Source organism: Microtus oregoni, unplaced genomic scaffold, assembly GCF_018167655.1.
Source record: "Microtus oregoni isolate MIOR12 unplaced genomic scaffold, Mior012 000032F_ref0000030, whole genome shotgun sequence".
In the NCBI taxonomy this organism is placed as follows: domain Eukaryota; kingdom Metazoa; phylum Chordata; class Mammalia; order Rodentia; family Cricetidae; genus Microtus; species Microtus oregoni.
This window is the reverse complement of record NW_024543091.1, coordinates 13,908,471-14,050,630: the sequence shown is the minus strand read 5'-3', so window position 1 is coordinate 14,050,630 and position 142,160 is coordinate 13,908,471. Positions and strand designations below refer to the sequence as shown.

Here is a 142,160-nt window from a genome sequence, read left to right as displayed (position 1 = left end):
GCCCTGGATGTTCTGGAACTAGCTCTGTAGACCGGGCTGGCCTCGAACTCAAAGATGCACCTGCCTCTGCCTCCAGAGCACTGGGATTAAAGGTTTGGCCACCACTGCCCGACTTCCTTTCACATCTTACTTGTACAGTTGTGATGGCCAGAATGAGTGCAGCCCCTGAAGAGAGCCTGAGAGGACCCTGGGTGGCCCAGCAGGCTGCTGGTTGTTCGGAGCTTATCTTATCTTACTAGAGACCAGGATACCCCTTCATTAACCTTCTTTACTCTGTATGAGAACATAGACTGTGGTGTCTTTGGCAAACTGGTTCATCTCTGTGTCCCAGGCCACGTGCTTGAAAGAGCCAGCACTGCAGGGATCACTGGGATGCTTTTAGCTCCCACGTCGCTGGTGGTCAGTTACTGGGCATCCCTCTAGCAGCTTTCACAGGGGTCATCATCCCACCCCTGTCTATCTTTCTATCTGGGGCAGAGTCTCTTACAGTCCCAGGCTGGTCTCATGCTCACTGTATAGCCCAGACTGGCCTTGAACTTGTGTTTCCCTTGCCTCCGAAGTGCTAGGATTATAGAGACATTTTTGGGCGCCACAAAAATGAACAGCTATGGCTGGTGTTGCATTGGTACTGGCCAGAAGACGCCGCTGAACAACCAGTGCCCAGGGAAACGGTGGGTTAGCTGGGCCAAATGTAGACAGTAGTGAAACTGAGAAACCCTGCCCCAAAATCACTGAGTCTCTTTGACTTGCAGCTTCCTGAGTGAGACGTCTCCTCCATTGTGAAAAGTTAACTGTATCTAATTTTGCCAACTTTCCCCTTACCTCAAGTCTCATATGTTAAAGATGGAGTTAGGGCTCCCGTCTATGCTTGTGGTGGTCGGAATAAGAATGGCCCATAGGCTCATATATTTGAATCCTTCGTCGTCGGGGAGTGGCACTGTTTGAGAAGGAGTAGGGAGTGTGGCCTTGTTGGAGTAGGTGTGGCCTTGTTGGAGTAGGTGTGGCCTTGTTGGAGTAGGTGTGGCCTTGTTGGAGTAGGTGTGGCCTTGTTGGAGTAGGTGTGGCCTTGTTGGAGGGAGTATACCACTGGAGATAGGCTTTGAGGTTTCAAAAGCCTGTGCCAGCCCAACCTCCCCCACCTCTCTCTCTCTCTCTCTCTCTCTCTCTCTCTCTCTCTCTCTCTGGATCAGTATGTAACTCTCAGCTATTGCTCCAATACCATGTGTGCCACCATACTCCCTGATATGGTGTAATATCATGATATTACACATGATAATAATGGACTAAACCTCTGAAGCTGTAAGTCAGCCCCCAATTAAATGTTTTCTTTTATAAGAGTTATCATTGAAGGACCAGGCATGGTGGCAGAAGACTTTAATCCCAGCACTTGGGAGGCAGAGGCAGGAGAATCTCTGTCAGTTAAGGCCTGGTCTACAGAGTGAGTTCCAAGACAGGCTCCAAAGCTACACAGCGAAACCCTGTCTCTGGGGGGTGGGGGGGTTGTCATGGTGACAGTGTCTCTTCACAGCAATGGAACACTGACTAAGACAATGCATGTACATATTTTCATTCCTACAAGGCTGCTACTGAATAGTGGGGTCTGAGAATCCCGCCCTCTGGGACTAGTGATGTCCTTATTGAGAATCAGTTTGACTTCATGAGAAGGGTAGACCTGTGGCCAAGCTAGAGGCTGGACTGAAATGCCTATTTGTGTGACCCCAAAGGGCATATAATCAAATGGTGCCAAGGACCTGGGCATACGAAGCCTGTGGGCGCCTCAAGCCTTCAGCTCACCCTGGTCCTGTGCTTCCTGAATTCCCAGCAGACGCCTATAGTTCCGTGCCACGGGTACCAAGGAAATAGCAAGACTGTGCAGTATCTTCATTGATTCCGCCTCCTGAGAGCCTTTCTGCGTTTGAGAGTCAGGAATGGAAACCTCTCCTAACTCGGCAACTCATTTTGCTGCCCAGATAAGGAAACCTCGTTGGTTACACTGACAGAATTGTGTAACTTTAGACCTGGTTGGAAGGGGCCTTGGAAATCATGTGGTTTCCCCTCAACCTCCTAGGTCTGGAGCTAGGTCTCAGACTACTGAGTGAGTGATAGCAGGGAGAGTTCTGGGAGGAACTTTTTGCCGTCTCTAGGCTGATATTTCATTTCTAGGCAGTTCAAAATTAGGCTGTCTGAGTGCTTCAAAGAAGTGACATTTATTACTTATGTATGTATGTATGTATTTAGAGATGGACTATCACGTACCCCTAACTGTCCTAGAAATCCCTATATAGCTAAGGATGACCTCGAACTTTCTGTTCCCCTGTCTTGACTTCCCCGTACATTGGGAACTGAACTCAAGCGAGGCGAGAACACCAGCAGTGGGGCTGCCTTGCCAACCCCAAGAGTGACCTTCAGATGGAATTTTACTAACCACTAAGGCATCTTCCTTGAAGCTGTCTGAAATGACCAAGTATATTATGGTCTTGATTTACACTAAAGCTGCCCAGGAGACTTCCGGTGTCGGTCATGATGTCTCTGTTGATCCTTCATGGTGAATTTTCTGTCAGCCTGCAGGGTCTTCTCTTACGAGTTATTTCCTCCCACTTCACGCCGTCTCCATAACATCCATTGCTAGTTAAAAATCATTTTGTTTTTGTTTATCTTGCTTTTGGCCTGTCTCTTCCTGCTAACACTCACTCTCTGTGAGCACAGGTCTCCCTGGGAGCAGCTGTGGCTGACTACCTAGAAAATACCTAGAAGATAGTGAGTTAATAATGAATAGGCGAACAAACAGGGAGCCAGAGAAGCCTGCTTCCGTTTTCCTCTTCTACATTCTTTTGTTGTTTGATGCTATGTGCGAGTGCCTGCATGTATGTCTGTGCACCACTTGCGTGCCTGGTGCCCTCAGAGGCCGGAAGAGGGTGTCAGAGTTCCTGGATCTGGTGTTAAAGATGGTTGTGAGCCCACATGTGGGTGCTGAGAATCAAATCTATGTCCTCTGCAAGAGCAGCAAGTGCTCTTAACCACTGAGCCATCTCTGTAGCGCCTGAACTTTCTTTAAAAATCAAATCCAAAATACCAGTTTATTAGTATGTAGAAAATGGAACTGGTTTTTGTTTTCCTGTTTGTGTTTTTTGAGACAGGGTTTCACTGTGTAGCCCTGACTATCCTGGAACTCATTCTGCAGACCAGCCTGGCCTCGAACTCACAGAGATCTACTTGCCTCTGCCTCCTGAGTACTGGGATTAAAGGCATGCACCACCACTGCCTGGCAGGAAATAGAACTATTAAAGAGACTAATTTCCTTTTCAGATTCTATTACTTTTCATGTATGTGAATGTTTAGCCTGTGTCCACAGGAAGTCCAGCAGGCGTTGGATCCCCTGAAACTGGAGTTGCATATGGCTGTGAGCCACCATGTGGGTGCCAGGAATTGAATCCAGGTCCTCTGTAAGAACAACCAGTGCTCTGAACCACTGAGCCATCGCCCAGGTCCCCTTAAAAAAAATAACCCCAGTGCAGGTATTTCTCCTAAACAGTGACAACCACTACCACCTTTCTAGGAAGCAAACACAGAAAGAGAAGGCTGCTGTGAATACTGACTCATGTAAGGATAGTGAACCAAAACCCTCCCCCCTACCCCAGCCATGATGTTGCTGGGAACCAGATTAGTGTGTTAAATCACAGGAGGCGTTTCGGTTGTTTCTCTAAACACTCCTTAAGAAGCAGCGTACTTTGTGTCTCATTTGGAGATTGTAATCTGCTAGGTGTGAGGTTAGGTCTGAGGAAGCAGTGTTTGTCTATTTAATGTGTGTTAGTGTTTGGCCTGCATGAATGTATGGGCATCATGTCTCTCCAGTGCCCAAGCCAAGAGACCAGAAGAGGGTATTGGATCCCCTAGGACTAGAGTTACTGAGGGTTGTGAGCCAGTCTTCCCCTCACACTGCTGACCTTAGCTTTTACAGTTGGTGATTTGTTGCCATGGCAGCCTCATCTTATTAAGCATGCCATCAGGTATGGGTGCTGGGAACGAAACTCAGTCCCCTGCAAAACAGCGCATGTTCTTAATCACCGAACTGTCTCTCCAGCCCAACGGAATCAGGTTTTCTTTAAAATACTTCCCAGCAGGCTCTGGGACCCACTGATACACTCTTCTACTCTGAGGTACTAACTTAAGGTTCAGAGAATATGAGCCGGGGACATGGAGCCCCGACTCTGCCTCATTCAGAAAACAGGAAGGGAGATTCTCAGGGCAGAGGCAGCACATGCAGCCTCAAAGGTTGTTGGCTCATTGCGTTTTGCTCTGTTTGCTTGTCGCTAACCAGGCTGGTGTCAAACAGGAAGCCCACAGGCACATCTTTCCTTTCTGGTAGGCAGTGTCCCATGAATTAGGTATTACACATGGGGCTGTAGAGTAAAGCCCTCCATAGCGGTGAAAACCCAAGTGTTCATCTGACCCCAGCAATGTGAACCCCACCTGGGAATGTGCTAGAAAGGCGAATTCACAGCCCTACCCTATACCGGCTGGATCTGAAGCTGGTCAGCCCAAAGCCTGTATTTCAAAACTACCCTGGCACCCTGGTGACCACACAGCCGAAGAACTCCTGTCTATGGTTCATAGCCCAATCGTTCCTTAACACTGCTGACCCTGGCTTTTGCAGTTGGTGACTCACTAGCCTGGAAGCCCTCGTTTATTAAGCAAGCCATCTGGTTTGCTTTGGAGTGCTTATTTAAAACCTGAGCTGTCCTTAGGATCTTTTCTTGGAATACTACACCAGGTGGAGAACACACAAATTCCTGCCCAGCACCTGCCCTGGGCGGGGCTTTGGGCTGGGAACGCTTAGAGGCTGTTTTGCTCTCCCAGTCATCCTGCTGGGTAGATACTGTGATCTGTCTGACAGATTCGGTACCCGGGGTGGCAGAGGTTGAACATGGCCTTCACCTACAGACTTCTCACCCAGTCATGGCTCTGCATTTGGCTATCCGTTGTCTTCCTAGCACAGTGGCTCTCAAACTTTAGGCAGCACCAGGGAGTCCCTGGAGAGCTCGTCATCAGTGCAGACTCTGTAGGTCTCCCTGGAAGGGATGGATCCTCATTCAGAAGCCCAGGTGGGGCTCGGAGCTTGGGGTCTTCATCAAAGTCCCAGAAGGATCTTCCCTGGGTCATCAGACCGTACTTGGGAATGTATGTCTGGAGCTGTCGCCTCCCCTAGCTGGTTGGAACAGACCATACATCCTCTAGGCTCCTGGAGGTCTTGTGGTACTCGGAGGTCTTGGGTGCTGACGGGGAAACTAGCAGAAGAAATAGGAAGGCAAATGGGTGGCATTTTGTAGCGAAGCGAAGTCTCGGGCACCTGGATGCTTCTGTGGCTTGGCTGTCTCTTCAAGGCTGCCAGCCTGTTGTGTTGGTTTTGAGCAACTTCTTCTGATCATTTCTGTTACTCCCCCCCCCCCAGTTTTGTAACCTTTCCTATGGCAACGTTGTCCTTGTGTGTGGGGGGAGTTCAGATGTGAGCAACTTCCTGCGAACCGCAGTTAACATCTATGGAATAGTGAATTGCTTCAGCTTTGAGGTCAGAAAGGGGTTTCATGTACTCAATGATAAGAGCCCGTATTTTTCAGATGGGATTGACATAGTGAGTCATTTGGCAGCCCAGTGGGGCACTAAATGACTTGGCACCACTGTGAAGGAGGACAGTAAGACACGCTCTGAAAACAGACTTCAGGTGTGGTGCCTGGCAGCCTTTGTGAGTTCATGTGTCTGTTCTTTTCTTACTACAATAAATACCCCAGGCAGTTCTAGGGACATGCCCAATCCCTAAAGTGCTTACTGCACAGACATAAGGACCTGAGTTCAATCCCCAGAACCACATACAAAAGCCAGATGTGTTGCTGGGCATGGTGGAATAGGCCTTTAATTCCAGCACTCGGAGGCAGAGGTAAGCAGATCTCTTGAGTTTGAGGCCAGCCTGGTCTACAGCATGCATTCGAGAACAGCCAGGGCTGTTATACAGAGAAACCCTGTTTCAAAACAAAACAAACAAACAACCAAGCCAGGTGCTGTGTGGTGTGCGTAATAATCCCAGCACCGAGGAAACAAAAACGGGGTTTGCTGGCCACCCAGCCGAGTCAAACCTGTAAGTGGTCAGTCAGTGAGAGACACCATCTCATCTAAAAACGAAGAAGAAACAAGATGCTGAGGAAATGACTCAGTGGGTAAAGGTGCCTGCTGCCAAGCCTGACCACCTGAGTTTAATCCCTGAGCCCTACACGGTAGAAGAAGAGAACCAACTCTCTAAAGCTCTCCTCTTCCTCCACGTGGGGGCTGTGGTGTGGGCAACCACACAGACACCTGCACACACATGCATACAAAATAGATAAATGGAAATGCAGTAAGCTGAAAAACCTAGGTGCACAACTCTTGATAAGCAGCACACACACACGTGTGCATACACACACACACACACACACACACACACACACACTCCTTCAGTGCTCTCATGGTGGGCAAAAGATAATCTGTATGAAAATAGAGTTGGCACTAGTCTTTGTAGAGGAGAGTGGTTAATGTTATTGAACTATTAAAATTTCTTAAAAGATTTATTTATTTGTAATGAGTGTGTGCCTGCATGTATGTCCATGTACCATGTGTGTGCAGTGCCTTCGGAGGCCAGAAAAGGGTGGTGGATCCCCTGGAATTGGAGTTACAGATGGTTGTGAATCACCATGTGGGTGCTGGGAACTGAACCCAGGTCCTCTGCAAGGGCAGCCAGTGAGGGCTTTTAATCATTAGAGCACTTTGCCTACTTCTTGCTAAGAATGCTTCTTCAGCCAAAGTTAGAGTGCCTCCCACTGGGCACAGCTGGAGCCACAGATATCACACACACAGAATTATGGAAACACTGTCTCTAGTCTTCAGCGGCTTTTCAAAACAGTAGCCGGCATTGGTTTTACAGTTGATAAGATCCAGGCCAGAGACCCAGTTTCTTGGGTTGTAGGCCTTTTAGGGCCTTAACTCTGATGGTCTCTGACAAACTGGGAGAGTTAGTCACCATGTCGGGAACCTCCTGACCCACGGGTGACGGTAAGGAAATCAGCCTCCAGGGTTCTGTTCACTCACCCAGATGATTGGTATAGCGAAACTTGCCAGCCTGCTGCAGTCAAGACTTCTGGGCCATATGTCAGTGCCCTTTTCCTTCTGTGCCACACACTGCTCAGTCTCCTTCGCTGTTTGGTGTCCCCGTGCCTCATCAGTAAGGAACAGCACACTGGAAGATGCCAGAACTTGTTCTAAAAGGCACATTGATGACTGTGTGGAGGGACAGCTGGCTGATTGACAGCCTGGATGGGGCAGGGAAAATGAAATACAAACTAGTAAAAGACGCGAAAAGCAATACAGCCAGCAGGAGCCATTTATTAACGAGGCAAGTTAGCTTTTGTGGCAATGGCTGTTACTAATCATATACCCCAGGCCAAACAGCTTTTTAAAAAGAGCACTGTTTCTTTACTTGTGTGCGTATGTGTGCGCGTGTGCATGCTGTCTCTTTTGTGCCACAGCGCATGCATGGAAAAGTTGATTTTCTTCTTCCTTCATGTGGTTTCCGGGGATCAAACTCAGGTCTCAGACCTGGCGCCCATACCCAGTGAGCCATCTTGCTGTCCCCACAAACAGGTTTAAGTACTTTAGAGGCATTGTGTAATCTGGTCCTTCTAACGTAATCCTGTTTCTTTTCTGGTTTCACAAAGGGGCCAGCGGGGCAGAAAGGTGGGGTGATTTTCTCGAGGCTCCACCGCTGGAGTGGTTTGCACAGTCCTTCCCCAGAGTGCAGGGCCTTAGTGTCCTATGTCAGGGTAGGTCCTCAGTCCTAGAGACAGTGTGGCCAGTTCAGAATGTCTATTCTGATGTCCTGGATCACTCAAGAAAAACAACCACATTTTATCTGCATTAATTAATTTTTAAATCAAGGTTACATAAAATATTGTTCTATAAGGCTTATTAGTATTACTATTAGTATATTATATTATTTATTTATTTAGTTTTTCGAGACAGGGTTTCTCTGTAGCTTTGGAGCCTGTCCTGGAACTAGCTCTATAGACCAAGCTGGCCTCGAACTCACAGAGATTCGCCTGCCTCTACCTCCCACCTGGCTATTATTTGTTTTTTTTTTTTTTTTTTTTTTTTTTTTTTTTTTTTTTTGAGACAGGGTTTCTCTGTGTAACAGCCTTGACTGTCCTGGAACTCTCTCTGTAGACCAGGCTGGCCTCGAACTCACAGAGATCTACCTGCCTCTGTCTCCCGAGCGCTGGGATTAAAGCCAGGCTTATTATTAAAACAAAACAAAAGCAAAAACTAAACAAAAACCCAGCAGGCTCTCCACCCCGAGCCCTTTCCAGCTCCCTTGTCACTCAGCTTGCTGACTTTGCTGGTCCTCTCACGTCTAGGCTCTAAATGACACACATATTTCCTTGGCCATTTTTTTTTCATGTTTAGGTGTTGTCTCTTGACACTCGATTGTGGAATAAGAGTGGTTAGTTCATTTTCCCCCACACCTCTCCCACACATATGCAACGTCAGTCCCTTTCCACTCCACAGACAGTAGAGGTTTCGGCTTGGTTTTATATTGAAACAGAGTTTCTCAATGTGTAGCCTGGCCTGGGACTGGCTATGCAGGCCAGACTGGCCATGCAATCCTTCTGCCGCTACAGACTTGTCCTACCATGCTTTTTTTCCTTTTGCTGGTTTCTTCTAGGAGTTTTACATTTTCAGGCTTCTCCTTTAAGGCTTTATTCCAGATTCGGCCACTGGTTGGGACAATGGACTTTGCACATTAGACCATGGCCCAGTTTGTCCATAACCTCAACAGGAAGGCCCTGGAGCTGGTAAACGCTGCTGTGATTTAATCCAAGTCTGGACTGGCCACATTTTGGCACTGGTTTCAACAACCCCTGCTGAGTTCCCTAAAGCTTATTCAGAGCATGAAAAAGAAATGATCCAAAGTGCTGAATCTGGCAGCTTCAGACAGCTCACAGTTAAGGGAGCTAGGTTGAGTGTTTTGGTGGACACTGAGGTACGAATGTGGTTTTATATTGGGGAGAGAATTGGCAAACATGGCATCATTGGTGATGATACTGGAAGACAAAACTTTAACATCTGATTTATTTGAGTTCTTATTTGAATGCTGTGGACCATGTACAACGAGACTGTTAGAATAAAATAAGAGCTGTCGGGAGGAAGAAAAGACTGTTGTTGCATTGAGTTGACGTTTGTGTAGGATATCTTGTTTTACTCTTGTGCCTGTGGATAGCCAATTTACACCCATGAGGAGTCTCTAATCTGTTTCCATTATGTGTTCTTGGCTCTCTCATTGAAAACTAAGTAACCAGCTGGGCATCTGATCCCAGCCCTCAGGAGGCAGAGGCAGGCAGATCTCAGTGAATCTGAGGCCAGCCTGGTCTACAGAATGAGTTTCAGGACAGCTAGGCCTACACAGAGAAACTCTGTCTCAAAAAAAAAAAAAACAAAATAAGAAAATTAAGTAACCATTTGTGTGAGTTTATTTCTAAATTCTCTGTTCTGTACCACTAGTGTGTTTGTTTTCATGGCAGTACCTTACTGTTTTGATTACTGTAGTTTTGTAATAGTTTGGAATTAGGAATCCCATTTTCTTTTTGAGACAGGGTCTTACTGTGCAGCTCGGGCCAGGCTGGAACTTGTTCTGTCCTTTCACCTCAGGCTCTGAGTACTGTGATCATAAATGTGCATCACCATGTCCCATTTCCATCTTCCTGTTCGGGTGATTCCATAGGAGTGTGTGTGTGTATGTGAACATGTATGTATATGTGTGCACATGAACATGCGTGTATGTATGTGGTGTGTGTATGTGCAGGAGCATTGTGTAATCTTTAGTATTCTCTGTAGATAGGTTCATATTGCCAGCAAAGAGCTATTTAACTTATTAGCTTGGTACTGGGGCTTGAACTCAGCACGAGTTCCTCGGCCCCCTCTGTCATTTCTTTCTTTCTTTCTTTTTTAAGATTTATCTATATATCTATTATGTATATAGTGTTCTGGCACCAAATCTCATTATAGATTGTGAGCTAGCATGTGATTGCTGGGAACTGAACTCAGGACCCCTGGAAGAGTAGCCAGTGTTCTTAACCTCTGAGCCATCTCTCCAGCCCCCTTCTGTTGTTCTTACTGGGATGCTCTAGTTCCTCTCTTGTACCTGGTTGTTCCAGCTGTGACCTTTAGGACCATGCTGAAGGCAGTGATGAGCGTGAGCATCTGTCTTGGCCTTAGCCTGAGGAAGGCTTTCAGCATCTCAGCAGTGACAAGGATGTGGGCTGTGACTTCATCACATGTGTCCCTGGCTGTGACATGGGGAATTCCCCTATACCTGATTTGTTGAGAACTTTTGTCATCAAAAGGTTGATCTTTTTCAAATATCTTTAAAAATGATTTATGTGCCGGGCGATGGTGGCACATGCCTTTAATCCCAGCACTCGGGAGGCAGAGGCAGGCGGATCTCTGTGAGTTCGAGACCAGCCTGGTCTACAGAGCTAGATCCGGGACTTGCTCCAAAGCCACGGAGAAACCCTGTCTCGAAAAATCAAAAAAAAATGATTTATGTATTTTTATTTTATGTGCGTGTATATGTGTATGAGGGTGTCAGATTTCCCCGGAATGGGAGTTACAGACAGTTGTGAGCTGCCATGTGGATGCTGGGAATTGAACCCAGGTCCTTTGAAAGAGCAGCCACTGCTCTTAACCACTCACTGAACCATCTCTCCAACCCCTTAAAGTTTTTGTTTTGTTGTCAAATATCTTGATGATCTTGTTGTTTTTGTCCATTTTGTTAATGTGTATGACATATTTATTTATTGGGAGCTGGAGAGACGGCTCAGGGGTTAAGAGCACATGCTGCTCTTGTAGAGGACCTGGGTTCACTTTGTATTGGGACACTCAAAACCATTTGTAATTCCAGTTCTAGGAGATCTAACACCTCCTCAGTCACCTGCCCACACATAAAGACGAAAAGACACACATATACAACAAAATAAAAATTTTAAATAATTTATTTGTTTTGGTCTTATGTATAAACACCCATACTACTGTTGCAGAGGACCCAGATTCAGTTCCCAGGATCTACACGACAGCTCCCACCTCTGCAAGAGCGATGGGTGCTCTGAGCTGCAGGGTCTTCTCTCCAGCCCCCTTTCACGGGCTTTCTGGAGGAGAGTTCTGGCCTCTCCTTTGTCTTGCGGAAAGAACAGTTTGCGTATTTTGAGGGGCTTGGGTCAGAGGTGTGGCCACATTTGCAGCCAGAACACCAAATAAGTGTTTTGTCACGGTCATCCAGATCAGATTTTTTTTTTTTTTTTAATGGAAATGGGACGAGACTAGGGAAGATGTGACCAATGGGAAATGCGAGAGGAGAGGGCAGGCGGAGCTGTAGTTACTGAAGTTCCTGAAGACTCCGGGAGGGGAAAGGCCGGACTGGAGCGACAGAGAGCAAGGTAGGCACCCTGAAGGCAGAACATGATGACTTGGGGGTGCTAGTGGGTGTCTGGGTGCGGGCGGAGCAGGTGGAACTCCTTCTCTGGCCAGTCACTTGCAGGTGCTCTTCCCTGCTGTCTGTTTGGGTCAAGCTTTGCCTTTGTAGAGAAATCACAGTAAGAAACCACAGGTGCCTTCATGATGGAGGGAAAGTAAGAGGGGAGGCACTGCCCCCAAAGCCCGGCACAGTTAACAGTCTGCTTGCTCTGTGTGAGAGAGCCCGCCGGATTGACCCCGGGGAAATCACTTGACTGCTTCGCCCAGCCATATGACCAGCAGCTGAGACGCATTAGCCGGATTGTGGCTTTCTGTGGAGAAGCCTGGCTTCAAAATCGGGTAGGGTAGACTGCTTTCCAAGAGACTCTTTGGGAAAGTGTTCCTAAGTAGGCTATTTTAGCCTTTGCCGGTTCTCTTTGTTGTGACATTAGACAAAAAGTGACTTTGTAGACGAGGAGGTGTGATCCCAAGTTGTCAGTTGTTGTGCCTTGGCAACTCCAGGCTAAAGGTTTAGAAAAACACACCGGGTTCTCCTCTCCTGCCTCAGGTATGGTTTTTCGTCTGTTCTTGTTTTTTCTTAGAGTGGTTCCTAGGTCTGCCGAGCCAATTTCTAGCTAATGAAACGGTTAATTGTGTTAGGTTTGAAAGTGCAGGCCCCATCTCAGAGGTTGGAACGGGGAAGCACTGAGTGGAAATGGTCTCTTACATCAATCTTTCCGCTTTGGGGCAGTTTGGTGCTGGTGGCTCTCCAACTTGTCAATGTCTTCGTTTCAAGGGAGAAGCCATTCCTGCCCTCTCTCCATGCCTCTCCATGTTGTCTTCCTTCCGTGCATGTTGGAGACCAAACTTCCTCTGTGTGGATGTGTTCCGGTACTGCTGAGTGTGGAGACTGGTGGGCGACCTCAGATATCCTCCTCTGTGGCTTCCACCTTTTCTTTTGTTGGGTTGTTTGTTTTTTGGCAAGGTATCTCTGTGCAATGCTGGCTGTTCTGTAGACCAGGCTGGCCTTGAACTCTCACAGAGATCCACCTGCCTCTGCCTCCCGAGTGCTGGGATTAAAGGCACGCGCCACCACCACCTGGCTTTCATCTTCTGTACCGAGACAAGGTTTCCCTTGGAGCCCGTGGCTCTCTAGTTCGGCAATGCTGGCTGACCTGCAAACCTGGTCTCTGCTTCCACAGGGCTGGGATTACAGCGGTCTACTCCCATGCCCACTTTTTATATGAGTTCTGGGGTTGGCATTCGGGTCCTCAAGTTTGAGGTGGCAATCCATCTCATCACCTGAGATTCTTCTTTCTTAGAAAGAAAATGGCTATATTGGTTTTTGGGCCCGTTCTTTGAATCTCTTTTAACCCCTGACTGCGTTCATTAAAAGTTCTATCTATGAAAAAGGTTCCAGGGGCTGGAGAGATGGCTCAGTGGTTAAGAGTATTGCCTGTTCTTCCAAAGGTACTGAGTTCAATTCCCAGCAACCACATGGTGGCTCACAACCATCTGTAATGAGGTCTGGTGCCCTCTTCTGGCTTTCAGGCATACACGCAGAAAGAATATTGTATACATAGTAAATAAATAAATATTAAAAAAAAAAAAGAAAAAGGTTCCATCCTGAGATACTGCAACTTAGCACTTGCATGTGAAAATTATGGGGAAAGGTGATCCAACTTGAAACTGACGTGTTGAGAAGTTCCGTAATATCACCCTTTGAAGGTCTGCCTTCCCAGGACTGGAGAGGCGGCTCAGTGGTTCAGAGCACTGGCTGCCTTTGCAGAGGACCCTTCTGTCTGATCCACAAGTTGCAGGTAGAGAGAGAGAGAGCCCAGGACTGGGCCTGGAGTGGGCTCTTGATACCTCGGCGCCCACACTCAGTGATACACCTCCTCCAACAAGACCACGCCTCCTGATCCTTCCTAAACAGTCTGCCAACTGGGAACCAGACGTTCCAATATGAGCCTCTGGGGATCATTCAGACCACCACAAAGTGCTTAGCTGGGCTATACCACAAACAATACAAAAGTCGTCTTACATCCCTGCAAGTTTGGTGTCATGCAGGCCCAAAGTTACTAATTACACTGCAGTAGAGTTAGAAACCAACAATAACAGCAAGCTAGCGTCTCCCAGGCCGGAGGAAAATGAATGGGTGGTGGTGCAGCTCCTCTGTGCTTCTGCAGAAGTGAACTCAAGGCACGCCCATTCGGTAAACAGATGCCGATAGACACGCAAACAGTGAGTTCTTAGAACCCACATCTACATAGGAAAGGTGGAGCAGAGGAGAGTCTGCCAAGACGCGGTCAGAAGTGTATTTGATCAGACCTCGTCCTCTAGGTAAGCTTATTTTCATTCCTTTGGATTCATTTATTAAAGACTATGATATTCGGGGGTAATTGAATATGTACTGCAAACTTACAAGTGGAGAGAAAAACCTAGAAGGCAGATTTAGTGATCCCTAATGACAAAGGCTTGGAATTCTAATGTCCCATTCATGCCTCTATGAAAGGAAATCCTGCCCTGCGGTCAATGGTTATACAGAGCTGTGTTACCATCCCTTGGACCTCTCCTGGAAAAGTAGAATCAAGTGTCCAGGGTCCTTTATTTGTGTCCTCGGATGTCACAGAGAAAAGCCAGATTGTGTCCACCTCCGTGCATACTGAATACCTTGAACCTTCCTTACGTGGTAGTGGCCACCCTTATCAGACCTGCTTGTTGTTCGCTTTTGAGACACGGTCTCACTATGCCTCTTGGTCTAGCCTGGAACTTACTCAGTAAACCAGGCTGTTCTGGAATCTCCTGAGTTCTGGGATTAAAGATATGCTCCACCATGCCTTACCTATCAAAGCTAGGGTTTTTATATGTATGGATTTTTTTCACATATATGTACACGTCTGGTGCCGTTAGAAGCCAGAAAAGGATGTCAGATCCCCGGAAACTGGCCTTACAGATGGGTGTGAGTCATTTTTTCCACATTTCTATCTCTGTGGAAACTGGAAATCAGACCTAGGTCTTCTGCAAGAGCAGCAAGTGCTCTAAGCCCCTGAGCCACCTCTCCAGCCCCAGGGCTCTTTTTAATGATGCTCCTCAGAATCTTTTCACATGACTGAGAACCTAATAGTTTTTTTAAAAAAGAATTCTATTTTAGTGGCATTAAACATCAGATAATAGGTCGATTTTCTGAGCCTATTACACTGTTTTTTTTTTTTTATCATTTTAAAGAACTGGGTTGAGCCCACTGGTGGTGGCACATGCCTTTGATCCCAGCACTTGGGAGACAGAAGCAGGCAGATCTCTGAGTTCAAGGCCAGCCTGGTCAAGCGAGTGAGCAAGTTCCAAGACAGCCAGGGCTACACATCTTATCTATCTTGGGGGAGGTGGGGGAAGAACTGGGTTGGTGCATGGTAGAAATTTTTACAGCCATGTTGGGGTAAACTTGTGATAGGTGCACCCCCTGTCTTCTCTGTTTTGTCATGGGCCGGTGGTAGTGCCAGTTTTAATGCCAGCACTTGGGAGACAGAGGCAGGTGGATCTCTGTGAGTCAGTTATGTCGTGGTGAACCCAAACCAGGGACCCAGTTCCATGGGAACTTACTGAGAAGGGTCAAATATGCAGAAGCTTGCACGGCCTCTTACTGCGTTTCCAAAGGAAAGCACTCGTGTTGGTTGGCTGCTGATGTCAGCTTTGGGGGAGAAAATCTGGAAAGGTGGGACAAGAGAGCCAAAAGATGAAGAAGACGGCCGATGAGCCCATGGCGTGATGTTGGCTGTTAAAATGCTACGTGTGTTGGGGGCAGGGGCTTATGTGTGACTCAACAAATGAAAGCCAGCTGGAAATGTTGAGTGCTTTGAGCAGCCACCCAGGACCTAAAGAGCCCGTTACCATGGCTACAGAACAGCTCTGTTTGATGTGCTTGATTAGGGTGTGAGGGAGGCCGCCGCGTAGTGAAGCTGTGTCTGGTCCCCCAGAGCAGCCTTTGTGAGCATCTCTGTGCCAAGCCAGGGGTGCAGCTTGACCTTCAGGGTGGGGTGCTGAGGTAGGAGTGCTGCATGCGGGAACTCGGCACAGAAAAGTTATGTTTTGTACCTTACGTTAAAGAAGCCAGATTTGATTACAGCATACTGGAAACACCACTCCTTTGTAAAACCCAGTGAAAATAACGCCCTGGTGGATAAATGAATGGGTACAGAAAGAACAGGGTGTTAAAATACCCAGAACCCAATTTTCTCTATGGATGAGAAAATGTAGAACCCTCATCTCTTTCTTATAAAGTCAACTCTGAGTGAGGTCCTGTATCAGCTTGGGGTTGTTTGTATAACTGCTTTCATCACATGAATAGACATATAATTCACATTTTTCTCGGAATAAGAGAGCATCATTGTCCCTTCATAGAGTGAAGAGTTGCTTCTTGTTCTGGTGCCTTTCCCAAGCGGGTGGCTCATGTAAGTCCATGTTCCGAGAGAACCAGTCTGCACAGACTCCCCACCTGGGCTTCCGAAAGGCGTCGGTGTTGTACAGTGTTGGAGACTCTCTTTCCACCCTTGGGTCCTTCAATGCCCTCTGCTTTATGGTACCATCCAGTCTGGCTGCTGTGGCAGAAGCGCTGTCTCTACAGCGGCCTAGGAGCTGGTGATGTCTGGCATAATTAATAACCCCTACATTTTGTAGCTGCAGAGCCTGTGACTCGCACATGGACTTGTAGGTAGCCTATCTTCCAGGAGGCGTCAGTTGCTCCCCTAGTTCCATGCTTGGAGAGTGTTTTCTCTCATATCTTTGAGGAATGTCATTTCTTAGTGTCATTCTCTAGTTTGGGTGGGAAGCACCCGGCTTACAGGCGAAGATGGGGTTCACGCCCCGAGCTGCCTGGAGCGAAGAGCCACTCACGGCTGCGAGCCCTGAGCTGCCTGGAGCGATGAAGCTCTGACTGAGTTGATCCACACTCAGCCACTTCACTGCTCGCTTTACCCAGGAGGGTGTGGTGTTTGTCGCTCTGTAGAAGATCCTGGCTCCTGGCCTGTTCTTCACCATCTCCCTTGGACCCACAAGAGAGCAGCCACCCACTGGGAGTGGACTTGGCACATTCTTCATTTTTATCAAATTCCTGGAGACAGCTTAGCTTCAGGGTGTCATGCCCAGCTGTGAGCTGGCATTCTAAGACAATGCCACATAGCTGTGTGCATTGTGAGGCTCCTTCCACATTATTTAAGCTATTACTCAGGAAGACAATCAACCACGCCTGTACTCTACACACAGAAAGCTGTGTCCTCCCTCCCACTAGAGTGTATGTAAAGCGAGAGGTACTTGTCTTAAACGGTTAGTACTACACACCCAGCATTCTGGGAAATTCCCTTAATCCCTGTGACCCCCAAAGAGGCTTTGGCAGTAAGTATAGAAAGTCCTCTTGAGGAAGTAAATGAATGGTCCACACTGGGGAAAAACAACAACAACAACAACAAAAACCCCTACCATTTCCTCTGAGCCATGAAAACTGGTCCTCTAAATCTACTCAGGAAAGGTCTAATGGCCCCTCCCCTGTCGCTTGGGCGCTCCTATTACCACTTCCTGTTCTTCAGGGTCAACTGGGAAGGGATGGCAACAGTTTAGAGTCCTTGGTGGACACTGGAACTGACAGCACCTAAGTTTTCTTCAAGCTGCTGCTTTTCCCCACTTCATGTCTTTCTGAACATTCAGGTACAGACTGAATTAATAGTAAGAATGGGTTTTAGGACTGAGACTATAGCCCCAGCAGTCGAGGACTTACTTAACATGTACAAGGTCCCAATTTGATGCCGAACACCACTAAAGGAAACAAAAGATTTTTTTTTTTTAATTGCCATCTGGGCATGGTGGTACTCACCTTTAATTGTAGCACTCAGAAGACATAACAGGGAGGTCTCAGTGAGTTTGGGGCCACACTGATATATGTAGCAAGATCTGTGTCAGCCAGGGCTACACAGTGGGACCCTCTCTCTCTAAACAGCAGCAACCAAACCTGCACTCATTGCCAGGACATGGGCAAGATGGCTTACTGGGTAAAGAAAGATACTGCTGCCAAGCACGATGGCTTGAATTGGTCTCTGGAACCCATGTGGTGGAAGGAGAGAACTAACTTCTGCATAGTTCCCCTTTGACCTCTACACATGCCCCATTCTCATAAAATAAACAGAAAAATAACAAAAACCTCTATACTGCTAATAAGTTGCAATGATTGAACACTTGAACCAATCACTTGGCTGAAATCGTCCTGTGAGCTCCCCTAGTCTATAAGTCATGTTTCTGAGCTTAGGAGGCCGTTAGGACAGTTGGCTTTACCTGTTGATTTGACACAACCTAATGCCACTTGGGCAGAGTCTCAGGAAGGGATGGTGAAGATGGAGTGGCCTGTGAGACGGTCTGAACTGGATTGTCTTGATCACCTTAGTGATAGCCGTTAAAGCATCCCTTGCGGCTGAGCCCTGCGCTGCAGAAGAGTGGAGGAAGAGCTGACCGCCAAGCGTGTGTGCATGCATTCATCCCCTCTGCTCTTGACTGTGGGTATGGTGTGCCCAGCTGCTTCCAGTCCCTGTCATGGTCACTTTCTGAAATGATGGCCTGCTATCTGGAAGTGTGAGCAAAAACATACATGCATATACAGATGTGTGTGAGCAATAATACTTAATGAGAAAAAGGGACCAAGGAGGGGCTTGTGGGAGGGTTTGGAGGGAGAAAAGGGAAGGGAGAAACGAAATAGTTATAAAATAATCTCAAAAATTTAGAAAAAGGTAAAAAAGCAAGCTAAGTTTGCCTGTTTGTCGGTCTGTTTATTTCAGAGGCAGAATGGCTGTTGTCTCGTTTTACAGCGTAAGGGATGAGGCTCCTTCAAGAAGACCAGGCTATGGAAAGCTGAAGTAGGAAGAAGAGTTAGAATTTGGAGCCAGGCAAACAGACTCTACGGGGAAGGCACTCTCTCTGTGTTATCAATCTGTGCAGGTGTAAGGACGATAAATAGATAAAAATAGCCACGTCTGGTGCTGTCTGTGGCGTCTGGCAGCTGCTCCGCAGTGCGTCCCTCTTTTGATTGAATTTTCTGAGACCAGCTTGCTATGTGGCCCAGTAATCCTCCTGATTCAGCTTCCTAAGTCTTGGGGTTACAGGCGTGGTCTCCTCTCCGCTCTCCCTTTGATTTGAACTGAAACCAATTTCCTTTTTCACTCTCCGGAAAACAAGTGTTTAGAATTTTTGTTTATTTTGTTTTTGGTATTTGGGTACTAGGAATTAAACCTAGGGCCTCACATCGCTAGTCAGGCGCTCTACCCCCCCCCCCCCCCCCCCGATAGTCTCAGGGTCTTTTTCATTATTTATTTTGAGGTGAGGTCTCACTAAACTGCACAGGCTGGCCTGTCGTTTCTGTCTTCCTCGTGCCTTAGCCTTAGCCTCTGGAATAGCTTCAACTCCAGGCCCCACTTTTTTTTTTTCTTTTTAAATAAGGAAGCTCTCCGTCTTGCAGGCACTTATCTCACTGTGGTTGGTGTTGAGGAAATGGGTGTTCTTTGCTTTCTATTGTTAGTCTGATGAGAATGAGGGTGGGGAGCACTTCGAAAAATATTTGTGTAAGGAGGAGAGAGGAGGCACTGAGTGGGAAGTGTCCTGCTCTCTCTGGAGCCGCCTGGAGCTTTCTGACCCTGCAGGGGGGCCGAAACAGTCCTTCCTCCCGGACTTGGATCTGGGGGCCCCGAGGTTCCATCAGGGCTGTTAGGTCGCACAGAGGTGTGGGACAGCTGGTAAAGAGACTGCCCAGCCTGAGATAACCTAGTTAATGGGCTGGTTAACTTTTGTCAACCAGACACAAGCTAGAGACATTTGGGAAGAGGGAACCTCAGCTGAGAAAATTCCTCCACCAGGCTGACCTGGGGGGCCAAGCCTGTGATGAATTGTCCTGATTGGTGATTAAAGTGGGAGGGGCCAACTCACTGTTACCCACGGGCTGCTGGTCCGGGGTGAATAAAAAGGCAGACTGAGCAAGTCTCAGAGCCCATAAACAGTACTACTCCATGGTATCTGCTTTGGTTCCTGCCTTCAGGGTCCTCCCCTTGAGTTCCTGCCATGAGGGGCGCGGGGGGGGGGGGGGGGGGGGGGGGAAGGGGGGGCACGACTCTGGACTGTAAGCTGAAATAAAGCCTCTCCTCCCCCATCTTCTGGTCACTGTATTTATGACAGCAGTAGAAACCTAGGTAGGACAGGCTTGGGTCTGCAGCATCCCGACTGCCTACCTTCATTGAGGGAGGCTGAATTAGTCAGTCAGCCTCACAGAACTGTGTGTGTATGCACATGTGAAAACCAGACACTGGCGTCAGGTGCCCTCCATCACTCTCCAGATCTCTCACTGACACTGCAGCTCACAGAATAGACTAGTCCTGCTGACTCACTGTGGGCTCTGGGGACCCTTCTGTCTCTACCTCCCCAGCTCTGGGCACACAGATTTTTTTTTTCCTGAGGATCTGAATGCAAGTCTTCATGCTTGCATGGCAAGTCCAGTTCACCTCTTAGAGGAGTTCTCATAAGCATACCCTCCCACCCCTACCCCTGCCCCAAGCAGGGTGGCTTAGTATGGGCAAAACATTGTGCTGGGATCTCCACAAAGAGCATCTTATTCTGTCCTCAGAGCAGTTGTGTGAAGTATGTATTATCATCTCTCTCTTTTTAAGAGTTGTTGTTGTTGTTATTATTTTGCATGCATGGGTTTGTGGCTGTGTGCGGTGTGTGGAGAGGTAAGCAGAGAGCATCAGGTTCTAGAGCTGGGTGTACAGGTGGTTGGTTGTAGCTGCCTGGTGTGGGTGCTGGGAACCAAGCCCACCCAGGTCCTCTGTAAGAGCAACAGGTACTCTTAACCACTGAGCCATCTCTCTAGCCCCTTGGGTTTTATTTTCTTTATTTTTGTATTTTGAGACAGGATTTTACTGTGTAACCCTGATGGTACTGGAACTATCTCTGTAGACTGGGCTGGCCTTAAACTCACAGAGATCTACCTGCTGCTTCCTCCTGATTGCTGGGATTAAAGACATGCACAATACCAGTAGGCTTATTTTTTTAATTTAAAAAATAAAATAAATAAACAAAATACAATCAGTATTGTGGCACATGTCTTTAATTCCAGGAGGCAGAGAAAGGCAGATCTACGAGTTTGAGGTTAGCCTGGTCTACACAGTTAGTTCCAGAATGGTTAGGACTGTACAGAGAAACCCTGTCTGGAAAAACAAAATAACAACAACAACAACAAAGGTAACAACATCATCAATAAAAATAGTCTGGCCAGATGGTGGTGGTACACACTTTCAGTCCCAGCATTTGGGAGGCAGAGGCAGGTGGATCTCTGAGTTTGAGACCAGCCTGGTCTACAGAGCAAGTTCCAGGACAGCCAGGACTTGGGAGGGAGGGTCTGATTGTATATTAAAAAAATAAAATATAGGTATACGACTGACCAGCTTTTCCCAAATTAACATAAAGAACAAAGGAAACAGCTAAGGTCTTTGCTCACTTGCTTTGTTGAACTAGAGCCCCTTGGCTGCAGGTGGAAACCCCCATTCCTTCCCAGATGACCTGAGTTTATCTGGATCTGCTCGTGTTTCTGTATATCATGGAGCCAGGCATCTATCCCCAGATGGTCCTCGGTTGGAGACATCATTAATCCTGTGTCCTATGTGTCTGCAAGGAGAAGCTGTTGACAGCCACCTCCCTCAGTAAAGTGTCACCTTCATATCTTCCAAACAGAACTGCAAATGTTTGTAGAGGCTCTACCCTTACTGACAGTGCCAATCATGTCTGCAACATGAGGCCAGAGGTCATGAGGTCAGCTATGGCAGCTTGAGGGGCTCGGAGTTTTGGATTTTAGGGAGAAAGGTGAGTCAGTCAGTTGAGGGTTAGGCAGGGGTAGGAGAGGTGGCGGGCTTGAAGATGAATAAAGGTCCTTGCCTGAGATTTATTAATTCTATGAATCTTTGCTAACAGCCCCACAGGAAGCACCTAGTGTTAGAGCCCAGTACCTGGGTAGGCAGGAGAGTGTGAGGGAAGGGAGCAGCAGGGTGGGTGTGGGCGTCTGATGTGCAGATGGATGAATGGGTGAACACTGCCTTCCATGGCAGGAAGAGGTGCCCAGAGGTGTCCAGAGGTGGAGAGAGAGAGAGAGAGAGAGAGAGAGAGAGAGAGAGAGAGAGACTGTAACTGTGTAGTTCTGGCTGGCTGGCCTGGAACTCTATATATACCAGGCTGGCTTGAACTCACAGAAGTCTGCCTACCTCTGCTTCCCTTTGATCCTGCTGGAATCAAAAGTGTCTACCCCCACCCCTACCCTCACCATGGTGAGAGACTTCTTGACGCATTTCTCTTTGGACAGGCACCGCGCTTTTGCGTCTGCCGAGAAGGTAAAGTAGATAACAAATGTTACTGCCAAGAAGAGCCCCTGTGGGTGGGGATTGCTGCGGGAGATGAGTGTTTTCAGTTGATCTTGAAGAATTTTGAGCACTTCCTGTTGTAGACAACCCAGGTGGAGGTGGAGTTAGCTGTGGGGTTATGGTTTCTATTCCCACTATGGAACCCACTTCCTGAGAGAGTGTGACAGCTAGGAAGTTTGACCAATCAATAGGAAACAATGACAGAATACGCAGAAGCCATCAGACGGATTTGATGTGGGTTAGTGAGTTAGTCATCTTGTTTCATGTGTGTGTCTTTCTCCAGCCCTCTGTACCCTATCTTTTGAGACAGGGTATGCCTCTGAATCCAGCGCTCACCAATTAGCTAGGCTGACTGGCCTCTGATTGGGTTACAGACACGTGCCTGGCTTGTCACGTGGGTGTCAAGGGCTCCGAACGCAGGTCCTCATGCTTGCACAGTAAGTGCTTTATAGACTGAGCCATCTGTCGGGAATGGTACATGTACTTGAACATGAATAAGACAAATGAAATTGCCTAAAATCCACGTGAAAAGAGGGAGAGCTGGGACCTAGCATTGAGAAGAGGGGCTGCAAGCACTGAGCTCTGGAAGTCACCTTGTCCCAGCTGTCTCTACACATTTTTTCGTTGAGACAAAATCTCAGCTCAGTTGGCCTCCAGCCCAGAATCCCCCTGCATGCCTTTCAAGTTCTGGGGCCACTGGTGTGCAGCACCGAGCTTCCTTCTTCCCTTTGCCCATGTGTGCTTTTCTCTTTTCTTCCTCTTTCTCTTATTTTTGGAGACAGTTTCGCTATGTAGCCCTGGTTGGCTGGGAGCTCACCGTAGAGATCAGGATAGCCCCCAGACTCAGGGGCAATCCTCCTACCCCTCCTTCTGGAATGCTGGATTGCAACGTGTGCAGCACACCCAGCTGTCCCTTCTTTTGTTGCTAGTTTTTGTTTTGTGGCCTGCTGTGTTTACAATTACCAGTCTTATACTGTCACCCTCGCTTGGAGTTCCCGCGCATTTGTAGTTCCACAGCCTGTATGCTAAGTTGAAACTAAACTGTTAGGCGGAGAGATGGCTCCGTAGTTAAGGGTACCAGCTGCTGTTGTAGAGGGCCTGGGTTTGGTTCCCAGCACCAACAGCTCGCTACCCTCGGTAGCTTCAATTCCAGGGGACCTAATGCCCTCTTCTGGCCTCCAAGGGCACTGCACACGTGTAGCGCAAGCATACATTCAGGCACACAACTCATACATACAACAAATGTTTCTTTAAAAACCCTAAACTGTTACTTCTTTACTATCCCAACAGCATCTCACCCAGAAGTTACTAGGTTCTCAGGGGCAGTGAGCCCTGCCCTGCTGTCCCTCACAGACTCCCACACGGGGGCGCCACATAGAAGCACTTGGGAGAGCTAGGCACAGTGGTCCATACTGTCTATAAATCCAAGCACTTGGGAGGCGGAGGCAGGAAGATCAGGAGGGCTAGGGCAACCTGAGCTACCTGAGACCTTGCCTCAAAATAAGCAAAGTCCCTGACAGAGACAGACAGACAGACAGACAGACAGACAGACAGACTCCCAAACAAACAGAAGTACTTATTGGACAGAATAGTGTCACGTTAATAATGGAAAATTCTAATATATTTTCTTTTTAATTAAAAAAAAATTAATGTGTGGGCTGGAGAGGTGGCTGGGGGTTAAGAGCATTGTCTGCTCTTCCAGAGGACCCAGGTTCAATTCTTAGTACCCACACGGCAGCTCACAACTGTGTGTAACTCCAGTTCCAGGAAATTTAATACCCTTCCAAAGACATGTGTAGGCAAAACATCAATGCACATAAAATGAAAATAAATCACTAAAAAAATTTGTGTGTAAAAAAATTAGTGTGTGGCCGGGCGGTGGTGGCGCACGCCTTTAATCCCAGCACTCGGGAGGCAGAGGCAGGCGGATCTCTGTGAGTTCGAGACCAGCCTGGTCTACAAGAGCTAGTTCCAGGACAGGCTCTAAAACCACAGAGAAACCCTGTCTCAAAAAACAAAAAAACAACAAAAAAAATTAGTGTGTGTGTGTGTGTGTGTATGCACACACACATGCCATGCCATGCATGTGTTGGTCAGAAGACAGCCCTGTGGATTTGATTCTGTCCTGTCTTTAATTGGATTCCAGGGATAACTCAGGTCATCAACCTGTGCAGCAAGTCTTCATCTACGGAGCCATCCCACCAGCCCTGATTCTAGTGTTTTGGGTGGACATTGCTAATTCCGTTGATTTGTATCTTACAGGTGAAGCCCAGAGGCCTTCATCATGTCGGATGGGGATTATGATTACCTCATTAAGTTTTTGGCCTTGGGAGACTCTGGAGTGGGGAAGACCAGTGTGCTGTATCAGTATACAGATGGGAAATTCAACTCCAAATTCATCACCACAGTGGGCATTGACTTCAGGGAAAAGAGAGTGGTAAGTTCTACATCCTTCACAAGAGTCTAATCTGTGTCAACACATTAACAGACCTACTTTGTTTGCTTTGTAGTATTAAGCCAAAGGTTGGGACCTAAAATTAGTACAGGAAAGTGTGGCTGGGTGTGGCGGTGCAGACCTTTATCCCAGTACTCTTGAGTTAGAGATGCGAAGATCTCCATGAGTTTGAAAGCAGCAGGGTCTACAAAGCAAGCAAGCAAGCAAGCAAGCAAGCAAGCAATCAAGCAAGCAAACAAACAGAAAGGGTGTTGTATTCAGGTCCATGGAAAGTAGCTAGGAATCTTCAGGACTCTTCATATAAAACCCTCTGGACATGAGCCAGGGTGGCGCACACCTTTATCCCAACATTTAGGAGGCAGAGGCAGGCGGATCTCTGTGAGTTAGAGGCCAGTGTGGTCTACAGAGCTAGTACGGGACAAGCTTTAAAGGTACACAGAGAAACCCTGTCTCAAAAAAATCAAAACAAAACCAAAAAAGGTGAAGGATTTATACATTCTGAAGAGAAACCAGAGTCTTGAAAAACCAAACAAAAAACTCCTTTGGACACAATTGAAGTGCATATTACTTTTTTCCTTTTAAAAAATAGTTATTTTTAATCATATATCTGATGTCTATCCCTGTGAGTGTATGTTTATTCTCTCTCTCTCTGTCTCTCTCGCTGTCTCTCCATTTCTCTCTCTTCCCTTTTCTCCCTCCCTCTCTCCTTCCTCCCTCTTTCCCTCTCTCTCTCCCTCTCTCCTGCTCCCTGACCCTGTGTGCAGATTTTTACCTTGTATTGTTCTGAAGAACATGGTAGCAGTCTCAACCAGTGATGTTTCAAGAGCATGTGTAAGTGTTGGTGAACTAGCGTCACACCCTAGGGCTGACTGTGTGTGTTAGTGAGCTGGTGTCACACCCTAGGGCTGACTGTGTGTGTTGGTGAGTTGGTGTCACACCCTAGGGCTGAGGACAGGCCTGAGGATGGGCTCTCCAGGGACAAGCCTGGGAATGGGCTCTCCAGGGACAAGCCTGGGGATGGGCTCTCCAGGGACAAGCCTGGGGATGGGCTCTCCAGGGACAGGCCTGGAGATGGGGCTCTCCAGGGACAGGCCTGGAGATGGGGCTCTCCAGGGACAGGCCTGGGGATGGGCTCTCCAGGGACAAGCCTGGGGATGGGGCTCTCCAGGGACAGGCCTGGAGATGGGGCTCTCCAGGGACAGGCCTGGGGATGGGGCTCTCCAGGGACAAGCCTGTGGTAGGTTCTCGAGGAAGCTTCCTGACAAACTCCAAAGCTGTCTCGCCTGCTCCTGCAGTGGCTCCGGGGCAGAGGCTCTCACAGTTGTCATGGTGGTACATTTGTTGTTGGTTGTTTTGTTTGTTTGTTTGAGACAGGGCTTCTCTATGAAGTCTTGGAACTTGCTCTGTAGACCAGTCTGGCCTCCAACTCATAGAGATCCGTCTGTCTCTGCCTCCCGAGTGCTGGGATTAAGGGTGTGCACCACCTTTCCCAAAAAATAAAATAATTTTGAGACCTCTTTCTACAGATGAGATAAGGAAAAGCCACAGAAAGTCAGTGTTTCTTGAAGTGAGTGATTGCGGGGACACTGGGAGAAAGCAAGCTGACTGGTACTTTAGCATAAATCATTGTATTACTTACATATTTTGTAAAGTATTTCTAACATATAATGCACATACGTTTATTTATTTTTTATTTTAGCTGGGGCAGTGTTAGCAGACTCCTTTAATCCCAGCACTCTGGAGGCAGAGGCAGGAGGATTTCTTTTTTCTTTAATTATTACTTGTTTATTTGATGCGAAGGTGTCATATTCCCTGGAACTGGAGTTACAGAGAGTTATGAGCTGCCATGTGGATGCTGGGAATTGAACCTGGGTCCTCTGGAAGAGTAGCCAGTGCTATTAACTGCTGAGCCATCTCTCCAACCCCCCAGGGGGATCCCTTGAGTTCAATGCCAGCCTGGTCTATAGTGAGTTCTAGGACAGCCTGGCTACACAGAGAAACCTACCTTGAAGCTGCATCCCCATCCCCAAAATCTAAAATAAATTGTTTTAAATTTTTTTTTTATTATTTTTGGTTTTTTTGGAGACAGGGACTTATAAATTCTTGGCTGGTCTCAAATTCAATTTGATATACAGCTGAGGAAGACTTTTTTATCCTTCTGTTTCTCACCTCCCAAGTGCTGGGACTGCAACCATATGCCACCATGCCTGGTTTTGTGGTGCTGGGGATGGATAGAGCTTCATGGATGCTGGGCAAGGCTCTACCAACTGAACTACATCTCCACCTAGGTAGATGTCTCAGTAGGAGGTACCGCCGCCCAAGTGCAGTTATTGCAATAAAGTACAAACCTGTTTGGGACTCAGTTCTCTTGAGAAGGGTAGATGCTTTGGAGTTTGTGTTGAACAGAAAGTGAAGAAGAGCCCACCCATCTCAGAACCTCCCTTGGTTTTTCTCTGCTTTGATTTTTTAGGTGTACAGAGCTAATGGACCAGATGGAGCTGTGGGCCGAGGCCAGAGGATCCACCTGCAGTTATGGGACACGGCAGGACAGGAGAGGTAAGCATGTCCTCCCCGGTGCTCTTGCCACACTGTCCTGGGCAGGCAAAGACAGTCAATTGGCTCGTCTGCACCTGGTGAGCTGGGCAGCCAGATCAGTCTGCGGGCAGCCTGAGGGGACAGCGATGGGTGTGTTTTCTCTGTGATCAACAGAGATGGGAATCTCCTTAAAATTAAACTTTCTTATTTGGGACTCATTCTTTTTTTTTTCTCCCATTTTAGGCTTTCCCCCATTGCCTTAGCTGTTTGCTCACCTGTAAGGGAGTCCTAAGGCTCCCTGTTTTGTTCTTATCTGATATGGAAGCCCGATGGAACATCTGGTTGGCATGACTTAATCAGGCCACAGGTTACTTAACTAAAATAAACGATGTCACATCTTGGTGCAAGGCTACTTTCAGGCAGCTACAGCCCCCTTGAAGGATTTTTCCTCTGTGTGTGTGTGTTCTCCTGTGGTATGCAGGCACATGTGTGATGTGGGGCCCAAGGTTAACATCAGGACTCTTCTTTGATTGCTCTCTGCCTGACTCACCGAAGCGGGATCTCTCACTGGAACCCAGTGCTCACAGACGCAGCTGGTCTGTAGCTTGTTTTGAGAATCCCACCTCTGTCTTCTGTGTGCTGGAGTTACACACTGGTCTGTGTAACTATGTCACTATGGTCTGCTATGCCCACCTGACATTTATGTGGGTTCTGCTTGTCAAGCTTGTATAAGAAACATCCTAACCACAGAGCCATCTCCCCAGCCCTCTTTATTTATTTATTTATTTATTTATTTATTTATTTATTTATTTATTTTTTCATCATGATAAAATTGTTTTATAGCTGTGTGCATATGCACATCTGTATCATCTATGTATTCACATCTTTATCAGCATCATTCCATGCACTAACAACTGTATATATGTTCATCAGATTTTTTTTTTGTTTTTTTTTATTGAAAAAAAATTTTCTGGGGGGCTGGAGAGATGGCTCATTGGTTAAGAGCATTGCCTGCTCTTCCAAAGGTCCTGAGTTCAATTCCCAGCAACCACATGGTGGCTCACAACCATCTGGTCTGGTGCCCTCTTCTGGCCCGCAGGCACACATGCAGACAGAATATTGTATACATAATAAAAAAAAAATTTCTGCCTCCTCCCAGCCTCCCATTTCCCTCCCCCTCCTCTCACTCCTCTCCCCCTCCCCCCATTCCTCTCCCCCTCCCTCTCCAGTCTGAAGAGCAGTCAGGGTTCCCTGCCCTGTGGAAAGTCCAAAGTCCTCCCCCCTCCATCCTGGTCTAGGAAGGAGAACATCCAAACTGGCTAGGCTCCCACAAAGCCAGAACATGAAGTAGGATCAAAACCCAGTGCCATTGTCCTTGGCTTCTCAGCAGCCCTCATTGTTCGCCATGTTCAGAGATTCCGGTTTTATCCCATGCTTTTTCAGTCACAGTCCAGCTGGCCTTGGTGAGCTCCCAATAGATCAGCCCCACTGTCTCCGTGGGTGGGTACACCCCTTGTGGTCCTGACTTCCTTGCTCATGTTCTCCTTCCTTCTGCTTCTCATTGGGACATTGGGAGCTCAGTCCAGTGCTCCAGTGTGGGTCTCTGTCTCTATCTCCATCCATCGCCAGATGAAGGTTCTATGGTGATATGCAAAGGATTAAAAAAAGAAAGAAAGAAAGAAGAAAAAAAACACCGTAGAAATTTTCAAGTGTACACAAAAGAGAAGAGGTTCAGCTGAATCCCTGTCACTTTACTCAGAGTCCGCAATCACTGTGCTGGGGCCAGTCTTACTGCACATGGCTCCCTTATCACTTTTCTCCTCTCCCTCCCACGTTACCTGGAGGGCAAATCTTAGACATCATGTCATGCCATCTGTTGCTATTTTGGTTTGTATCTGTAAACAGTGAAGACATTTGGTAAGAACACTGAATAAAATAATTGAGAAAAGGGCTGGAGAGAGGGCTCAGCAATTAAGAGCACTGACGGCTCTTCCAAAGGACCCGGGTTCAATTCCCAGCCACCACATGACAGTTCACAACTGTCTATAGCTTCCTGTTCCAAGGGATCTGACGCCCTCATACAGACATCCATGCAGACAAAACACCAGTGTACATATAATAAAAATAAATATATTTTAAAAATTGAGAAAAATCTACCATTTCTGAATAGCTGGTTAATGTATACCATGTCCTGCTGTGGTGCCTGCCTGCTAGTGACAGACTGTATTTAGGCAAAGTGGGAGGAACCAACTAGAGGAAGAGCAGGGGCAGGGGCAGCAGGTAAAGCCTCGGTGGTAGACTACCTGGGAAGAGTTGAGTCTTCCTCAGCACCATTCCCATCATAGAGGCAATGAAATGGTTGTCAGAGAGGAGAGACTTCTACAGAGCCTAACATGAGACCAAGGATTGCCTTGTAGGGGTGGGAGGAAAACATGCATGGCCTGCTAGCACTGTTGCTTTTGGCCCAGTGAACTCACGGTTGTCCAACGATTCCCTGGCTGAGACCGAGGTTACAAGGCAGTTCTCCAGTCCGTGGGGCTCAGTTTCAATAACACGTTCTGTTCACATTGAAATCAGGGAGTGGTAAGCAGCCATCTGGGAGAACAGCGTGGGAATTGTTGATGAATCTCTGTTGAAGGTGGAGGGTGTCACTGGCGGCTTTGCATCCCAGGAGTGTGGCCATGACTTAGTAACCACCTGTTTTCGTGCCTTAGGTTTCGTAGTTTGACCACTGCGTTCTTCAGAGATGCTATGGGTTTCCTGCTACTGTTCGACCTGACAAATGAGCAAAGTTTCCTCAATGTCCGAAACTGGATAAGTAAGTGCTGGGGTTTCCTGGGCCCTGCTCTGCTCCCTGAATGTAGCTATGTTTATGTCTTTGGCTGAAAACATCTCCAGGCCAAGGCTGGGAAGGGTAAGCTCTTCAGCTTACTGCTGCAGACTACTGCGCCCCTCGAGCTACCTTCTCTTTGCTGGGGGTCCTTCCCTGTCTTCTCAGGAGGGGTCAGATGAGCTGATGGAATTGGGTCACCATCTGTCTTCCTGGAGTTAAGGGACTGAGCAGGTCATGTCTAGAGCCATTCCCTATCCTAAGCCAGGATGAGTCCTGACAAAACTTTTTAGGTAGTCTAAGCCTCCAAACTCATGCTTTTCCCCTTTTTCCTTTTACCTTTATCTTCCACTCTGTTGTGAAGCCCTCCATCTTCCCTTCTTTCTGACCAGCTAGAGTTGTTTGTTTTACTTATTTATTTACATTTTAGCTTTATGCTTGTGAGTGTTTTACTTGCATGTCTGTGCACTAATGTGCAGTGTCTGTGGAGGTTTTACTGGAATTACAGACAGTTGTGAGCCACCATGCAGGTACTGGGACTAGAACTTGGGTCCTCTGGAAAAGCACTGGGTGCTTGTCACTATTGAGCCATTGTTCCAGCCCCAAGTTATGTTTATTTTTAAAAAATCTGGAAAGAAAGAAGTCCCATGAAAACCATTTTAGCTAGAGTATTTCCTCTCTTATTAATGACCGCTATTTTATTTTACTGTTCTAACACATATCCGATCTTTACCATATCTCACCTCAGGTTACAGGGGTTTAGGTACACCTACAATTTCAGATAACTGATTAATTTACTTCATTACTTATTACTTCATAGTTTTCATACAAAATTTTAGAGATGAGAACAATAACATCAGCTGGACATGGTGACACACTTTTAATCCCAGCACTTGGGAGGCAGAGGCAGGAGGATTTCTGTGAGTTCAAGCCAGTCTAGTCTATAGAGAGAGTTTCAGGACATCCAAGGCTACACAGAGAAACCCTGACTGGAAAATCCTCCCTCCAGAGAAAGAGGGAGAGGGAGGGAGGAAGGGAGAGAGGGGAGAGAGAGGAGAGAGAGAGAGAGAGAGACAGAGACAGAGACTCTCAGACTCACCAACGTAGACACTCTGAACTGTTACTTACAGAGTCTTAGAAGTGCTTTGGTTTATTAACTGAGCGTGTGTATGCATCTGAGTCTCTTGGAGGGTGGTCCCCCCACATCCATGTTCCTGGTCAGTAGATGTTGCCTAGGACTAGAATTTGCATTTCCAGTAAGTTCTCAGGGGATGCTGAGGCTACTAGCCCACACACCTTACCCAGAGAGTCAGTGAATCAGTTAACCTTGCCTTGACGCTGGGAAGTAAGAACTGAAGTGATCATTTATGCATGAGGAAGCTAAGGAGGTCAGATAACTTCTGGGGAGGGGGTTTGGGGGACACAGCTAGTAACAGGTAAACAGACTCATGCTTCAACTCTAGGAGACTCTCATAACCATGGTAGGGGACAGTGGAGCTGCCAACAGAGCACAGAAGAGACCTGGAGAGGAGACAATGAAGCAAATCCTGAAGGAAGTTGTGTCTGGGCATTAAAGGGTGTGGGAGCTGCACATTAACACCCGAAGAGTAGAAGAGGCCCAGCTTCTGCAGGAAACAGGGCACAGTCTGATCTTGCCTGGGCAGGTCTTGTGACCTAGATTGTCCCCTGAAGGCAAAAGACAGTGTCCTGAAATTCAGACCTGTGTGACTGCTTGGGGAGACTTCCTCCTCCTTCACCTTCTCTTGATAAGACCTGTGTGACCTGGCTTTGTGAGGAGGAACTGAAGTGTCAACACTCCTGAGCTCCTCCGAGCTGATAGTGACAACACACACACACACACACACACACACACACACACACACACACACACGAGGTCATACATGCCGAGACCTGTGATTGTGGAAGTTCAACTACTGCTTTAACTTTGTTCTGGAGTGTGAGGAGAGAGAAGTTGGGGTTTATTCTCCTTCTTTGGAAGGTGGGGCTACTTAGCACCCTGGAGCTCTTTTTCTTTCTTCTTTTTAAAGATTTTGTTTTTATCACTTTTTAAAAACTGGTGTCTGTGGGTAGGTGTATGTGAGTGCAGTTGCCTTGGGAGGCCAGTGTAGCTGCTGATGCCGAACCACCTGGAGTGAGTGGTGGGAACAGAACCCAGGTCCTCTGGAAGAGAAACATGTGCTCTTAATCACTGAGCCATCTCTCCAGCCCATTATGACTAGGGCTGTAGCACCCTTCTTCCCCTTGGCCTTGGTGACAGTCATTTTACTGTTTACTCTATGTTATTGAACCATAGTTTTTGTTTGTGTAAGACAAGGTCTCACTCTGTAGCCCAGGCTATCCCTGAACTCACAGAGCCTCTTCCTCTGCTTCCTGGGATTATAGGCACGCACCATCACACCCAGCGTCTTAATTGTTTTAAATAGCTTTGTTCTGCCTTAGGATGACACAGAAATATGAAAAGCATTTCACATGTCAGTAGGTTCCATTATAAAAAGACATTTCTTAGGACTGGAAATCCAGTTCAGCTGGTGGGTGTTTGCTTAGGACACACGAAGCCTTGGTTACCATCTTGGTGCCCTATAAACTGCCATGCACTACATACCTGTAATTCTAGCACTGAGGAGGTGGGAACAGTCAGAGCTTCAAGGGCATCCTTGGTTATATAGTGAGCTGGAGGCCAGCCTTGGGGGAATGCAGCATGTCTCAAAAAACAAAAAGACAGTTCTATACAACTACTACTACTGTTGAAAGAAATTTTTAAAAAGTGACAAACGGGGTTTAAGATTAGTAACACATTGTGAGGCAGTGGTAGTGCATGTCTTTAATCCTGGCACTCAGGAGGCAGAGGCAGGAGGATCTCTGTGAGTAGGCTAGCCTGGTCTACAAAGAGAGTTCCAGGATAGCCAGGGCTACACAGAGAAACCTTGCCTCAGAAAAAAAAAAAGCAAAAAAAAAGATTAACAACACACACATACACAAAGCCCCCCAAAAGTAACAATTATAAATGTTTATTAATCAAAAACAAAAGATTAGCAACACACAGGGCCAGGGAAATGGCTCAGTGTTTAAGGGTCCTGACTGGTGTTGCAGAGGACCCATGTGTTGACTCACAACCGTTTGCAACTCCAGTTCCCAGGGATCTGGTGCCCTCTTCTGGCCTCTACAGGCATTTGTGTGATTATAGTGCACATACATACAGTCAGGTAAACACTCTTTAAAATAATTCTTCCAATTTTCTTTTGAAGTCTTTTCTGTTTATAATGTCTTTAATTCGTTCTTTGATGAATTCATACAGTGTCTTTTGATTGTATTCATTCCCCTCTCCACCTCCTCCTTACCCATCTAAATTCATTTTCTCCCCCTTCCCTTCCCCCTCCACCACCCCCCTCAAAACCAGCCTGTGTGTTGGCTGACTGATTCTGGGTGTGGGGCCTGCCCTGGAGTGCAGTCAATATACCAGGTGTCACTCCGTTGGAGAAAACCGACTCTCCCTCCCATCAGCAAACTAGTGCCCACAGTTCTCTAGGTAGAAGTGGGACTCCAGCCCCCTCCTTCGTGGAGGAATTTTGAGTGGTGTGAGCCCGTGTAGGTCTTGTGTGTGCCATCCCAATCTGAGTTCATATGTACGTCTGTCCTGCCAAGTCTGGAAAATACTGTTTCCTTGAAGTCATCTACTACCTCCACCTAGCTCTTGTTATCTTCCCAGCTCCTCTTCTACACACATCCCCCGGAGCCTTGGGGAGAGTGGTATGGCACAGACATTCCATTTAGGGCTGAGCATTCTGATTCTGTTATTCACAAGACAGATATTTTATGATCTGCGTGTGCGCGTGTGCACATACACACATACACACACACACACACACACACACTTTTAAGGGTTACCATAGTCTCTCTGATATAAACATACTGGAGTGTTTATTAAGGACAGGAATAATAACTCATTTAGTTTTAAAGATTATAGTACTGGTGCTTTGTGATATTTTATTGGTTCTTAACCCCTGTATATGCACTAGTGGTTTCCAGAAGCACTTTTACGTGTATTTTCTATTGCTCGCATGCTTACATTATAACGAGGTGTAACAAGCTTTCCTGTACCATAGGCCAGCTACAAATGCATGCATACTGTGAAAACCCAGATATAGTGCTGTGTGGAAATAAGAGTGACCTTGAAGACCAGCGGGCAGTGAAAGAGGAGGAAGCCAGGGAACTCGCAGAGAAGTATGGGTGAGTATTCCTGCTGCATGTGAGCAACTGAAATGACAACGTGAGAGCTTAAAGTAAACCGCTTAGCATTAGGGCCTTGAGAGGTTGTGTCTCAGTGGGACTTATAAAAGAAACACGGGGTAGGGCGTCCTCTGATATCTTGGTCTCCCTTTGTCAATCCCTTGGAATTTGTAGGAAAAGAGCCTTGAGTGTGGATATGCTGGCCGTAGGGCCTTCTGTCCAACATGCAAACAGAATAATCTTTATGTATTTTCCTATTTACTTACTTACCCATTTGTTTGTTTATTTATTTATTTTGAGGCAGGGGTTCTCTGTGTACTAGTCTTGGCTGTCCTCACCTACTCACTCTGTGGACCAGGTTGGCCTTGACCTCAGAGATCCTCTGCTTCTGCCTCCTGAGTGCTGGGATTAAAGGTGTGAGCAGCCACCCCTGCCCCTGCCACCACCACCTGGCTAACAGAAGACTCTTAGAATAAGGAAATCCTCTGTGCTCAGCAAGGAAATGTCAAAACCACTTTACATACCTTGTTGCCGAGTCCTGGCAATTGGGAAGGCCTCACTGGGTATCACAGAGCAGGCATTGACTTTGGGGAGGAGGTGAAGATGCCCTTTGGTTTAGGCTGATTTTTGAGTGGCGGGTCAGAAACTCTCTTCCTTTTTCAGCTCTTGTAGGAGGTTCACAGGGGCACCACGGGGGGGGGGGGGGAAGAGGGTGGACTTCTCCTGACTTATGAGAATGCAAATGTAGAAAAAGTAGGAGGCAGGGATGGAGCGATTGCTCGGCAGTTAGAGCGCTTGCTCCACAATCACAAGGACACGTCACAATCTGGGTGTCTGGTGGATGCCTATAACCCCAGCTCAAAAGGAAGCAAAGACAGAATCACCCATTGCTAGGGCTTGCCGGCTCTGTTCTTCCGTGGTCTGATGGGGGTTCAGAAGGGACTAAAGGATGGGACTGACCTAGAGGGTGAAGGCGGGGAATGAAAGGTTAAGTTGGCCAGGCGGGAAGAAGCCAGACTCTGGGGGGCTTTGACTCTCTGCCAAGGAGACAGGGGGCTGGAAGCTTTTGAGCACCTAAAGGTATTACATTCTTCCAGGCCTGCTTGGGAACTGCAGGTGGGGTAAGATGGAGGACGAAACACTGATAAGGTGTGGGCAGTGATTTGTGAGGTGGTCAGGAGCTGGATTTCTGGAAAAGGAAAAGAGGGGTACAGGAGAGAAGACACACAGGGTGGGGCGGGGCATGACTTCAAGCCTCCGCAGTGCCACTTCACCTGAGGAATTCCCGCAGCCCTGCTGGCTTACTCTGGCAAGGAGATGCAGTGAGATGCCGGGCGAGATGCGGAGCGTTTCATGCGTGGTCTACCCTAACCAAAGCTCAAATTCTGGGAAATGCTCAGCCTGGCCACAGCGGCGTGTGGGGGGCCTGGGCGCTGGTGACTAACAGCTTGCCACGTGGTTTTCTTATGCAGCTTTCGTGACCAACCAGCCTACTTGGGAGATTCTGAGCTAGAGGCTGGCAGAGCTCATAGGCAGTTCCGGTATCCCCCACCTCCCCCTTGAGAGGCACTCAAAGAGTGTGGAAAGGAAATGGGGGTGGGGTAGGGGAAGGAGCAAACCCCACAGTCAGACTTGAGCGCTGAAGGGAGGCTGTTTTGCAAGGAGATAAGGAGGAAGTCAGCTGTGAAGCAATACAGGCAGTGGTTTTCACCCATGCTTTTGAGATGTGAATGAAAAAGTGGGCGGACGAGAATAATCTTTCAACAAACATTTCTCAAGCACCTGCGGAGTAGAAGGATCAGCCCCTTTCTCGTTACTCCATTTTGGGTCTCAGGAATCTGCAGTCTGTCTGGCATCAGAGTTCTGTTTTGTGTTGTACTGGGGTTCTGAGTTATGTGGGGACTGTCTTTCCCTGTGTCCGTCCAGCATGTGCTGGCCATAGAAAACACCACAAAGATGAGTTGAGTTAAAATGAGAAGAGTTTTTTGTTTGTTTTATTAAGGGTTTTATTGTTTTGTACTACTAGGAATCAAAGCAAAGGTTCACACTTACTAGGCGAGCATTCTGCCACTAAGCAATGCCACAGCCCCACCCCACCCCCATGAGAAGAGGTTTCTGTTGTTTTTAAGACAGGGTTTCCCTGCATAGCTTTGGAGCCTGTCCTGGGACTAGCTTGTGTAGACAAGGCTGACCTCTAACTCACAGAGATCCACCTGCCTCTGCCTCCTGAGTGCTGCAATTAAAGGCATGACCCACCACTGGCCTACTTGAGAAGAGGTTTTACTTGACGAGGGTAAAGGAATGGTTGGAGAAGAGAGGAAAGGGATGGAGACAGAATGTGCTCCTTTAATCACAGGAAATAGTTGGTGGAGGTGATAAGCTACTTTGGCTGCTTTATTCAGAATGGAGGAAACCAAGAAGATGGTGAATGGGACGAAAGGACAACTGAGTGACACACGTGTGTGCTGTGCAGGTGATTGGCTACGACTGAGTGACACACATGTGTGCTGTGCAGGTGATTGGCCACAACTGAGTGACACACATGTGTGCTGTGCAGGTGATTGGCCACAAATGAGTGACACACGTGTGTGCTGTGCAGGTGATTGGCCACAGATCTGAGATGAGGACTCTATACCCCTTGCTGGTTAGCGATGAGGGAAGGTGTCCAAAGTTTCTACAATGAAAGCTCAGTTGGAAATCTTGATTCATGCTGAGAAGTGATGGTGCATGTCTTTAATCTCTATACTCAGGCCAGTGGATCTCTGTGAGTTCAAGGCCAGCCTGGTCTACAGAGCAAGTTCCAGGACAACCAACCAGGAACAGAAAGACTGTCTTAAAATAACAAAACCAAACCTTTATTCACAATGTCAGTGGAAGATAGCAGACATTAGTACAGATCTTGTTTTGGATTTCAGGGGTCTGAATTTAGCAGTGCCCTGTATCGACTCTGGACCGGGTAACGTGTCTGCATCATTTGGTCCCTGATCAATTGTTTGGCATTTTTGAGTTGAGAAAGAAATTAATGGGGGCTGGAGTGATGGCTCCGTGGTTAAGAGCACTTGTTCCTCTTGCAGAGGACCGGGGTTTGATTCCCAGCACCCACTTGGTAACATACAACCAGCCATTCATAACTCCAGATCCAGGGGATCTAGTACCCTCTTCTGATTTCCTTGGGCACCAGGCACACATATGGTATACAAATTATATATATATATACACCGGGTGGTGGTGGCATACGCCTTTAATCCCAGCACTCGGAAGGCAGAGGCAGGCGGATCTCTGTGAGTTCGAGGCCAGCCTGGTCTACAAGAACTAGTTCCAGGACAGGCTCCAAAGCTGCAGAGAAACCCTGTCTTGAAAACCAAAAAAAAAAAAAGGGGGGGGGGGGCTGGAGAGATGGCTCAATGGTTAAGAGCACTGGCTGCTCTTCCAGAGGTCATGAGTTCAATTCCCAGCAACCACATGGTGGCTCACAACCATCTGTAATGAGATCTGGCGCCCTCTTCTGGCATATGGGCATACATGGAGGCAGAATGTTGTATACATAATATATAAATTAAAAAAAATATGAGCAAAAAAAAAAAGTTCCCAGTTTTGTCAGTAAATAAACAATAGAAAAGAAGTCAGATGATTGGGGACTCTGCCCTGCAGATATCCTGGTGGAGATCTGCAAGTGAGACAGTCTCTTGATGGGAAGCTGCTGTCATTTTGTTTACTTGATGTTTTTATTTTCAGATTGTGATGAGTCGTCTGGGTGGTGGTGATCCACACCTTTAAACCAGCACTCAGGGAGCAGAGGCAGGTGGGTCTCTTGAGTTTAAGGTCAGCCTGGTCTACAGAGTTCCAGGACAGCTAAGGTTACATAGAGAAACCTGTCTCGAGAAACCTAAATAAATAAATAATGAAATTGTGCTGAGTATTCTTTCCTTTGATTTTTAGAGACAGGGTTTCTCTATGTAGCAGCCTTGACTGGCCAGGAACTCACTTCTTTAGACCAGCCTCAAACTTTAGACTGGCCTCAAACTCAGAGAGCCGCCTGCCTCTACCTTCTGAATGCTGGCATTTAGGTGTGCTCCACCATGCCCAACTGTGATGAATCTATTTGTATGAGCATATGAAAAGTTGTGTGTCTTCACAAACTCCAAACATTTAACAAGGGGCCATGTGTAGGTGGATGTCAATATCAACCATCTCTTCTCATACATCTAGCAAACAGCTCCAAGGCAGTGCTGCTTTAGCACCATCGTGTGGACATAATGGGTAGTGCCAGTTTTCTCTGGTTAAAGTAATGATCCTTTTGAATTGATGCCTAGATACCTAAACCTTTTTTTTTTTTTTTTTTTTTTTTTGGTTTTGTTTTTCGAGACAGGGTTTCGCTGTAGCTATCAAGCCTGTCCTGGAACTAGCTCTTGTACACCAGGCTGGCCTCGAACTCACAAAGATCTGCCTGCCTCTGCCTCCTGACTGCTGGGATTAAAGGCGTGCACCACCACCGCCAGGCTGACTGCGATTTTTTAAATTGCCTTTCCAAATGTATAAAATATCCAAGGCTGGAGAGATGACTCAGTGGTTAAAAGATCTACTGCCCTTAGAGGAACAGAATTTGGTCTCTAGTTGGCTCACAACTGTCTGTAATGTCAGTTCCTGGGATCCAGCACCTTCTTTTGTCCTTATAGGCACCTGCACTCACATGCATACACACATATGCACACATACATAATTAAAAATAACAAAAGTCTTTTTAAAAGTATAAAAAATTAAGCCAGGAGTTGTGGTACACATCTGCAATCCAAATAGTGCATAGGCTGAAGCAGGAGAATTGTGAATTTGAGTCTAACTTAGACTACATAGAAAACTCAAGATCCATTTGAGTTATCTAGTTAAACTGTGTCTCAAAAACCAGAAGGTTAGATGACTGTTGCTCGGTGGTAGATCCAACAGGACATTTCCTAGTCTAACAGGGGCTATGGGACACATGAGGACATATATGGGAGGACACAATTATACTTCTGTCATTTATTAGCTGAATGACCCTTTAAGGATTATTAACTTCTCCAGGAAGTGGCAAGGAAGTAACAGAAGTGTGTGTAGGGGGAGTGAGCTGCAAGCATCACAGCCTGCATGGAAATGGGTGAGGTAAAAAGGAGAACTCAATTCAGCTCGACTTAGTAAGCGGTGCTGGCTAAAACTTCTGGAGTCTGACCCCAGATGGTTTGCTGTAAGCATATTTAAATGCAATACGATTTGGGAAAGTTTCCTGGTGTTTACAATCCCTGGTGCACAAGGAGGCGTAATTATATCGCACTCAACTCAAAGTACTTGTTATTTCTTTCAAGAAGATGGATTCTAGAGATACATATATGATGTAGTTTAAGGGCTTAGGGAAGGTCTGGCTAGTCACTTGGTCTATAAAATACATGTGGCATTTCCCTCAAGGATGTGTTCTATTGACTGAGAAACAAGGTAAAGATAGAGAATCTGGGATTGTAAAACTTTAAGACAATTCTGAAGCCATTTTTGACAATTCTGAATCCTCTCAGCCTCCGTGCCATAGTGCTTCCCCTTCTCCCCTGGGAACCAAGGACCTAACAGCTACACATGCACATATGTTCTCCAGAAATTGGGGCAAGATAATCTTTAAGATGTTGACTCAGTTTCTGAACAATTACCCATACACGTATGTTTTGATTCAGTCCCCTGGGAAACGGGGTCAAAATGACCTCTTACCTCATCTGATCTGGCAACAGCTCTCCAGCCAATTATTGGTAATTGCCCTTTCGAATAAGCCAGTCATAATAGTCAAAGAACAACCCCCTTGCTTCTGTGGCCTTCTCCTTTAAAAGTAGCCTGTACCAGCTATTAGAGGTCTCTCGGCTTCCTGAATGCTGGGGTACCCTGTCATGACAGAATTAATAAAATCCTCATGCTTTTACATCAGCTGTGGTGTGAGGGGTGGTCTCTGGGGGCAACTCCTCCTAGGTGTTTGAACTCTAGGGTCCAACAGGATAAACATTCTGGGGGGATTTGGGTGACGTCTAGCTCCATAGATAGCAAAATTCACCAGGTCATTAACAACATCCACTCCTGACCTTCTGGGTGGTAAACAGTTGATACACCTTCTTCTTTGAAAAGAAACCTCTGCATGCTTAACATGGTTTCGCTAGTGATCTGTGGGTGCAAGGACTTTTATATTCCTAACACTAGAGAAGTTGAAGCCTCCCTCCCTCCCTCCCTGGCTTCTCCTTTTCTCTTACGTCTTCTGAGTTGTTTTGTTTTGAGACAGGGTCTAAAGCAGTCCAGGCTTTCTTCAAATTTACTGTGTTGTGAGGCTGCCCTTGAACTTGTGATCCTCCTGCCTCTACCTCCCAAGCTAGGATTACAGGTGTGCACTACTATACCTGGCTCTGCCTTCTCTTAGAAAAACACTGGGTCTATTTTCTGGGGCAGATATCAGTGGTTGCTTAGACAACATTCTTACCCTACCCCCTCCCTCCTCATAGAAGTCCAGTTTTCATACGCTCTGCCTCAGGACGACTTACTGTTGGAGAGAGAGAAGTGCAAACCTGGCCCTGCATTGATTGCTTAAGCTACTTACAATGACCTCATTCCTTTAAGCTGGAGTTTGTCTTAGGCAGGCTCTGGTAAATGATACCATTTTGAAGAATGAGATATGAAGGTTTGAAAGAGACACATACTGGACTGGAATTCATTTTCCTTGTAATTTGCCACATTGAATTATGAACATGGGAATAGTGTTGCCTCCTCTCTGGTCCCTATTGAAGTCATACTGTTGTCATGTATATTTATCCTAAAATTATTCTCTAAATTGTGAATGGCTAAAAAAATTATGGACAAAGGTCGTTGTCCCCCCCTTCCACATTGTCAACTGAGTTTTCCCTGTCCTTCCAGAATCCCCTATTTTGAAACTAGTGCTGCCAATGGGACGAACATAAACCAAGCAATTGAGATGCTCCTGGACCTGATAATGAAGCGGATGGAACGGTGTGTGGACAAGTCCTGGATTCCAGAAGGCGTGGTGCGATCCAACGGCCACACTTCTGCAGATCAGCTAAGTGCGGAGAAGGAGAAGGGGCTGTGCGGCTGTTGAGACTGCCTCCAGGTGTGCACTGCAGCGGCCCAGAGCTCCTGCCTGTGAGCTGTGCTGCAGAGATCCAGCGCACGTGAACAACAGTGAATAACACTGTATCGAATGCCAATTGCTTCTCCTTGTCTCCAGTAGACATTAACTCAGCATCCGTTTGTAACTTGTTGCAGCTTTAACGTATCCAAGAATTGGGAGAACTATTTCACAGAGCCAAAAGTGCCTTGTAAAGCCTAGGCCCGTGGTGGCAGGTCATTCAGGGATTCAAGAGTTTGCAGCCATGAAAGGCTGCATCTGCTGTGTAGAATGCTGATGGCACCGCCACCTGCCATAGCACAGATTGACCTGGAGTCTCATTAGAGTCTCGTTAGAAGCATTGGGATCTCTGGGCAATGAAAGACTAATCCAGATTTAAAAATCCACACCATAGTTGACCTTCTAGAACACTTGAATGCTAATATTATGTACACGCTGGACCAATGTCTTTCGGTGCACTGTCTTTGACACAATTTGTCAAAGGGAAGGCTTACGTTAAAATTACAGCCATATCTGTAGACTGGGTTGCCTATAGGTGTGGTGGTGGCGGGAAGGGTTTGTAGGACAGGGGTGGGCGAAGTAATGGAAGCCAGTGAAGTCAGATTTCCTGGCTCTTGGCTTCAGGGTCATGGAGACTCAGGTGTTTATTTGTGGTCTGTTGGTTCAGTCCACGGCTGAGCATAGCTGGTGCTTCTGCTGTATGCATGCTAAGAAACGATTTCTTGCTTTTCTCTTCATATTTATATTTTTGTCTGGCATCTTCAGGCTGTAGTTTCATTTGTCGATGCCTAATCAGACTTTACCTTCAGGCTGGGTGTCGTTGCTATTTCCCAGTTTGTTTTCTCTCCCATTAGTGTAATCGAAGGTATTTCTTTTTAATTAAAACACATGCTTATTTGCTATCTGGAGGGAGAGCAGCGTCTGTATTTAAAAAGTCGCATTTGTATGCTAGTTTAGGAAAAGTGTTTCGTCGCCTGTACTTTCACTGGGAATGTGGGCATTTGTGTACTTGTGTATCTTGCCAAGACCTTGTGTTGTGCTCTATTGCCTCAATATCTTCTTGCCCAAAAGGGGTGGTTTAAAATGTTCTACATAGCCAAGTGGTGGTGGCGCATGCCTTTAATCCCAACACTCTGGAGGCAGAGGCGGCCAGATCTCTGTGAGTTCAAGGCCAACCTGGTCTACTAGAGCTAGTTCCAGGACAGGCTCCAAAGCCACAGAGAAACTCTGTCTTGAAACAAAACAAAACAAAAAATATGTTCTTCATAGAATCTACTTCTTCAGGCCTAAGGTATTTCATTCAGAGCAAAATTAAAGAGGCTTAAAAAAAAAAGTAAACCAAAATTCCCAAAGAACTTCACCAAGGGGGAAAAAAAACCAATTATAATTTTAAAAAGTAAAAACTGTGGGTTGGTTTTTTTTTTGACACTAATTGTTTGGCAGAACTTGTAATAGTTGTAATTAGCAAAACAAATATAAAGGAAAATGTTCACGTGGTAGTTTTCAAGTAACAAAGTCTCACTATGTAGCCCTGGCTGTCCTGGAACTCCTTTGTAGTGCAGGCTGGCATCAGACTCACAGAGATTCGCCCCCCTCTGCCTCCCAAGTGCTGGGATTAAAGGTGGAGCCATCACCCAGTTAGTGACAGTTTATGCCTTTAATCCCAGCGCTCTAGAGGCAGAGGCAGGCGGATCTCTCTGAGTTTGAGGGCAGCCTGGTCTAGAGCTAGTTCCAGGACAGCCAGGGTTAACACTGAGAACACTGAGAAACCCTGTTTTGAGAAGAAAAAAAAAAAGACCCCTCCACCCAAAAAAAGGTGGAGCCATCGTACCCACCAACCCTTAAAAGGCTTTTTTAAAATTCAACATCCATCATTTATTGTCATTGTCCTTGATCTCCTCTCCAGCAAAATCAGCCACAGCTACTAAGTTTTTTCTGTCACTGAAATGAAGGATTCTTTGAAACACCAAAGTTGTCATTAAGGCCTTTGCTTCTGCCTATGTCTGAACTGTGTCCTGTGTTTCAAGGGGCAGGCCGTACATAGCAGTGCCTTCCAAAGTTACCCTAAGACTTCAGTGAAGTTTATCACCTTCTAAATGTTCTGTTGTAAATAAAATTAATGCTTGCATAATGCTGCTTTCAAGAAGTAGATCCACAGTGAGATGCAAGTCTTGTTGGCTCCAAACCTGGCACAGGGTTAAGTGTGTGTGATAGACACCCACACAAGAACTGCCTTTGTCTGTTGGAAACAAACAACCCAAAAAACCTGTATTCTCTTTGAAAATGGTTTAAATTTGATATAAAATAGCCATATTTTTTGTGTTAATGTATTTTTCTATTTGGAAATCTGTATAAAAAGCAAATGCTCTTCAGTGAACTTTGTGCCAATTAAACAATAATAAAAAAATGAACGCGGTACAGTCTCTTTTTGTGTGAACATTTCAGACTATGAATTGTAATGCCAAAGGAATCCAAATTCAGGAATATAGAGTTCATGAGATGCCCATTGAGGGGCCTGGTCCAAACAATATCCTGGTTGAAAATGTTTTCTGGGACAATTTTATTCATTTATTTCGTGTGTGTGTGAATGTTTGCCTGAATGTAAGTCTGTGTACTAGGTGTGTCCAGTGTCCTTGGAGGCCGGAAAGGGGCATCAGATCCTTTGGGACTAGAGCCACAGACAGTTGTTCAGGTGGAAGCTCCACCCCAGCCCCTGGCATCCATAGACCCAAAGAGTCTGGAATGTTCTGGTGGAGCTTCCACTCCAAGCCCCCTCCTCCATCTCTCTTCAAACCCTACTGCCTCTCAGAAAGTCTGCCAAATGATGACCCCCTCCCCCAGAGATGCTCAAGACCATGCCCACAGTGGTATTGGAACTGTTCCCCAAAAAACAGACACGTGTTTTTTCAGTCTCTCTGTTTTTCTGTCTCCTCTCTGGAGGGCTGGAAAATCATCTGGGAGCATTTTACCCATTAAACTTGGGCTTTGTTTGTTTGTTTTTCGAGACAGGGTTTCTCTGTGGCTTTGGAGCCTCTCCTGGAACTAGCTCTGTAGATCAGGCTGTCACAGCCACCCTCGTCCCGCAAGGATGACGCGACCACCGGAGCTCTTCTCACTGCAGTTTATTCCAGGACTTTATTCACTCTCTCTCTCTCTTCCCCTCTCTCCTCTCTCTCTCTCTTTTTCCTCTCTCTTTCTCTCTCCTTGACCTCTCTCCCCAGGCAAACCTCTCCCAGCCCTTAAGTAGGCATGGGCTGCCAATCCCGGATTGCCAGGTGGGCACTGCCCATAGATTCACGCATATGCAAGCAGCTGATGATCATTGCGTGATCAGGCATAAGTCAGACTTTAGCCATAGGAGTTGATTATACATCTCCATCAGGTGTGATTCCATGCAGCTCGCTACACCAGGCTGGCCTCGAACTCACAGAGATCCACCTGCCTCTGCCTCCCGAGTGCTGGGATTAAAGGTGTGTGCCACCACTGCCCAGCTGTTTGTTTTTTGAGGCAGGGTTTCTCTGCAGCTTTGGAGCCTGTCCTGGGTCCTGGAACTCACAGAGATCCGCCTGCCTCTGCCTCCTGAGTGCTGGGATTAAAGGCGTGCGCCACTACTTCCTGCCAAACCTAGCCTTTTTCTAAAGGATTGGTCTGGTCTGATTTGGTTTGCTGCATAGGGAGAGAGGCTTATTGGGGTACAGAAACTTTTCATCTGGAGGTCCTACCAGCCTGGGCCACATGGTGGAAAAACACCCTTCCTGCCCACACTTGTCCTATGTCAGGCTAAAATCGGCTTTCAACTGTGTAAATTGTCCCTTCTAAGTCACTGCCTTAGAAGCCCTGGGCCTTTTCCGATTTTCAGGATGTCGTGCCAAAGATGTGGGCGTGCCAGGCCCATGACCCGGACAAACACCTGCCTTTGCTCCTTGGGAGTCCCTTCTTCAGATATTCTGTTCAAGGGACTATCCCACAAACGCTCTTTTTGACCTAAAGCCTACCACAGTGGATGCATTGCACTGGGCATTGGGCCCCGGCATAGACTTGTGAGATGAGTACCTGCCATTGGAAACCAGATCCCCAAACATTCTTTTATAAAATCTTTTTAAATTGGGGCTGATTTCTCTGTGCACTAAGGCTGGGCCTCAATTATGTCAATTCGAGTCAATGGGACTGGAATGTTCCACCCTCCGTGACCTTGAAAATTTGGGGGACAAGCGGTCAGAGCTCCCATATGCCTACAGTTTCTGGTATTGCGCTCCTGTCTTTTCCTCAGTAGCCAGTGTCTCACAGCACTGGTCTTGTTGCCTAGGGTCACAGTGCCTCCAGATTTCTGCCTATCTGGGAATTGGGACCCTGAAAATTCAGCCTTGACCACACTGCTGGAGACACTGGCCCCTCCCCCGCTCCCCTGAATTCTGCCTACCCACCCACCTCCTCAGGGGCCACAGATTCCATTCTCTGGCCAACCTCCCTCACATTCCTCTCATTCCTCCCTGCTTCACCCCCCTCTGGGACAAAGGTCCAGGGCCAACTTCCTCCTTCTTACCCCCCTTCCTCTCCTCCCCTTCCTCCTACCACCCTTCCCTACCCTTCCTTGCTTCAATACACGTCGGCCTAATCCCTTTGAACCCTCCCTGGTTCAAACTCCTGCCGTATTCTGCCCTCTCTGAGAGGTAGCTGGAGCCAATGGAATTGTTCCAGTCCATGCTCCCCTCTCTCTTCAGGACCACTCACAGATAGAAAAAGTGGCTGGGCTCCTTCTCTGATAATCCTTCTGTTTATAACCAGGAGTTTCTCCTTCTGTCCTAGGCCTACGATTTGACCTGGCATGACCTCTGTGGCATCCAGGCCTCCACACTCACTCCCGAGGAGTGAACTCGAGTTCTGGTAGCAGCTAGACAGTATGCAGACCAGACCCACGTGGTGGACAGTACGTCCCTGTGGGGGATGTGGCAGTGCCAGCTACAGGACCATGCTGGGACTTCTCAGTCCCAGGTCAAAATGGGCGGCAGAGGCAAGGCCTCATGGTCGCCTGTCTCTTTCAAGGTATGGAAATGATCTTGGACAAAGGTTTTTTTTTTAATATCTATCTATCTATCTATCTATCTATCTATCTATCTATCTATCTATTATGTATACAATATTCTGTCTGTATGCCTGAAGGCCAGAAGAGGGCACCAGACCTCTTTACAGATGGTTGTGAGCCACCATGTGATTGCTGGGAATTGAACTCAGAACCTTTGGAAGAGCAGGCAACGCTCTTAACCACTGAGCCATCTCTCCAGCCCCTTGGACAAAGTTTTAATTTTGATAAGCTCCGAGAGATTATACAGCCAGCTGATGAAAACCCTGGCCATTTTTTCTAAATTGATTACAAGAGACCTTGGTTCAATATACTTGACTTGACCCAGCCTCCCCAATGGGAGCCGCGGTCCTAAAATCCGTTTCATTTCTCTGTCAGCCCCAGATATTAGAATTTTTTGAAAAAAAATTTAAACCACATTATTTATTTCTAATTCTTTAAATATGTATTTATTTTTATGTGCATTGGTGTTTTGCCTGTCTAAGGGTGCCAGGCAGGAGGATTTTTTTTTAAATTATTACTTGTTTATTTGATGCAAAGGTGTCAGATTCCCTGGAACTGGAGTTACAGACAGTTATGAGCTGCCATGTGGGTGCTGGGTATTGAACCCTGGTCCTCTGGAAGAGCAGTCAGTGTTCTTAACTGTTGATCTGTCTCTCCAGCCCCTAGAAAAAAATTTTTAAAAAATCTGAGGAAGGTCCCCAAACTCTCATATAGCAGTTGGTAAAAATGGCTTTTAAAGTTTTCAATGCCCCAAAAGAGGCAGCTCAGTCCTCCCGACAGACAAGTGTGCAACAGAAGGCTATTCTCCCAAGCCTTAACAGCTGCCCTGAGGCCACTGGGACCCTCACAAAGGGGGCAAGGGAAGTCAACCATGAAGCGCTATCCTGCCAGAGCTCAGCCCAAGTCAACTCTGCCAAGAGCCTGCCTAAATGCCACCAGGAGAGTCACTGATCACCATTACCACCCTTACGCTCAGCTGCCATGGAGGCCATGCCCAGTCTGCTATCACTGGACACTGGGAATCAGAATGCCCTTGTGTGGGTTTGTTCTTTATGCCACACCACAGAAGTCTAGTCTGAGATCCTTCTAGCCTTTGAACTTCTCAGCCCTGACACGGCCCAGACTTGGTGACTCCTGGTGTCCTCACCTAGATTAGGGGACTGCTGCAGGCAGGGGTAAGTTTATATATATATATATTATGTATACAATATTCTGTGTCTATGCCTGCAGGCCAGAAGAGGGCACCAGACCCCATTACATATGGTTGTGAGCCACCATGTGGTTGCTGGGAATTGAACTCAGGACCTTTGGTAGAGGAGGTGAAGCTCTTAACCTCTGAGCCATCTCTCCAGCCCCCCAGGGGTAAGTTTTTTACTGGAACTACTTACTCTGTTTTAACATCACCCCTTGCCAGTTTCTGTTGTGGGGGTGGATGGGACCCTTTCCTTCCCACTTAAGGCTATCTTTTCCCTGCATTCTTGCAGGGCGGTTCTTCTCACCGCTCAGTCTACCTTCCCAAGGCGCTCTCCCCAGGGGACAGAGTGCTCCTTAAACAGCTAGCTCTGCACGCGGGAGGCAGAGACAGGCTGATCTCTGTGAGTTTGAGGCCAGCCTGGTCTACAAGAGCTAGTTCCAGGACAGGCTCCAAAGCTACAGAGAAAACACTGTCTCAAAAAAACAAAAACACCAGCTAGTTCTTAGGTCTCTTGAGCCCTGATGGGCAGGACCCTACACCGTGATCTTCACCACCCCTTTGCTGCTGAGCTACTGGGACATCCATGCTGGTACCACCTCTCCAGGGTCAAGTGGGTACCTATTCAGGACACTTGATCCATCCAGCAGCTGGGACCCTCCACCCTTCAGTTTTCCAAGATGTGGCAGTGAAGGGCCTGTTTGCTCTTTTTCCTGGCACATTCGTCTTTGTCAGTACAGCTAGGACACGTGTTAATCTCTTTTGTTCCTAGCAACTTGCCTTTTCTGCTACCTCAAGAAACAAAGGCCTGAAGTCTCCAGGATGGCAGTTAACTGAATGCTTCTTTGTGGAGGTCCAAAGAGGCCAAAGGTCGGAGAGATTGGGGCTAGTTTCTAGTTCATTCTAGGTTATTGTGCTCTCCCTCAAACTGAAGCCAGGAATGTCTGCGGGTGGGAACTGGTCAAGGACAGCAGCTTTCAGCCTCTTACAAAGGCAATCTGACCTCTGGTGTGGCTGTTAAGCCTAAATCCCCTCAAGGCCAACAAGGAAACTGAGTCCCACGCAGAAAAGCAAAAGCTTTTATCAAGTTTGCAAACTCGGTCTCACCGCGTGTCCAATGTATTGGAATAACTGGAGAGCCCTGAGCTCAATTAGAATTGTTTTTTTTTTTTTTTTTTATAGTAGGGGGTCTCTGAGGTTCAGGACCCCTGATTGGCTGACATTTGTCTAGGGTGTCCTGGTGAATGTGCAGGTGTTTCTATCTAAGGTGCTTGGAATGCCAGGCATTCCCTTTGAAGAGTCTGCTCTTGGGTGGGGGTCGGGTTATCTCAGCTTGTGGTTCTTTCTGCCACCAGGTATTGCTTCAGGGTAAACTACTGAGACTTGGGGCCTCTTGTTAAATTTATGGAGTGCCAGTGTTCTACTCTGGCAAGTGATAATGGTTGGAAATAAAGAATTTCCTTTGGCCGGGCGATGGTGGCGCACGCCTTTACTCCCAGCAGTCGGAAGGCAGAGGCAGGCGGATCTCTGTGAGTTCGAGACTAGCCTGGTCTACAGAGCTAGTTCCAGGACAGGCTCCAAAGCCACAGAGAAACCCTGTCTTAAAAAACCAAAAAAAAAAAAAAAAAAAAATTTCCTTTGGGTGACCTGTCCATACTTAGCTTATCATGGCTGGCCCACACAATGGCCACTGGACATTGTCACCTGCAAAGTTTGTGCTTCAGAACTGGGTATGGTTTCTTTGTGTAGCCCTGGTTGTCCTGGAATTTACTCTGTGGGCCAGGCTGGCCTTGAACTCACAAAGATTGGCCTGCCCCTGCCCTCCACTTACTGGGATTAAAGGCTCACGCCACCACTGCCAGGCCATAGTAAGATTGATTTTTTTTTAATCTAAAACAACAATAAAGATGGCTAAATGTGGCGGCACACATCTTTAATCTCAGCATCAGGAGGCAGAGTTCTGTGAGTTCAAGGGGAGCCTAGTCTGCAAAGAGAGACCCTGTCTATATAAAATTTAGTAGAGTATTCGTTCCATGTTCAAGTAATGAAGGGAAAGGTATTTATTGGAAATACTTCCGGGCAGTGGTGGTACGCACCTTTAATCCCAGCACTTGGGAGGCAGTGGTGGGCACAACAAGTTGCAGGATACCCAGGGCAACACAGTGAAACCCTGTCTCAAACAAAACAAAACAAAACAAAAACAAAGGACAGCGAATTCCAGGATAGTATTCAGAGCTACAGAGAAACCCTGTCTTGAAACACCCCCATCTGCACTGGGGGCATGGTTTAGAACTCCAGCCCCATCTGAGGGGAGGGGCTCTGAGATGAGGGATCTAGTGAGGTAGCCTATGTCCTCTTATAGTCGATCTGTATTTTTGTTTTGTTTTGTTTTTTGTTTTTCGAGACAGGGTTTCCTTGTGGTTTTGGAGGCTTTTCCTGGAACTCACTCTGTGGGGCGGGCTGGCCTCGAACTCACAGAGATCCACCTACCTCTGCCTCCTTAGTGCTGGGATTAAAGGCGTGTGCCACCACCACCCTGACTCCCCTGTTTGTTTTTTGAGACAGGGTTTAGCACTGGCTGTCCTGGAAGTCTATCTGTAACCAGGCCTCGAACTCACAGAGATCCGCCTGCCTCTCTGTCTCCCAAATGGTGGATTAAAGGCATGTGCTACTAAAACCCAGCACCAACAAGCATTTGAGGACCTGAAGCCAGTCTAGAAACTAGGCCTCTCTCTAAGGTGCAGACCACGGGAGAAGAGGCAGGGCTTCTGGGAGTGGAAGCAATGTCTAAGAGCCAATTGGAAGGACAAAAGTGGGGAGGGGCTAGCAAACAGCCCTTGAAATACAGCTCTCCCCAAAGAGGCTTCTTTTGGGTTTACTGGGGTTGGAGTTGCCGAGTCTGTTTATGACGATACTGGTGCACCATGGTCCCTTTTAAGACTTATAAGTCGCTGGTCCAGCTGAAGCACAAAGAAGGGACCTTATTTGAAGTGGTCGGAGACTCCAGCACGTTGCCCAAGTGGTTCCGGACCGAGTATCTGGATGATCCAGAAACAGTGTACGTGAATCCTTGGTTTGTGGAAGCGATATTTGGTGAGTGACCTGGGGAGGGAAGGCAAGAGGTAACCTTTTCCTGACTCCTTTGCCTGAGTATGTCCTATAGAGAGAGCCTGTCCAGTGGCTGTGGCCCCAGGCCTGTGCCACCTCTATCCAGCTGCCTCAACCTCTGAATGAATGTGCCAAGAAGTGGGAGCCACCTCACCCTCATGTTCCTCCTTTCCCTGCTCAGGCAAGGATGGATGGTACATCCCACATGTCGAGAGTACATCACGTACCTTGCTTCAAGTGACCCATTGGCATCCTGAAGAGGATGCAGAGATTTTGATATTCGGGCCTCCTCATTACCAAGAAGACGTTTCCCAGATGATCTCCAACTTGGTTAATTATTACCGCCCGCAAATGATACAAGGTATGGATTGGGAGTTATAGGGCTGTGTTGCCCGACAAACCTTGGCTCCTTGGGAGGGATCTGCTGGGGAAAGTGGGTTTCAGAAATGTTGTAGGAGGCCAGATAGCCCTGTGTTTGGGAACCTTTGGCCCCCCACGGTTTCATGGGTGACTGTCCTTACCGGAGTCCTTCCATTGCTTTTCTTCTGACACAGAAGAGGACCTTTCTCCAGAGGATGAGACCCAGTGTCTTCTTGAGGAGGTTGATGAGGCCTCCACCCAGCTGTCTCCTGTGAGGGTCGCTAAGGCTCAGGTAGAGGTCGCTGAGCCTGCTACCCAGCAGGTTCTGAAAAAATAAGAATTTTGTTTTCCCCCAGTGTTAATGTTTGCAAACACAATTGAAAATATTCCAATAAAGAACTGCATCCTCCAAAGTGTGTTGTTTGAATGGTAGAAAAGGAACAGGGTTCTCTATCAGGCAAGGCTGTTGGATACCCTCCCTCTCTTCTTGAGGAGGGTGGGGTCTCTTGGATTTTTGTTCTCACCCCAGCACTCACAGGATCAAATACTTCCCTTGTTCCTTAACCCTGTACCTCTGGCAGGGATGGGGCTGCCTTGCAGGGCCAATGATTCTCGGCCTGCTACTTTACTTGTGGTGCCTTGAGTGGACCTGGGGTTTGAAACTTGGTTATTGGGTGAAACTTGCTTTGAAAGATCCATTTGGTTATACCAAGTTGTCACTAGCTACTTTTTGGTTTTGGCTAGTGTCACTCTGGGAGGGAAGTTGTGGGTAGTCTGGGTCTGCAACGCTGTCCTCTTCAGGACTTTACTGGGAGGAGGGAAATTGTGGGAGGTCTGGGCCTGCAATGCTGTCCTCTTCAGGACTTTTCTGGGTCATCTGAATTTCCTGAAGTTGAAGAGCATGTTGGTTGAGTCTCAGAAGTTTGAGGTGGAGGCAGCCGAAAGCTCCACATTCGTGCAGAAACATTCAGGTGGTAGGGCTATCAGCAGACAGTAATTGTGACATTTTTTATTTTAAAAACTGCCAGGAGGCAGGGTTGTGGTGCTGTATGTCTTTAATCCCAGCCTTCTGGAATCCAGGGCAGGCAGATCTCCGGAAGAACAGGGTCCTCCTGGTGTACAGAGCGAGTTCTAGACCAGCCAGAGCTGCACAGTGAAACCAGGTATCACAATTCTAGGAGATGCACTGAGGAGGGGAGGGCAAAGCATGGGCACCTGTGCAGCAGGTCCTGTGTTCTGGGTGACAGAGCTGAGTCTAGAGATGATTGAGGACGGGATACTGAGTTTAAGGAACCTCTCCATGGCCGTGTTCTTTTCTTTTTGAGGGAGGGTCTCACTGTAGTCCAGGCAGGCTTAGAGAATCTGCTTGTCTCTGCCTCCCAAGTGCTAAGATCAAAAGTGAGTGTGCTTGGTTTTCTTGTGAGCTATTCTTCTTTCTCTTACATTATGTGAAAACGGGCATTGTGAATTCCAGATATGAAGAATCAGATTCGTGCCTGTGCCTGTGTCTAAATGAATAGGTCCAGATAGGTGTAAATGAAGAGTTTTACTGTGGTTAGGATGTAGCATAGTGGTAAGTGTATGCACAAGACCCTGGGTTGGAACTCCAGCACCAAAGGAAATAGATGCAGGTGATTTTACTTATTTTTGTTTTCTTGAGAAAGGATCCTTCCTGTTATGTAGCTCTGGATGACCTGAAACTTGGTATGTAAACCAAGCTGGTTTCAACTTGCCTCTGCCTGCCTATGCTGAGATTAAAGCCATGGACCAGCACATCAGGTTTTTATGTATAGTTCATGGAGACATTAACAGGCATTGAACTCCTGTAGATGCAGATGAAGCTCGACTTTTTGTTTTGAGACAGGCTCTCTGTGTAGCACTGGCCTTTCTGGAACCTGCTCTGTAGGACAGGTTGACTTTGAACTCTGTCAGATCTGCCTGCCTCTGTCTCCTGAGCCCTGGGATTAAAGGAGTGCACCAGCACCACCCAACTGACCCCGAACTCTTTTTTTTTTCCCAGACAGAGTTTCTCTATAGTTTTTGAGCCTTTCTTGGAACTAGTTCTGGTAGACCAGGCTGGCCTCAAACTCAGAGATATACCTGCCTCTGCCTCCCAAGTGCTGGGATTAAAGGCGCAACACCACCGCCTGGCGAGACAGGGTTTCTCTGTGTTGCCCTGACCATCCTGGAACTCGCTCTGTAGAATAGGCTGGCCTCGAACTCACAGAGGTCTGCCTGCCTCTGCCTCCAGAGTGCTGATGTTAAAGGTGTGAGCTACTACCACCCGGCTATCCTGGAATTCTTTACAGTGGCAGAGCCACAGATCTTGGTTTGGTTTGAGCTGCCATTATGTGTACCCCAAAATACCAACATTGAGACTATGTCTCAAAAAAGAATAAAAAGGAAAATCTTTTGTTCACAACTGTTAGACAGGCATGGTGTACATGCAACCATGGTTCGTGACAAGGCAGGGTGGGGATCGGTTCAGGGGAGACCTAGGGCCACTTGCTGTTGCCCTGACGCCGCTGACGTCTCTGTCACCACCGTTGCTCTGGGCATGTTGGCCAACTGCACCAGCACCAGGGCCATGGCGGTGAGGCAGTTCAGCACTAGCAAAACCAAGATCAAGAAGAAGCATTTCCTGTGCCAGTAAGTGAAGCTATTCTGGGCAAGCAAGCATCCTGGTGTGTGGGGTGAACCACAGGATCAACGAGCTGAGCAATGTCCCTGTCCCTGTTGTGCTAATGCCACATGACTTCAAAGCTTACAGCAAGATCAAGGTGGACAATCATCGGTTCAATAAGGAAAACCAGCCTCTTCAAGTTCAAGGAGGACTGGCCTACGTTTTCCCAAAACCTCAGGGAGAGGTTTGGGATTGATGACCAGGATTACCAGAACTCAGTGGTGCGCAGTGCCCCTATCAACAGTGACAGCCACGGCAGGTGTGGCAGCTGTTTCCTCACCACCTATGACTGGCGTTTTGTCATCAAGACGGTGCCAAGTGAAGACATGGCCGAGATGCACAGCATCTTAAAGAAATACCCCCAGTTCATAGTGGAGTGTCATGGCAATACCCTCCTGCCACAGTTCCTGGGCATGTACGGCCTGACTGTGGAGGGCATGGAGACCTACATGGTGGTCACCAGGAATGTGTTCAGTCCCTGGCTTACTATACATCTCAAATACGACCTCAAGGGTTCTACTGTTGCCCGAGAAGCCAGTGACAAGGAAAAGGCGCAGGATTCATTCAGAGATAATGACTTTCTCAATGAAGGGCAGAAGCTGCACATGGGAGAAGAGAGTAAGAAGAATTTCCTGGGAAACTGAAGCGAGACATTGAGTTCCTCACCCAGCTAAAGATCATGGACTACATCCACGATGCAGTGGACAGAGCAGAAGATGGAGGTGGAAGAGCGAGCCGAAGATGAGGAATGTGAGAATGACGGGGTGGACAGTAGCCTTCTCTGCCCCTATGGCCCGCCTCCAGATAGCCCCAGCAATCTCCTCAACTTACTCCGGTTCTTTGGACCAGGCGAGTTCGACCCCTCTGTCGACATCTATGCCATGAAAAGCCATGAAAGTGCCATGAAAGCCGGGCGGTGGTGGCGCACGCCTTTAATCCCAGCACTTGGGAGGCAGAAGCAGGCGAATCTCTGGGAGTTCGAGGCCAGCCTGGTCTACAAGAGCTAGTTCCGAGACAGGCACCAAAGCTACAGAGAAACCCTGTCTCGAAAAACCAAAAAAAAAAAAAAGTGCCACGAAGAAGGGGGTCTGTTTCATGGCCATCATCTATATCCTCAGACCGTATGATGCTAAGAAGAAAGCTGCACAAGCTGCCAAAACAGTGAAGCACGGGGCAGGGGCTGAAATCTCCACTGTGAACCCGGAGCAGTTCTCGAAACGCTTCAGCGAGTTCACATCCAACATCCTGATGTAGCCATCTCTACCTTCCACCAGGGCCAGAAGGCTAGACAAGGGGTGGGGGTCGCGAGAGAGAAAGGTTGTGTTCAGGCTAGAGAGGGTAGGGAGCAGATAGGGGTCAGGAGGGATTTAGTAGAGGGGCTCAGCCTGTGACACAGAACCAGAGCAGCACTACAGGGAGACATTCTCTTTGCGCATGTGCCCATAGGATGTAGCCTTCCTTCCTGCTGGCCCTTGATAGGCGCCTCTCGTCCCTCTTTGGTTTCTTGTAACCTTTGTGATACTGAAAGACCCCAGCTTAGCTGCCGTAATGCCATTTTGCAAAGCCTTCACACAAACAAATGTAAGTTCAAGGTAAAGTCAGTCCTCCTAGGTGGTCAAACAGGATATCTATGGTCAGACACCAGGCCTAGGAGGGGAACGAACAGTTCTGGGAAAAACTACATGTACCCTAGATAGGGCCAAGTCTGGTATTATTATCAGACCTTCATGTCTCCGGGGAACTTGTCCTCTAAATGAACTCATCGCCTCATTTGAACTGACCAATGAGATCCCTGTAACCATGCATTGCTTCTGTATGCCTGCTTTTGCCACCCTTTTCCTAATAAAAGACCTTCTCCCAGCCTGCAAGCGTGCAAAGTCCTCCGAAAGGACTTTGCTGCCCATAGGTACCTGTGCCCACCCAATAAACCTCTTGCTAATTGCAGCCTGTGGTCTCGACTGTTCCTTGGGTTTGGGGTCTCCTCCTGAGGGAAGGACCACTCCGGGGGTCTTTCAATACCTTGGGGCTAGAGATGACTTGGTGGGTTTCTTTGGGTTTGTCTCTTGAAATCATTGCGCCGGGTTTGCTATGTATACTGCTCCATGTCATCACTAGCTGCCCTCCGTGTCCTATCTGGCTCTCGGTTCCCTTCAGTAAAGACTGGCACAGGGGCCATGAGCAGCAAGTGCGCTGATCCAGCGAGAAGAGGCCAGACGCCTCCGGCAGCCATGTTTTGGTCTCTCCTAGACTGACTTTTGAATTTCCTGGAGTATTGTGCATAGGTTTCCTCTGTGTTTCCACCTTGGGTTCAGGTGAAAGGTCGCACCCACTTCTCCATGCTGCCCTCGCGGAAGAACATTGCAGGCTGACCCCAGCATCTAAGACCAGAGTCAGAGGCCTCAGGGGGGAACAGGTTCATCTTCATGAGATGGTGTGTGCCCGGAAAGAAGCTGGGCCCTCAGGCAGCTGATTCTCAAAGAACCCGGTGATCACCAACCCAGCCATCTGCGTCTCCGACTTGGATTTTTGATGTCTGTCAAGCCTGCTTCCAATTGTCTCAAGGGGAACTAGAGAGCATCTTCGCATTATCAGGACCCCTGGCTGTTTCTCTTTGGATAAAAATCCCAGAAACTAATACAGAGTGCATCATCCATATCCTAACTCCTGACCTCTGTGTGCAATCACCTGTAACTGGTCTTGGTCAGGGGCAGAGCCCTAAGTATCTGGGTGCTCCCTGCAGATACACTACTTTGAGCCCCGGCCTACATTGTAGGTGTCTGGTCTCAGTGCCTGTGATTTCTCAACCTGGACAGCTTCAGCCATCGTGACGATGTGACTCAGGAAAGCCTATTTGGAGGCCAGATGTGGAGTTTGACCCATCCCCAGCCTCAGGGCTGATTTTCCTTGTTGCCCCCTCCCCCCTCTGAACTTGGGGTCTGCTTACAGGCCTCCTTGGGAAAGAGCTGCACACGCTGCAGGCTCCTTCGGGATTCCGGCCCAGGGCCTCAGAAGGGAGCTACACAAGTCATTCTGATGCCACCAGAGCAACTGGAGGCCAGGAAGGAAATGGCCCTGTTGGCTTGCACTGGGAGTGGTACATTCCTGCCTCCTGCCAACCCTCAGAAGGAATCAGGAATTTAGGATGAGATGGAAAATGTGTAGATAACCCAAGTATGTGAAGCAGGTTTGTGGAACTATCTCGGGTGAATAATTGACTTCCTGTGACTACCTCCCAAACTAGCCTAGCTCAACTTAGGGAGCAGGAGCCATTGTGCGGTGTCCACCCTACCCGGTGCTAAAGAAAGCAGTCTTGTTCTTCTTTCTCTAGGTTGTCACATTGGGTCAAAGGCCTTCTGGTCAGGCAGGTGGGAACCACATTTCTTCTCAAGAAGAGTATAGATAAGGTTCTAGGGAACAGAGCCACAAGGGTCTGGGGAAGTACTCAGAACCAATGGTTCAAGAAGAAATGTTTTAATTTAGCAGAGGCTTATATAGGAATAATATCTGGATGTGATTTCCCACCTTACAATCAAGGGTGAACAATCCAGATCTGCTCCAGTAGCCCCAAGTTTGGAAGGCGAGGTTCCTGGCTGATCTTATTGTCATGCGTATGAAAAGTGTAACAATCTTATCATGCAACTATCAGATCTAACTTTTATAACATTGAGTTTTATGGGGGTTTGTTTTTTGTGTGGTTTATTTTGATATATTGTTTACAATTTTGAGAGGTAGCTAAAAAACTTTAAAAATGCAAACAGACCCAAAATGAATTCAATAACCATTGGAATAAAAGTACAAGGATCTTCTTGTGTTACGATGTGCACAGTTCAGTAGTTTGTGCATATATCTGTATCCCAGTGGAACTTTTGCTGTCAAGAGCTTTTCAGGGCTGGAATGATGCTCTAATGGTTAAGAGCATGTACTCCTACAGAGGGAGGACTCGGAGGAGTTTTGACTCCTAGCACCTACATCAGGTGACTCAGCTGCTTGTAACTCCAGCTATGGGGGACCCAATGCTTCTGGTCTCCCCAGGGTTCCAACACTCACTATTGCATAATACCAACACACACATGCACACACACACGCACACACATGCTTACACATAATTAAAAATAATAAAAGTAGAATAAAAATCTTTTAAACATTGGTCTGCCGACCCACAGACATTTATAGATTCACTTTGGTTATCTGAATGGGTTCTGTCTTTTTCTGCCTCTTAATTCCTATTCTGTTCCCATCTCAGGACTATTTGTGGCATTTTATATACCTATAGTTGCCTAGATCCTCCCTGCAGAGAAGATAAAGAAGAGCCTGACTGGTTTCTGGGGTTTCTTCTGGCTGGGGATGAGGCCTAGACTGCTGACCCCAGGAGGTGATCTCATTTTCCCTCCCTTCCTTCCTCCCTCCCTTCCTGTCTCTCTCTTTCTCTCTCCTTTCTTTCTTTTATCTATATTTTCTTCTCTCTCTCTCTCTCTTTCTCTGTCTCTCTCTCTCTCTCCCTTCCTCCCTCCCTCCTTCTCTTCTTCCTTTCTTTTTTTTTTCTTTCTCTATCATCCTCCCTTTTTTTCTTTCACAGAGATCTTTCTGCCCCCAAGTATCCCAAGTGCTGGGCTCGAAGGTGTGTCCCATCACTACTGACAAATTATTTCATTTTCTTAAATATCAGCAATAAGCAAAGTGCTCAGGAAACTAAATGGAAATGTACTTCTGTTGTTTAGAGAAGGGAGGCATTACAAATAATCTCTCTAGTTAGGATGGCACGTGTGGCATTGTCTTCACTACAGGTGTTCTCTCTTGTCCCTGCCCAGCTGTCTCTTGAAAGGAAAAGAAAGAAACCCTGTCTCAAAAAACAAAAAACAAAAAAACAAAAAAACAAAAAACAAAAAAAAAAAAAAAAGAAAGTAAAAGAAATCGGGAAGCCTAGTGGACCAGAGCATGTCGTGATCCCTGCCTGGCAGAATACTTAGCAAGACCCTGTCTCAAATGCAAAGGAACGAACCGGGTGGTGGCAGTGCATGCCTTTAATCCCAGCAATCAGGAGGCAGAGGCAGGCGGATCTTTGTGAGTTCGAGGCCAGCCAGGTCTACAAGGGCTAGTTCCAGAACAAGCTCCAAAGCTACAGAGAAACCCTGTCTCAAAAACAAAACAAAACCCAAAGGAAATAGAAAAAGGATGTGGAAACTTGTTCCTAGGGACAGATAACTCATTCAGAGCTAAGGTATAGGGAGTATGTGAGACTTGATTGGGCTTCAGGTCTGGTAAGAGTCTGTCCTGAGTGGGTAAGAAAAGTGGGAGGGAAGTAGGAGGAAAGGAGGAGGTGGAAATTTTTAATAAATAAATAAATTTAAAAAATCAACATAAAAAAAAAGAATCCGTCTTGATGTTGGGTAGACAGTTGTCAACGTCCTGTGTTCACAGTTAGGATGTCCACTGCTTCCCAACACATATTTTTTTTCCCTGTCTCTTGTTTTTTGAGACAGGGTTTCTCTGTGCAGCACTGACCGTCCTGGAACTCTATCTGTAGACCAGGCCTTGAACTCACAGAGATCCACCTGCTTCTCTGTCTCCCAAATGCTGGGATTAAAGGCATGTGCTACTAAGCCCCAGCAACAACAAGCTCCTGAAGATCAGAAACCAGTCTAGGTACAAGGCCTTCCTCTCAGGTGCAGACCACAGGAGACCAGGTGAGGAGAGGCAGGGCTTCTGGGAGTGGAAGCAAGGCCTAAGAGCCAATTGGAAGGACAAGGGGGAAGGGGCTAGCAAACAGCCCTTGAAATACAGCTCTCCAGAGAGGCTTCTTTTGGGTTTACTGGGTTTGGAGTTGCCTAAGCTCTTTGTGATGATACTTTTGCACTATGGCCCCTTTTAATACTCATAAGTCGCTGGTCCAGCTGAAGCACAAAGAAGGGACTTTATTTGAAGTGGTCGGAGACTCCAGCATGCTGCCCAAGTGGTTCTGTACCGAGCATCTGAATGATCCAAAGACAGTGTACGTGAGTCCTTGGCTCGTCGAAGCGATATTTGGTGAGTGACCTGGGGAGGGAAGGCAAGAGGTAACCTCTTCCTGACTCCTTTGCCTGAGTATGTCCTATAGAGAGAGGCTGTCCAGTGGCTGTGGCCCCAGGCCTGTGCCACCTCTATCCAGCTGCCTCAACCTCTGAATGAATGTGCCAAGAAGTGGGAGCCACCTCACCCTTATGTTCCTCCTTTCCCTGCTCAGGCAAGGATGGAGAGTACATCCCACATGTCGAGAGTACATCACGTACCTTGCTTCAAGTGACCCATTGGTGTCCTGAAGAGGCTGCAGAATTTGATATTCGGGCCTCCTTATTATCAAGATGATGTTTCCCAGATGATCTCCAACTTGGTTAACTATTTCCGCCTGCGAATGATACAAGGTATGGTCTGGGAGTAGGTAGGGCTGTCTTGCCCGACAAACCTTGGCTTCTTGGGAGGGATCCCCTGGGGAAAGTGGGTTTCAGAAATGTTGCAGTAGACCAGATAGATAGCCCTGTGTTTGGGAACCTTTGGCCCCCCACGGTCCCAAGGGTGACTGCCCTTACCGGAGTTCCTCCACTGCTTTTTTTCTGACACAGAGGAGGACCTTTCTCCAGAGGATGAGACCCAGTGTCTTCTTGAGGAGGTTGATGAGGCCTCCACCCAGCTGTCTCCTGTGAGGGTCGCTAAGGCTCAGGTAGAGGTCGCTGAGCCTGCTACCCAGCAGACTCCGATGGAATAAGACTTTTTGTTTTCCCCCAGTGTTAATGTTTGCAAACACAATTGAAAATATTCCAATAAAGAACTGCATCCTCCAAAGTGTGTTGTTTGAATGGTAGAAAAGGAACAGGGTTCTCTATCAGGCAAGGCTCTTGGATACTCTCCCTCTCTTCTTGAGGAGGGTGGGGTCTCTTGGATTTTTGGTTCTCACCCAGCACTCACAGGATCAAATATTTCCCTTGTTCCTTAACCCTGTACCTCTGGCAGGGATGGGGCTGCCTTTCAGGGCCAATGATTCTCGGCCTGCTACTTTACTTGTGGTGCCTTGAGTGGACCTGGTATTGAAACTTGGTTATTTGACAAAACTTGCTTTGAAGGATCCATTTGGTTATACCAAGTTGTCACTAGCTATTTATTTTGGTTTTGGCTAGTGTCACTCTGGGAGGGAAATTGTGGGAGGTCTGGGCCTGCAATGCTGTCCTCTTCAGGACTTTTCTGGGTCATCTGAATTTCCTGAAGTTGAAGAGCACATGGGTTGAGTCTCAGAAGTCTGAGGTGGAGGCAGCCGAATGCTCCACATTCGTGCAGAAACATTCAAGTGGTAGGGCTATCAGCAGACAGTAATTGTGACATTTTTCATTTTAAAAAATGCCGGGAGGCAGGGTTGTGGTGCTGTGTGTCTTTAGACGCAGCCCTCAGGAATCCAGGCAGGCAGATCTCCGGAAGTACATGGTCCTCCTGGTGTACAGAGCGAGTTCTAGACCAGCCAGAGCTGCACAGTGAAACCAGGTATCACAATTCTAGGAGATGCACTGAGGAGGGGAGGGCAAAGCATGGGCACCTGTGCAGCAGGTCCTGTGTTCTGGGTGACAGAGCTGAGTCTAGAGATGATTGGGGATGGGATACTGAGTTTGAGGAACCTATGTGTGGCCATGTTCTTTTCTTTTTGAGGGAGGGTCTCACTGTAACCCTGGCTGTCCTGTGACACTGTAGTCCAGTCTGGCTTAGAGAATCTGCTTGCCTCTGCCTCCCAAGTGCTAGGATCGAAAGTGAGTGTGCTTGGTTTTCTTGTGAGCTATTCTTTCTCTTACATCATGTGAAAATGGGCATTGTGAATTCCAGATATGAAGAACCAGGTTTGTTCCTGTGCCTATGTGTAAATGAATAGGTCCAGATAGGTGTAAATGAAGAGTTTTGCTCTGGTTAGGATGTAGCATCGTAGTAAGTGTATGCACAAGACCCTGGGTTGGAACTCCAGCATCAAAGGATATAGATGCAGGTGATTTTACTTATTTTTGTTTTCTTGAGAAATGATCCATCCTGTTATGTAGCTCTGAATGACCTGAAACTTGGCATGTAAATCAAGCTGGCTTCAACTCAGCTCTGCCTGCCTATGCTGAGATTAAAGCCATGGACCAGTACATCAGGTTTTTTTTTTTTTTTCTTTTGGTTTTTCGAGACAGGGTTTATCTGTGGCTTTGGAGCCTGTCCTAGAATTGGCTCTGTAGACCAGGCTGGTCTCGAACTCACAGAGATCTGCCTGCCTCTGCCTCCCGAGTGCTAGGATTAAAAGCGTGCGCCAACATCGCCCGGCTCAGCACATAAGGTTTTTGTATAGTTCATGGAAACATTGACAGGCATTGAACTCCTGTACCTGCAGATGAAGCTCGACTTTTGGTTTTGAGACAGGCTCTCTGTGTAGCACTGGCCTTTCTGGAACCTGCTCTGTAGGACAGGTTGACTTTGAACTCTGTCAGATCTGCCTGCCTTTGTCTCCTGAGTCTTAAAGGGGTGCACCACCACCACCCAACTTACCCTGAACTCTTTTTTCCAGTCAGAGTTTCTCTGTACTTTTTGAGCCTTTCTTGGAACTAGCTCTTGTAGACCAGGCTGGCCTCAAACTCAGAGATCCACTTGTCTCTACCCCCCAAGTGCTGGGATTAAAGACGTGTGCCATCATGGCTCAACTTTCTGAGCCTGAAATCTTTTTTTTTTTTGATTTTTCGAGACAGGGTTTCTCCATAGCTTTTGGTTCCTGTCCTGACACTAGCTCTTTCTAGACCAGGCTGACCTCGTACTCACAGAGGTCCGACTGCCTCTGCCTCCCGAGTGCTGGGATTAAAGGCGTGTGCCCCCACCGCCTGGCTTTTTGTTTAAAAATATTTATTTATTTATTATGTATATAATATTCTGTCTGTGTGTATGCTGCAGGCCAGAAGAGGGCACCAGATCCCATTACAGATGGTTGGTAGCCACCATGTAGTTGCTGGGAATTGAACTCAGGACATTTGGAAGAGCAGGCAATGCTCTTAACCTCTGAGCCATCTCTCCAGCCCCTGAGCCTGAAATCTTGATCTACTCATCACTGTGTCCTAAATGATGGGATTAAGAGTGTACCACTGCATCTGGACAAACTAGATCTCATTACAGATCTAGTGGTTGCTGGAATTTAACTCAGGACCTCTGGAAGAGCAGTCAGTGCTCTCAACCACGAAGCCAACTAAAGTTACTTCTTTCTATCTGAAAAAAAAAAAATTCTGTCAGAGGCTGGAGAGATGGCTCAAAGGTTAAGAGCTTTGACTGATCTTATAGAAGTTCTGAGTTCATTTCCCAGCAATCCCATGGTTCATCTATAATGAGACCTGTGTCCTCTTGTGTGCAGGCAGAACACTGTATACATAATAAATCTTAAAAAAAAAATTCTGGCTGGGCGGTGGTGGCAGTACGCCTTTAATCCCAGCGCTCGGGAGGCAGAGGCATGTAGATCTCTGTGAGTTTGAGGCCAGCCTGGTCTACAAGAGCTAGTTCCAGCACAGGCTCCAAAGCTACAGAGAAACCCTGTCTCAAAAAACAAGACAAAAAAAATTGTCAGAATAAAATCTCTAGCAATATAAATAATAAAATAAACAAATGTAAAAAGAAGAGCAAAACCCAAAATGTAGTTTATAAAATACTCTAGAATAGCTGGGCGATGGTGGCACATGCCTTTAATCCCAGCACACAGGAGTCAGTGACAGGAGGATCTCTGTGAGTTTAGTTTGAGGCCAGCTGGAAGTACAAGAACTAGTTCCAGGACAGGCACCAAAGAAAAAAAAAAAAAGGTCAGCAAGTTCCAAGACGGGCTTCAGAACTACAGAGAAACCCTGGCCCCCCCTTTTTTTTTGCAGGGGGTGTAAAGGGGGGGGAGGCTGTGCTTGCCTGGAATTTCTGCCCTTAGGACTTTGAGGCAGATGGATCATGGGCTACAGAGGGAGTTCTAGGCTAGCCTGAGCAACATAGAAAGACAGGGAAATCACTAGGACAGGAGAAGGGAGTCTGACTGAAACCTCTTACCAGCTGGGAAGCAAGAAACGTAATTAAAAATAGCATTTGCCGTGAAGGCTGCGGCCATAATGTTAATATTCCTTTCATAGATATTTTTAGCTAAAGCAGCAACGACCCAGGCCCAAGACCTGAATGCACACGACCTTGAATAGAGCCTTAGTTCCTCAGATGTCTCCTGTGAATCTGAAACAAACTTTGTTTATAGTGAAGGTAGCCCACCTCCAGGATACCTCCCTGACTAGATTTACCTCATCAGGTTCCCCAAGCAGCAGAAACAATGAGCTGCAGTGGACCTAGTGGTAGCACAACCTTATTTTCTAATTTGGTGGCAGAGGCTGGCAGACGGGCAGGTCTCCATGCGTTCAGGCCAGCCAACAATACACAGTAGAACCTGTCACAAAACAAAACACAACACATAAAAGTCAGTGACCATCTTTAAGAAGACCACAGTCACAGTGTAAAGGATGTATTTTTCTCCATGGTGTTTTTTTCTCCTAATACTCCTGCTTAAGCCTACAGAGAAAAAACCTTCAGGACAACCTTTCTTCCTCTCTGCTTCAGAGACTGTCTTGGCCTGCATTTCTTTTCTTTTTTCCACTTTTTGGAGACAGGGTTTCTCTGTGTAGCTCTGGCTGTCCTGGAACTTGCTCTGTAGACCAGGCTGGCCTCAAAATCACAGAGATCTGCCAGCCTCTGCCTAAAGAGAGCCGGGGTTAAAGGGATGAGCTACCACAGCCTGGCTATCCTAGAATTCTTTACAGTGGTGGGACCACAGATTCTGGTTTGGTTTTCGCTACCTTTATGTGTACCCCAAAACACCAACATTGAGACTATGTCTCAAAAAAGAACAAAAAGGAAAATCTTTTGTTCACAACTGTTAGACAGGCATGGTGTACATGCAACCATGGCTCGTGACAAGGCAGGGTGGGGATCGGTTCAGGGGAGACCTAGGGCCACTTGCTGTTGCCCTGACGCCGCTGACGTCTCTGTCACCACCGTTGCCCTGGGCATGTTGGCCAACTGCACCAGCACTAGGGCCGAGGCGGTGGCACAGCCCAGCGCCAGCAAAACCAAGACCAAGAAGAAGCATTTCCTGTGCCAGAAAGTGAAGCTATTCCGGGCCAGCAAGCATCCTGGTGTGTGGGGTGAACCACAGGATCTATGAGCTGAGCAATGTCCCTGTCCCTGTTGTGCTAATGCCACATGACTTCAAAGCTTACAGCAAGATCAAGGTGGACAATCATCGGTTCAATAAGGAAAACCAGCCTCTTCAAGTTCAAGGAGGACTGGCCTACGTTTTCCCAAAACCTCAGGGAGAGGTTTGGGATTGATGACCAGGATTACCAGAACTCAGTGGTGCGCAGTGCCCCTATCAACAGTGACAGCCACGGCAGGTGTGACAGCTGTTTCCTCACCACCTATGACTGGCGTCTTGTCATCAAGACGATGCCAAGTGAAGACGTGGCCGAGATGCACAGCATCTTAAAGAAATACCCCCAGTTCATAGTGGAGTGTCATGGCAATACCCTCCTGCCACAGTTCCTGGGCATGTACGGCCTGACTGTGGAGGGCATGGAGACCTACATGGTGGTCACCAGGAATGTGTTCAGTCACTGGCTTACTATACATCTCAAATACGACCTCAAGGGTTCTACTGTTGCCCGAGAAGCCAGTGACAAGGAAAAGGCACAGGATTCATTCAGAGATAATGACTTTCTCAATGAAGGGCAGAAGCTGCACATGGGAGAAGAGAGTAAGAAGAATTTCCTGGGAAACTGAAGCGAGACATTGAGTTCCTCACCCAGCTAAAGATCATGGACTACAGTCTACTGGTGGACATCCACGATGTAGCAGGCTGAGTAGGAGGAGATGGAGGTGGAAGAGCTCCTAAGGCCCGCCTCCAGATAGCCTGGGCTATCTCCTCAGCATCCCCTGGTTCTTTGGAACAGGCGAGTTCGACCCCTCTGTCGACATCTATGCCATGAAAAGCCATGAAAGTGCCACGAAGAAGGGGGTCTGTTTCATGGCCATCATCTATAATCTCACACCGTATGATGCTAAGAAGAAAGCTGCACAAGATGCCAAAACAGTGAAGCAAGGGGCAGGGGCTGAAATCTCCACTGTGAACCCGGAGCAGTTCTCGAAACGCTTCAGCGAGTTCACATCCAACAACCTGATGTAGCCAACTCTACCTTCCACCAGGGCCAGAAGGCTAGACAAGGGGTGGGGGTCACGAGAGAGAAAGGTTGTGTTTAGGCTAGAGAGGGTAGGGAGCAGATAGGGGTCAGGAGGGATTTAGTAGAGGGGCTCAGCCTGTGACACAGAACCAGAGCAGCACTACAGGGAGACAGGCTTTTTGCGCATATGCCCGTAGGATGTAGCCTTCCTTCCTGCTGGCCCTTGATAGGTGCCTCTCGTCCCTCTTTGGTTTTTTGTAACCTTTGTGATCCCTTGGGGCTAGAGATGACTTGGTGGGTTTATTTGGGTTTGTCTCTTGAAATCATGGCTCCGGGTTTCCTATGTATACTGCTCCATGTCATCACTAGCTGCCCTCCGTGTCCTGTCTGGCTCTAGGTTCATTCAGTTAAGACTGGCACAGGGGCCATGAGCAGCAAGTGCACTGATCCCGCGAGAAGAGGCCAGACGCCTCCTGCAGCCATGTTTTGGTCTCTCCTAAACTGACTTTTGAATTTCCTGGAGTATTGTGCATAGTTTTCCTCCGTGTTTCCACCTTGGGTTCAGGTGAAAGGTCGCACCCACTTCTCCATGCTGCCCTCGCGGAAGAACATTGCAGGCTGACCCCAGCATCTTGGACCAGAGTCAGCGGCCTCAGGGGGAACAGGTTCATCTTCATGAGATGGTGTGTGCCCGGAAAGAAGCTGGGCCCTCAGGCAGCTGGTTCTCAAAGAACCCGGTGATCACCAACCCAGCCATCTGCGTCTCCGACTTGGATTTTTGATGTCTGTCAAGCCTGCTTCCAACTGTCTCAAGGGGAACTAGAGAGCATCTTTGCATTATCAGGACCCCTGGCTGTTTCTCTTTGGATAAAAATCCCAGAAACTAATACAGAGTGCATCATCCATATCCTAACTCCTGACCTCTGTGTGCAATCAAATGTAACTGGTCTTGGTCAGGGGCAGAGCCCAAAGTACCTGGGTGCTCCCTGCAGAGACACTACTTTGAGCCCCGGCCTACATTGTAGGTGTCTGGTCTCAGTGCCTGTGATTTCTCAACCTGGACAGCTTCAGCCATCTTGACGATGTGACTCAGGAAAGCCTATTTGGAGGCCAGATGTGGAGTTTGACCCATCCCCAGCCTCAGGCTGATTTTCCTTGTTGCCCCCTCCCATCTCTGAACTTGGGGTCTGCTTACAGGCCTCCTTGGGAAAGAGCTACACACGCTGCAGGCTCCTTTGGGATTCCGGCCCAGGGCCTCAGAAGGGAGCTACACAAGTCATTCTGATGCCACCAGAGCAACTGGAGGCCAGGAAGGAAATGGCCCTGTTGGCTTGCACTGGGAGTGGTACATTCCTGCCTCCTCCCAACCCTCAGAAGGAATCAGGAATTTAGGATGAGAAGGAAAATGTGTTGATAACCCCAAGTATGTGAAGTAGGTTTGTGGAACTATCTCGGGTGAATAGTTGACTTCCTGTGACTGCCTCCCAAACTAGCCTAGCTCAACTTAGGGAGCAGGAGCCATTGTGCGGTGTCCTCCCTACCGATCGCTACAGGAAGCAGTCTTGTTCTTCTTTCTCTAGGTTGTCACATTGGGTCGAAGGCCTTCTGATGAGGCAGGTGGGAGCCACACTTCTTCTCAAGAAGAGTATAGATAAGGTTCTGGGAAGCAGAGCCACAAGAGTCTTGGGGAAGTACTCAGAACCAATGGTTCAAGAAGAAATGTTTTAATTTAGCAGAGGCTTATATAGGAATAATATCTGGATGTGATTTCCCACCTCACAATCAAAGGTGAAAAATCCAGATCTACTCCAGTAGCCCCAAGTTTGAAGGCGAGGTTCCTGGCTGATCTTATTGTCATGCGTATGAAAAGTGTAACAATCTTATTATGCAACTATCAGATCTAACTTTTATAACATTGAGTTTTGTGGGGGTTTGCTTTTTTTGTGTGTTTTTTTTTTTTGGTATATTGTTTACAATTTTGAGAGGTAGCTAAAAAACTTTAAAAATGCAAACAGACCCAAAATGAATTCAATAACCTTTGGAATAAAAGTACAAGGATCTTCTTGTATTACTATGTGCACAGTTCAGTAGTTTGTGCATATTTCTGTATCCCAGTGGAGCTTTTGCTGTCGAGAACTTTTCAGGGGCTGGAATGATGCTTTAATGGTTAAGAGCATGTACTCCTACAGAGGGAGGACTCGGAGGAGTTTTGACTCCTAGCACCTACATCAGGTGACTCAGCTGCTTGTAACTCCAGCTATGGGGGACCCAATGCTTCTGGTCTCCCCAGGGTTCCAACACTCACTATTGCATAATACCAACACACACATGTACACACACACGCACACACATGCTTACACATAATTAAAAATAATAAAAGTAGAATAAAAATCTTTTAAACATTGGTCTGCCGACCCACAGACATTTATAGGTCCACTTTGGTTATCTGAATGGGTTCTGTCTTCTTCTGCCTCTTAATTCCTATTCTGTTCCCATCTCAGGACTATTTGTGGCATTTTAAATACGTACAGTTGCCTAGATCCTCCCTGCAGAGAAGATAAAGAAGAGCCTGACTGGGTTCTGGGGTTTCTTCTAGCTGGGGATGAGGCCTAGACTGCTGACCCCAGGAGGTGATCTCATTTTCCCTCCCTTCCTTCCTCCCTCCCTTCCTGTCTCTCTCTTTCTCTCTCCTTTCTTTCTTTTATCTATATTTTCTTCTCTCGTTCTCTCTCTCTCTCTCTCTCTCTCTCTCTCTCCCGTCCTGCCTTCCTCCTTCTCTCCTTCCTTCCTTTCTTTTTTTTCTTTCTCTATCCTCCCTTTTTTTCTTTCACAGAGATCTTTCTGCCCCCAAGTATCCCAAGTGCTGGGCTCGAAGGTGTGTCCCATCACTACTGACAAATTATTTCATTTTCTTAAATATCAGCAAATAAGCAAAGTGCTCAGGAAACTAAATGGAAATGTAATTCTGTTGTTTAGAGAAAGGAGGCATTACAAATAATCTCTCTAGTTAGGAAGGCACGTGTGTGGCATTGTCTGCACTACAGGTGTTCTCTCTTGTCCCTGCCCAGCTGTCTCTTGAAAGGAAAAGAAAGAAACCCTGTCTCAAAAAACAAAAACAAACAAAAAAAAAAAAACAAAAAAAAAAAAAAAGAAAGTAAAAGAAATCGGGAAGCCTAGTGGACCAGAGCGTGTCGTGATCCCTGCCTGGCAGAATACTTAGCAAGACCCTGTCTCAAATGCAAAGGAACGAACCGGGTGGTGGCAGTGCACGCCTTTAATCCCAGCAATCAGGAGGCAGAGGCAGGAAGATCTTTGTGAGTTCGAGGCCAGACAGGTCTACAAGAGCTAGTTCCAGAACAAGCTCCAAAGCTACAGAGAAACCCTGTCTCAAAAACAAAACAAAACAAAACCCAAAGGAAATAGAAAAAGGATGTGGAAACTTGTTCCTAGGGGCAGATAACACACTCAGAGCTAAGGTATAGGGAGTATGTGAGACTTGATTGGGCCTCAGGTCTGGTAAGAGTCTATCCTGAGTGGGTAAGAAAAGTGGGAGGGAAGTAGGAGGAAAGGAAGAGGTGGAAATTTTTAATAAATAAATAAATTTAAAAAATCAACATAAAAAAAAAGAATCCGTCTTGATGTTGGGTAGACAGTTGTCAACGCCCTGTGTTCACAGTTAGGATGTCTACTGCTTCCCAACACATATTTTTTTTCCCCTGTCTCTTTTGTTTTTTGAGACAGGGTTTCTCTGTGCAGCACTGACTGTCCTGGAACTCTATCTGTAGACCAGGCCTCGAACTCACAGAGATCTACCTGCTTCTCTGTCTCCCAAATGCTGGGATTAAATGCATGTGCTACTAAGCCCCAGCAACAACAAGCTCCTGAAGATCAGAAACCAGTCTAGGTGCAAGGCCTCCCTCTCAGGTGCAGACCACAGGAGACCAGGTGAGGAGAGGCAGGGCTTCTGGGATTGGTAGCAAGGCCTAAGAGCCAATTGGAAAAACAAGGGGAAAGGGGCTAGCAAACAGCCCTTGAAATACAGCTCTCCAGAGAGGCTTCTTTTGGGTTTACCGGGTTTGGAGTTGCCTAGGCTCTTTGTGAAGATACTTTTGCACCATGGTCCCTTTTAAGACTTATAAGTCGCTGGTCCAGCTGAAGCACAAAGAAGGGACTTTATTTGAAGTGGTCGGAGACTCCAGCACGCTGCCCGAGTGGTTCCGGACCGAGTATCTGGATGATCCAGAAGCAGTGTACGTGAATCCTTGGTTTGTGGAAGCGATATTTGGTGAGTGACCTGGGGAGGGAAGGCAAGAGGTAACCTCTTCCTGACTCCTTTGCCTGAGTATGTCCTATAGAGAGAGCCTGTCCAGTGGCTGTGGCCCCAGGCCTGTGCCACCTCTATCCAACTGCCTCAACCTCTGAATGAATGTGCCAAGAAGTGGGAGCCACCTCACCCTTATGTTCCTCCTTTCCCTGCTCAGGCAAGGATGGAGAGTACATCCCACATGTCGAGAGTACATCATGTACCTTGCTTCAAGTGACCCATTGGCATCCTGAAGACGATGCAGAGATTTTGATATTCGGGCCTCCTTATTACCAAGAAGACGTTTCCCAGATGATCTCCAACTTGGTTAACTATTTCCGCCCGCGAATGAGGCAAGGTATGGACTGGGAGTTATAGGGCTGTCTTGCCCGACAAACCTTGGCTCCTTGGGAGGGATCTGCTGGGGAAAGTGGGTTTCAGAATTGTTGTAGGAGGCCAGATATCCCTGTGCTTGGGAACTTTTGGCCCCCCACGGTCCCAAGGGTGACTGCCCTTACCGGAGTTCCTCCACTGCTTTTTTTCTGACACAGAGGAGGACCTTTCTCCAGAGGATGAGACCCAGTGTCTTCTTGAGGAGGTTGATGAGGCCTCCACCCAGCTGTCTCCTGTGAGGGTCGCTAAGGCTCAGGTAGAGGTCACTGAGCCTGCTACCCAGCAGGCTCCAATAGAATAAGACTTTGTTTTCCCCCAGTGTTAATGTTTGCAAACACAATTGAAAATATTCCAATAAAGAACTGCATCCTCCAAAGTGTGTTGTTTGAATGGTAGAAAAGGAACAGGGTTCTCTATCAGGCAAGGCTGTTGGATACCCTCCCTCTCTTCTTGAGGAGGGTGGGGTCTCTTGGATTTTTGGTTCTCACCCCAGCACTCACAGGATCAAATACTTCCCTTGTTCACTAACCCTGTACGTCTGGCAGGGATGGGGCTGCCTTTCAGGACCAATGATTCTCGGCCTGCTACTTTACTTGTGGTGCCTTGAGTGGACCTGGGGTTTGATACTTGGTTATTTGGCGAAACTTGCTTTGAAAGATCCATTTGGTTATACCGAGTTGTCACTAGCTACTTTTTGGTTTGGCTAGTGTCACTCTGGGAGGGAAGTTGTGGGAAGTCTGGTTCTGCAACGCTGTCCTCTTCAGGACTTTTGTGGGAGGTGGGAAATTATTGGAGGTCTGGGCCTGCAATACTGTCCTCTTTAGGACATTTCTGGGTCGTCTGAGTTCCCTGAAGTTGAAGATCATTTGGGTTGAGTCTCAGAAGTCTGAGTTGGAGGCAGCCGAATGCTCCTCATTCGTGCAGAAACATTCAAGTGGTAGGGCTATCAGCAGACAGTAATTGTGACATTTTTCATTTTAAAAAATGCCAGGAGGCAGGGTTGTGGTGCTGTGTGTCTTTAGTCGCAGCCCTCAGGAATCCAGGCAGGCAGATCTCTGGAAGTTCAGGGTCCTCCTGGTGTACAGAGCGAGTTCTAGACTAGCCAGAGCTGCTCAGTGAAACCAGGTATCACAATTCTGGGAGATGCACTGAGGAGGGGAGGGCAAAGCAAGGGCACCTGTGCAGCAGGTCCTGTGTTTTGGGTGACAGAGCTGAGTCTAGAGATAATTGAGTATGGGATACTGAGTTTAAAGAACCTCTGTGTCGCCTTGTTCTTTTCTTTTTGAGGGAGGGTCTCACTGTAGTCCAGGCAGGCTTAGAGAATCTGCTTGCCTCTGCCGCCCAATGCTAGGATCAAATGTGAGTGTGCTTGGTTTTCTTGTGAGCTATTCTTCTTTCTCTTACATTATGTGAAAATGGGCATTGTGAATTCCAGATATGAAGAACCAGATTCGTGCCTGTGCCTGTGTGTAAATGAATAGGTCCAGATAGGTGTAAATGAAGAGTTTTACTCTGGTTAGGATGTAGCATAGTGGTAAGTGTATGCACAAGACCCTGGGTTGGAACCTCAGCACCCAAGGAAATAGATGCACTGATTTTACTTACTTTTGTTTTCTTGAGAAATAATCCATCCTGTTAAGTAGCTCTGGATGACCTGAAACTTGGTATGTAAACCAAGCTGGTTTCAATTTGCCTCTGTCTGCCTATGCTGAGATTAAAGCCATGGACCAGCATATCAGGTTTTTTTTTTTTTTGTTGTTTTTGTTTTTGTTTTTGTTTTTCGAGACAGGGTTTCTCTGTGGCTTTGGAGCCTGTCCTGGAACTAGCTCTGTAGACCAGGCTGGTCTTGAACTCACAAAGATCTGCCTGCCTCTGCCTCCCAAGTGCTGGGATTAAAGGCGTGTGCTACCACCGCCCGGCCGCATATCAGGTTTTTATGTATAGTTCATGGAGACATTAACAGGCATTGAACTCCTATAGCTGCAGATGAAGCTCGACTTTTTGTTTTGAGACAGGCTCTCTGTGTAGCACTGGCCTTCTGGGACCTGCTCTGTAGAACAGGTTGACTTTGAACTCTGTCAGATCTGCCTGCCTCTGTCTCCTGAGCCCTGGGATTAAAAGGAGTGCACCAGCACCACCCAAGTGATCCTGAACTCTTTTTTCCAGACAGAGTTTCTCTGTAGTTTTTGAGCCTTTCCTGGAACTTGCTTTTGTAGACCAGACTGGCCTCAAACTCAGAGATATACCTGTCTCTGCCTCCCAAAGCTGGGATTAACGGCGTGTGCCATCATGGCTCGACTTTCTGAGCCTGAACTCTTTATCTACCCATCACTATGTCATAAATGATGGGATTATAGGAGTGTACCACTGCATCTGGCCAATCTGGTCAATTCTAAAGATTCAAAACCATAACAAGCATATCTTTTACCTTTTGTAAATATTATAAATGTATTTAATGGTGACACTTTAGCGCATGTTTTTTTCTTTTTTGTTTTTGTTTTTTGGTTTTTCTTTACAGGGTTTCTCTGTAGCTTGGAGTCTGCCCTGTAACTAGCTCTGTAGACCAGGCTGGCCTTGAACTCACAGAGATCTACTACCTCTGCCACCAGAGTGCTGGGATTAAAGGCATGTGCCACCGCCATCTGCCGAAACCATGTTTAATACCAAGGACTTTAATTACATTTGCCAGTACTTTTGTCCCTGTCTTTTTTAGGGTTTTCTATTGTTGCAAGGGAACACTATTATCAAAAAACATGTTTTTCATTGCATTTCTCAGTAATAAAAAATTGCAGTCCTATGAATCTAATGCTAATTAATGTTATACTGCTTCTAAATCAAGATATTACAATTAACTTCTGTTTTTTAAAGATTAATTATGTATACAGCATTCTGCCTTTATATATCCCTGCAGGCTCTCAGAAAAGGTGCCAGATCTCATTACGGATCTTGTGGTGTCTGGGAATTGAACTCAGGACCTCTGGAAGAGCAGTCAGTGCTCTCAACCATGAAGCCATCTCTCCAGCCCCTAAAAGTTACTTCTTTCTATCTTAAAAAAAATTGTCAGAGGCTGGAGAGATGGCTCAAAGTTTAAGAGCTTTAACTGCTCTTTCAGAAGTTCTGAGTTCAATTCCCAGCAACCACATGGTTCATCTATAATGAGACCTGGTGTCCTCTTGTGTGCAGGCAGAACACTGTATACATAATAAATCTTTCTAAAAAATTCTGGCTGGGCGGTGGTGGCGGCACGCCTTTAATCCCAGCGCTCGGGAGGCAGAGGCAGGTAGATCTCTGTGAGTTTGAGGCCAGCCTGGTCTACAAGAGCTAGTTCCAGCACAGGCTCCAAAGCTACAGAGAAACCCTGTCTCAAAAAACAAGACAAAAAAAATTGTCAGAATAAAATCTCTAGGGGGCTCGAGAGATGGGTCAGTGGTTAAGAGCATTGCCTGCTCTTCCAAAGGTCCTGAGTTCAATTCCCAGCAACCACATGGTGGCTCACAACCATCTGTAACGAGGTCTGGCGCCCTCTTCTGGCCTTCAGGCATACAGACAGAATATTGTATACATAATAAATAAACAAACAAATAAATACAAAAAAATCTCTAGCAATATAAATAATAAAATAAACAAATGTAAAAAGAAAAACAAAACCCAAAATGTAGTTTAAAAAATACTCTAGAATAGCTGGGTGGTGGTGGTACATGTCTTTAATCCCAGTACACAGGAGGCAGTGACAGGCGAATCTCTCTGAGTTTGAAGTTTGAGGCCAGCCTGAAGTACAAGAGCTAGTTCCAGGACAGGCACCAAAGAAAAATAAAGGTCAGCAAGTTCCAGGACGGGCTACAGAACTACAGAGAAACCCTGCCCGCCCTTTTTTTTTTTTTTTTTTTTTTTTTTTTTTTTTTTTTTTTGCAAAGGGGAAGGGGGGAAGCTGTGCTTGCCTGGAATTTCTGCCCTTGGGATTCTTAGGCAGATGGATCACGCACTACAGAGGGAGTTCTAGGCTAGCCTGAGCTACATAGAAAGACAGGGAAATCACTAGGACAGGAGAAGGGAGTCTGACTGAAACCTCTTACCAGCTGGGAAGCAAGAAAGCAAGAAACATAATCAAAGCAGCATTTGTCGTGAAGCCTGCGGCTATAATGTTAATATTCCTTTCATAGATATTTTTAGCTAAAGCAGCAACGACCCAAGCCCAAGACCTGAATGCACACGACCTTGAATAGAGCCTTAGTTCCTCAGAAGTCACCTGTGAATCTGAAACAAACGTTGTTTATAGTGCAGATAGCCCACCTCCAGGACACCTCCAGGACACCTCCCGGACTAGATTTACCTCATTAGGTTCCCCAAGCAGCAGAAACATCGAGCTGCAGTGGACCTAGTGGTAGCACAACCTTAGTTGGCAGAGGCAGGCAGACAGGCAGGTCTCCGTGTGTTCAGGCCAGCCAACACTACATAGGAGAGCCTGTCACAAAACAAAACACAACACATAAAAGTCAGTGACCATCTTTAAGAAGACCATAGTCACAGTGTAAAGGATGTATTTTTCTCCGTGGTGTTTTTTTCTCCTAATACTCCTGCTTAAGCCTACAGGAAAAAAAACCTTCAGGAAAACCTTTCTTCCTCTCTGCTTCAGAGACTGACTTGGTGATTGAGGAAGGTCATTGGCTAATAAAGGAACTGCCTTGGCCCATTTTATTGGTTAGAAGATAGGTGGGAGGAGTAAACAGAACAGAACGCTGGGAGGAACAGGAAGTGAGGTCAGACTCCACAGCTCTCCTCTCAGGAACAGATGCCTGAGAGAGACACCATGCCCCGCTTCCGGGCAGACACACGCCATGAAGCTCCGACCCAGGATGGACTAGGCTAGAATCTTCCTGGTAAGACCGGTTCTCACAGATTATTAGAGATGGGTTGATCGGGATATCAGAATTAGCCAGTAAGGGCTAGAGCTAAAGGGCCAAGCAGTGTTTAAATGAATACAGTTTGTGTGTTGTTATTTCGGGCATAAGCCGAGCAGGCGGCCGGGGTGCTGGGAACGCAGCCCCGCCGCCCCTATTTACAACAACTTGGCCTGAAATTTCTTTTCTTTTTTTTTTTTCCCACTTTTTGGAGACAGGGTTTCTCTCTCTCTCTCTCTCTCTCTCTCACTCTCTCTCTCTCTTTTAGTTTTTCAAGACAGGGTTTCTCTGTAGCTTTGGAGCTAGTCCTGGCACTAGCTCTTGTAGACCAGGCTGGCCTCGAACTAACAGAGGTCTGCCTGCCTCTGCCTCCAGAGTGCCGAGGTTAAAGGTGTGAGCTACTATCGCCCGGCTATTCTGGAATTTTTTACAGTAGCAGAGCCACAGATCCTGGTTTTGTTTGAGCCGCCTTTACGTGTACCCCAAAACACCAACATTGAGACTATGTCTCAAAAAAGAACAAAAAGGAAAATCTTTTGTTCACAACTGTTAGGCATGGTGTAAATGCAACCATGGCTCCGTGACAAGGCTGGGTGGGGATCGGTTCGGGGACACCTGGGGCCACTTGCAGGTGCCCTGACGCCACTGACATCGCTGTCACCGCCGCTGCCCTGGGCATGTTGGCCAACTGCACCAGCACCAGGGCCGTGGCGGTGACGCAGTTCGGCGCTAGCAAAACCAAGATCAAGAAGAAGCATTTCGTGTGCCAGAAAGTGAAGCTATTCTGGGCCAGCGAGCATCCTGGTGTGTGGGGTGAACCACAGGATCAACGAGCTGAGCAATGTCCCTGTCCCTGTTGTGCTAATGCCACATGACTTCAAAGCTTACAGCAAGATCAAGGTGGACAATCATCGGTTCAATAAGGAAAACCAGCCTCTTCAAGTTCAAGGAGGACTGGCCTACGTTTTCCCAAAACCTCAGGGAGAGGTTTGGGATTGATGAACAGGATTACCAGAACTCAGTGGTGCACAGTGCCCCTATCAACAGTGACAGCCACGGCAGGTGTGACAGCTGTTTCCTCACCACCTATGACTGGCGTCTTGCCATCAAGACGGTGCCAAGTGAGGACGTGGCCGAGATGCACAGCATCTTAAAGAAATACCCCCAGTTCATAGTGGAGTGTCATGGCAATACCCTCCTGCCACAGTTCCTGGGCATGTACGGCCTGACTGTGGAGGGCATGGAGACCTACATGGTGGTCACCAGGAATGTGTTCAGTCACTGGCTTACTATACATCTCAAATATGACCTCAAGGGTTCTACTGTTGCCCGAGAAGCCAGTGTCAAGGAAAAGGCACAGGATTCATTCAGAGATAATGACTTCCTCAAAGAAGGGCAGAAGCTGCAGGTGGGAGAAGAGAGTAAGAAGAATTTCCTGGGAAACTGAAGCGAGACATTGAGTTCCTCACCCAGCTAAAGATCATGGACTACATCCACGATGCAGCGGACAGAGCAGAAGATGGAGGTGGAAGAGCGAGCCGAAGATGAGGAATGTGAGAATGACGGGGTGGACAGTAGCCTTCTCTGCCCCTATGGCACGCCTCCAGATAGCCCCGGCAATCTCCTCCGCTTCCCCCGGTTCTTTGGACCAGGCGAGTTCGACCCCTCTGTCGACATCTATGCCATGAAAAGCCATGAAAGTGCCACGAAGAAGTGGGTCTGTTTCATGGCCATCATCTATAATCTCACACCGTATGATGCTAAGAAGAAAGCTGCACAAGCTGCCAAAACAGTGAAGCACGGGGCAGGGGCTGAAATCTCCACTGTGAACCCGGAGCAGTTCTTGAAACGCTTCAGCGAGTTCACATCCAACATCCGGATGTAGCCATCTCTACCTTCCACCAGGGCCAGAAGGCTAGACAAGGGGTGGGGGTCGCGAGAGAGAAAGGTTGTGTTTAGGCTAGAGAGGGTAGGGAGCAGATAGGGGTCAGGAGGGATTTAGTAGAGGGGCTCAGCCTGTGACACAGAACCAGAGCAGCACTACAGGGAGACATGCTTTTTGCGCATATGCCCATAGGATGTAGCCTTCCTTCCTGCTGGCCCTTGATAGGTGCCTCTCGTCCCTCTTTGGTTTTTTGTAACCTTTGTGATACCTTGGGGCTAGAGATGACTTGCTGGGTTTATTTGGGTTTGTCTCTGGAAATCATGGCTCCGGGTTTGCTATGTATACTGCTCCACATCATCACTAGCTGCCCTCCGTGTCCTGTCTGGCTCTAGGTTCCCTTCAGTTAAGACTGGCACAGGGGCCATGAGCAGCAAGTGCACTGATCCCGCGAGAAGAGGCCAGACGCCTCCTGCAGCCATGTTTTGGTCTCTCCTAAACTGACTTTTGAATTTCCTGGAGTATTGTGCATAGTTTTCCTCCGTGTTTCCACCTTGGGTTCAGGTGAAAGGTCGCATCCATTTCTCCATGCTGCCCTCGCGGAAGAACATTGCAGGCTGACCCCAGCATCTTGGACCAGAGTCAGCGGCCTCAGGGGGGAACAGGTTCATCTTCATGAGATGGTGTGTGCCGGGAAAGAAGCTGGGCCCACAGGCAGCTGGTTCTCAAAGAACCCGGTGATCACCAACCCAGCCATCTGCGTCTCTGACTTGGATTTTTGATGTCTGTCAAGCCTGCTTCCCACTGGCTCAAGGGGAACTAGAGAGCATCTTTGCATTATCAGGACCCCTGGCTGTTTCTCTTTGGATAAAAATCCCAGAAACTAATACAGAGTGCATCATCCATATTCTAACTCCTGACCTCTGTGTGCAATCACCTGTAACTGGCCCTGGTCAGGGGCAGAGCCCTAAGTACCTGGGTGCTCCCTGCAGAGACACTACTTTGAGCCCCGGCCTACATTGTAGGTGTCTGGTCTCAGTGCCTGTGATTTCTCAACCTGGACAGCTTCAGCCATCTTGAGGATGTGACTCAGGAAAGCCTATTTGGAGGCCAGATGTGGAGTTTGACCCATCCCCAGCCTCAGGGCTGATTTTCCTTGTTGCTCCCTTCCCCCTCTGAACTTGGGGTCTGCTTACAGGCCTCCTTGGGAAAGAGCTACACACCCTGCAGGCTCCTTCGGGATTCCGGCCCAGGGCCTCAGAAGGGAGCTACACAAGTCATTCTGATGCCACCAGAGCAACTGGAGGCCAGGAAGGAAAATGGCCCTGTTTGCTTGCATTGGGAGTGGTACATTCCTGCCTCCTCCCTACCCTCAGAAGGAATCAGGAATTTAGGATGAGATGGAAAATGTGTAGATAACCCCAAGTATGTGAAGCAGGTTTGTGGAACTATCTCGGGTGAATAGTTGACTTCCTGTGACTGCCTCCCAAACTAGCCTAGCTCAACTTAGGGAGCAGGAGCCATTGTGCGGTGTGCTCCCTACCGATCGCTACAGGAAGCAGTCTTGTTCTTCTTTCTCTAGGGTGTCACATTGGGTCAAAGGCCTTCTGGTCAGGCAGGTGGGAACCACACTTCTTCTCAAGAAGAGTATAGATAAGGTTCTGTGGAGCAGAGCCACAAGGGTCTTGGGGAAGTACTCAGAACCAATGGTTCAAAGAGAAATGTTTAAATTTAGCAGAGGCTTATATAGGAATAATATCTGGATGTGATTTCCCACCTCACAATCAAGGGTGAAAAATCCAGATCTACTCCAGTAGCCCCAAGTTTGAAGGCGAGGTTCCTGGCTGATCTTATTGTCATGCGTATGAAAAGTGTAACAATTTTATCATGCAACTATCAGATCCAACTTATATAACATTGAGTTTTGTGGGGGTTTGTTTTTTGTGTTGTTTATTTTATTTTTTTTTGGTATATTGTTTACAGTTTTGAGAGGTAGCTAAAAAACTTTAAAAAAGCAAACAGACCCAAAATGAATTCAATAACCTTTGGAATAAAAGTACAAGGATCTTCTTGTGTTACGATGTGCACAGTTCACTAGTTTGTGCATATATCTGTATCCCAGTGGAGCTTTTATTGTCAAGAGCTTTTCGCGGGCTGGAATGATGCTCTAATGGTTAAGAGCATGTACTCCTACAGAGGGAGGACTCGGAGGAGTTTTGACTCCTAGCACCTACATCAGGTGACTCAGCTGCTTGTAACTCCAGCTATGGGGGACCCAATGCTTCTGGTCTCCCCAGGGTTCCAACACTCACTATTGCATAATACCAACACACACATGCACACACACACGCACACACATGCTTACACATAATTAAAAATAATAAAAGTAGAATAAAAATCTTTTAAACATTGGTCTGCCGACCCACAGACATTTATAGATCCACTTTGGTTATCTGAATGGGTTCTTTCTTCTTCTGCTTCTTAATTCCTATTCTGTTCCCATCTCAGGACTATTTGTGGCATTTTAAATACGTACAGTTGTCTAGACCCTCCCTGCAGAGAAGATAAAGAAGAGCCTGACTGGGTTCTGGGGTTTCTTCTGGCTGGGGATGAGGCCTAGACTGCTGACTCCAGGAGATGATCTCATTTTCCCTTCCTTCCTTTCTCCCTCCCTCCCTTCCTCTCTCTCTCTCTCCTTTCTTTCTTTTTTCTATCTTTTCTTTTTTTCTCTCTCTCCTTCCTTTCTTTTTTTTCTTTCTCTATCATCCTCCCTTTTTTTATTTCACAGAGATCTTTCTGCCCCAAGTATCTCAAGTGCTGGGCTCAAAGGTGTGTCCCATCACTACCCGACAAATCATTTCATTTTCTCAAATATCAGCAAATAAGCAAAGTGCACAGGAAACTAAATGGAAATGTAATTCTGTTGTTTAGAGAAAGGAGGCATTACAAATAATCTCTCTAGTTAGGAAGGCACGTGTGTGGCATTGTCTTCACTACAGGTGTTCTCTCTTGTCCCTGCCCAGCTGTCTCTTGAAAGGAAAAGAAATTGGGAAGCCTAGTGGACCAGAGCATGTCGTGATCCCTGCCTGGCAGAGTACTTAGCAAGACCCTGTCTTAAATGCAAAGGAACGAACAAGCCGGGTGGTGGCAGTGCACGCCTTTAATCCCAGCAATCAGGAGGAAGAGGCAGATGGATCTTTGTGAGTTCGGGCAGCCAGGTCTACAAGAGCTAGTTCCAGAACAAGCTCTAAAGCTACAGAGAAACCCTGTCTCAAAAACAAAACAAAACAAAACAAAACAAAGCAAAACCCAAAGGAAATAGAAAAAGGATGTGGAAACTTGTTCCTAGGGGCAGATAACTCACTCAGAGGTAAGGAATAGGGAGTATGTGAGACTTGATTGGGCTTGAGGTCTGGTAAGAGTCTGTCCTGAGAGGGAGGGGGAGAGTGGGAGGGAAATGGGAAGAAGGGAGGAGGTGTAAATTTTTAATAAATAAATAAATTTTAAAAAATCAACATTGGGGTCTGGAGAGATGGCTCAGTGGTTAAGAGCATTGCCTGCTCTTCCAAAAGGTCATGAGTTCAATCCCCAGCAACCACATGATGGCTCACAACCATCTGTAATGAGGTCTGGTGCCCTCTTCTGGCCTGCAGACATACATACAGATAGACTATTGTATACAAAATAAATAAATAAATATAAAAAAAAATAAAAAAATAAAAAATCAACATTAAGCTGGGCGATGGTGGCGCACGCCTTTAATCCCAGCACTCAGGAGGCAGAAGCAGGCGAATGTCTGTGATTTCGAGACCAGCCTGGTCTACAGAGTTTGTTCCAGGACAGGCTCCAAAGCCATAGAGAAACCCTGTCTCGAAAAACCAAAAAAAAAAAAAAAAAAAAAATCAACATAAAAAAAAAAAGAGTCTGTCATGATGTTGGGTAGACAGTTGTCAACGCCCTGTGTTCACAGTTAGGATGTCCACTGCTTCCCAACACATATTTTCTTCCCCTGTCTCTTTTGTTTTTTGAGACAGGGTTTCTCTGTGCAGCACTGACCGTCCTGGAACTCTATCTGTAGACCAGGCCTCGAACTCACAGAGATCCACCTGCTTCTCTGTCTCCCAAATGCTGGGATTAAATGCATGTGCTACTAAGCTCCAGCAACAACAAGCTCCTGAAGATCAGAAACCAGTCTAGGTGCAAGGCCTCCCTCTCAGGTGCAGACCACAGGAGACCAGGTGAGGAGAGGCAGGGCTTCTGGGAGTGGAAGCAAGGCCTAAGAGCCAATTGGAAGGACAAGGGGAAAGGGGCTAGCAAACAGCCCTTGAAATACAGCTCTCCAGAGAGGCTTCTTTTGGGTTTACCGGGTTTGGAGTTGCCTAGGCTCTTTGTGACGATACTTTTGCACCATGGTCCCTTTTAAGACTTATAAGTCGCTGGTCCAGCTGAAGCACAAAGAAGGGACTTTATTTGAAGTGGTCGGAGTCTCCAGCACGTTGCCCGAGTGGTTCCGGACCGAGTATCTGGATGATCCAGAAGCAGTGTACGTGAATCCTTGGTTTGTGGAAGCGATATTTGGTGAGTGACCTGGGGAGGGAAGGCAAGAGGTAACCTCTTCCTGACTCCTTTGCCTGAGTATGTCCTATAGAGAGAGGCTGTCCAGTGGCTGTGGCCCCAGGCCTGTGCCACCTCTATCCAGCTGCCTCAACTTCTGAATGAATGTGCCAAGAAGTGGGAGCCACCTCACCCTTATGTTCCTCCTTTCCCTGCTCAGGCAAGGATGGAGAGTACATCCCACATGTCGAGAGTACATCACGTACCTTGCTTCAAGTGACCCATTGGCATCCTGAAGACGATGCAGAGATTTTGATATTCGGGCCTCCTTATTACCAAGAAGACGTTTCCCAGATGATCTCCAACTTGGTTAACTATTTCCGCCCGCGAATGAGGCAAGGTATGGACTGGGAGTTATTGGGCTGTGTTGCTTGACAAACTTTGGCTCCTTGGGAGGGATCTGCTGGGGAAAGTGGGTTTCAGAAATGTTGCAGTAGACCAGATAGATAGCCCTGTGTTTGGGAACCTTTGGCCCCCCACGGTCCCAAGGGTGACTGCCCTTACCGGAGTTCCTCCACTGCTTTTTTTCTGACACAGAGGAGGACCTTTCTCCAGAGGATGAGACCCAGTGTCTTCTTGAGGAGGTTGATGAGGCCTCCACCCAGCTGTCTCCTGTGAGGGTCGCTAAGGCTCAGGTAGAGGTCACTGAGCCTGCTACCCAGCAGGCTCCAATAGAATAAGACTTTGTTTTCCCCCAGTGTTAATGTTTGCAAACACAATTGAAAATATTCCAATAAAGAACTGCATCCTCCAAAGTGTGTTGTTTGAATGGTAGAAAAGGAACAGGGTTCTCTATCAGGCAAGGCTGTTGGATACCCTCCCTCTTTTCTTGAGGAGGGTGGGTTTCTTGGATTTTTGGTTCTCACCCCAGCACTCACAGGATCAAATACTTCCCTTGTTCACTAACCCTGTACCTCTGGCAGGGATGGGACTGCCTTTCAGGGCCAATGATTCTCAGCCTGCTACTTTACTTGTGGTGCCTTGAGTGGACCTGGGGTTTGAAACTTGGTTATTTGGTGAAACTTGCTTTGAAGGATCCATTTGGTTATACCGAGTTGTCACTATCTACTTTTTGGTTTTGGCTAGTGTCACTCTGGGAGGGAAGTTGTGGGAAGTCTGGTTCTGCAACGCTGTCCTCTTCAGGACTTTTCTGGGAGGTGGGATATTATTGGAGGTCTGGGCCTGCAATACTGTCCTCTTCAGGACGTTTCTGGGTCATCTGAATTCCCTGAAGTTGAAGATCATTTGGGTTGAGTCTCAGAAGTCTGAGTTGGAGGCAGCCGAATGCTCCTCATTCGTGCAGAAACATTCAGGTGGTAGGGCTATCAGCAGACAGTAATTGTGACATTTTTCATTTTAAATGCCAGGAGGCAGGATTGAGGTGCTGTGTGTCTTTAGTCACAGCCCTCAGGAATCCAGCCAGGCAGATCTCTGGAAGTACAGGGTCCTCCTGGTGTCCAGAGCGAGTTCTAGACCAGCCAGACCTGCACAGTGAAACCAGGTATCACAATTCTAGGAGATGCACTGAAGAGGGGAGGGCAAATCGTGGGCACCTGTGCAGCAGGTCCTGTGTTCTGGGTGACAGAGCTGAGTCTAGAGATGATTGAGTATGGGATACTGAGTTTAAGGAACCTCTTTGTCGCCATGTTCTTTTCTTTTTGAGGGAGGGTCTCACTGTAGTCCAGGCAGGCTTAGAGAATCTGCTTGCCTCTGCCGCCCAATGCTAGGATCAAATGTGAGTGTGCTTGGTTTTCTTGTGAGCTATTCTTCTTTCTCTTACATTTTGTGAAAATGGGCATTGTGAATTCCAGATATGAAGAACCAGATTCGTGCCTGTGCCTGTGTGTAAATGAATAGGTCCAGATAGGTGTAAATGAAGAGTTTTACTCTGGTTAGGATGTAGCATAGTGGTAAGTGTATGCACAAGACCCTGAGTTGGAACCTCAGCACCAAAGGAAATAGATGCAGGTGATTTTACTTACTTTTGTTTTCTTGAGAAATAATCCATCCTGTTAAGTAGCTCTGGATGTCCTGAAACTTGGTATGTAAACCAAGCTGGTTTCAACTTGCCTCTGCCTGCCTATGCTGAGATTAAAGCCATGGACCAGCATATCAGGGTTTTTTTTTTTTTGTTTTTGTTTTTCGAGACAGGGTTTCTCTGTGGCTTTGGAGCCTGTCATGAAACTAGCTCTGTAGACCAGGCTGGTCTTGAACTCACAAAGATCTGCCTGCCTCTGCCTCCCAAGTGCTGGGATTAAAGGCGTGCGCTACCACCGCCCGGCCGCATATCAGGTTTTTATGTATAGTTCATGGAGACATTAACAGGCATTGAACTCCTGTAGCTGCAGATGAAGCTCGACTTTTTGTTTTGAGACTGGCTCTCTGTGTAGCACTGGCCTTTCTGGAATCTGCTCTGTAGGACAGGTTGACTTTGAACTCTGTCAGATCTGCCTGCCTCTGTCTCCTGAGCCCTGGGATTAAAGGAGTGCACCAGCACCACCGAACTGACCCTGAACTCTTTCTTCCAGACAGAGTTTCTCTGTAGTTTTTGAGCCTTTCCTGGAACTAGCTCATGTAGACCAGGCTGGCCTCAAACTCAAGAGATATACCTGTCTCTGCCTCCCAAAGCTGGGATTAACGGCGTGTGCCATCATGGCTCGACTTTCTGAGCCTGAACTCTTGATCTACCCATCACTATGTCATAAATGATGGGATTATAGGAGTGTACCACTGCATCTGGCTAATCTGGTCAATTCTAAAGATTCAAAACCATAACAAGCATATCTTTTACCGTTTGTAAATATTATAAATGTATTTAATGGTGACACTTTAGCGCATGTTTTTTTTTCTCATTTGTTTTTGTTTTTTGGTTTTTCTAGACAGGGTTTCTCTGTAGCTTGGAGTCTGTCCTGTAACTAGATCTGTAGACCAGGCTGGCCTTGAACTCACAGAGATCTACTACCTCTGCCTCCCGAGTGCTGGGATTACTGGCATGTGCCACCGCCATCTGCCGAAACCATGTTTAATTCCAAGGACTTTAATTACATTTGCCAGTACTTTTGTCCCTGTCTTTTTTGGGGTTTTCTATTGTTGCAAGGGAACACTATTATCAAAAAACATGTTTTTCATTGCATTTCTCAGTAATAAAAAATTGCAGTCCTATGAATCTAATGCTAATTAATGTTATACTGCTACTGAATCAAGATATTACAATTGACTTCTGTTTTTTAAAGATTAATTATGTATACAGCATTCTGCCTTTCTATATCCCTGCAGGCTCTCAGAAAAGATGCCAGATCTCATTACGGATCTTGTGGTGTCTGGGAATTGAACTCAGGACCTCTGGAAGAGCAGTCAGTGCTCTCAACCATGAAGCCATCTCTCCAGCCCCTAAAAGTTACTTCTTTCTATCTTAAAAAAAAATTGTCAGAGGCTGGAGAGATGGCTCAAAGGTTAAGAGCTTTAACTGCTCTTATAGAAGTTCTGAGTTCATTTCCCAGCAACCACATGGTTCATCTATAATGAGACCTGTGTCCTCTTGTGTGCAGGCAGAACACTGTATACATAATAAATCTTTCTAAAAAATTCTGGCTGGGCGGTGGTGGCGGCACGCCTTTAATCCCAGCGCTCGGGAGACAGAGGCAGGTAGATCTCTGTGAGTTCGAGGCCAGCCTGGTCTGCAAGAGCTAGATCCAGGACAGGCTCCAAAGCTACAGAGAAGCCCTGTCTCAAAAAACCAAAAAAACAAAAAAAAATAATAAATTGTCAGAATAAAATCTCTAGTAATATAAATAATAAAATAAACAAAAGTAAAAAGAAGAACAAAACCCAAAATGTAGTTTAAAAAATACTCTAGAATAGCTGGGTGGTGGTGGTACATGCCTTTAATCCCAGCAAACAGGAGGCAGTGACAGGCGAATCTCTGTGAGTTTGAAGTTTGAGGCCAGCCTGAAGTACAAGAGCTAGTTCCAGGACAGGCACCAAAGAAAAAAAAATGGTCAGCAAGTTCCAGGACGGGCTTCAGAGCTACAGAGAAACCCTGCCCCCCCTTTTTTTGCAGGGGGGAAGGTGGGGAGGGCTGTGCTTGCTTGGAATTTCTGCCCTTGGGATTCTTAGGCAGATGGATCATGCACTACAGAGGGAGTTCTAGGCTAGCCTGAGCTACATAGAAAGACAGGGAAATCACTAGGACAGGAGAAGGGTGTCTGACTGAAACCTCTTACTAGCTGGGAAGCAAGAAAGCAAGAAACGTAATCAAAAATAGCATTTGCCGTGAAGCCTGCGGCCATAATGTTAATATTCCTTTCATAGATATTTTCTGCTAAAGCAGCAATGACCCAAGCCCAAGACCTGAATGCACATGACCTTGAATAGAGCCTTAGTTCCTCAGATGTCTCCTGTGAATCTGAAACAAACTTTGTTTATAGTGAAGGTAGCCCACCTCCAGGATACCTCCCTGACTAGATTTACCCCATCAGGTTCCCCAAGCAGCAGAAACAATGAGCTGCAGTGGACCTAGTGGTAGCACAATCTTAGTTCCAGCATTAGGAGGCAGAGGCAGGCAGACAGGCAGGTCTCCGTGCATTCAGGCCAGCCAACAATACACAGTAGAGCCTGTTACAAAACAAAACACAACACATAAAAGTCAGTGACCATCTTTAAGAAGACCACAGTCACAGTGTAAAGGATGTATTTTTCTCCGTGGTGTTTTTTTTCTCCTAATACTCCTGCGTAAGCCTACAGAAAAAAAACCTTCAGGACAATCTTTTCTTTTTTTTCCCCACTTTTTGGAGACAGGGTTTCTCTCTCTCTCTCTCTCTCTCTCTTTTTATTTTTTTAGTTTTTCGAGACATGGTTTCTCTGTAGCTTTGGAGCCAGTCCTGGCACTAGCTCTTGTTGACCAAGCTGGCCTCGAACTCAGGAGATCGGCCTGCCTCTGCCTCCCGAGTGCTGGGATTAAAAGCGCGCCACCACCTCCTGGCGAGACAGGGTTTCTCTGTGTTGCCCTGACCATCCTGGAACTCGCTCTGTAGAATAGGCTGTCCTCGAACTCACAGAGGTCTGCCTGCCTCTGCCTCCAGAGTGCTGATGTTAAAGGTGTGAGCTACTACCACCCGGCTATCCTGGAATTCTTTACAGTGGCAGAGCCACAGATCTTGGTTTGGTTTGAGCTGCCATTATGTGTACCCCAAAACACCAACATTGAGACTATGTCTCAAAAAAGAATAAAAAGGAAAATCTTTTGTTCACAACTGTTAGACAGGCATGGTGTACATGCAACCATGGCTCGTGACAAGGCAGGGTGGGGATCGGTTCAGGGGAGACCTAGGGCCACTTGCTGTTGCCCTGACGCCGCTGACGTCTCTGTCACCACCGTTGCTCTGGGCATGTTGGCCAACTGCACCAGCACCAGGGCTGTGGCGGTGACGCAGTTCAGCACTAGCAAAACCAAGATCAAGAAGAAGCATTTCCTGTGCCAGAAAGTGAAGCTATTCCGGGCCAGCGAGCATCCTGGTGTGTGGGGTGAACCACAGGATCAACGAGCTGAGCAATGTCCCTGTCCCTGTTGTGCTAATGCCACATGACTTCAAAGCTTACAGCAAGATCAAGGTGGACAATCATCGGTTCAATAAGGAAAACCAGCCTCTTCAAGTTCAAGGAGGACTGGCCTACGTTTTCCCAAAACCTCAGGGAGAGGTTTGGGATAGATGACCAGGATTACCAGAACTCAGTGGTGCACAGTGCCCCTATCAACAGTGACAGCCACGGCAGGTGTGGCAGCTGTTTCCTCACCACCTATGACTGGCGTCTTGTCATCAAGACGGTGCCAAGTGAGGACGTGGCCGAGATGCACAGCATCTTAAAGAAATACCCCCAGTTCATAGTGGAGTGTCATGGCAATACCCTCCTGCCACAGTTCCTGGGCATGTACGGCCTGACTGTGGAGGGCATGGCGACCTACATGGTGGTCACCAGGAATGTGTTCAGTCACTGGCTTACTATACATCTCAAATATGACCTCAAGGGTTCTACTGTTGCCCGAGAAGCCAGTGACAAGGAAAAGGCGCAGGATTCATTCAGAGATAATGACTTTCTCAATGAAGGGCAGAAGCTGCACATGGGAGAAGAGAGTAAGAAGAATTTCCTGGGAAACTGAAGCGAGACATTGAATTCCTCGCCTAGCTAAAGATCATGGACTACATCCACGATGCAGCGGACAGAGCAGAAGATGGAGGTGGAAGAGCGGGCCGAAGATGAGGAATGTGAGAATGACGGGGTGGACAGTAGCCTTCTCTGCCCCTATGGCCCGCCTCCAGATAGCCCCGGCAATCTCCTCCGCTTCCCCCGGTTCTTTGGACCAGGCGAGTTCGACCCCTCTGTCGACATCTATGCCATGAAAAGCCATGAAAGTGCCACGAAGAAGTGGGTCTGTTTCATGGCCATCATCTATAATCTCACACCGTATGATGCTAAGAAGAAAGCTGCACAAGCTGCCAAAACAGTGAAGCACGGGGCAGGGGCTGAAATCTCCACTGTTAACCCGGAGCAGTACTCGAAACGCTTCAGCGAGTTCACATCCAACATCCGGATGTAGCCATCTCTACCTTCCACCAGGGCCAGAAGGCTAGACAAGGGGTGGGGGTCGCGAGAGAGAAAGGTTGTGTTTAGGCTAGAGAGGGTAGGGAGCAGATAGGGGTCAGGAGGGATTTAGTAGAGGGGCTCAGCCTGTGACACAGAACCAGAGCAGCACTACAGGGAGACATTCTTTTTGCGCATGTGCCCATAGGATGTAGCCTTCCTTCCTGCTGGCCCTTGATAGGCGCCTCTCGTCCCTCTTTGGTTTCTTGTAACCTTTGTGATACTGAAGACCCCAGCTTAGCTGCCGTAATGCCATTTTGCAAAGCCTTCACACAAACAAATGTAAGTTCAAGGTAAAGTCAGTACTCCTAGGCGGTCAAACAGGATATCTATGGTCAGACACCAGGCCTAGGAGGGGAACGAACAGTTCTGGGAAAAACTACATGTATCCTAGATAGGGCCAAGTCTGGTATTATTATCAGACCTTCATGTCTCCGGGGAACTTGTCTCCTAAATGAACCCATCGCCTCATTTGAACTGACCAATGAGATCCCTGTAACCATGCATTGCTTCTGTATGCCTGCTTTTGCCACCCTTTTCCTAATAAAAGACCTTCTCCCAGCCTGCAAGCGTGCAAAGTCCTCCGAAAGGACTTTGCTGCCCATAGGTACCTGTGCCTACCCAATAAACCTCTTGCTAATTGCAGCCTGTGGTCTCGACTGTTCCTTGGGTTTGGGGTCTCCTCCTGAGGGAAGGACCACTCCGGGGGTCTTTCAATACCTTGGGGCTAGAGATGACTTGGTGGGTTTCTTTGGGTTTGTCTCTTGAAATCATTGCGCCGGGTTTGCTATGTATACTGCTCCATGTCATCACTAGCTGCCCTCCGTGTCCTGTCTGGCTCTCGGTTCCCTTCAGTAAAGACTGGCACGGGGGCCATGAGCAGCAAGTGCGCTGATCCCGCGAGAAGAGGCCAGACTCCTCTGGAAGCCATGTTTTGGTCTCTCCTAAACTGACTTTTGAATTTCCTGGAGTATTGTGCATAGTTTTCCTCCGTGTTTCCACGTTGGGTTCAGGTGAAAGGTCGCACCCACTTCTCCATGCTGCCCTCGCGGAAGAACATTGCAGGCTGACCCCAGCATCTAAGACCAGAGTCAGAGGCCTCAGGGGGGAACAGGTTCATCTTCATGAGATGGTGTGTGCCCGGAAAGAAGCTGGGCTCTCAGGCAGCTGGTTCTCAAAGAACCCGGTGATCACCAACCCAGCCATCTGCGTCTCCGACTTGGATTTTTGATGTCTGTCAAGCCTGCTTCCCACTGGCTCAAGGGGAACTAGAGAGCATCTTTGCATTATCAGGACCCCTGGCTGTTTCTCTTTGGATAAAAATCCCAGAAACTAATACAGAGTGCATCATCCATATCCTAACTCCTGACCTCTGTGTGCAATCACCTGTAACTGGTGTTGGTCAGGGGCAGAGCCCTAAGTACCTGGGTGCTCCCTGCAGAGACACTACTTTGAGCCCCGGCCTACATTGTAGGTGTCTGGTCTCAGTGCCTGTGATTTCTCAACCTGGACAGCTTCAGCCATCTTGACGATGTGACTCAGGAAAGCCTATTTGGAGGCCAGATGTGGAGTTTGACCCATCCCCAGCCTCAGGGCTGATTTTCCTTGTTGCCCCCTCACCCTCTCTGAACTTGGGGTCTGCTTACAGGCCTCCTTGGGAAAGAGCTACACACCCTGCAGGCTCCTTCGGGATTCCGGCCCAGGGCCTCAGAAGGGAGCTACACAAGTCATTCTGATGCCACCAGAGCAATTGGAGGCCAGGAAGGAAAATGGCCCTGTTGGCTTGCACTGGGAGTGGCACATTCCTGCCTCCTCCCGACCCTCAGAAGGAATCAGGAATTTAGGATGAGATGGAAAATGTGTAGATAACCCCAAGTATGTGAAGCAGGTTTGTGGAACTATCTCGGGTGAATAATTGACTTCCTGTGACTGCCTCCCAAACTAGCTCAACTTAGGGAGCAGGAGCCATTGTGCGGTGTCCTCCCTACCCGGTGTTAAAGGAAGCAGTCTTGGGCTTCTTTCTCTATGTTGTCACATTGGGCGAAGGCCTTCTGGTCAGGCAGGTGGGAACCACACTTCTTCTCTAGAAGAGTATAGTTAAGGTTCTGTGGAGCAGAGCCACAAGGGTCTTGGGGAAGTACTCAGAACCAATGGTTCAAGAAGAAATGTTTTAATTTAGGACAGGATTATGTAGGAATAATATCTGGATGTGATTTCCCACCTCACAATCGAGGGTGAAAAATCCAGATCTGCTCCAGCAGCCCCAAGTTGGAAGGCGAGGTTCCTGGCTGATCTTATTGTCATGCGTATGAAAAGTGTAACAATTTTATCATGCAACTATCAGATCTAACTTATATAACATTGAGTTTTGTGGGGGTTTGTTTTTTGTGTTGTTTATTTTTTTTTTGTATATTGTTTACAGTTTTGAGAGGTAGCTAAAAAAATTTAAAAATGCAAACAGACCCAAAATGAATTCAATAACCTTTGGAATAAAAGTACAAGGATCTTCTTGTGTTATGATGTGCACAGTTCAGTAGTTTGTGCATATTTCTGTATCCCAGTGGAGCTTTTGCTGTCAAGAGCTTTTCAGGGGCTGGAATGATGCTCTAATGGTTAAGAGCATGTACTCCTACAGAGGGAGGACTCGGAGGAGTTTTGACTCCTAGCACCTACATCAGGTGACTCAGCTGCTTGTAACTCCAGCTATGGGGGACCCAATGCTTCTGGTCTCCCCAGGGTTCCAACACTCACTATTGCATAATACCAACACACACATGTACACACACACGCACACACATGCTTACACATAATTAAAAATAATAAAAGTAGAATAAAAATCTTTTAAACATTGGTCTGCCGACCCACAGACATTTATAGGTCCACTTTGGTTATCTGAATGGGTCCTGCCCTTTTCTGCCTCTTAATTCCTATTCTGTTCCCATCTTAGGACTATTTGTGGCATTTTATATACCTGCAGTTGTTTAGACCCTCCCTGCAGAGAAGATAAAGAAGAGCCTGACTGGGTTCTGGGGTTTCTTCTGGCTGGGTAGAGGCCTAGACTGCTGACTCCAGGAGATGATCTCATTTTCCCTTCCTTCCTCCCTCCCTTCCTCTCTCTCTCTTTCTCCTTTCTTTCTTTTTTCTATCTTTTCTTTTTTCTCTCTCTCTCCTTCCTTTCTTTTTTTTCTTTCTCTATCTTCCTCCTTTTTTTTCTTTCACAGAGATCTATCTGCCCTAAGTATCCCAAGTGCTGGGCTTGAAGGTGTGTCCCATCACTACCGACAAATTATTTCATTTTCTTAAATATCAGCAAATAAGCAAAGTGCACAGGAAACTAAATGGAAATGTAATTCTGTTGTTTAGAGAAAGGAGGCATTACAAATAATCTCTCTAGTTAGGAAGGCATGTGTGGCATTGTCTTCACTACAGGTGTTCTCTCTTGTCCCTGCCCAGCTGTCTCTTGAAAGGAAAAGAAATTGGGAAGCCTAGTGTACCAGAGCAAGTAGTGATCCCTGCGTGGTAGAGTACTTTACAATACCCTGTCTCAAATGCAAAGGAACAAGCCGGGTGGTGGCGGCGCACGCCTTTAATCCCAGCAATCAGGAGGCAGAGGCAGGCGGATCTTTGTCAGTTCAGGCCAGTCAGGTCTACAAGATCTAGTTCCAGAACAAGCTCTAAAGCTACAGAGAAACCCTGTCTCAAAAACAAAACAAAACCCAAAGGAAATAGAAAAAGGATGTGGAAACTTGTTCCTAGGGGCAGATAACTCCCTCAGAGCTAAGGTATAGGGAGTATGTGAGACTTGATTGGGCTTGAGGTCTGGTAAGAGTCTGTCCTGAGTGGGAGGGAAATCGAAGGAAGGGAGGAGGTGGAAATTTTTAATAAATAAATACATTTTAAAAAAATCAACATTAAGCTGGGCGATGGTGGCGCACGCCTTTAATCCCAGCAGTCAGGAGGCAGCAGCAGGCGAATCTCTGTGAGTTTGAGACCAGCCTGTTCTACAGAGCTTGTTCCAGGACAGGCTCCAAAGCCACAGAGAAACCCTGTCTTGAAAAACCAAAAAAAAAAAAAAAATCAACATTTAAAAAAAAAGAGTCTGTCTTGATGTTGGGTAGACAGTTGTCAACGCCCTGTGTTCACAGTTAGGATGTCTGCTGCTTTCCAACACATATTTTTTTCCCCGTTTCTTTTGTTTTTTTGAGACAGGGTTTCTCTGTGCAGCACTGACCGTCCTGGAACTCTATCTGTAGACCAGGCCTCCAACTCACAGAGATCTGCCTGCTTCTCTGTCTCCCAAATGCTGGGATTAAATGCATGTGCTACTAAGCTCCAGCAACAACAAGCTCCTGAAGATCAGAAACCAGTCTAGGTGCAAGGCCTCCCTCTCAGGTGCAGACCACAGGAGACCAGGTGAGGAGAGGCAGGGCTTCTGGTAGAGGAAGCAAGGCCTAAGAGCCAATTGGAAGGACAAGGGGGGAGGGGCTAGCAAACAGTTCTTGAAATACAGCTCTCCAGAGAGGCTTCTTTTGGGTTTACTGGGTTTGGAGTTGCCTAGTCTGTTTATGACGATACTGGTGCACTATGGCCCCTTTTAAGACTTATAAGTCACTGGTCCAGCTGAAGCACAAAGAAGGGACCTTATTTGAAGTGGTCGGAGACTCCAGCACGCTGCCCAAGTGGTTCTGTACCGAGCATCTGGATGATCCAAAGACAGTGTACGTGAATCCTTGGTTTGTGGAAGCGATATTTGGTGAGTGACCTGGGGAGGGAAGGCAAGAGGTAACCTCTTCCTGACTCCTTTGCCTGAGTATGTCCTATAGAGAGAGCCTGTCCAGTGGCTGTGGCCCCAGGCCTGTGCCACCTCTATCCAGCTTCCTCAACCTCTGAATGAATGTGCCAAGAAGTGGGAGCCACCTCACCCTTATGTTCCTCCTGTTTTCCTGCTCAGGCAAGGATGGAGAGTACATCCCACATGTCGAGAGTATGTCACGTACCTTGCTTCAAGTGACCCATTGGCGTCCTGAAGAGGATGCAGAGATTTTGATATTCGGGCCTCCTTATTATCAAGATGATGTTTCCCAGATGATTTCCAACTTGGTTAATTATTTCCGTCCGCGAATGATACAAGGTATGGACTGGGAGTTGTAGGGCTGCCTTGCGTAGCACACCTGGCTCCTTGGAGGGGATCCCCTGGGGAAAGTAGGTTTCAGAAATGATGTAGGAGGCCAGATAGCTCTGTGTTTGGGAACCTTTGTGCCCCCTACCCCCCACGGTCCCAAGGGTGACTGTCCTTACTGGTGTCCTTTCACTGCTTTTCTTCTGACACAGAGGAGAATCTTTTTCAAGAGGATGAGACCCAGTGTCTTCCTGTGGAGGTTCACGAGGTTGCCACCCAGCTGTCTCCTGTGGGGAAGGTCCACGAGGCTACCACCCAGCTGTCTCCCGTGGGGAAAATCCATGAGGCTGCCACCCGGCTGTCTCCCGTGGGGAAAGTCCAAGAGGCTTCCACCCAGCTGTCCCCCATGGAGGTCCATGAGGCTGCTACTCAGCTGGCTCCTGTGGCGGTCCATGATGCTTCCACCCAGCTGTCCCCCGTGGAGGTCCGTGACGCTGCTACTCAGCAGGCTCCCGTGGAGATCCATGACGCTGCTACTCAGCAGGCTCCCGTGGAGGTCCGTGACGCTGCTACTCAGCAGGCTCCCGTGGAGGTCCGTGACGCTGCTACTCAGCAGGCTCCCGTGGAGGTCCGTGACGCTGCTACTCAGCAGGCTCCCGTGGAGGTCCATGACGCTGCTACTCAGCAGGCTCCCGTGGAGGTCCAAGAGGCTTCCACCCAGCTGTCTCTTGTGAAGGTTCAAGAGACTTCCACCCGGCTGTCTCCCATAGAGGTCCATGATGCTGTCTCCCAGCAGGCTCCCGTGGAGATTGGTGATGCTGCTACCCAGCAGGCTCCTGTGGATGTCGCTGAGGCTGCCACCCAGCTGTCCCCCGTGGAGGTCCATGAGGCTGCTACCCAGCGGGCTCCTGTGGAGGTCCATGATGCTGTTTCCCAGCAGACTCCCATGGAGGTTGGTGATGCTGCTACCCAGCAGGCTCCTGTGGATGTCGCTGAGGCTGCCACCCAGCTGTCCCCCATGGAGGTCCATGATGCTGCTACTCAGCAGGTTCCCGTGGAGGTCCGAGAGGCTTCCACCCAGCTGTCTCTTGTGGAGGTCCAAGAGACTTCCACCCAGCTGTCCCCCGTGGAGGTCCATGAGGCTGGTACCCAGCAGGCTCCTGTGGAGGTCCATGAGGCTGGTACCCAGCAGGCTCCGGTAGAGGTTGGTGATACTGCCGAACAGCTGGCTCCTGTGACTGTCTATGAAGCTCCCACCCAGCAGGCTCATGTGGAGGCTAGTGAGGCTGCCACTGAGCAGACCTCAGGGGCTGTTCATCGGAATGTCGTTCAGGAGGCTGCCACTCAGCAGCATTCTGTAGAGGCCTCTGAGGCTCTGCCCTAGAAGTTTCCTGAGGTTGTTCTTGAAGGGGGGGACCCAGAATTCTCCAGTGGAGAGCCATGAGACTGGAGCCCAGCAGTCTCTGGATGTGCCATGCCAGTATTGAGCCTCCACGGGCTTCCTGGAAACCAGTTACCAGGTTATAAGGGTGACTCACATGTTGAACTAGAATAAATGTAGTACACATCAGTAATCCCACACTCTGGAGGCAGAGGCAGGGTACTCTCTAGTTCTAGGCTAGCCTGGGATGAATGATGCAGTGATCTTTAACCCCTGCCTAAGTTTTCAGACATGATCTTTGTTCTTTTTCACCTTTGAAGTTGGAAAAATGGAAAAAGACTTTGTTTTCCCCTAGTGTTAATGTTTGCAAACACAATTGAAAATATTCCAATAAAGAACTGCATCCTCCAAAGTGTTGTTTGAATGGTAGAAAAGGAACAGTGTTCTTTATCAGCCAAGGCTGTTGGATACCCTCCCTCTCTTCTTGAGGAGGGTGGGGTCTCTTAGATTTTTGGTTCTCACCCCAGCACTCACAGGATCAAATACTTCCCTTGTTCCTGAACCCTGTACATCTGGCAGAGATGGGGCTGCCTTGCAGGGCCAATGATTCTCGGCCTGCTACTTTACTTGTGGTGCCTTGAGTGGACCTGGGGTTTGAAACTTGGTTATTTGGTGAAACTTGCTTTGAAGGATCCATTTAGTTATACCGAGTTGTCACTAGCTACTTTTTGGTTTTGGCTAGTGTCACTCTGGGAGGGAAATTGTGGGAAGTCTGGGCCTGCAATGCTGTCCTCTTCAGGACTTTTCTGGGAGGAGGGAAATTGTGGGAGGTCTGGGTCTGCAATGCTGTCCTCTTCAGGACTTTTCTGGGTCATCTGAATTCCCTGAAGTTGAAGAGCACATGGGTTGAGTCTCAGAAGTCTGAGGTGGAGGCAGCCGAATGCTCCACATTCATGCAGAAACATTCAGGTGGTAGGGCTATCAGCAGACAGTAATTGTGACATTTTTCATTTTAAAAGATGCCAGGAGGCAGGATTGAGGTGCTGTGTGTCTTTAATTGCAGCTCTCAGGAATCCGGGGCAGGCAGATCTCTGGAAGTTCAGGGTCCCCCTGGTGTACAGAGCGAGTTCTAGGCCAGCCAGAGCTGCACAGTGAGACCAGGTATCACAATTCTAGGAGATGCACTGAGGAGGGGAGGGCAAAGCAAGGGCACCTGTGCAGCAGGTCCTGTGTTCTGGGTGACAGAGCTGAGTCTAGAGATGATTGAGGACGGGATACTGAGTTTAAGGAACCTCTCCATGGCCGTGTTCTTTTCTTTTTGAGGGAGGGTCTCACTGTAACCCTGGCTGTCCTGTGACACTGTAGACCAGTCTGGCTTAGAGAATCGGCTTGCCTCTGCCTCCCAAGTGCTAGAATTAAAAGTGAGTGTGCTTGGTTTTCTGGTGAGCTATTCCTCTTTCCCTTACATTATGTGAAAATGGGCATTGTGAATTCTAGATATAAAGAACCAGGTTCGTGCCTGTGCTTGTGTGTAAATGAATAAATCCAGATAGGTATATGTAACATGAGGACCTGCTTGTTGGGGTTTCTGTCCTGCCCAGTTCCCACAGCTGGTATGACCCAAAGAAAATCACACAGAGTCTACAGTTATAAACTGATTGGCCCATTAGCTCAGGCTTCACATTAACTCTTATAACTTATATTAGCCCATTATTCTAGTATATGTTAGCCACATGGCTCAGTACCTTTTTCATCGAGACACTTCACATCCTGCTTCTTCGGTGTCTGGACAGGACTGGGAGGGAAATGGGCTTCCTCCTTCCCAGAATTCTCCTGTTCTCTTTGATGTGCCTCTACTTCCTTTCTGGCTACTGGCCAATCAGCTTTTATTTAAAACATAATTGACAGAATACAGAATTTTCCCACACCAGGTATAAATGAAGAATTTTACTTTGGTTAGGATGTATCATAGTGGTAAGTGCCTGTATACACAAGACTCTGGGTTGGAACCCCAGCACCAAAAGAAATAGATGCTGGTGATTTTACTTATTTTTCTTTTCTTTTCTTTTTTTTTTTTTAGATATTTATTTATTTATTATGTATACAATATTCTGTCTGTGTGTATGTCTGCAGGCCAGAAGAGGGCACCAGACCTCATTACAGATGGTTGTGAGCCACCATGTGGTTGATGGGAATTGAACTCAGGACCTTTGGAAGAGCAGGCAATGCTCTTAACCTCTGAGCCATCTCTCCAGCCCTTATTTTTGTTTTCTTGAGAAGAGATCCTACTATGTAGCCTTGGCTGACCTGAAACTTGGTATGTAAACCAAGCTGGCTTAACTTGGCTCTGCCTGCCTATGCTGAGATTAAAGCCTTGGACCAGCACATGAGGTTTTTATGTATAGTTCATGGAAACATTAACAGGCATTGAACTCCTATAGCTGCAGATGAAGCTCGACTTTTTGTTTTGAGACAGACTCTCTGTGTAGCACTGGTCTTTCTGGAACCTGCTCTGTAGGACAGGTTGACTTTGAACTCTGTCAGATCTGCCTGCCTCTGTCTCCTGAGCCCTGGGATTAAAGGAGTGCACCAGTACCACCAAACTGACCCTGAACTCTTTTTTTCCAGACAGAGTTTCTCTGTAGTTTTTGAGCCTTTCCTGGAACTAGCTCTTATAGACCAGGCTGGCTTCAAACTCAGAGATCCAGTTGCCTCTGCCTCCCAAGTGTTGGGATTAAAAGCATGTGCCACCACACCTTGACTTTCTGAGTCTGCTCTCTTGGTCTACCTGCCCTTACCTCCTAAATGATGGGATTATTGGCATCTGGCCAGTTCTAGAGATTTAAAACCATAACAACTATAGCTTTTCCCTGTATAAAGAGTATAAATGGGTTTCATGGCAACACTTTAGTGCATGTTTAATGACATGGACCTTGATTACTTTGCCAGTACTTTTGTCCCTGTCTCAGTTAGGGCTTCTATTGTTGCAACAAAGCACTATGACCAAAAAGGAAGTTTTAAATTGCATTTCTCCAGAATAAAAATTGCAATCCTACACTAGGCCTACAAGGTGCATGCCTTTAATCCCAGTACTTGGGAGGCAGAAGCAGGTAGATCTTTGTGAGTTTGAGGCATGCCTGGTCTACAAGAGCTAGGACAGTCTCCAAAAGAGAAACCCTGTCTTGAAACTCCACAATAAAAAAAACAACCCAAAAAACTGCAGTCCTCTAAATCTAATGCTAATTAATATATTAATGTATACTGCTACTAAATCAAGATATTAAAATTCACTTCTTTCTTTCTTAAAATTGTTGGGGGTTGGAGAGATGGATCAAAAGTTAAGAGCTTTGACTGCTCTTTCAGAGATTTTGAGTTTGATTCCCAGCAACCATATGGTTGTTCATAACCATCTATAATGAGACCTGGTTCCCTCTTGTGGGCAGGCAGTACACTGAATACATAATAAATCTTTAAAAGACATTGTCAGACTAAAATCTCTATCAATATAAATAATAAATGTAAAAAAAACCCCAAAATGTAGTTTAGAAAATGCTCTAGAAGAAAAATAGTTTCGAAAATATTTTGGAGGCTAATCAGAAGTTAGAGGTAATTAATCTGTTAGAATTTGCATTTTCTTCTACATGGATTTGTGTTTGGAAAACTAACCCAATAGTTCTATTGCTTCATTGTGGCGCTATTTTTCTCCATTTTATCCACATTGATGTGTGTAGAAACACATCCTGTATAACGTTTTGAAGAGCCTCAGTGGGATGGTAAGGAAAAATAGTTCCTTTTTATTCACATAAACATAAAACATAAAATACAGATTTAAAAAACAGCCAGGCATGGTATTGCACCCCTTTAATCCGACTAATAGGAAAGCAGAGGCAGGCATATCTCCATTTGGGGAAGGCAAGCCTGGGGTAACGGAGACCTTGGCCATATTCCATGAGGACCGTACTCATGGCAAAGCCCAAACCACAATAACATGAGTATACACGGAAAAATTCCGTAGCACTGGATGGGCAGGAATAGAAGATGGTCAGGTCCACAGACTAAAAAACCCGGATGCAGAATGCAGCCTCTGAAGCTGTGCAGGGCGAGGATGCTGTTATGCAGACGTCCGTCTCAGAGGCGCCTTCACGTACAGCGCGCATTCCAAGCACCACTTCCGGTCGGGTCAGAGAATTGCTTCCGGCGCCTAGGACGTGACGGATCGCATCACTTCCTTTTAAGCTAGGCGCCTGGGAGGTGGGGCCCACGCGGAGTCAACATGAGGATCGAGAAATGTTACTTCTGTTCCGGGCCGATCTACCCTGGCCACGGCATGATGTTCGTCCGCAACGACTGCAAGGTGAGGCGGCCGTGGCCTGCGTGCCTCCGATGACGGCTGGGGGTGGCAGCTCGCTCCGGGTTCGTGGCTCCTCGGGGTGGCCTGGGCTGGGAGTCTGGGCCTCGGCTTGCCGTAGGGTTAGGAACTCGGTCGAACGCAGGCTCAGGCAGGCTTTCTGCTGCTTTCCGACTGCGCAGGGAGCGGCAGGAGGTGGGAGTGTCTGGAGAGGTTAATGGATTTGGTGCTTGCGACCTCATAAGAGTTCTGTATTGTTGAAGGTGAGCTAGGAGAGACTCTGAATGGATGGTCTTTGGGGAACTGGCTTCCTCGCGACCTTCACTTTCCCACTTTGTCAGACCTTCGGGAGCAAAACCTTCTTTAGCCGACAAGGGACGGTACAAACTGCTGAAGGACAAGGTTTCAGTTCTTGACGCCTTGACTGACTTCTCCAGTTCTCAAGTTCAGGAAGCCTCGGAGCACGCACCCCTCCTGGCTACACCGGTTCATTTCCCCCCGAGTTCTGTGTTTCGATTTCGGCATGCGAGGGGAGAGAGCATCCTATGTAGGAAATTGCCTTATTTGAATAAGAGGTGCAGAACAGAACAGTCGAGTCTCAAAAAAGAATTGGAGTGTAAATGACAAAGGCTTGGGGTGGGGCTGTTAAAGTGAACAGTATAGAGGGTGAAGTTGTGACAGGGCTCCTTACATAGTACATGCATTTACCCTCTTAATTGGGAGTGAATCCCATCCCTCTAACTCTCAGAATTGCATGTTCGTAATAATGTACTTTGGTCCCATTTGAATCGGTTACCCTCTCCTCCCCCATTTGCTGGGTTCTTTTCTTTCTTTCTTTCTTTCTTTCTTTCTTTTCTTTCTTTTTTTGTGTGTGTTTTTTTGTTTCTGTTTTCTCGAGACAAGGTTTCTCTTTATAACAACCCCAGCTGTCCTGGAAGTAGCTCTTGTAGACCAAGCTGGCCTCTAACTCACAGAGATCCACCTGCCTCTGCTTCCCAAGTGCTGGGATTAAAGGCCTGCGCCACCACCACCTGGTGTGTACAGGCTTTCTTAGTTTATGTAGTTCATATTTTTCTTTTCAGCTGGTGTCACTGGGTCACACACTTTAGTTATGATTAGTTTTCTCAGCTAGAACCCAGATAACCTCAAAGGCTACTTTTCATGGTTCTCCCACAGCCACACAGATTGCCTTATTTTTAAAGACGTTATAGGTAATAAAACAATTTGGCCTAGACTTGGAAAAGCCTTACTATCCATTTCAAGACCACACTGAAGTGTTAGTAAGCTGAAAGTTGGTGCTGCTTTGGGATGAAGATGGAGAATTAAAGCAGTGAAGACTCTGCCTTAGATCTGTGGATGTGATCACGTCCAGCACACAGCATGGGAGCAAGCGTCCATAATCCGAGCAGTTAGGAGGCCGAGGGAGGAGGATTCTGAGTTGCAGGCCAGCCTGGACTTCACAGTAAGACTTTCTTTCAGAACAACAGCAAAAAAGCAATTCACTGCAGAGTTCATTGTTAATGATAAAATAGCGAAAAAGAAGAGGAGAAATGACCTGTTAACAGGTTTTTTTTTTTTTTTTTTTTTTTTTTGGTTTTTCGAGACAGGGTTTCTCTGTGGTTTTGGAGCCTGTCCTGGAACTAGCTCTTGTAGACCAGGCTGATCTCGAACTCACAGAGATCCGCCTGCCTCTGCCTCCCAAGTGATTAAAGGCGTGCACCACCACCGCCCGGCTCGTTAACAGTTTTATTTTGAAAATATTTTGTGCTTTCAGCCAGAAGGAAGCAAATTAGGATTCGGCGTGGCTTAGAACTCAGCCTCTAGGGTTGTAGGAGTATGGTTCTGAGAAGGGATTTAAGGAACTTCTGAGTCGTTCCTTCACTTAGGTCAGTGGAAGTTTTAGTCTCTTGTCTCAGGAGTTTTCACTGTTGTCAGGGATGTGTTTGACACCCACCAAACACTGAGTTTCCTTCTGCTCTGCTGTCTCATGTGCTTCTTGGCGTTGTCAGCAGTTGCGCATGAGAACCATTGTCATGTCTTAGATTTTACAGCAGTTCTTGTTGGCTGGCTAGGGGATGTATCCTGACAGAAACATTTTTGTTGTTGACTCCATTGTTTTAACTTTGAATGTCTTAATAGGTGTTCCGATTTTGCAAATCCAAGTGTCATAGAAACTTCAAGAAGAAGCGGAATCCACGCAAGGTCAGGTGGACTAAAGCCTTCCGGAAGGCAGCTGGCAAGGAGCTCACGGTGGTGAGTACAAAGAGGGTCGCCCAGCCTGATCATGGGGTCCTGTCATGTGGTTGTGAGTGCTTTATTTTATTTGGCCATGCAGACTCTCATTCTCATGCAATCCTAAAATTGAGGGAAAAATTGCCAACCCCAGCTTGTAGAAGTTTTTTTTTTTTTTTTTTTAAATCTCCACAAAATTGTTTTTGTCTTTGCAAAGAAAAGGAAAAAAAATCATTTAAATGTGTTGGATGAAGTGGAATTTGCCCTTTAAAGATTGAGAGGCGTTTGGGAGAAGAGCTGATGTGCTCCCGAGTAGCACTGAGGCGCAGCTGAGGTTTGGAGCAAATATTAGCAGTTTCTGCGTGTACTTGGTTGGGCTCTGTCAGAGAACAGAAGCTAGCTAGTAGGTATAGGGGACGCCGAGGGCTAAGGGGACGCCTTGAAAGATTTGATGCCAGGATCTCTTGAAACCTGTCCATATTTGGTCTCTGAAGAGGGAGAAGATGGAAGCTGTAGCTGTCCTTTGCTGGAGAAAGATGTTTTAAGTTATTGTACTGCTCTGTGGCTGTTGCCTCCCTCCCCCTAACCCTGTGACCCCTCTCTCCTCCCTTTCTGTAATGGTTCTTAATATCAGAGCTGTCTAGTGAATACAGCTGCATGTTGTGTAGGATGGGAGGCCAAATCACAGTTAATTTAAAAGAAAATGTTGAGTGTGGGTGAAGAAACATGATATTAAGACCAGAGAGCGAGGTGCCACCTTCCTCCACCTCCTGCCAGCCGCCAGCTGCCTTACTTTACTGCTGAGCGCATTGTGAGCTGAACAGAGTCTCAACGTTCGTAAATGACATAGCCACTGTGGGGTTGATATTCATTTGAAAGCCAAGGAATACGGGCAGCTTTTTCAAACTGTTTTGCATGTCTTGGGATTAATGCTTATAACTATTAAAATATACCCATTTGGAGGGTCCAGAGCCACACAGGGCAAAGGTTACACCCTGTAGGTGTGTAGTTTCACACTCTTTCACTGTAACAGACTCTTTCTTAGATGGAAACAATTTGAATTCTTGGTGTTTGACACTGTGTGTGTGTGTATTAAGACAGGGTTTTTCTGTAGCTTTGGAGCCTGTCCTGGAACTCACTCTGTAGACTAGGCTGGCCTCAAACTCGCAGAGATCCACCTGCCTCTGCCTGGGATTAAAGGTGTCCACCATGCCCAGCTGGTGTTTGACTTTCCATGTAAGGAAAATGGTTCAAATGATGGAGGTTGCTGGCTGATTCTCATATGGAGCTGGGAGACTGGGGAAGCCTTTTCAGTTTATTTGTAATTCTCGTGGTTGTTTGATCGCTCCTGAAGGAGGGAATGGTCTTCCTCTCCCTCTGAGAGTCCCCCATTTCCCCAGAATCTGAGCTGTTTTCAGCTAGTTGAGAGCTGGTACTCTCTAGTATTATGGGGAGGGCGTCTTAATATTTGACTACTTATGATTTTTGTGAAAAGGAGCATATTTTAAACAATGATTGCTTACTACCCTCTTAACAACCTTCTGCACCATCTTCTAGGACAACTCATTTGAATTTGAAAAACGTAGAAACGAACCTGTGAAGTATCAGCGAGAGCTGTGGAATAAAACTAGTAAGTCTCGGGGGTGGGGAGTATCGGGGAGGCTGTTGTGACCATTTGGTAACGTTAAATGCTGCCCTGTATGAATACTAAACTTGCCTCCTTGCTCGGCTCTTTTTCATCCGTGTTAATGGTCCTGTTGGTGTTTGTCTTTTTCTGTAAGCTATTCCAAATTCTTTTTAGAATTTGACTGAATTTGGATACATCAGAAATTGACTGGTGTGTCCATATAAAAATAATCTAGGGGCCTGGAGAGATGGCTCAGTGGTTAAGAGCACTGGACATTCTTCCAGAGGACCTGGGTTCAATTCCCAGCACCCACGTGGCAGCTCACAACTATCTGTAACTCCAGTTCCGGGAGATCGTATGTTACACCTTCGCACCAATGCACATAAAATAAAGTTAAATAAATTATTTAAAAAAATAATCTAATTATTAAACTTGAAGTACCCACCCAAAATAAAAAAACACCAAGTTCTGAAAGAATAAATAAGGGAAATGTTTCGGTGGGTGAGGCAAGACCCAGCCAGGAAATACACAGATATAGTATGCGTAGCCAGTCTAGAGTGGCCGCTCTGGGGTCAGGTCATGCCTGGTCTTAAGATGAAAAGGTACTGCACTCAAGCCCATCAGTGCGGATTTTAAGGGTGTACTACTTGCCTGGGTAAATATCTTGACGTTGCAGGCCCAAAATTAAAAGCTGTACTATTCAGCACTTGTCCTTTTTCTCGTTGAAGTAGGCAGGGACTTCAATTGAAGGGAGGATAAGTGTTATAAAACTTAATTCCTTCTTTTCATTTTTAAGAGGATCTTGCTGTGAAGCCATGGCTGGCCTTGGCTCACAGGCCTGGCCTTCTGAGTGCTGGTGTTCTAGGTGTCCACCATATGAACTCTTAGGCTACAGTACTTTTGTGTGTGTATAGTACTTTTGTCTGCTCTGCCTTCTCTCCTTCCCATAGCGCTTTAATGCAGCCGTCGGCTTGCAGACCATACACAGTTCCTGTCCTCTTTCGGAAACTCCTGTTTCCGTTCCTTGCTGTCTGGTTCAGGTATTCCAGGCTCATTCCTCCATTGGAAATGCTGTAAGAAGCAGTATGGTTCTGCTTTTCTTCCTGTCTGGGTTCTGTTCATCTTTTGTATTGAATCCTAGAAACAGACTTTTCAGAAGTGTTTGTGTAGACAGTGCAGGAGTCTAACATTGTTCCCTGAACTGCCTTATGCAGTTAACAGACCTGAGTAGTGGGTGCAGCCAACACCTCATACCTGTAGCTCTGTCATAGCGATTGTTTTGTATTGAAGTTTTTCATTTAAGCCAAAGTCATGCAGAAGTATTTAATGTAATTGTTATAATCATACTGCCTGAATGTGCGTAAATTTGCTGACTTGTAACTTTGTTTTTAGTTGATGCAATGAAGAGGGTTGAAGAGATCAAACAGAAACGGCAGGCCAAGTTTATAATGAACAGGTATGTATATTTGTAGAGGATAATTACAACATTTCTAGAGACACTGGTGTTTTTAAACCCCTTTTTATTTTGATATAACTTCATACTTATAAAAGTGTAGGAAGAGGGGCTGGAGAGATGGCTCAGAGATTAAGAGCATTGCCTGCTCTTCCAAAGGTCCTGAGTTCAATTCCCAGCAACCACATGGTGGCTCACAACCACCTGTAATGGGGTCTGGTGCCCTCTTCTGGCCTGTAGGCATACAAGGAGGCTGAACACTGTATACACAATAAATAAATAAATAAATATTTTAAAAAAAAGTGTAGGAAGAATAGTATGGCGAACACTTGCATATTTTCTCTGCATTTTACATTCACTTTATTGCTGCCCCTAGGACAGCGAGCTGAAGACATTGTGCTTCCTACTTTTTGTGCCTTTTTGTGTGGTTATCCGTCCCGTGTAAGACTCTTCCTCACTTCAACATGGTGTGATGCAGGACTGTTGTAACCAGCAGAGCCTGCTTCCACTTTCCACACAGTAAGCTCGTTGGACTGCTCTGTCTTAAAGGCCCAGACGTTTTCTGAAGAGTCCATAGTCATCAGGTTGTTGGATAGAACGTTTCTTCATGGGGTTTTGTCTGGCTAGATTCAGGTAGGTGCACTTGAAAGGAGTGCTAGTCACCACCGTGTCCTTGCTCAGGTGTCCCGTCACTGTTACCTCTGACTCTGGTTACAGTGGTGTCTCCGGGTCTCTCCCTAACAGTTGTTCTTTCCTTGGTAATTGATGTGGAACAGATTCTGGAAAAAGCTTGTTACTCCTCAGTCTTGTTCTTGTTTTTTGCCTCCCTAGGAGACTCTGATCTTGGGCAGTGTGGAACTTTCTCTCCTATAAAATGGCTTTCCCTTTTTACCACCTTCAGAATCTCTCCTTTATTCATATAAACATATTGGATCTGTGCTCATGGAATCCTGTGGTGTTTAATGGGCTGTGATCCATCTTGATCTTCTGCATGGCCCATATTTGACCTGTGGGGGTTCCTCAGGCTCTCCTAGTTCAAGTTGACAAGTCATCTTCATTTTTTTAGTTCTTTGTTGTTTCATGTGTGGACAGCAAGAACTTCAGAGTTCACATGCTTTCCCTGTCCCAGCAAGGGATTAATTAGCTTTAGAGGAGCTAATTCCTGTCTTGACAGCAGGAAAATTCACTTTTATCTGTTACTAATTTTTTTTAAAAAGTTGATTTTGTGTAGGAGTGTGTTGCCCCATGTGTTTATGTGCATCGTGTGTGCACTGCACTTTCAGCAAAAGGCGTCATCTCTGGAACTGGAGTTACAGACAGTGCGGGCCACCATGCGGGTGCTGGGAACTGAGCCTCGGGTCTCTGCAAGAGCAGCTAGTGCTCTTAATCACTCAGCCATCTCTAGCTTCTTTCTTTCCTTTTTTGAGATGGGGTCTTACTGTGTAGCTCTTGATGACCTGGAACTCAGATTCTCCTACCTCTACTTCATGAGTGCTGGGATTAAAGGAGTGTGCCACTACAGCCAGCCTCATTTTTTTTTAATTGTTCGTGTCTATGCAGACTGGTGTGTGTGAACATGCCATAGTGTGTATGTGGACCTCAGAGGATACCCTGCAGGAGTTGTTTGTTTTTTTACTCTCTGTGGGTCCAAGGGATTGAACAGTTAGGCTTGTCAACAAGAGCTCTACCCCTGAGCCATGTCATTGTCCAAAAGTAGTTTTAAATCTGAACCCAGGGCTGGAGAGATGGCTCAGTGGTTAAGAGCATTGCCTGTTCTTCCAAAGGTCATGAGTTCAACTCCCGGCAACCACATGGTGGCTCACAACCATCTGTAATGAGGTCTGCTGCCCTCTTCTGGTCTGCAGACATACACACACACAGAATATTGTATACTGTATACATAATAAATAAATATTTAAAAAAAAAAATCTGAACCCAGCGCAAGTCTTAGTAAAGAGGCGTGCTGTGGCAGTGTTCTGGCACCTCAGAAGGTGAGCATGGATGTTTGAACAGGTCTTTTAGCATTTCTGATGAATGTCGTTAAGTATTTTATGCTCCTGTAATTTCTGAATAATTAACAAAGCTACACAGCATGGAGACTCCGTGAGGGGGAGGGACACACAGTGGCAGTTGGGGGACCGCCTCGTGCAGTAGAGCTTTGTGTCCATGCCATGGAAATGAGCTGAGCTCGGAGCCCGCAGTCAGACCCCATTCTGTCAGCAGATGCTTATTGAGCCCCCCTTGCACCGCCCCAGGTGCAGTGGGTGCGGTGAATGAATAGGCTGCTAGAGAGAAATCTTGCTTAATTAGGAACATGAACATAATTTCCACAGAACTATTAGGGAAGAGAACGACTGTCAGTGAGGGCTCAACAGGTGACTTTGCCTTGGTTTGTGTATAAACATGTTTGGTAGCCGGTTGATTCCTTCTTGGCCCACAGCAGTTGTTGCTGGGTGGGAGGTGGGAGAACAGGAAGGAGCAGAAGGGCAGCTGCCCCTGTCCAGTCCTGCCTGTGCCCTGTGCAGACAGCGTCGGCAGTGAGTGAGACGCTGTGGTGGGAGTTCAAATCTCAGAAGTTTTGGTCACTGCAGTTTGTCTTTGATGCATTTTATCATAGGTTGAAGAAAAACAAAGAGCTACAGAAGGTTCAGGATATCAAAGAAGTCAAACAGAACATCCATCTTATCCGGGCTCCTCTTGCAGGTAAGTAGAGAGACAGAAAATCTGAATTTTTGTGGTTAGTGTAATTGGGCCCCAGCAAACTTCCTAAAGCTGTTTTGTAAGACTTGTTAACTTGTAAGCTCCACCTGCTCAAGGACCAGGTAACTTTCTGGAATTCTGGGAGTTGTAGTTCTTAGAAAATAAATAACAAAGCCTTGAGCTGGAGAGATAGATGGCTCAGAGGTTAAGAACACTGGCTGCTCTTCCAGAGGTCCTGTGGTCAATTCCCAGCAACCACATGGTGGCTCACAACCATCTGTAATGAGATCTGGTGCCCTCCTCTGGCATGTGTGTACATAGTAAATAAATAAATTTTTTTAAAAAAAATAACAAAGCCTGTGAAAAAACTCTGGCTGTTTGGGTTTGTCCTTATAAGCCCCTATAAAACATTCCTGGGGGCCACTCTGCCTGGAATTCCCATGAGTGGGCCTGGCCAGAGTCCATCCACCTGGCCAGTATTTAATATTTAGTAGAAACTTGCTTCAAATTTGGCTCAAAATGGTGGAATTGGTTTTTTTATGGCAAATCTCAGGATTAACAGAGGCCCCTGCATCCTGGTAGCTGAAGTCACATCCCAGCCTTGGGTTCTGGACTCTTCAGCCGAGTGATGTAGGGTGTGCATCTGTTTGTGGTTTTGCATGGTTCACTAAGGTTTGAGGAGTTTGAGATGAGTTTGTAGAGTGCTCTGTATTTGTAGGAACTCTGAGGAATAGTGTGATTAGTATTCCTAAGTCCTTAGAAGTGGCTGCTGCTGTAGGGAGTCACACTCAAGTTCCTGCACTTTATGTTTTCCTTATATTTAAAGTTGAGTTTATCTTTGGAGAATCTCATGCATAAGTACTGTATTTACTTACATTGTGCTACATCTTTTAAAGGCAAAGGAAAGCAGCTGGAGGAAAAAATGGTACAGCAGTTACAGGAGGATATGGACACGGAGGGCACTTCCTAATGGTGCCGCCTGCAGCCAGCGCCCTGTGCACACTGGAAACCAGTGGAGACTGTCGGTCCCTAAGTTATTGATTGGTTACATAATGTCCCCCAGGAAAGGTTACTCAACGTGCTTCTCTCCACAGTGCAGCCTGTAAAAGCATCCATTGCGGGTGTTGGGTCTCAACTCAATGTTCTGCTTCACTGTGTTATGCTCACAGAAACACGAAAGTTTGTGTGTAGATGAAGGTGTGAACCCTGGGCATAACATGGTTGAATTGTTGCTTAATGGCACCAGGCAGCATTTCTGCACTATCATGCTAATGTAAAATTTGTAATAAAGTAATATTTTTTTTGCACTAGGATAGTCTGTTTATTAGGGCTATTGACGCAGAGCTCACAGCAAGGAACTAACCGTTCTCACGACAACCCCAGTCTCTTGTTTTGCATTAGTCTGTTTAGTATCTCCTTAGAGTTGCATAATGGCCTCATACAGTGCCACCGTGCTGCTGAGTTATGCTGGGCTGTCTGCCCCGTTTCAGCCGTGTAGTCGGCAGCTTGTGGGGGTGGGGCGGGGCTCCAAGTTGGGACTTCTGCTCCCTCCACCCCCAGTTCTCTCCAGCCTAGCAATGGTCTAGAAGCAGAAGAATCTTGGTGCCTTTTAAAATTTATTTTGTGGTTTCCTTTTTTTTTTTTTTTTTTTTGAGACAGGGTCTCTTGTGCAGCTTTAGCTGTCCTGGAACTCACAGAGATCTACCTGCCTCTATCTCCTGTATACTGGGATTAAAGGTGTGCACCATCACACCAAGCATTTTTGATTTTCTTAAAAACAACAACAACAAAAAAAAAACCCCAGCCAAACTAAAACCTCTTTGTTTTTGGAAAACAGAATGGAAAGAATGTTGCCTATTAATTTGTAAATAAATAAAACCATTTCTAAAGTGAGTGCCTACATATTTTTCAACTTTTCAACTTTTTAAATTTGATTCTTTTATGTCACATCATGCATATAGATTCCATTCATCTACCTGTCTCTTCATATCCACCCTCTACCCTTACAGCCTACCTCCCAAAATAAACAAAATGTTAAGAAAACCAAAAAACTAAAACTTACATTAAAAAAGAAAGGGAAAAAAAACAAACCAAAAGAAAACCGTCTCATCATGGCAGCTGTGGTGTGACCCCGTGAGTCACACAGTACACCCTTTAGTCCATACATCCTGTATGTGTTCATTGCAACTGTCCTTGGTCTGTTCGAGGCCTCTAGCTTCTACCACACTCAGTACTGGCCCTCACTGGGACTCCTCTTGGATGCCCTGTTGTTGACTAGTGTCATGGAGGTCCTGCAGCTTTGGATCTTCAGATCTGGCTCCTTCACATGCTCTAGCAGTTCATAGATGAGGTTGATGTTGGAGTGGCCCTGCTCACATCCCTGGTTCTGGGCCTGGGTGGTAGATGGTTGGTAAGCCTGCCAGCTTTCCCTCATCGACACCACCAGGGTGAGCTCTCGAGCATTGCCCGGACTAGTTCACTCATTGTTACAGGTGGCAAGGAGCAGGGCCGGTTCTGCTCTCATGCCCGTGGGACCAGCTCCCCTGCCCCACACCACCAGGGCCTACTCTCCCAAGTGCTGCAGTCGGTGAGGTGCAGGACCAGCTCTCCTGCTCCTGTGCCCCTGCCCCAGCTCTTGCCTGCTGCAGGTGGCAAGGGATGAAGGTGGGGGGGGGTTGGGGTAGGGCATCTTTCCCTCACCCATGCCACCACATGGCAGATCAGAGGGGAAGGAGGTCACCTGTGTGTACCCCTGACCCCCAACAGGGTCAGCTCTCTAGGGTGCTGTCTAGGTAAGGCACAGGGTCCACTCTCCATCTGCTGCGGCCAGTGAGGGGCAGGGCTGACTTTCCCACTCTTGTGACCCCAGGGCAACTTTCACCTGCTTCAGGAGCCAAGGGACAAGCAGGGAGGGCATCTTTCCCTCACCCATGCCACCACATGGCAGATGGAGGTGGTGGTGAGGTTGGCTCTCCTCACACCCTTGGCCAGCTATCTGCACCCCTGCTCAACAGTCAGCCCTACTGTGTTCTCTGGGAGGGGTACGGTGCCCACTCTCCCATTTTTCCTATTTAAAGGTCCTAAGCAAAAGTACCATGTGTCTGCTCCTTAGAAGAGACGACCTACACATTATAAGTAGGTTTAGTTAATTAAAGGGCAATATGTAATTCATAATTCTTGGTAGTTTTATGACTGTTAAGAGTAATAAGCTTGTATATTGAATTTTATAGGACCACATTTGGAATAAATTAGGAATCTTTAGGATTATATTGTTACAAAATAATGACTAATGATGTTTTTTTGAGACAGGGTCTCATGTATCCTAGGCTGACCTCTGTAGACCAGGCTGGCCTTGAACTCACAGAGATCTACCCTACCTGTTTCTGCTTCCTGAGTTCTGGGATTAAAGGTGTGTGCCATGCCTAACACCTTTCTGTTTTTGTTAACATTTACTTATTTCATGTGGGTGAGTGTGTCACATGTGTGAAGGTAAGAGGACAGCTTAAGGGAGTCGAGGAACTCAGATACCCAGGCTTGATGGCAAGCACGTTTACCCACTAAGCTGCCTCACCAGCCCCAGTCTTGCATTTAATTATAGGCAGTGAAAATGTGGATCTGTGGACAGTGTAGGGAGACCTATGTGCCTGTTTTTTTTCTTCCTTTCACTCTTGATTAGTAAGTTGAATTACAAAAACTTGAGACTTCTGGAGATGTAGGGTCATAAGCTTAAGAGTGAATGCTTGCGTAGTGCAGAAATGCTCACCAGAAACTACCTCAAATAGTCCTAGTGTCCGATTTTTAAAAAGGATATATTTTATAAATACGTATGTGCACCATGTGTGTGCCCGCTGTTCACAGAGGCCGGAAGAGGGTGCTGGATCCCTGGAACCAAAGTTACAGACTGTGAACTGCCACATAGGTATGGGGAATCAAAACTGGGTTCTCTGCAAGAGCAGAAAGGACTTTTAACTGCTAAGACATCGGTGCAGCCCTGCCTATAGATACGGTATGGCCTGTTTGTAGTTGGTATTATTAACGTGAATAAGGACATCATATATACTCCGCTTTTCTTGTAGTGAGTGTGTTTCAAAAATGGTAGTGTCAGGAACCGAGCCTTGTACTCTGGTTACTTGGGAGCCTGCTGCTTTGCCCTGAGAACAGTCAGCTTGGGGAAACTGACTGCACCGAACTGAAGTGAGTGTAGGGAAAACATTTCACATAAAGTATTTCTGTCAAAAACTGTAAACTGATTTTATATTAAAACTTTTTTGAGTTTGTTTAAAGATTTTATGTGTATGGGTGTTTTATCTGTGTACCACATGCATACAGTACCCACAGAGGGCAGAAGAGGGCATTGGATCCCTGGAATTGGGGAATTGAACCCTGGGTCCTCTGGACGAGCAATCAGTGCCCTAACCACTGAGCCCTCTCTCCAGGACTTTGATTTGGTAACTACCAACACATGGCTTTGAGCTCTGTCCTAAACAGCGTGTGGGATGTCTGGGTGTGTCGCTGGTGCTCAGTGTAAGCCCACTAAAGGGAAAAGCCTCCCAGGGAAGGAGCATGTCGGGAGGAAGTAAGATGATTTGGAGCAGCTGAAGCTTTCTTTTTTTTTTTTTTTTGGTTTTTCGAGACAGTGTTTCTCTGTGGCTTTGGAGCCTGTCCTGGAACTAACTTTGTAGACCAGGCTGGTCTCGAACTCACAGAGATCCGCCTGCCTCTGCCTCCCGAGTGCTGGGATTAAAGGCGTGTGCCACAACCGCCCGGCTTCTGAAGCTTTCTTGATGGGAGTGGGCACTTGGTGGTCATCTGTGAGTGGTGTTTGAGGCAGCAGATGCAGGGAAGTGAAGGCTTCCGGAAAGCAGTGCAGCAGCACCACCAATTATGGTGTCAGCACTGCAGGAATTAGTCCTGAGATGCGTGCTATTCTTGGTATCTTGGTATTCCAGATTTTCTCAACTCCGCTTTCACTTACAGGCAGTTCCAGTCCGGCACTCTTTAGAAGTGTCGGTGTGCTGTGGGTGAGGGGCGTTTGACCAGCTCTGCTGTAGCTGAGAACAACAGTCACTGGGAAGTATGTAGTTCATGTCTTACAGGACCATTTACATCTACATTGCCTTGTGCTAGTCCTTATTTCCCCCAACATGGTCAGGATTACTGTCTACAAGAATTCTGTCTCTTGTGCCAGGGCTGACGGTCCTAACCCAAGCTTCAGGGTTTATCAGAGGTGGGTTCTGAAGATGCTGTGTGCTGCCAGAAGTATCTATCTGCTAGCAGAGCATCTAGGATCATATTCTCACAGTGGACGGCACTGGGAGATAACACGTGCATGATTAATGTGGGATTCCCTTCTGTGTGTTGTGATTACCATTAATGAATTAAGAAACTGCTTTGGACCTATAGCAGGGCAGAACTTAGGTAGGCAGGGAAAACTAAACTGAATGCTGGGAGGAAGAAAGTGGAGTCAGAGAGAAACCATGGAGCCACTGCCAGCGTCAGACATGCTGAAACTTTGCTGGTTAGCCACTGTCATGTGATTCACAGATTAATGGAGATGGGTTAAATTAATATGTAAGAGTTAGCCAATAAGAAGCTAGAGCTAATGGGCCAAGCAGTGATTTAAATAATACAGTTTCTGCATGATTATTTTAGGGCTGAGCAGCTGGGAACCAACAAGCGGCCTCCTTACTACACATGATGGCACTCCAACTTCACTGGGCTCTTGGGAGGGGTAATCTTGGTTGCCAACTAGGACGTGTGGAATTGACTACAGCGTAAGCTGCTAGGCATTCCTATGAGGGGCTTTCTTGGTCCGATTATTTGAAGTGGGAGACCCTTATCAAAGGACGTGGAAGAAGGAAACTGCTTTTGGCCGCTTGCCTTCTCTTCTGGCAAGTTCATCTGTTGTGTGGCTGAAGCATTTGGACCTTCCAATGTAGACTGAAGAGCTAGGTCTCCAGCAGTCCTCCAGGCCTCCAGACCCAGCTGGGACTGCGGACGTCCTTCCTCATGGGCCTCTGCAGTGTGAGACAGCCAGTGTTGGAATACCCAGACTATAGTGTCAGCCAGTCTAATAAGCCCCTTGTAATATACACATTCGTTCTCTCTTCTGTTCCCTAGAGAACCCTAAAGCAGCCCTTGAGATTGATGGACAGTCTCCAGTTATTAGAATCTGCTGTGGCTTCAGATGGCCCTTCCCCAGAGTTTATATGTAGCAGCATTGGGCGGGACTTAGCTGGAGTTGTTTGGGTCATGACGAGTAGACTCCTGCTGATTATAAAAGCGCTGACTGCTGGGTAGTTGAGCTTGTGCCCTCCCTCCTTCACCTGTGCTGAGATGCCCCATGAAGGCCACGAATGCACGCAGCCCTTTGCTCTCCGGACTCCCCAGTTCCAGATCTGTAAGCAGTAAGTGCTTTTCTTTATAAACGGTCTAGCCTCAGGCATCTTGTTACTGTAGCACAGATTAGACTAAGACAGCAGCCTGGAAGTTTGGATCCAAGCAGTAGAGACTGAGCTGCAGAGAAATTGACTGCGCATGAGAACTGCCTGGCACAGGTTTCTATGGCTGGCTCCTGGGCCCTCTCCCTGCAGCAGGGCAGTAGATGCGTATGTAACTGAAGCCCTGGTGCTGGTAGCAGTAGCAGGCGATTCTGATGCAGGCCCGAGATGGAGAGCATTCGAAACCTCTTGTTTAGGCGTTTAATGGGAAGAGTGCTTTCTTGCTCAGGACCATGGTGCTTTGCGTTCTTTTTTTTTTTTTTTTTTTTTTTTTTTTGGTTTTTCGAGACAGGGTTTCTTTGTGGTTTTGGAGCCTGTCCTGGAACTAGCTCTTGTAGACCAGGCTGGTCTCGAACTCACAGAGATCCGCCTACTTCTGCCTCCCGAGTGCTGGGATTAAAGGCGTGCGCCACCACTGCCCGGCGGTGCTTTGCGTTCTCAAGTGGCTTGCTGGGGTCATGGGAAGCGTCTTTGTGTGCTGCTTGGATAACACTATGGCAGTTAGGCCATTTTCTGCTGCCTCCACCGGGGTAGCTGATGGATGTTTCTTGCCTGTTAAGATGAATTGTGGCACCAAGACAATCATTTCGATTTTTGATGGCGCTTGATTAGTGTTCTGTCTGTCTGGGTGGATGTGACCATGGATCTGAGCAGAAGGATTTGTGATCCATTTGTTGGACTCTGTATATTTCATCTTTGATTCTGTTTATGAAAGGCCTGGCTAAGGCACTCACTTGAATCCTAAGTGAGCATAGGCCACAACCCTGCCGTCCTATTGGTGACCCTGTCATGGTATAGCTTGTCACATACACAGTGAGCGTGCCCAGCTGCTGAGTGGGAGGCATAGGGCAGTGGTTCTCAACCTGCGGGTCATGACCCCTTTGTGGGGGTCAAATGATCCTTTCACAGGGATCACATCAGATATCCTCATATCAGATATTTCTGTCATGATTCATAAATAGCAAAATTATAGTTATAAAGTAGCAACGAAAGTCATTTTGTGGTTAGGGGTCGCCACAACATGAGGTGCTGTACTTAGGTCACAGCATAGGAAGGTTGAGGACCTTAGGGGCTTTTACTTAGAAGAGGCTTGTGCCACCTGCAGCTGGGCAGAAGCAGAGAGCATGGGAGCAGTGTTTCAAGCCTGTCTGGGCAAAGTGTGAATTCGGACGAACGATTGAGCCTCAGGTTGGACAGTCTCCACAAAACCGGAGTGAGTCAGAGCTAACTGAATCTCTCTTGAGATCTTCAAAGCAACCGCCTTATGTCTTTGCTGTTTCTTCCCAGGAAGGAAGCTGTCTAGTCCCAAGGGCAGTGGGTGGTACTGTCTTCCAGCACAACCCCATAACTAGTCAACAAACAGCCATTGCTTCCTGACCGCTACCAGAATGCCTTCCTGTAACTGCACTGCACTGATGTGTTCAGGGTCTTGGGCCTTTACATTGTCTCTTCCCTTTAAGAGACTTATTTGTATCTTTAAATTAGGCATGTTACAATGTCCTTGAAAGTTAGAAAAGGCTGTCAGATCCCCTGGAGCTGTAATTAAAGGCAGTGAACTGTTACGTTGGTGCTGGAAACCAATCCAGGTTCTCAGGAAGAGCAGCAAGGGATCTTGACCTATAAGCTACCCTCCGGCATTCTGTTACATCTTTTTAATACTCTTTTCTGTTTTGGGGAGGCCAAATATATTTATTTGTAGTCTATTCAGGTTCGATTTCAAATGTCTTTCTTGATAAAGTAAGTTATAATACTTTAGCAATCTGCAGGATATTTGGATTTTTATCCGTTATTCTTCATTGTCCATCCATTTGTTCAGTAAATACCATCGAGCTGGTGTCATGTGCCAGGCTTACCTAGATTCTGGGGACATCGTGATGAACAGAACAAGTGGATGGGAGGGATTTCGCAGATACAGGCGGACAGTTATCTCCTGGAAGAATAGGATTGGGGGGTGGATGTTAAATGTGTGTTTTTAGTTCATTCAATTTGTCTTCCTTTGTAATTGCTTTTGTTTTCTGAGACGAGGCTTCTCTTTTTAGCCCTGGCTATCCTAGAACTTGATCTTTAGACCAAACTGGTTTTAAACTCAGGTCCACCTACCTCTGCCTCCGGAGTGCTGGGATCGAAGACACGCACCACTGCCACCTAGCTATTTTTAATTATCTGTATGTATGTGGGAAGGTGCACACGAATGCAGGTGCCCACAGAGGCCAGAGGCAGCAGCTTCGTCTGGGGCTTGAGTTACATGCCGTTGGGAACTGCCCAGTGTGGGTATTAGAAACTGAACCTGGGGATTTTGCAAGGTCAGCTCTTACCTGTTGAGCTGTCTCTCCAGCCCTCAAATTTCATTTCAAATGAGAACTCTAACTCAGCCTGGAAGCTGTCTTCTGAAACCGCTTGGGTACTTTTTTTCCCTTCACTTCCATTGCTTCTTGGGTGTACAGAGCTGGTTGTCTGGGTCTTTGCTGTGCACATACAGACAGAATCCCGGCTGTGCCTGGTCTTCAGTCACTCCCTAATGGGCCAGTGTCCTCGCTGCTTAATTATGAGCTCCAAATATCTAAGCAAGCCTTCTCTTGTCCATTTTGAAAAGCTCTTAGAAGCACCTGGGCTGTAGTCTGAAGAAGCCAGAGGAGCTTCAGGTAACATGGGATCTGAACTCAGGCAGGGCACACAGCTGATGTCGCGGCTGCTGAGAACTCTGCCCTGGCAGACCAGTCCAGCTCCATCTGCAGAGAAGCAGGAGAGTGAAGAGATGGCTAATGATCTCACTGGCTCTAAATGGACGTGTGTGTGTGTGTGTGTGTGTGTGTGTGTGTGTGTGTTCATGCACGTGTGTGCCCATATCTGGAGAGCAGAGGTAACCAGGTATTCCTCAGAAGTCCTCATTAATTTTTTTCCTTTGATTTTTTTTCTCTTTGAGACCGAGTCTCTCCCTGGGATCTGGGGCTTGCTGACTCCAGTAGGCTGGCTAGCCACTGAACCCCATGGCTTCTTATGTCTTCTCCTGGCACTGGTTGTGGGTCTACATCACCACATCTGGCGTTTTATGTGGGTTCTAGGGATCAATCAGCTTTTCATGCTTGGACAGCAAACATTTTACCAGCCGAGCAGCCCTGTAGCCCCTCTAACATGGACTTCGATCTTAGTTATTTCCTCAAGTCCATCCTTGAAACAGACTGTAAGTCCCTACATTTGTCTGCCTGATGTTCAGGGCCTTTGGCATGATGCCAACTAGTAAAAGACCTCTGGTCTCTGCAGAAACTCTTGGTGGCTGATTAGAATTTCTATTGTATTCAATGTGGTATGCCTTTCAGGGATTGAACCTTTCCATTCTCTTTGATTAGAAGTCACATTTCAAGGGCTAGGGGTCATGGCCTTTAATCCTAGCACTTGGAAGACAGAGGCGGGTGGATCTCTGAGTTCAAGGCCAGCCTGGTCTACACACAGAGAAACCCTGTCTTGGAAAAACCAGAAAAAAAAAAAAAAGAGATCTGATTGGGCAGAACAAAGTACATGGTTTTGCATAATTACAGAGGGACAAGTGGAAGTGGCCTCAGGATTTCAGCTCCGCCAAGCTCACAGCAAAAGCGGGTCATGAGATGCTGATAAGGAACGCCTGGGACAAATCCTCTCTAAGCACCATCTCAATCCCACATCTGCAGGACAAATCACTCAGCGCTAATCACTTTAGAGTGTCTGGTTCCATGCCTGTCTCCCACAGACAGCATCCTGGAGGCAGTCCTTGTCACGCTCCATTTAACTTGAACCATTAGCTTTGCTCAGGAAATCATTTCTCCCCAGACTTGTCTAGGTGGAAAGTTCAATATTTACTGGCTGCCTCTCTGTGCCTCTCTGACCTCCCCTAAGCTGGTGCTGTTGCAGTGTGTGCTTGCCTCCTGCTATAGCTGAGCACCATGCAGAGCCGACAGTCAGGCTGGCATTTGTCTGGAAACGCTGGGCATCGAGAGCCCAGCTTGCTGTGTCTGCTCTTTCAAAGCTGAAAATGAGGCTAAGCAGAGACCTTCAGGTCTTTTCCTGACCGGACGTGTGTGTGTGCGTGTGTGTGTGTGTGTGTGCGTGCGTGCGTGTGTGTGCGTGTGTGTGCGTTTGCTAACTGCGGCAGGGGGTTTCCACCTCACCCAGCTGCAGAAAGAAAGCACTTTGCAGTCTGAACTGGAAAGGCCAACTGTGCAGCTGGATGCAGGTGTGGGCTGCAGGGCTCAGTGCTGTTGTCAAGATGGGTGTTAATCCAGGCTGTCAACTCTTTGTGTCAGGAAAGAGGTAAAGTGGGGCCCTGAATCCACACTTCTCTACTTTGATACCTGTGGAGAGAGATTGTCTTCTTTAGCAGCAGGAAGGCACAGGGGAGGCTGACTAGGTTTGGGGAGGGAGGGATGACCCATGCCCCTTCATGAACCGATTCTTATTGGTTGGGGAATGGAATCTCTGTGTTAATCATGTTCTTGGAGGAAAGGGGAAGGGAAACCTATGGGAACCAGGGGTAGAGAGAGAGAGTTCAGTAGTTAAAGAAGTATAGGTGGAACAACCAGACAGGAAGTAGAGGCGGGTCAATGAGGACAGAATTCTGGGAAGAAGGAAGCCCATTCCTCAGCAGTCCTGCCCAGACACAGAAGAAACAAGATGACTGCCCCACTGAATAAGGTACTGAGCCATGTGGCTAGCATAGACAAGAATAATGGGCTAATATAAGTTATAAGAGTTAATAAGAAGCCTGAGCTAGTGGGTCAAAGAGTTTATCATTAATGTAGACCTATGTGTGATTTTTTTTTGGGACTTAACAATGGTGGGAACCAGGCAGACAGAGAAACCCCCCCTCCCCCATAACAAAACCCTGTCTCAGGAAACCAAAACAAACAAAAAGGAAGACAGGCTGTTCTTTTGAGAGTCAGTAACTCGGAGTAAAGTGGAATATGCTCCCCTACATGGTACAGGGGGGCTCATTGCTCCTTATCCCCAATTTCTCCAAAAATCTGTTTTGCTAAAGGTTTTAATCAAAAAGACACAATGTGGTAACCTTTCCCAGATGCCATCTTGATGTGGGATTTCCCTCTGTATGCTGTGAATACCACTGATGAATAAAGAGACTGCCTTAGCCTGTTGATAGGGCAGAACTTAGGTAGGCGGGGAAAACTAAACTGAATGCTGGGAGAAAGGAGGCAGAGTCAGGGAGAAGCCATGGAGCTTCCGCTGGAGACAGACATGCTGAAACTTTGCTGGTAGACCACAACCTTGTGGTGATGCACAGATTAATGGAGGTGGGTTAAATCAAGATGTAAGAGTTAGCTACAAATATGTATAAGCTATTGGCCAAATAGTATTATAAATAATATAGTTTCTGTGTGATTATTTCTGGAGTCTGGGCAACCAGGAAATGAACAAGCAGCCTTCCTTACAACACCATCTGAACCCCTAGCCAATGAGAGGTATCCTGTAGCCCCCAGGACTCTTAACCCACAAAGTGAAAGCTTACTGCAGAGAGGGCAGCAGGACAGGAAGGGCTGACCAAGTGATGTGGGAGTGATTTCTTATTAATAAAGAAACTGCCTAGACCCATTTGATAGGCCAACCCTTAGGTAGGCGGAGTAAACAGAACGGAATGCGGGGAGAAAGAAGCTGAGTCAGGGAGTCGCCATGATTCTCCCACTCCAGACAGACGCAGGTTAAGATCATTCCTGGTAAGCCAGCTCTTGGGCTACACAGATTAATAGAAATGGGTTAGATCAATATGTAAAAGCTAGCCAATAAGAAACTAAAACTAATGGGTCAGGCAGTGTTTAAAAGAATACAGTTTCCGTGTAATTATTTCGGGTAAAGCTAGCTGGGTGGCGGGACACAGCCCGCCGATCCGTACTTCAACAGAGTGGCTCCCAACGTGCTAATGAACTCCACGTAAAACCTGAGAGAGCTTAATTTTTATCACAGAAAAAAACAGAGTTTAACACAGCTTTTGGCTGTTTGTTGGTGGCTTGCTGTAGAGAGAGTTCCTGAATCAGCAACAGCAGCAGAAAAAAAGCTGCGTCATTTTAAAGTGTGACTTTCTGGGCTGTGCCACCAATGCGATCTCTGTCTGGATCCTGCGGGAGACAGAGCTTTTGAATGGAGCATTTGGAGTAATGTGCTACGGCTTGGTTGATGGCAATGTGGACTGTTGTGTGCCTGGAACCGTGTGTGGCTCAGGGGCACCAAATGGCTCTGAGGCAGGAGCTGCTCGGCTCCGCCATGATGAACTGTGCTGGTCTCAGGCAGGAACTACTGTAATTACCATAAAAACAGCTCAGTTAAGGTTTAGACTGGGCAGGAAACAGGCTGTACCTTATTACCGTATTACCTGTACATGGTACAACTTAAGTTTTTAAGAACTGCTTAACATTTTAAGAAATGCTCCTGGATAGTAAAAAAAAAAATTACAGATTCACAATAAAACAGATTCAGACATAAAAGACCACACTGTTGGATGAATGTACGTAGACTTGGGAGAGAGAAGAAAGAGAATATAGAAAATAAAGTTAATGGTTTTTTTTTTTAAAAAAGGTAAAGTCTTTAAAGAGACAGAGTACAGATAGTTAAGAGATTAAAAGAAATAAAAAAAATAAGCCATGTAAAAATGGAAAATTCACAGAGAGTCTGGATTATGTATATTGTGTTTTCTTTAAAATTTTTGACTGTGAAGGAGCTAAGTACAGAGAGACATTTCATTACATGGGCTGCCAAGCTAAACCAGGATGGATATAAGGGTATTACGATTTCAAAATTTGGGTCTAAGGATATGATGCTTTGGAAAGGGTCTTCTTTTGTTTTCACAGAGGACCAGACCCTGTGGATTGCATCTATCCCGATATGGTATGATAGACCACGACCTCCTGAAAAGTTCCTGTGAACACCCTCAAAAAATTACTTCACTCAACTGGCAACTGAGATAAACCTGGCACCCAGGTTACACCCTAAATGACCTAATTAATGATGCCCCCATTCAGCAGGAAGCAGTTTGGAGAGAAAAAACTGCGCCCATGTTCCCAAAATATTGTTTATAAATGTTCTTTTACATTTAAAGGGGGAAATGATATAGGTATGAGTAATTTGCATTGGTGTGGATTTTACAGGCAATTTTGTTATATGTATATGTATTTCTGATCTTGATTAAGGTATTGTGATTGTGTAGTTCATTTAAAAATGTAATGTATAATTAAGAAATATAGGTTATGGATAATCATCAGTAATAGTCAAGCTTGTAGTCATGTTAGTTAGATTTTCTAGATATATAGAGATACATTTCAGTTAGATAGACATTCTTCATATCTTTCAAAGACTGCAGAATATGGCATTTAATGTTTTAATAACTTAGGGTTTTTCATGACAATGAGATACGTCTGCTCCTGGCAACACCAATCTACTTCGAGAGGAAGATGGGCATCAAAGAGGATCCTTATGGAGTTTGATAGCCATTTGGGCAAGAAACTGCTCTTGCCTGGACTGTTGCATAAAATGGACACAGAGAACCCGCAGAGAGAGGACTGCTGAACTTGCCTAAAGGTGAGATGGTCTTTCGGGGTTCCTGACTCATGAAAGAGTCTGCGAGACATTCTGCAGGACACAGCAGATAGTGACTGAACTGTCTTTGGAATTTCCTGCTTCATGGAAATGTCTCTGGATACTTTGGGCCTGAAGGCTGAAGATGGATGCCCCAAAGGTACAAAAGAACTTTGGGTGACTGTCCAGGCAGCAAGATGTCTCTGTCATTTCTAGAGTTTTCTTATTTCTTGTTTACTTAGGTAGTATTATATCCTTCTGGAGTCTTTGATGGAGTTGAAGAATGAATAGATAGTTATAGTTTTCCTTAGTTATGATAAAAGATAAAATAGATATAAATATTGTAGCTGTAATTCTTGCTTGATAACTGTTTTGCTATATGTAATTTTACTATGTTAAAGTTAAAGCCTTTCTTTTTTGTTTAAACAGAAAAAGGGGAAATGATGTGGGAGTGATTTCTTATTAATAAAGAAACTGCCTAGACCCATTTGATAGGCCAACCCTTAGGTAGGCGGAGTAAACAGAACGGAATGCGGGGAGAAAGAAGCTGAGTCAGGGAGTCGCCATGATTCTCCCACTCCAGACAGACGCAGGTTAAGATCATTCCTGGTAAGCCAGCTCTTGGGCTACACAGATTAATAGAAATGGGTTAGATCAATATGTAAAAGCTAGCCAATAAGAAACTAAAACTAATGGGTCAGGCAGTGTTTAAAAGAATACAGTTTCCGTGTAATTATTTCGGGTAAAGCTAGCTGGGTGGCGGGACACAGCCCGCCGATCCGTACTTCAACAACCAAGAGAACATTCGAGTCATCTGGCTTTTGAGAGTAAAACAGACAAATGAAAGGTGACTTTCAGGCTAACTGTCGACTACACCCAAAGTCACTTTGGATTTTGACTTTAAGGATCAGAAAGTCTGCAAGTATGGTGAGGCATTCCTCAGGTCTGAATGGTAGGAAATAAATTGTGTTTTAATACAATTTATCTTTGGAAATAAGTTGACTGCTGGAGGAAAACGTAGATAGGGCTTGTGTATGCTGGGAAGAAAGTAAGGTGAGCCTGTGGGCCCAGGACGGGAAACATTGAGACGTGAAACATTGGGATGTGAAGTAGGGGTCCTGTTGAATGTGCAGTGGAAAGCCTGAGCATGTCTTGGGCTGATGTTGCCGTGGCAATTTGGATAGGTGTGAGACTGTGCAGGCAGGTGGATGAGTCTGGGGAGGCGTCCCAGAATCACAGTGTGATCCCTTTGCTGGTTGGCACGATGCGTCTCAGGCACTGACAAAGGTAGATGGGGAAGCATTTTCACTTGGAAAAGAAGCTAGGATGGGTAGATCATGGCAAATTCTCTAGCAGGGATAAAGCCACTGATGGAGGAAGGTCATTGGTTAATTATAATAAAGAAACTTCTTGGCTGGCCCTCATAGGTTAAAACATAGGTGGGAGGAGTAAACAGAACAGAATGCTGGGAGGAAGAAGAAGTGAGATCAGACGGACAGCTCTGCTCTCTGGAGCAGAGACGCCATGCTCCTGGCTCCTGGGCAGACACACACAATGAAGCTCTGACCCAGGATGGACGTAGGCTAGAATCTTCCCGGTAAGCGCACCTAGCTGTGCTACATAGAATATTAGAAATGGGCTAGTCCAGGTGCGAGAGTTAGCCTAGAAGAGGCTAGATAGAAATGGGCCAAGCAGTGATTAAAAGAATACAGTGTCCATGTAATTATTTCGGGGCATAAGCTAGCCAGGCGGCCGGGGTGCTGGGAACGCAGCCCTGCTGCTTCTTATTACTTCAAGCCACGGCTGCTTTCCCTCTTCTGCTCGCCTCGTCCTCTGTTTGCTTTGGGCTCGACCAATAGAAAGCAACAGGCTTGCATCTGCAGACTGAGTTAATTCAGCTGTTGAGCTAAATGAAAGATCACGGCTCATGCCCTGGCTCAACAGGTAAACACACTTGCCTGGTGAAATACTTTTCAGTCTTCAGAACCCATGTAAAAAAGTCTAGAATATGCTGTGGCAGAAACGAGAGACCCTATCTTAAGAGGTGGAAGGGCACAGCTCACAACTCCGGAGCATTGCCTCTGACCACCACACAGCTGGCTGGAACTTAGTCTGTTGGACTCTAGCGTCCAAACACCGAGAAGGAGTCGCCCCCAGAGAACATCTCACACACCACAGCCAATGCAAAAGCATGAGAATTTTATTAATTCTGTCATGACAGGGTCCCCCAGCATTCGGGAAGCCGAAGGACCCCGAATAGTGGGTACAGTCTACTTTTAAAGGGGTCACAGAAGCAAGGGGGGTTGTTCTTTGACTATTCTGATTGGCTTATTTGAAAGGACTATTACCAATAATTGACTGGAGAGCTGTTGCCAGATCAGATGAGGTAAGAGGTCATTTTGACCCCGTTTCCCAGGGGACCCAACCAAAACATACGTATATGGGTAATTGTTCAGGAACTGAGTACGTGCGAGTGTAGCTGTTAGGTTCTTGGTTCCCAGGGGAGGAGGGGAAGCACTGTGGCACAGAGGCTGAGAGGATTCAGAATTGTCAAAAATGGTTTCAGGATTGTCTTAAAGTCTTACATTCCCTCCTCTTATTTGGTCAAATATCTCAATCTTGAGATATTAGTAAATTTGGAGGACCAATTGGATCTGTACACAGAGGTTAACAAACCAGTGTTGTAATCATAGATCAATAGAAGGCACCAGGTCTGTTGTCCTGGGACTTGGGAGAGTTAGGTTTGTCCCCAAGTATTGCCTGTTAACTGGTTAGCTCTTTTTTTTTTTTCTTCTCAGTGAAAGTGATTGTGATTTCAGACTTTTTTTCTGGTGTGGTACGGGTGAAAGAGACTAAGTCCTTTTTGTTAACCCTCAACCAGGAAACATTGACATTGGTTTTACATTTCCAGGCAGCACAATAAAATACTTTAAGACCCACCCCCCATATTGCTTTTTCTCCCGGACAAATATATCATTCAGAATATTTGTATACAGGATAAAAGTTTCTGGGGGTTTGCTCAGAGTAATTTGCTAAAACACACAGGTCAAAAGTTAGCTGGGGGAACCAGGTATTCAGGGGATGAACTCCAGTGGCTAGCCTTAAGGCTTGCCCAGTCTCAAAGTTAGTTAGGGTCCAGGTTAAGTCCTGAGGATCAGGGCAAAGATCAGCAAGCCTGGCAGAATCAGGCCTCCTTGAGAGGATTTTGGGCATGTTGAAGCTTTCATTTGGATAGTCCTGGGTCGTCCTGTGGAAGTGTAGGCTTGACGTGAGACGCATGCATCCAGGCTGCAATACTGTCCTCTTTGAGGGCAGTAGGTGTAGGGTCTCTTCCAGCGAGGTTCAAAGTTTTGGGACCGGTGTCTCCGAACGTACACAGAATCCCCAACCTGGAACAGGTGTGAGATTTCCGGGTGCCCGGGCTGGTGTTGGGAGGTGCCAGCAAAGAAGCAGGGAGAGTAGCTTAGTCCAGCGGGATAGCTAGGGCCCCTTTAGGGAGGGTCTAGTCTGGCCTGCAGCAGCAGGCTCTGGTCAGATAAATACCATTTTATGTCCCAAGTCCTTCCCGACACCCATGGAGACAGTCCCGCTTCTCTCTCCTGGGAGACAAGTGGGGGAGACGTCTGAACCCCCGTGTCCAAATATTTTTTCCAGGGGTATATCTGCCAGCCTCCAGGGGCAGCTGTGGGGGATATGTATCCCGGAGGCTGGCCCTGCTACTAGTTGACATAAATCAGAGGTGAGGGCAGGGGTATCAAAGCAAGGGCTCGAGGAGACATGGATTGCAGGTAAAAGGAAGGGTTACAAGTAAAGATTAGCGGGAGAAAAAGGCAGTATTGTAATTGGCCTGCTACTGAGCGAAGGGGAAATGCTTGGGAGGTCACTTTCTCCCTAGTGGACATCCCTCCCCTGTCCCAGCATGAACGCTGAGCACTGAAGTTTTTAGGGCTAGGGCCCCTGACCAGCAGGGCTCCTCAGGAACGAAGTGCTTCCTCTGAGGGAGGAGGAGGGAGAAGTCTGTCATGCTTGGCTGGATATCAGAAAGAACCAGAGGTGCCTGGATTCTGGGTTTCTTTTGCTCCTGTACAGGAAAGAGAGAAGACAAAAGGTTCGGGGAAGGGCACCCACCACCTCCTCCAGCAGTGGGACTGCTTTCGGAATCAGGGAAACTGATGATGGCCAGGGGGCCGGTGCCAGGTTCTGAATTCCTGCAGGTGGATTTTAACAAAGACAAACTGACATACAAAAACAAAAAATACAAAGAGACAGACATAAACTCAAAACCAGAAGCTGGTACTCTCACCACCACTCTGGTGTAGAACTGAAAATACACAAGAACAAAAAGACAGACATAGACTCAAAATCAGAAGCCAAGCGGCAACAAACTGATATGAACCTGGAAGGGAGTGGGCGATAAGGTCCACACTCCCTAGAAACTAAGATGACCTGGTCGCTCCTAGTTTCACAAATTGCCAGTGAAGTGTCCTCCATGGCTGGGCCAGGGAGTGTTCCCGGACACGTCTGTCCCACTGCCTGGTCCCCTTCAAATACTAGCCCTGCGCAGGTACAATATTTTTTCAAATTTACTGATTTACAATTACACAGAAACAGAAACATAATACACAAACAGACAAACATAAAAATGAGCTCATTTCTTTATACCTCTAACTGGGTCTAGAGTATGTCTGGGAGTGACTCGATTCCCGGTCAGGGAACCAAATGTTGGACTCTAGCATCCAAACACCGAGAAGGAGTCGCCCCCAGAGAACATCTCACACACCACAGCCGATGCAAAAGCATGAGGATTTTATTAATTCTGTCATGACAGGGTCCCCCAGCATTCGGGAAGCCGAAGGACCCCGAATAGTGGGTACAGTCTACTTTTAAAGGGGCCACAGAAACAAGGGGGGTTGTTCTTTGACTATTCTGATTGGCTTATTTGAAAGGACTATTACCAATAATTGACTGGAGAGCTGTTGCCAGATCAGATGAGGTAAGAGGTCATTTTGACCCCGTTTCCCAGGGGACCGAACGAAAACATACGTATATGGGTAATTGTTCAGGAACTGAGTACATGCGAGTGTAGCTGTTAGGTTCTTGGTTCCCAGGGAAGGAGGGGAAGCACTATGGCACAGAGGCTGAGAGGATTCAGAATTGTCAAAAATGGCTTCAGGATTGTCTTAAAGTCTTACAGTCCTCTGCTTACTTGGCCAACAGATGACATCTGCCAGGCTTTCAAGGTCATCCTGTGGGCAATGCCAGCTTCCCGTAGGGCTTGGGGGAGCACTGGGCATTCACAGTGTGTGTGTGTGTGTGTGTGTGTGTGTGTGTTTGCGGGGGTCATGCTGCTCCTGCTGAGAGTGAAGGAGTTTGAACAGCCTTGTGGGGAGAACATTTTCCCTTCAAAGTCTGAGTTTTATAAAAATAGAGAGCCCTTGGTAGCAGCCTAATGCAGAGATGTTTGAGATAGTCTGAATCAATCGAGCTCTCTGCAGGGAGTGTGATTTCTCCAAAGTGATGTTTGAAGACTAAAATGACCAAAGTTTCTCAAACCACCAGTAAGTAGAAGATGAACAACTCACTTTCCATCTATTTTCATGGACCTAATATGTCAATATTATGTATTTTTTATGTGTATGGGTGTTTTGCTTGCTTGAATGTCTGTGTGTCATGCGCATTCATGGAGGCCAGAAGAGGGCGTCAGATCTTCTGGAACTGGAACTGGAGTTACAGGTGGTTGTGAGCTGCCATGTGGGTGTTAGAAATCAAATCCTGGGCCTCTGGAAGAGCAATAAGCATTTTTAACTTATGAACTCTCTCTCCATCTCCTTAGGTAAATATATTTTTAATCTGACAAAGAACAGATTGGGTAAAGTGGAGAGATACCTTAGTGGTTAAAAGTGTAGTTGCCTTTCTTAGATGTTCTTGGACCACCAGCCCCCAAATCATGACGTGGAGAGTTATGAATGCTCAGCCTTAGCTTGGGCTTGTTTCTAGCTGGCTTTTTTTCCTTTAACTTAAGTTAACCAATTTCTGTCGATCCATGTGCCGTCCCAAGGCTTGTTTACCTCATCTACGTACTATCCATCCTGCTTTCCCACTTCCTCCATGTCTGTCTGCTTGTCTGTCTGTCTCCCAGCTGGCTGGCTCCCCTTTTCTCCCTGCCTGCCAACCCTACCTATCCCTCCTCTGCCTAGCTATTGGATATTCAGATTTTTATTAGACCAGTCAGGTACCTTAGGCAGACAAGGTGAAACAGTAATACATCTTTACCTAGTTAAGTATTCTATTACTCAACATAAAAGTGTTTACTGCTTTTTTTTTTGTTTTGTTTTTTTAAGACAAGGTTTCTCTGTGTAACAGTCCTGACTGTCCTGGAACTAGCTCTGTAGACCAGGTTGGCCTCGAACTCACAGAGACCCACCTGCCTCTACCTCCTAGCGCTGGTATTAAAGGCGTGCCCACCACCACCCGGCTCAAGTGTTGACTGCTTTTGCAGAGGATTGGAGATCTGTTCCCAGCATCCACATTTGGTAGGTCACAACACCTGTAAATAGCTCCAGGGAATACAGTGCCCCCTTCTGACCTTCAAAGGCATCTGCATGCACGTGCATACACACACACACACACACACACACACACACACACACGTATGCATGTAAATAAAAAAGAAAAATCATCTAGCTGGACCCTGAATATAAAGAATAGACAAAACCAACTGAATCATCAGAATTAATGTTTTATTGTTTTTCAGGGATATATGTGTATTTTTTTTTTTGCATCAAAAGCTACTTATTAGGAGCTACATTCTGTGAATTAGCCCCATGAGTGAAGTGAGTATTCACTAATACTTTTATTTTCATTGATTACTATTGTTGTTATTATTGGTTTTTTGAGGTGGGGTCTTGCAACATGCTCTTGACTATCCTGACACTCCCTATGTAGACCTGGCTGGTCTCAGACTCAGAGAGATCCACCTGCCTCCGCCTTTCTAGTACTTGGGTAAGAGGCTTGTGCTACCGTGCCTTGGTTCACATCCATGTCTTCTCCCTTATTTGATAAAGAGTTTTGTGGGCTTCATAAACCTTGGGAAGGCAAGCTTGCAGGTTTGGTAAAAGACATGCTTAAGGATGAGCTCTGCCCCTGGATGTCTTGAGAATAGTAATAGGTATATGTTTGCACCACAGCCCTGAGGCCATTGTGACACGGAGCGTGCCATCGAAGTGTTTGTCCCACACTTTGGATGCATGTCATACGGTGATCTGCTTTGGGGTAACATGCAGCCGCAGTGAGCCCACTTGCAGTCACAGGCATGCTGTGACTGGGTGACAGCCACACTTCTTTCAGGGACCGATTTGGCAGACAGCTTGCAAAGCCTTATTGCCTTCACTACATTGCCACCAGGCTGTGAGAGCACAGCTCCGCCAGGCTCTTCTGGCCGCCTGACACAGGCTTCCGTTGCCCCCACAGGCCCTGGAAGGCAGTGCAGGAGGGACAGAGAGCTCGCTCACACCAGAGCAGGGTGGGAAGAGAAACTACTCAGGCTCAGGCCTGTAGCACTGAGGAACTTTGGGAACAGCTGCACAAACAGACGCAGCTGACAGCTGGGAGCAGAGGCGGCATATCAACAACCATCAGGTAGAGACCCAGCTGCAGATCACTGTCCCTCCATGCCTGGCTTTCTACTCCATAAAACAATCAAGCTGACTGCTTGACTCTCAAGATCAAAGCGAGCAACCTGTGAGTGAAAATCGAAACCCAGAGCATGGCAGATGGTTTAGAGAGGGAGGCCTGAAGGGGCGTTAGAGGCTGAGAGGCAAGGGCAGCACACACCTTTGAGCCCTGGCAACCGTAACTCTGGTTGTAATCATGTCCTGATTTTTTGCAGGAATGGGTCTTGAGTCTGCAGCGGGTCTCACTGGGATGACGTCACGGTGGCAGAGGATCCCTGTGGCCTTTCTGGAGGGTTTGCAGAAGTCCGTTTTCTTGCCTTTTTCATTCTTAAGCTCCTGGTTTCCTTCTTCCATCTCCAGTGACCTCTGGGTTTTCCCCATCGCCTTTCTCTCTGATTGGCTACAGTTGAGAAAGGTCTTCATTCTTTATATGATTATAGGAAAACACTGGGTGGCCTGGGCAATCCAGGCTCATGGCCCCAGCTTCAGGTCCTTAACCTTAAACACTTGCAAAGGGCCTGTTGTTATCTAAGGGATGCACACAGATGCCCCAAATCAGCACGTGAACATCGTGAAGGGGGATCATGTCACCTGCTACAGTCCCCGCTCAGATCACAGGGCCCTGATAGGGTGGGTGACAAACCCAGAAGACTCATGGTAAACATCTAGCTAGAGGCACAGGAAGCAAAGGTATGGGTGTATGAGGAGTGTAAGCTGGCTGTGGCTGTCCATAATGTATCATCAATCTGTCAGTTTTGTGTGAGGAATGAACTGAGGGTTAATTGATGCATTTCCACCGCCATCTGGAGGCTAGGGGCCCACACAGGGAGGGAGGAGCCCACGTGGGGAAGGAGGGGCCCACACGGGGAGGGAGATCTGCTCAAAGGTGTCGTCTGGGTTTGTGTTCTTGTGTTTTAACTTCTGGGCAAGAACAATAGTTTCTCTTTCTCTTATAAATTTATTTTAAAAATGTATATATGTACATGAATGCCATGTGCAATGCTCTTGGAGGCCAGAAGAGGGCATCAGATTCACTGGAGCTGGAGTTACAGGCAGTTGGGAGCTGAGAGCCAAACTCAGGTCCTCTGCAAGAGCAGCACACACTTTTAACAGCTGAGCCGGAGCCATCTTCTAACATCATGCTCAGTCTCTTGACATCATCTGGATGTGGAGGGAGTACCTGCTGGCCTCATGTGTTGGGCATCCACTGACTCTGAGGTGAGTGAAGGGTTATACAAGGTGAATGATGTCAGGCTGGGGCTAGGTGTTGGGTGGACAGAAGTCAAGAGATCCTAAATAGCTTGAGCTTGGTTCAGTGTTCGTTCTCTCTCTCTCTCTCTCTCTCTCTCTCTCTCTCTCTCTCTCTCTGTCTCTCTCTCTCTGTCTCTCTCTCTCTCTGTCTCTCTCTCTCCCCCTCCCCCTCCCCCTCCCCCCTCCCTCCCTCCCTTCCTTTCCTTTAGGTTTTTCAAGACAGGATATCTCTTTAGCTTTGGAGCCTATCCTGGAACTCATTTTGTAGACTAAATTGGCCGTGAACTCACAGAGAACCAGCTTTCCAGCAAACCTTTTTATTTTTATTTTTTAAATCCATATTAAGAGCTAAGTATGGCCCCGGTGGTGGTGGCAGTTTCAGTGACAGTGCACACCTGGCTGTCCTGGAACTCACTCTGTAGACCAGGCTGGCCTTGAACTCAGAGATTGCCTACCTGAGTGCTGGGATTAAAGGTGTGCGCCACCACTGCCCAGCTGGTTCAGTGTTTTCTATGCTGTGAGTTTCTCTTCCCCAAATTGTCAGCCAGAGGGTTTTACATCTTTATGAGTCCCAATTGCATCCTGTTGATAAGCCTCACGTGAGAATTCATAACACGAGGCTGTTATGAGTTATTGGGTGTTATCCTCAGTTAGGAATCAAATGAGGATCTGGACTAGCCCCTTCCCCAAGAGTTCCAGAAGGTCATATCCTTGCCATCTGGGATTGTACGAACACACCTCTCTTGAAGGAGCCAGGGGAGGAGTTCCCACATAGTGTCCCGTGAGTGGTTGCAAACGGTGCTTGTAGAGGTGGTATCAGGTATCGGGGAAAGGCCGGATTTCACATCTCCAGAGGGGTTTGGCACTCTGATGTACTAACTGCTTCTCCTTTTCTTTTCAATTGGCCCAAAAAGCTGGCTTGAGTTAATCGGTGCAGCAGAAATTAGGAAGGCCTCACCTGGGGCCAGCAGGATGGCAGTTTGATGGTGAAGTTGTGTAATCCTTTCAGACACAGGGTGGCTCTTTCTGGTGATTGGCGGTGATGAGCAAGCCAGTAAGAAACCCAATATCCTTTCTCTTTAAATATGTTTAATAAAACAGACACGGTGTCTGAGTGTGCTTGGGTTTCTGTCACAAACATACCAGCGAGCAGTGTCTCACAAAGGGCAGAAAGTTATTCCCATCGTCTGGAGGCTGTGAAGACCAGCATGGGGGTACAGGCTCAACAGCTGGTGGTGGCTTGTGTCATGGTCGATGGGCAGCTGTGGATGCATTCCCACGTGGCTGACAGAGCAAAGGGACTCTTCCGGTCTTTACGGGGCCACTAGCTTTGTTCCTAAGGGATCCATCTTGATGATGTCTCCAAATGTCCTGCCATTAGGGGTTAGCTTTCGACAAGTGAGTCGGGGTGAGGCTATTCTCTACAGTGTGATTTTACTTTTGCCATTAGGGTCATTCCGTCTGACAGGTCATTTTTACCGATGAACAGTCTGACACTGTTCAGAATTACAGGCTTGTCATAGGCCTTAGTAAATCTCCTACTGCTTTTAATCTGAACTGTTTTGGGGCCCTTTGGAAACAGCGTGTGCATGATTTGTGTGGCTGTTGGGACGCTTCTTTGAGTGCTGGAGAAGTCATTGGAAAGGGCTACATCATTTGATCTCTATATGAATTTATTGATGTTTTAATTAACATCAGTTTGAATGTTTCTATCAGATGGGCTACTGCTTTCTAATCATGATCTTGGGCATATGAATTGTATGTGTTTATAGAACATTTAACCTCATGGTAGTTTTGCATCAACATCAACAGAGCAAGGATAAAAAATACTTTACCTTTGCAACTTACTTAAAATATTTATTATTTCTCTGTGTGTGTGTGTGTGTGTGTGCACGTGTGCATGACTGTGGCAGAGGACCAGTTTCGGGGGTTGGTTTTCTCCTACTGTGGGTTCTGGGGTTTGAACTGAGGTTATCAGGCATGCATGGCAAGTGTTCTTTACCCTCCAAGCCATCTAGCTAGCTGGTTTATGCAATTTACTTCCTCAATCAAAATCTAGAAGTCAAAAGGTATATTAAGCCATTGGTATTTGATAGGAACGGAGAGCTCCTGTTCATATGTTCTTTATTAATTTTTAGCATTGCTGAGAACGGGACCCAGAGTCTGATGCGTGCTAGGCAAGCACTCCATCACGAGCGACGTCTCCCAGTCCCCAAGGCTTCATCTTAATCATCTGAAAGTGCCAAATAAGGTAATTGCCTTAGCAGCAAAATCTTATAAAAGATGTGTGTGCGTGTGTGTGTGTGTGTGTGTGTGTGTGTGTGTGTGTGTGTGTGTGGTGGGGCACTGGAAAGACAACTGGGGGTTTAGGAGCACTTGTTGCTCTTCCAGAGGACCCGAGTTCCGTTCCTAGTATCCACATGCTGGCCCACAACCACCTGTTTCAGATCTGATACCTTCTGATGCACAAACAAACAAACACTCAGTTAAAAATAGCCATTTACAGACAAAATAAATATCTGAAACTGTTAAGAATTTGAGGAGGTCGGGATGCAGCATGAGTGTGTTCATTCAAGAGTCGCTTGCTCTGCTAGAAAGGGCTTCAACGGCTAACAGATTCCAGCGGGGTGAACGAGGATAGACTCAAACTTGCCTACCTGTTGAGTCGAGCTGGAGAGGTGCATTTGTTCAAGGGAGACAGGGGTGACAAGGTTAAGTTCAGATACGGCCTCAGCACATTGAACTTTTCTTTTTTAAGACAAGCAGGCAGGTGCGGAGAGGTGGCTCAGTGGTTAAGAGCATGCGTTGTTCTTCCAGAGGACCCGAGTTTGATCCCCAGCACCCATGTGAAGCAATTTACAACCACCTGTAACTCCACCCACAGGGGATCTGACACCCCAGGGTTCTTCAGCACCTGCATTCTTGTACACATACCCTACCCTGCCATATGTATGACTAAAGTAGACATAAAAAGGAGAAATGTCCAAACCGATTTCCATAATGAATATATTAATTTTCATCCCCCACCAGCAGTGAATAAGGGTTCCATTATCTCTACATCCTCTCCAACAGTGGTTGTGAGATTTATTGATGAGAGCTGTTCTGACTGGGGTGAGGTGGGATCTCAGAGTAGGTTTGCTTTGCATTTCTCTGATGGTTAGGGATATCGAACACTTGACAAAAATAGTTGCTTGAGTGGTGGTCCATGCCTTTAACCCCAGTACTCAGGAGGCAGAAGCAGGCAGACCTCTGAGTTTGAGGCCAGCCCAGCCCATTCTAAAGAGTGAGTTCCAGGACAGCCAGGGCTACACAGAGAAACCCTGTCTTATAAAAACAAAAGCAAAAAACAAACAAAGCTCCTGACCATTTGTATTTTGTTTTTGAAAACTGTCTATTCGTTTCTATCCTACGTAGGGTTGCTATTGCTGTGATGAAACTTCATGACCCAAAGCAACATGGGGAGGAAAGGTTTTATTTGGCTTACACTTACATCACTGTTCATCACTGAAGGAAGTCAGGGCAGGAATCTGGAAGCAGGAGCTGATGCAGAAGCCACGGCTTGCTTACTGACTTCTTTCCATGTCTAGCTTAGCCTGTTTTCCTCTAGAACCCAGAACCACCAGCCCAGGGATGGCACCACCCACACTGGGCTGGGCCCTCTTCCCTCTATCACTAATTAAGAAAGTGCCCTCCAGGTTTGTGTACAGCCTGATCTTACGGAGGCGTTTTCTCAACCGAGTCTCCCTCCTTTCTGATACCTCTAGCCTGTGCCAAGTTGACATAAAACTAGCCTGCACAGGTTTATTTGCCCATTTGTTGATTGACAGTTTAATTCTCTTGGTACTTAATTTCTGCAATTCTTTGTAAATCCTGGATGTCAGCCCCTTGTCTGCAGTATAGCTGGTAAAGATTTTCTTCCACTCCACGGGCGTCTGTGTTCTCTGCTGTTTTCTTTGCTGTACAAACCTTTTTATTTTCACGTGGTCCCATCTGTTGATACTTGGGGGAGTTCTGTACTGTTGGTGTTCTAGAACTGCTGTGCGACCCAGCTATTTCCCTCCTACTCAGAGAACTCCACACCCTAACATAGAGATATTTGCACCCTGTGTTTATTCAATATAGTAAAGGATTGGAATGAACAGCATTGCCTATCAACAGATGAATGGATAATAAAAATCTGGTATATGTATAAAATGGACTACTACTCAGCTACTACAGAAAAACGAAGTTAAAAATGCCCAGGAAAATGGATGGACTTAGATTGTATAATTTTAAGCAAGGCCACACAATCTCAGAAAGAAATAAGCTACTTGTTTCCTTTCATATGTGAAATCTAGCCAATAATACATGTGTGTATGTAAACAAATGCACATCTGGGTAAAGTATAACATAAGAACAAGAAAGGCTAAATAAAAGAGAAGGGGGGACTGAATGCAGGCAATGGCCATGAGTTATGAGAAAGGATATAAATGTAACTGTTTCTCTAGTTTTAACTGTCATGGGTGTTTTGGTTTTGATGGTGGATAAGTGCGTAAAATGCATTTGCTCGTGAAGCTGGGAGAGTTAATGTGAAGAGCCACAGCTTCCATTGCAAACCAACGGTGACTACACATATTCATTGAACTGTGGAGGTTAAACCCGGGCTTTTCCCAATTCGGGTTGATTTGGTCTGATTGGATTATTGCGTCGGCAGAGAGGCTTACCGGGGTGCAGGAACTTTTCAGTTGGGTCTAGTTAGTTTTGGTATGTGATGTTTGTATTTATGTGTAAGTTTTTTTTTTTTTTTTTTTTTTTTTTTTTTTTTTTTTTTTTTTTTTACCAACGGGAGATGTAGTTTATTTACACCAGCAGCCATTACCGTATGTGTAAGTTTTTAAGAACAAGTTTCTTTAAAAAAAGAAAGACTGGAGGGCATCTGGCAGGGGCTCCCTCTGGTCCAGCAGGATGAATTGTCCTGTAGTCTCACTGCCCAGTGAAAGAAGAAAGCCTACTACAAGATATATTTGGAAGAGCCCAACAACTTCAAGTCTGGAATGTGGCCCAAGGGCATGTAGCAGATGAAGAAACGTGTTCTTCCAAGTGTGTTAGGGGTTGGGGTGCGCACTGCTCTTCCAGAGAGTCCGAGTTCAGGTCCCAGTGTCCATATCAGGTGACTCACAACTGCCTATACACTAGCTCTAGAGGATCTATGCCCTCATTTGAACTCCATTGGCACCTGCACACAAATGCACATACCTACACAAAACACACATAACTAAAAATAAGATAATAACAGACATCTTTTAAAAAGAAAAAAAAACAAAAACCAAACTGAGTAACCATCCAACCATTCAAAGGATTAGTATATTGCTATTCATGTTACCCATTTGTATATATCAGTGTGATGTGGTGTACACACACACACACACACACACACACACACAGATATACATAAACTTAGACACATACACAGGCAGATAGATGCACACACACAAGCAGTCATACCCACAAAGATATACTCAGAGGCAGACAGACACACACTGACACGCACACAGGCAGACATACTCAACACAGATACACATACAGACACAGCCTCATGCATCTACACACACATAGAGACATACACGCATACACACTCCCACATACAGACACTCACAAACCCACATTCACATACACACAGACACACATAAATACATGCACATATTGAGTCATGGTACCCTCTTTGCGGATCCCTCACACCAGAAGGGAAAGATATTAAAAATGGGAAAAAGCAATAAAAGAATCATTAGTCTGTTTCTTGCATGAGCAATCTGGTCTCTGGGTTGCTTGCATCTCTCTGCCTGACCTGCAGGTGGCTCTCATGTCCTGAGCAGCGTTCTATCTGTGATGCAGATGGCCCTGATAAGAGAGGACAAGACCAGCTTCCACCATCTCTTCTGAGCATCCTGGGAACAGGCTGACTCTTTGGGGTTCATGGCTGCTACCTTGAACTATATTGGATTGGCGTCTGAATTCAGGCCACTAACGTAAACACTGCCCCCTTTCTTTTCTGGTTGTTTTCTCAGCCCAGCTTGTCAGCGCCTTAAAACAAGGAGGGGAAAAAAAAAAAAAAAAAAAAAAAAACAAAAAAAAAAAACCAGCCCCAAGTTTTCGTTGTAAGGCATTCCACTCCACACTGGGGGCCCTGCTCTATCTCTTAGTGTGTACACAGTCCTCAGACCTGATTTCCTTACGGGACTTACTCTTTTGGCTTCATTAAAAGCCTCTCCCTTTCTTTTTTGCTTGTCTGTGTGACCGTGTGTGAGGAGTGTCTGCACATGTGGAGGCCAGGAAAAACCTCAGGGTGGTGGTCACTGCTCTTTTGAGACAGGGTTGCTCACGGACCTGTAACTCCCTGGCCAGGAGTCCTAGGGATCCACCCACCCTTGCATCTCCAGCATTGGGATTATAAAAGTGCACAGCCACACCTGGGTTTCTATGATGCCTTTTCTCGTGACCATGCTGCACATGTCTGGGGACCTGAGTCAGACATTATGAGTGATGCCACACCAAGAAGCCATTTAAAGATGATCCCCTTCCCTGACAGCCACCTGGATGTTGTCATAAGTCTCAACTTTTTGATTCTGCCCCCCTATTTTGGACAGGAGTTCCAGGGACATAATGACGGAAGCCAAGCTGTCATTGCAAAACCAGGACATCTGGCTGTGTGAATAGCCCGTGCCTCCTGCACTCAGCTAGGAGCACTTTCTGATCACGCTCCTGTTCTTTACGAGATGGAGCATCTGCTGTCACTGCTGTGGCTGCTCACCATCAGGATGGAGCCGACAACCTGCTGATGTGCTTGCGTCCATGGAGACCGCAGCTGGCTTGTTAGGGCAGCTTTGGGGAGATGTAGCTAAGCATCTCAACATTTGAATTGAGCTTAGGAGCTAAAACCTCTGTGGCTGAGGTTCAAAGGAAGCAGCTGGTGGCTCCCCGTGTTAGGACAGTGACTCAGGGGACCCACTCCGTGGGGATAAGGGAGCAAATTTGGTGAGCTTTGCCTGGGGATGCTGGCCATGAATGTCTTGATTTATCTTGTTGGAGATGAGATATAGCAATATAGTTACAGGGATATAGCTTTGAAAAGTCCCCAAATTGTTTATAGCAGTGAGATTCTTTCTAAAGGTCCCAAATAAAATAACTTTAAGGATGCTATTTTTAATAGAAAACATCTCATTTCTTTAAAAATACTTTTACTGCTTTAAGCATTTTTTATTTTATGTGTATGAGTGTTTGGCTGCATGTATATATGTATACCATGTGAATGCCTAGTGCCAGCAGAAGCCAGATGAGGGTGTTGTAACCCCCTGAAACTTGAGCTACAGACAGCCGTGAGCTACTGTGTAGGTCTGGGAACAGACCCTGGGTCTGTCACAAGAGCAGCAAGTGCTCTTCACCACTCAGTCATCTCTCCAGCTCCTTATTCTCTCTGACTCTTTCTGTCTCTGGTATTCATACCGTGGCGCACAAGTGTGCTTCAGGAGCTAACAATCAGGAGCTGGTTCTCTGCTACTGTTGTGGGTCCTGGGAATTGAATTCAGGTCATCCGGCTTGGCAGGCTTGATCACGCTTCCATCTTGTTCATTGAGTAGGTTTTCTGAATTAAACCCAGAGCTCAGCGATATGACTAGTCCCACTAACTAGCTTGCTCTGGGGATCCCCCGTTTCTGCTCTCTTCAGCTGGGATTATTTGTAGCATTTACAGCAGGAGGATAGGTACTCAGGTTTTGCTTTGGCTACAATGTGAGTTCAAGGCCAGCCCGAGGTACGTAAGACCCTGTCTCTAAGCAAACAAACAAATGCTTTCGAGAGAAGTAAGGAGGAGGCGAGCTAGGGAAGTGGAAAGAGAGTCTTTAATAAATCCTGCAGGCTGGAGTTCAGAGCGCTTTCTTCTTGTCTGAGTTCAGTTCTTGCAACCATGTCAGGTGGTTCTCAGCCATCTGTAATTCCAGTTTCAGGGGGATCTGATGTCTGATTCGCGTGCACACACGGACAGAATAATTCTAAAATTAAAAAACAAATCAAGTCAGATTGTGGTCTTAGCGAAAAGCAAGATGAGGGGTAGCGTTGGCAGTGGTGGGTGCAGCACCGGTCCAGGGACTGTGTAGGAGCTGAAGTGAGGCCATCTTGTCCTTTTTTCCCCCTAGCATTTAAACTGCATCATTGGAATGTTTACTTTTCACACCATAGATTTTTGTTGTTCTTGAGCTGGGATTATAACAGGGACAGGATGCTTCCAGAATTTTATTTGGTGTAGTGATTGCCTAGTAAAAATTCAGTAAGTGTCCAAAGGGCATAGTGCGGTAATATGTGGTTATTATAGGTGGTGGATGCTGCGGCATGCCGGGTGGTCCTGCCGAATCGCCCTCCCTTTATGAATTCCCTTTCGATGGGTGAGATACATGTGTCACTGTGATAATAAACAACCTGCAATATGATTTCAAAATATGGTAAAATTTTGAACCCTTGCTTTGCATAAGTATTATAACACAACAAAGCTAAGAGGCCCTGCTCCCGTGACACCTGCCGTGTCAGGTATGGTATTTGTGCTGAAGTAACTTGCAGGATCGGCTTCATACATGGTTTGTCTGCTCCGCTGATACACAGAGGAAAACTGCTAGGGGCTGCACGCCAGTGAGGCTCAGCAAATGGATTTAAAATTATTTTCATTGGTTAAATTTTTTTCTAAAAAGGCCAATAAAAGTAATTAAATATATGTTTCGGGGTATGTATGCGTGTATGTATACTTGTGTTCGTGTGTGTGTGTGTGTGTGTATGTGTATATGTGTAGGTCAGAGGTTAATGTCAGGTGTCTTCCTCAACTGGTCTCCACTTTTTTCTTGAGATAGGTCTGACTGACTTGGAACTCACTCCGTAGACCAGGCTGGCCACCATCTCACAGATCTACCCGCCTCTGTCTCCCAAGTGCGGGCACTAAAGGTGTGAGCCACCACTTTTCCACCTTATTTTTTGAGGCAAAGTCTCTCACCCAGCTCAGAGTTTCCTGATTTAACTAGATTAGTCTGGCTAGAACGCTGCGGGCATGCTCCTGTCTCTACCTCACTAGCCCCAGGATTATGGGTGTGTGTCACTGTGCCTGGATTTTATATGGATGTCGGGGAACTGAACCAGGCTCTGGCAAGCATGGACCGATAGTCACGCTCTAGCTCTGTCCTTCTTATTTTTTCAGACAGAGTACAAGCCTATGGAGTATACACTGTAGAGGGGATCATGAACAATGTTTAGTGGATATTGTCCCAGGCATAGTTATCAGCCTTACTCCTCCTCCTCCCGCTGTCTGCCCAGTGCAAGGACAGCACACTGACTCTGGCCATTATGGTCATGTCTAGTTGTTGCTTACAGTAGTGGTGGCCCTCAGCATGGACCAAATCAGGTGGCATCCCCGTCTGGCTTTGTAAGGTCTGATCATGGTAGTCTGTGCTTTTGATGTCTGCTTCACACTGACCCAGGGTGGCCACGACAATTCCTTTCCTGTGGACGTCCTAGAATCTGCCTCTGCAGGGTTTGTCCGTGTCAGTGATGGGCTTCCCTGGGCAGTGGGAGCAGCACATGCTTTCTATCACTGGCTTGAGTCCATCGCCAGGGTCCCTTATCAGAGATCTTCCCTACAACAAAGGCCGAGATGCTGCCATCTGTATCCTTGGCAGTGGGCCTGTGTGTGGTCTTTCTGGTGAAAAAAGAGTTTGACAGCTTTGTGGAGGTCCTCATGCTTTGGGGAGCTCTCTGGCTCCCCTCCGTTTTTGACTCCCCAGCATCCTTTCACTTTGTATGGCGGGAAGCATGGACTGATTTTATTTAAAAATTTTTATTTATTTTTTAATGAGTGTTTGCCTGCATGTGTGCCTGTGCACCATATACATGCAATACCCAAGGAGGCCAGAAGAGGGCATCAGGTCCTCTGGAACTGGAGTTACAGATGGCTGCTATGTAGGTGCTAGGAATTTGAACTAGGGTTATCTGGAAGAGCAGCCACTGCTCTAAACTGCTGATCTCTTTAGCTCCAAATCATGTTGAGGAGTGGAGACTGCCCTTACTATGACTGGCTATCTGACCCAGCTGATTGCTTTAGGATTCAGAATTCTCTTTCTTGACAATATATAAACTTATTAACAGGGTAATCACACACACTATTTATATCCAATTCAGCAGTTTTCTTACTCAGCCAATGTTCACATGCTGTTTGTTATTGGGCCTTGGGGTTTGTGCACCCTCTCCCACTGTTGTTTGAACTGTGAGCTTCAGTTCTATGCCACAAAATGTGTCAACATTGCCTTTTCCCAAATGCACACTGTGGTGGAGAGGTGACCTAAGACTACAAAGCAGTGTGTACAGAAGCTCATTCCTTCTTTGGAAGACAACAAGTTTCCATAACTCCGTGCCATCCCCTGATCACCTCTCCCTGGCCTGTGATTTATACTCTTGTCTGGTCCACAAGGTTGGGGGTGAGGGTCAGGCATCCCTAGAGGAGGGTTAGGTATCCCTAGGGGAGGGTTAGGTATCCCCAGGTGAGATAAGGTAGATGTAAGCTTTCATCATAACAAAGAGCCCCTAACAGAAAGATTCCCAAAGTGATTATTGGAGCCATGAGATTAGGGATTGCTCTGTGGTGTGATCTCAAACATGCCTCCTCCATGGCTCGGATCCATCAGCTCCTCAGGTATTATTTGTGTGGATGCTGTGAGCAACTCCAAGCTAACATGCCTTCCAGGGTTAAGAATGGGGATGAGTTGTGAATCATGGTCCCTCACTTAACTAGGAATTCAGAATGCTGCAGTAGTTTACTTAGAAAATTTGCAGCCAGCTGAAAAAAAAGTCTGCTTTTGAGGCTTGAGAGATGGCTCAGCAGTTAGGAGCACGGGCTACTCTTCCAGAGGCCCCTGGTTCAGTTCTCAGCACTACATGGCACCTCATTGTTGTCTGAAACTCCAATCTCAAGAGATCTGATGCCTTCTGACCTCCTTGTGTATCTGGCACACACATGGGACATGTTTGCAGGATAAATAGGCATAAAATTTTGAAAAATTATAAAAGTATGTTTTTGTATATATTCTGTTTTCCCCTCTTAAAAATCCGGAATGTAAGTGTGTGGGGCAGGTGTTCATATGTGTCCGTTCATGCAAATGTGTACATGTGGAACTCAGAGGATAATGGAGGAAGGTCATTGGTTAAAAAAAATAAACTGCTTGGCTGGCCCTCATAGGTTAAAACATAGGTGGGAGGAGTAAACAGAACAGAATGCTGGGTGGAAGAGGAAGTGAGCTCAGACTCCACAGCTCTCCTCTCGGGGGCAGACGCCTCAGAGAGACGCCATGCTCCCGACTCCTGGGAAGACACATGCGATGAAGCTCCGACCCAGGATGGACATAGGCTTGAATCTTCCCGGTAAGCGCACCTAGCTGTGCTACATAGAATATTAGAAATGGGCTAGTTCAGGTGCGAGAGTTAGCCTAGAAGAGGCTAGATAGAAATGGGCCAAGCAGTGTTTAAAAGAATACAGTTTCGGTGTAATTATTTCGGGTAAAGCTAGCCGTGGGGGCGGCCGGGTGCCGGGGATGCAGTCCCGCCGCTCCTATTACTACAAGAGGATACTCTTAGGTGCTGTTCCTCAGGTACCAACCACCCTGCAGTTTGTTTTTCTGAGGTAGGGTTTCTCTGTGTAGTAGCTCTGACTATCCCAGAACTCTCTGTAGACAAGTCTAGCAGAACTCACAGAAATTCACCTGCCTCTGCCTCCTGAGGGCTGGA

The 142,160-nt window shown here is 46.8% G+C and overlaps 3 protein-coding genes and 5 pseudogenes across 4 annotated transcripts in view; all 8 read left to right on the top strand.

Moving 5' to 3' along the window:
- Rab27a (RAB27A, member RAS oncogene family) overlaps positions 1–42,533 on the top strand; it is a 49,574-nt gene extending 7,041 nt beyond the window's left edge. Inside the window, exons 1-6 of one of the 2 annotated variants that reach the window (XM_041679930.1) lie at positions 13,820–13,869; positions 24,222–24,396; positions 26,885–26,970; positions 29,664–29,767; positions 33,904–34,027; positions 40,937–42,533. In XM_041679930.1, coding sequence (XP_041535864.1) covers positions 24,244–24,396; positions 26,885–26,970; positions 29,664–29,767; positions 33,904–34,027; positions 40,937–41,135 — 666 coding nt within the window. In that variant the 5' untranslated portion in view covers positions 13,820–13,869; positions 24,222–24,243 and the 3' untranslated portion in view covers positions 41,136–42,533. Of the gene's footprint in view, positions 1–13,819; positions 13,870–24,221; positions 24,397–26,884; positions 26,971–29,663; positions 29,768–33,903; positions 34,028–40,936 lie in introns of those variants that run through there. The other variant, XM_041679928.1, reaches the window with a different exon arrangement.
- On the top strand, positions 8,829–9,148 carry LOC121465964 (annotated as a pseudogene).
- Positions 42,534–53,465: 10,932 nt separating the features above from the next.
- Positions 53,466–54,845, top strand: LOC121466183 (annotated as a pseudogene).
- Positions 54,846–64,641: 9,796 nt separating this feature from the next.
- LOC121466190 lies at positions 64,642–65,814 on the top strand (annotated as a pseudogene).
- Positions 65,815–76,080: 10,266 nt separating this feature from the next.
- LOC121466187 lies at positions 76,081–77,288 on the top strand (annotated as a pseudogene).
- Positions 77,289–87,286: 9,998 nt separating this feature from the next.
- Positions 87,287–88,494, top strand: LOC121466188 (annotated as a pseudogene).
- Positions 88,495–93,122: 4,628 nt separating this feature from the next.
- Positions 93,123–95,041, top strand: LOC121465963 (KH domain-containing protein 3-like). Its single transcript, XM_041679375.1, has 3 exons — positions 93,123–93,291; positions 93,490–93,669; positions 94,035–95,041. Exons 1-3 carry the CDS (start codon positions 93,123–93,125, stop codon positions 95,039–95,041), a joined length of 1,356 nt encoding a protein of 451 aa, XP_041535309.1.
- Positions 95,042–99,256: 4,215 nt separating this feature from the next.
- Positions 99,257–109,282, top strand: Rsl24d1 (ribosomal L24 domain containing 1). Its single transcript, XM_041679666.1, has 6 exons — positions 99,257–99,392; positions 101,526–101,639; positions 103,176–103,248; positions 104,638–104,701; positions 107,316–107,401; positions 108,295–109,282. Exons 1-6 carry the CDS (start codon positions 99,312–99,314, stop codon positions 108,366–108,368), a joined length of 492 nt encoding a protein of 163 aa, XP_041535600.1. The 5' UTR covers positions 99,257–99,311; the 3' UTR covers positions 108,369–109,282.
- The last annotated feature ends 32,878 nt before the right edge of the window (positions 109,283–142,160 follow it).

Excerpts from the sequence above, each read along its gene's own strand:
- LOC121465963 (XM_041679375.1), top strand. The coding sequence starts at position 93,123 with ATGGCCCCTTTTAAGACTTATAAGTCACTGGTCCAGCTGAAGCACAAA. Across the intron at positions 93,292-93,489 it reads GTTTGTGGAAGCGATATTTG|GCAAGGATGGAGAGTACATC; the intron begins GTGAGTGACCTG and ends TTTCCTGCTCAG. Across the intron at positions 93,670-94,034 it reads CCGTCCGCGAATGATACAAG|TCCAAGAGGCTTCCACCCAG; the intron begins GTATGGACTGGG and ends CCGTGGGGAAAG.
- Rsl24d1 (XM_041679666.1), top strand. The coding sequence starts at position 99,312 with ATGAGGATCGAGAAATGTTACTTCTGTTCCGGGCCGATCTACCCTGGC. Across the intron at positions 103,249-104,637 it reads AGAGCTGTGGAATAAAACTA|TTGATGCAATGAAGAGGGTT; the intron begins GTAAGTCTCGGG and ends CTTTGTTTTTAG. Across the intron at positions 104,702-107,315 it reads GCCAAGTTTATAATGAACAG|GTTGAAGAAAAACAAAGAGC; the intron begins GTATGTATATTT and ends ATTTTATCATAG.